Source organism: Mobula birostris, chromosome 11 (assembly GCF_030028105.1).
Source record: "Mobula birostris isolate sMobBir1 chromosome 11, sMobBir1.hap1, whole genome shotgun sequence".
Lineage (NCBI taxonomy): Eukaryota > Metazoa > Chordata > Chondrichthyes > Myliobatiformes > Myliobatidae > Mobula > Mobula birostris.
In genome coordinates, this window is record NC_092380.1 from 9,048,763 (window position 1) to 9,172,383 (window position 123,621).

General features: G+C 43.9%; 1 long non-coding RNA gene across 1 annotated transcript; it reads right to left on the minus strand.

The window, feature by feature from the left end:
* Nucleotides 1-13,538: 13,538 nt before the first annotated feature.
* Nucleotides 13,539-112,284, minus strand: LOC140205398 (uncharacterized). Its single transcript, XR_011887830.1, has 3 exons — nt 112,114-112,284; nt 16,288-16,420; nt 13,539-13,710 (listed from the first exon to the last, which is right to left on the minus strand). It is a non-coding gene; the product is annotated as an uncharacterized lncRNA (long non-coding RNA).
* Nucleotides 112,285-123,621: the final 11,337 nt, after the last annotated feature.

Genomic DNA, 123,621 nt, shown 5'->3' on the forward strand with positions numbered 1-123,621 from the left:
TAGGGGGAATTAATTAGTGAGAATATCTTCCTCACAAACCGGGGTGGGGGGGGAACCTTTTCACATTCACCTCAGAGGAAAGACTGGGTTTGCTTTCAATATCTCATCAGGATGACAAGCTGTTGAACACGAAAAGTTTGTACGTTTGGGAAGGGTAATGTATATCTCAATCATAGGGGGTCAGTTATTATGCTTATGTAATTATGTGTGGACATACCAAATGCATATCAATAAAAATTCCACCTGAATAGATTACATACTCACTTCCTGCCCATTACGCGGCTGGCGTTTAGGGCAGCAATGAAGGTCCTCCATCTCTGGCGGTGTTCAGGGCTTCCTTCGTCATGTCAGTAGCTTCCTCTTGGCTTTCACTACTGCCAGCCAAGCAAATCCTGGGTGGGGGCTCAGGAATACCATCGTACTCAGATGTAGAAGGAATCTTCATTGCCGTTTCCATAGCAATTGTTTTGTTGACCAGTCAGGGTTGTTAGTCCTGAGCTGAGCCCCCGAACCTGGAGGACCGGTGGACCACTATTAGGCTGGCCTCTACCCTTTGACCTGCTTGGCACAGGTGAGCCTACCAACAACCGAAGTGTAAAACCCTGACTCCATCCAGCATAGCAAGGCTCCAAGCTCGACAACAAGGTCGTGGTCTTCTCGGAAGATTTGCGTACTCAGTGGCCACTTTATTAGGTGTGTGTTCAGAGATGCTCTTCTACACACCACGACCTAGCTACAGAAATCCCTCCCCATCTCCATTCTAAATGAACGTCCCCCTACCCTGAGTCAAACAGTCCTTCCAAGTGAGGCAACGCTTCACCTGAAAACCTGCTGGGGCCATCTATTGTGTCCAGTCCTCCCGATGCGGCCCCCTCTACATTGGTGAGACCCATCGTGAATTGGGCGACTGCTTCGTTGAGCACTTCCGCTCCATCCGTCCCAAGCGGAACTTCCCAGTGGCCAAGCATTTTAACTTCAGTTCCTATTTCCATTCCAACGTATCAGTCCACGTCCTCCTCTTGTGCCAAGAGGAGACCGCCTTATATTCCATCTGAGTACTCTCCAACTTGATGGCATGAATATCAACTTCTCCTTCCAGTAGAAAAATACCTTCCCCCTTTCTATTCCCGACTCTGGCCTTTTACCTCTTCTCACCTGCCTATCACTTCCCCCTGGGTCCCCTCCTCCTTCCCTTTCTCCCACAGTCTTTCTCCTCTCCTATCAGATTCCTTCTTCTTCAGCCCTTTACCTTTCTGTCCCACCTGGCTTCACTTATCTCCTTCCAGCTAGCCTCCTTCCCATTCCCTCCACCTTTTTATTCTGGCATCTTTTCCCTTCCTTTCCAGTCCTGTTGAAGGGTCTCAGCCCTAAACATTGACTGCTCATTCATTTCCACAGATGCTGCCTGACCTGCTGAGTTCCTCCAGCATTTTGTGCGTAGGTCTCAAGCATCTGCAGAATCTCTTGTATTTATGACGCATTATGGAAACCGGCTACTATGCCTATATCTGTAAACCTACATCAATCCCACTTTTGTTCTATTTCCCCCACTTTCTCATCTGACCACTTACCTACACACCAGAAGCAATTAACAACCGACCTGATGGAGGTGTATAAGATGATGAGAGGCATTGATCGTGTGGATAGTCGGAGGCTTTTTCCCAGGGCTGAGATGGCTAGCACGAGAGGGCACAGATTTAAGGTGCTTGGCAGTAGGTACAGAGGAGATGTTAGGGGTAAGTTTTTTATGCAGAGAGTGGTGAGTGCGTGGAATGGGCTGCCTGTGACAGTGGTGGAGGCGGATACGATAGGGTCTTTTAAGAGACTCCTGGATAGGTACATGGAGCTTAGAAAAATAGGCTAGGTAATTCTAAGGTAAGGATATGTTTGGCACAGCTTTGTGGGCCAAAGGGCCTGTATTGTGCTGTAGGTTTTCTATGTTTCTCTAACAATGGGCAATTAGCCAACCAACCCCCAAAAGCCTTGGGATGCAGGAGGAAACTGGAGCTTCCGGAAGAAACCCACAGAGTCACCGGGAGAATGAGCAGACTCCAAATGGGCAGCAACAGAGGTCAGGCTGTATCACTGCCTCACTTCAGGTGATTAGATCTTTCCCCGCAGTGTGAATTCAAGAAATGGGAGACAGCTCAGAAGCATGTGGTGGTATGGCGGGTGGTGCTGGAAGGTGAAATTATTTCATGCAAGTCTACATAGCTAGATTTAACTGTAAATTCCTCCGACCATATTTACTCTGAAAAATGTGATCACTGGACAGAGCGTCAAAAATATGCCCCTAATGAAAAAAACGTGCTTGGTTTTAACATATGTTGCATACGAATAATAAAGTCCAAAGTAAATTTCTTGTCAAAGTGCATATGATAAATATTGGTTGCTTTTATAATTATAGTTATTGTGGGATTTTTGGGTTTTTTTTCTTGTGTTTTTTATGCGTATTGGTTTTTTTATGCAGCAGCATATCAAGAGTAAAAATCATTCCATTCTCCTTTGCACTCATGGACTGAAAAATGACAATAAACAGTCTTGTGGTTATCATGCACTACCTTGACATTCATTTTCTTGCAGGAAAACAAGAAATACAATAGAATTAATAATAATATTAATAGATACAACAGAATAGACATGATAGCTTCAGATTAGCACTGTCATTATACAAAGCTGGTGCTGAATAGATTAAGTTGTTTAGAAGGGAGAAAGCTGCTTTGCAGATTGCTATGTTTTGTAACTTTAAAACATTAAATTAATTCAAAGGAAGTCACGAAGTATTTTTACATATAATCCATAACAGGGAGAAGGTTGAGAAATGGGGTTGAGGAGGAGAGAAAAAGGATCAGCCATGATTGAATGGTGGAGCAGACTCGATGGGCCAAATAGCCTAATTCTGCTCCTATGTCCTATGGTGTTATGATCTTATAATTAATTATTTAAACAAACAAGAATGCTTAATTGAACAACATATATAAACAAGGGAAAATCTGCAGATGCTGTCCAAGCAACACACACAAAATGCTGGAGGAACTCAGCAGGCCAGGCAGCATCTATGGAAAAGAGTAAACAGTCGACGTATCGGGCCGAGACCCTTCAGCAGGACCTTTCACCCCTCCTCTTCCTGGTTTCATCTAACGCCTTGTTGTTCTCCCTCCCCTCCCCTCACCTTTTAAATCTACTCCTAATCTTTTTTTTCTCCAGTCCTACTGAAGGGTTTCAGTCCAAAACGTCGACTATACTCTTTTTCACACACACCAGATTACTCATATGTTATTGAAATTTTAAATACACAACTGGGATCTCATTGAAACCTATTGAATATTGAAAGACCTAGATACAGTGGACTTGGAGAGGATGTTTCCTATGGTGGGAGAGTCTAGGACCAGAAGACACAGCCTCGGAATAGAAGGACCTCCCTTTAACACAGAGAGGAGGAATTTCTTTCGCCAGAGGTTGATGAATCTGTGGAATTCATTTCTGCAGATGGCTGTGGGGTATAAGTCATTGGGAATATTTAAGGTGGAGGTTGCTAGGTTCTAAGGGCATCAAAGAGAAGGCAGGAGAATGTGTTAGAGATGGATAATAAATCAGGCAGCACACACAAAATGCTGGAGGAACTCAGCAGGCCAGGCAATGTCTATGGAAAAAGTATAGTCGATATTTCAGGCCGAGATGATAGCAGGACTCGGCCCATAACGTACTCTTTTCCATAGATGTTATGGAAATTAACTGGTCATTCTTACCAAAGAATGGCATAAACACGATGGGCCAAATGGCCTCCTAATCTGTGTATGATTCTACACTCCATACACTGTGGTGTGCTGGATGGATGACCCAATATGGCTTCTTGGAGATTGCAGGTCTTTTGTTCGAGGGACCCTCCGGGAGAGTGCAGCTGAGACCCTAAGGCAGCGTTTTATCACGGGAGTACACAGCTGCATGCCCTCCACGACTCAGACCTGATTTGTTTGGCCGTTCATCAGGGAGGCGATTGTTGAAGCCTTAACAGATGCGTCCTTGTTTCTCTGCTACTAGTGATTTCCAGGCCGGAAGAGATGGCTCTCCCCAGCCTGGTTCAAGGGCCTGACTGGCACAGTCAGAGCATCCACTGCAGAAGTGTGGAAAAGGAGACAAAGTAAGGTGGTAGCAAAGATCTAGCTCCATTGGCCGATTGGGCTGAAAGACCCATTTCTCTGATAACATTTTACACAGAACATAGAACAGTACAGGAGTACGAGCTCTTCAGCCCGCTATCTTGTGCCAACCCTTTAAACTGCTCCAAGATCAATCTTACCCATGCCTGCCACATAACCCTCCATTTTTCTTAAATCAATGTTCCTGTCTAAAAGTCTCTCAGATTTCCCTAATGTATCCTCCTCTGCCACCATTCCAAGCACAACACTATTCACAGTGTAAGAAAATTGCACCTTACAAGCCCCCATAATTTCCTCCCGACGCCTTAAAGTTGTGCCCCCTTGTATTAGCCATTTCTGTCCAGGGAAAACGTCTCCAACTGTCCACTTGATCTATGCTTCTTATCGTGTGCACTTTGAAAAAGTCTCCTCTCTAAACTTAATGAAAATTTTTTTGAGCTTTTGTTTTTTCCCTCATCGAAATCTGAAGCACAAGCAATGTCACACTGAGTCATAGAGAGATACATTAAAGTTCAAAGTAAATTTTATTATCAAAGTACATATATGTCACCATATACAACCCTGAGATTCATTTCCCTGCGGGCAGACTCAGCAAATCTATAGAATAGTAACTATAACAGGATCAATGAAAGATCAACCAGAGTGCAGAAGACAACAAACTGTGCAAATGCAAATATAAATAAATAGCAATAAATAACGAGAACATGAGATAATAAGATAAAGAGTTCTTAAAGTGAGATCATTGGTTGTGGGAACATCTCAATGTGAGTGTAGTTATCCCCTTCTATTCAAAAGCCTGATGGTTGAGGGGTAGTAAGTGCTCCTGAACCTGATGGTGTGAGTCCTGAGGCTCTTTTACCTTCTACCTGACGGCAGCAGCAAGGAGAGAGCATGACCTGGGTGGTAGGGATCCCTGATGATGGATGCTGCTTTCCCACCACAGCGTTTCGTTATAGAGCAAAACATACAAAATGCTGGAGGAACTCAGCAGGGCAGGCAGCATCTATGGAGAGAAATAAACAGTTAATGTTTCGGGCTGAGTCCTGATGAAAGGTTTCATCCAGAAACATCAAATGTTTATTCCTCTCCAGAGATGCTGCCTGCCCTGCTGAATTCCTCCAGTATTTTGTATGTATGTTACTCTGGATTTCCAGCACCTGCAGAATCTCTTTTTTATGATAGATTATGGAAATAGGCTACCATGTCTACATCTACGATTCTACTAATCTAATCCTGCGTTTATCCCAGTTTTTTATTTTCTCTACATTCTAATCAACCGCGCCCCCCCCCACAGATTCTACTACTTACTAACACCCGCCTATCTTTTCTGTCATCTGATTTGAAGCAGAACATTTGATTTCAAGCAACACACATCAAAGTTGCTGGTGAATGCAGCAGACCAGGCAGCATCTCTAGGAAGAGGGACAGTCAACGTTTCAGGCCGAGACCCTTCGTCAGGACTAACTGAAGGAAGAGTGAGTAAGAGATTTGAAAGTGGGAGGGGGAGGGGGAGATCCAAAATGATAGGAGAAGACAGGAGGGGGAGGGATGGAGCCAAGAGCTGGACAGGTGATTGGCAAAAGGGATATGAGAGGATCATGGGACAGGAGGTCCGGGGAGAAAGACAGGGGGTGGGGGGGAACCCAGAGGATGGGCAAGGGGTATAGTCAGAGGGACAGAGGGAGAAAAAGGATAGTGAGAGAAAGAATGTGTGTATAAACATAAATAATGGATGGGGTACAAGGGGGAGGTGGGGCATTAGCAGAAGTTAGAGAAGTCAATGTTCATGCCATCAGGTTGGAGGCTACCCAGGCTGAATATAAGGTGTTGTTCCTCCAACCTGAGTGTGGCTTCACCTTTACAGTAGAGGAGGCCGTGGATAAACATGTCAGAATAGGAATGGGATGTGGAATTAAAATGCGTGGCCACTGGGAGATCCTGCTTTCTCTGGCGGGCAGAGCGTAGATGTTCAGCAAAGCGGTCTCCCAGTCTGCGTCGGGTTTCGCCAATATATAGAAGGCCACATCGGGAGAACCGGACACAATATATTGGCGAGACCCGACGTAGACTGGGAGACCGCTTTGCTGAACCCCTACGCTCTGCCCACCAGAGAAAGCAGGATCTCCTGGTGGCCACACATTTTAATTCCACATCCCATTACCATTCTGACATGTTTATCCACGGCCTCCGCCACTGTAAAGATGAAGTCACACTCAGGTTGGAGGAACAACACCTTATATTCAGCCTGGGTAGCCTCCAACCTGATGGCATGAACATTGACTTCTCTAACTTCCGGTAATGTCCCACCTCCCCCTCGTACCCCATCCGTTATTTATTTTTATACACACATTCTTTCTCTCACTCTCCTTTTTCTCCCTCTGTCCCTCTGGCTATACCCCTTGCCCATCCTCTGGTTCCCCCCACCTCGTCTTTCTTCCCGGACCTCCTGTCCCATGATCCTCTCATATCCCTTTTGCCAATCACCTGTCCAGCTCTTGGCTCCATCCCTCCCCCTCCTATCTTCTCCTGTCATTTTGGATCTCCCCCTCCCCCTCCAACTTTCAAATCTCTTACTAACTCTTCCTTCAGTTAGTCCTGACGAAGGGTCTCGGCTTGAAACGTCGACTGTACCTCTTCCTAGAGATGCTGCCTGGCCTGCTGCGTTCACCAGCAACTTTGATGTGTGTTGCTTGAAATTTATTTTGGGGGGAGGAGAGAAAGCAGCGCGCCGCGCGTGCACAGCCCTCCGGTGAAAAATGATATCGTATCCATTAAATAGGGGCCGTGGACAATTCTGATTTGATGGATAATGGACGTGAGAGCACAGAGGAACATCTGGAGAAATTTCTGAAACGCTCGTTCGCTGCTGTCGTTATTGTGTAGTCGGGAATCTTCCGGAGGGTAGGCCTCAAAATCCCCTGCTTTGCTTGCTGTTGGCGACCGAGATTGAGGTCGAATCATTCGGACAGAGATGGCACTCAGTACTCGGTGTCGATGAGCTGATTCGGAGGCTCGAATTTTTCGGATGACTCAGAGACGGACTGTGGTCGGGCATGGCAGGGAGTGTTTTCTTCCTTCTTCCGTCTGCATGAGATGTGGGACATTTGAGAGACTTTGAACTTTTACTGTGCTCATGGACTTCTTCATCAAGTTATGGTATTGTTGCACTGTTGTAACTATATGTTATAATTATGTGGTTTTGTCAGTTTTTCAGTCTTGGTCTGTCCTGTGTTTTGTGATATCACACCAGAGGAAATATTGTATCATTTCTTAATGCATGCATTACTAAATGACAATAAAAGAGGACTGCATGTCTTCATAATCTAAAAAAAAACCTGAAATTAAAAAAAGAGCACATATTAAGAACAATAACCATGACACTATGGGGTTGGTGAAACCACACATCTGGGACACAAAATATAATTCTGAGAAGAGAATCCATTCTCATTACTTGCCCTTGGTGGGCCTGATGAGCTCCAGACAGACCAATTCCTAACTGATAGATAAGGGTCTGAGGAAAAGGGGATCTGATAGGAGAGGACAGTGGGAGAACGGGAAGGAGGAGGAGAAGCAGAGGGAGGTGAGGAGAAGGAAAGGAGTAAGAGGGGAGCCAGAATGGTGAGTTAAAAAAAGAGAAGGGAAGGGGAGGAAAAGCTAGAGAAATCAATGTTCATGCCATCAGGTTGGAGGCCACCCAGGCGGAATATGAGAAGTTGCTCCTCCAAGCTATGAGCGGCATGCGTAGTGGTTAGCATATCACGATGACAGTGCCAATAACACTGGTTCAATTCCCACCACTGTCTGTAAAGAGTTTGTTCTCCCTGTGGCCACATGGATTTCCTCTGGGTGATCCACATTCCAATGGCAGACAAGTTAGAAGATTCATTGGGCTCATGGGTGTCATTGGGCATGGCAGCCTCATTGGGCCAGAAGGGCCTTATACTGTGCTCTATCTCTAAATAACTAAAACTTAAAAGTGCCTGTATCATGGCAATAGACAAAGCCATGGACTAACATTTCAGAATAGTCACAGGAAGTAGAAGAAAGACGGCCACCCGTTGTGGCGGACAGTACAACAGTACTCAATGAAGTGGTCCGTCCAATCTACACTGGGTCTCACCGACTTAGAGGAGAAACGCAATATCACAGTATCACAGGCACAGAGCATCAGATAAGCAGAAAGTCTCTGGCTTCGAGCTGGGGGCACTGGCATTGGCCCCATCCGCACCCCTTTCACCTGTGTCTGGTGCCCAGGAGAAATTGGTGCTTTGATACTGCAAGGGACGAAGAGATGGACGGAAGCCACCTCCCAGCACATTGAGTTCATGATATATCAGAGTGTTTGGTATCCAGTGCGAAGGTTTGTGGTCTAAGGAATATCATTGGGGATGTTTGTTGTTGGTTTTAACAAATCAGATTTGGAGGCTGAATGTGAAAAGTTCAAAAATCAATAGAACTATTCTTTCTTAAACAGATATTTATTAAGGACCCTTTTTCAGCCAATCTTCCAGGACAATGATTGGAATTAATCTCTTGCTTGCACCAGTGATAACACAGAACCCAACTTAATGCCAAATGTACATTGACTGCCCAATTAGCATATTTTACAATACTCTATTGAAAAAATCCTTCCATAATGACCATGAATTATTCATATTGTGGGATAATTAGCATATTATGCAGCTACAATTCCACTCATTCAACCTTTGACCCAGTCAGCTGATTTTTTTTTCAAGGCCGTGTTCTTGGATTAGTGCAACAACAACAACTTGCATTTGCAAAGCATATTCCCCTCCCAACCATTGAGCACATCTACATGAAACGCTGCCGTAGAAAAGCAGCGTCCACCATCAAGCATTTTCACCACCCAGGCCATGCTCTTTTCTCACTGCTGCATCAGGTAGAAGCTACAGGTACCTCAGGACTTCCACCACCAGGTTCAGTAACAGGCTCTTGAACAAAAGCGGATAACTACATTCATTCTACTTCTGGTGTCCCCACAACCAACGGTTTCATTGTAAAGACTCTTTATCTTGTGATTTATTGCTATTTATTTATGTTTGCATTTGCACAGTTTTGTTCTTCATTGATCCTGTTTACAATTGCTGTTCTCTAGATTTTCTAAATAAAAGAATCTCAGGGTTGTATGTGGTGACATGTATGTACTCTGATAATAAATTTTACTTTGAACTTTTATGAAGGCATTTTGAGGAGCTTTCACCAGGGTGAAAGACAGCCAGAAAGTGACAACCAGGCAGAGTATGGCGAGAAGTTTGGCCGGGGTAGGAGATGCTGAGCAGAGGGATCTTGGGATCCTCGTTCATAGCTCCTTTAAAGTGGCTGCACAGGTCGATGAGGGTTAAGAAGTGGTTAAGAAGACTTTTGGAAAGTTTGCTTTTATTAACTGAGTCACTGGGTTCAAAGGGCAACAGGTAATGTTGCAACTTTATAAAACTCTAGTTGGGTCACATCAGGAGTTCTGATCATCCCACTATAGGAAGGATGTTGAGGCTTTGGAGAGGGTGCATACAAGGTTTACCAGGATACTGCCTGGTTTAGAAGGCATGTGTTATCATGAGGGGCTGGACAAAGTTGGGTTGTTTTCTCAGGAGCGGCAGAGGCTGAGGGGAGATCTAATAGAGTTATAATAATAATAATAATAATAATAATAAGTTAACAAATTTCACATCACATACCAGTGATAATAAACCTGATTCTGATTCTGATAGAGCTTTATAAGATTATGAGAGGCATAGACAGAGTGGACAAAGAGTATCTGTTTCCCAGGATGAAGTGTCTAATATCAGGTGGCAGGCATTAAAGGTGAGAGGGGTTAGGTTCAAAGGGGATGTGAGGGGTAAGATTTTTACTCAGAGAGAGTGATAGATGCCTGGAATGCACTGCCTGGTATGGTGGTAGAGGTAAATATGAGGGGCAATTGATAAGTTCGTGGCTTAAGGTAGAAGGAGTCAATTTTAGAAAACCTAGCACATTTATTTTTCGTCATAGTCCCCTCTTACATTTACACACTTAGTCCAGCGGTCGTGGAGCATAGGGAACTTGGACCTCCAGAAAGTATCCACAGCAGGGGTGATTGATAAGTTTGTGGCCTAGGGTAGAAGGAGATGAGTTATACAGCTCTCATTACGTGCACTTGCAGTTCAACTCTTTGAGCGATTATGCAGAAAGTTTGAAGTTAGTAACTCATCTCCTTCTACCTTAGGCCACGAACTTATCAATCACCCCTGCTGTGGACACTTTCTGGAGGTCCAAGAATCCCATGCTCCACGACCGCTGGACTATGTGTGTAAATGCAGGAGGGAACTATGTTGAAAAATAAATGTGCTTCGTTTTCTAAAACTGACTCCTTCTACCTTGGGCCACAAACTTATCAATCACCCCTCGTACATTGGAGGCTTTTAAGAGACATTTGGATAGGCACGTGGATGTGAGGAAGATGGAGGCATATAGACATTGTGTCGGTAAGAGGGATTAGTGTTTGGTTGTTTCTAGCTGGTTCGACACAACATTGTGGGCCGAAGGTCCTTTCGTTGTGCTGTACTGTTCTATGTTCTATGTTATAAAGGGATTGAGATGAGAGACGCAGTAATACAGATTCCCCGTAGTCTATGTGGATAGAGCATGACTGGTCAGTACTTGCTGGATATATTCTTTGATAAGGAAAAAAATAAAGATTGGCTTTATTTCTCACACGTATATCGAAACATGCAGTGAAATGCTTTGCTTGCGTTGCGTCTAATCAAATCAGCGAGGATGGCACTGCGCAAGTGTTGCCACGCTACCAGCACCAACATAGCATGCCCACAACTCACTAACTCCACTCCATATGTCTTTGGAATGTGGAATGAAACAGGAGCACTCGGAGGAAACCCAGGCGGCCACAGGGAGAACGTAAAAACTCCTTACAGGCAGATGACTAGACCACATAGATCAGGAAGGTTCCCTGTCTTGTTTTCACCTTCAACAGTTGCTCTCCTCCACAGCAACAGACATACACACAGTGGCCACTTTGGTAGGTACCTTTTTTTAGCTAATCCCAATGAAGGGTCTCTGCCTGAAACATTAACTGTTTACTCTTTTCCATAGATGCTTCCTGGCCTGTTGAGTTCCTTCAGCATTTTGTGAGTGGTGCCTAGTAAAGTGGCCACTGAGTGTATGTTGTGGTCTTCTGTTGCTGTAGCCCATCCACGTCAAGGTTTGATGTGCCGTGCATTCAGAGATGCTCTTCTACACACCACTGTTGCAACATTTGTTGACCTGGGTTACTGTCACCTTCCTGTCAGCTTGAACCAGTCTGGCCATTCTCCTCTGACCTCTCCCATTAACAAGGCACTTTTTTCCCCACAGAACTGTTGTCTACTGGATTATTTTAATGGTTTTTACACCACTCTCTGTAAACTCTAGAGATTGCTGTGCATGAGAATTCCAGGAGATCAGCAGTTTCTGCGATACTCAAACCACCCCATCTGGCACCAACAATCATTTCACCGTCAGGGTCACATCTCTTCCCCATTCTGATGTTTGGTCTGAACAACAACTGAACCTCTTCACCATGTCTGTATGCTTTTATGCATTGAGTTGCTGCCACATGATTGGCTGATTTGATATTAGCATTAACGAGCAGGTGTACAGGATTGATACCACACCCAATAAAGTGTGCACTGGGGGTACAATATATTCAGCTGAAGTTCACAATCTGGTGCTCAGTCATAGACAGTCCACCTTTCCCAACTGAGGGGGCATCAGCTACCTCTAGCTGTCTTTTCTCACTCCTGATCAACGGAGCGTGCTATCACAGGACAATGAATGGCTGCTGATGAGTGGGTCCTGATAAAGTCATTACATGAATGCAGCAGTCCAGCAATTGACTGGAAATAGCCACATAATTTGATTAGGATTTTAAGCATCCAGTGATCATTTAACCAACAAAAGTTTTTTTTAAAAAAAAGTTACTTGAGAAAAAATAGGATTAGCAGTTATGTTTGAAGTGGAAACGTGGAAAATGTTATCATGTGACCTTTCAGAATCTAATTTATTTCCACGGATATTGAGTCATTCTGAGATCATGAGGCTTTTTTGGGGAATATCCAATTAAAGAGCGTGGAAAGACCTGGAGGCAAGGGGCTAACAGTGAATTGGACAATGAAAGGGCCCTTTGTTGTCAGCAGATCAGGAAGGCAGGATGAAAGCAGGCGAAGTTGCATGAGCTCGTCATTTATTTTGTTTCACTTCAGGTCATCCGTGACGCACTACGTGAGAGATGGCTCATCCTGATCTTTAATGGCTTGTGTTGTCGGCCTCCTGTGGCATACCGGCCCTGGTCCGTGCTTACCACTCTGGTTCCTAGACTTGTTTCTGTCACAACATCAGTGCTTTTGCCTGCTTGTTGATTACAAGGCAGACTGGCACACTTGGAGGCGTAGAAAAACGTTGAATTCAGAAGGAGACTATTTGACCCGCCATATCTCTGCTGGTCAAAAAATAGCTACAAGCTCCCAGCACAAGGTCTGTTACCCTGTGTCATACCTCTTCAAGTATAACACAAAAATGGCTCAATAACACAACCAATTTATGTTCCTTCCTCAGAATATTTTATAGTTATGATAGACCGCTTGAAGTTAAACACAAATATAATTTCATACTATTTTATCGTGTAGGAATTTGGAGAAACAAGAAATCAACTTTTATTGAATATAATGCGTCTAATTGTGCAATGGTGCTGACGCTTTGCAACAGTTCAACTAAGCTAAAAATGTTTTGTTGGTGACTTCCACTTGTCCTTAGTTTCTTAGGTGTCCAACAATAATCAGCCAGCATTGATGGATTCCAGTTGCCCTGATACCACTTCTCCATGACCGCAATGTCCTGGTGAAATCTTTCACCGTGCTCGTCACTGACAGCGCCAAGATTTGTAGGGAAGAAGGCTAAATGGAAATGCAACAAATGTGAGGAGCCCAGGGTTTGGCTTGGTCGCCAATTTTACACCCAAAGTAGAGCTCATAGGCTTTTTAATAAGAGGAGTTGTGCTACATCTTTGAGATTTAAGCCTATACTCACCACCAATGTAACAGAAAATATCTTGGATGTTTCAACATTGGAAAGACATTTTGCTATCACAAATACGCCTGAAAATGTAATTACTTTATTCTAATGAGTACACACAATGTGTTCTGATGTACAGCCTGCACATCAACGTGATCACAAACCAATATATGTGCAAACACAATGTGTGTGTGTTTGTGATGCTTTTATAGCCTGTCCTGCTATGCAGCATCCACTCTGCCTTAGAGTGCCCAGGTATGCCTAGGCAAGAAAGAACACTTTTCAGTTTACATTGTGGGTAACATTTTAATTGACTTGAATTATGAACTGAAATAACAAATACAGGCGATTACAAAAAAAATGGTGCATGATAGAGAAATTCCACAGTGATTTTCATGATCAGCAGCCCAAAATCCATAAGATACACCCAAAAATATTCAGGCAACACGCACAAAATGCTGGAGGAACTCAGCAGGCCAGGCACCATCTATGGAAAAGAGTAAACAGTCAACGTTTTGGGCCAAGATCCTTTGTCAGGACTGGAGAAAAAGGATGGGAATTCAGAGTAAGAAGATAGGGGGAGGGGAGGAAGAAGTACAAGGTGGTAGGTGAAACCGGGAGAGGAGGAGGGCGGGCAAGATAAAGAACTAAGAAGTTGCTTGATGAAAGAGGTAAACAGCTGGGAAGGGGGAATCTGATAGGGGAGGGTAGAAGACCATGGAAAAAAGGGAAGGGTGATGGGCAGGTAAGAGGTGAGATAGGGAAGCAGGAATGGGGAATGGTGTGGGAGGGGTGCAATTACCGTAAGTTTGAGAAAGTTTGAAAAGCAAGCAAAATCTTTGAAGTCCAGTGTAACAGCTTCAGGTCCTGTTTCATCCACCAGTGGCAACTGAGACTGGGAACAACAGAATTTAGCTCTGTTATTCCTCCAAACCTCTTAACTATTTGTAAGGTAGTCCTTAAAACCTCAATTATTGGACATTTTGTCTGCCACCATTTTGTTTTCGATTTGATAACACTCCAATGTTAAAAATGGAGGTTGCTGAGGTAATTTGGCATATTAACAGTGATAAGCATACTGCTCTCTAGGATTGAAGCCGTCTTTCCTCCAACCTAAAGGTGCGGATGGACGATAAGGGACGAGAGAGATTGGGAAGAAACAGTGGTCCTTCTGTGTAAAGTATCCCATCGGATCCCAAAGCTCTGGTCTTTGGAACCGGAGCCAGGGTCCTTCTGTGTCAGAGTTCGATCCTAAACCAACGTCTGACCGCCAAATTCCAATTTTTTTTTCCCAAATGAGTGATCTAAAATATATTGCCGGTTTGCGGAAAGGAGAGCTCTCAAAGGAAAAGCTGCAGGGCGGGGAAGGAAAAGCACTGTGGACTGGGTCTGACTGCTGACACGTGTACAATGGGCAGAATAGCCTCCCTCTGAATTGTATGATTCTCTGATTGTATGGTCTGGTCTTCCTCATGCTCTCTTTTCTCCCTCCTTCGATCCTCTGCTCTCTCTCTTTCTCTCCTGTTAGCTCTTCAGTGGGGAGTGAAGCAGAGAGACCTGCATTTCTATAGTGCCTATCACAACATCAGGAGCTATTCACAGCTAATGAAGCCCTTTCGAAGTGGACTCACTGGTGTGATGTTGGCAGCATGATGCCCAGCTAATGCACAGCAAGCTCCCATAAACAACCATGTGATATAGTAATGTTGAGTGAGAGATAACACTGTTTATAAGATAGTTATAGCTGGGGGTGGTAATGGGGATAAGCTCCTACTATCCATTAAATGTTCCCAATGGTGTGCTCCTCAAATAGCCTCTTACAACCTAGTCCACCTCCTGGCCTTCATGTGTGGCTTAGCCACTAAGCCCAGAACCTCTTTACTGACAGGGGAAGGGGCAAAGTCACATTACTGGCACCTTAAGACCAGTTGCTCTGGGCTGATGGGGCTTGTCAGCCGTGGTTGGCAGCTCATCGAGGAGAAGGAAAACTCTGATCTCAAGCCTCCGCTGCCTTGCGGCTGTACCCGTTCATGGGAAAGGCTACGGGAGTAAACCCCCGCCAGGGAAAAATCCAGAGCTGGGGTCCCGAAGGCAGTCCGACATTGAGCTCAACGCTGACTGACAACTCTTACGACGCTGCTGGTACCAAACTGTATTGGTTCTGATATGTCTATCCACAGACTCCTCTGCTGTAAAGATGAAGCCACACTCAGGTTGGAGGAACAACACCTTATAATCCGTCTGGATAGCCTCCAACCTGATGGCATGAACATTGACTTTTCAAACTTCCGCTAATGCCCCACCTCCCCCTCGTACCCTATCCGTTATTTATTTATTTATATACACACTATCTTTTTCTCTCTTTCGTTTTTCTCCCTCTGTCCCTCTCACTATACCCCTTGCCCATCCTCTGGGTTTTCCCTCCTCCCCCTTATCTTTCTCCCTAGGCCTTCTGTCCCATGATCCTCTCATATCCCTTTTGCCAATCGACTGTCCAGCTCTTGGCTCCATCCCTCTCCCTCCTGTCTACTCCTATCATTTCGGATCTCCCCCTCCCCCTCCCACTTTCAAATCTCTTACTAGCTCTTCTTTCAGTTAGTCCTGAGGAAGGGTCTCAGCCTTAAACGTCGACTGTCCTTCTTCCTAGAGATGCTGCCTGGCCTGCTGCGTTCACCAGCAACTTTGATGTGTGTTGGTTGCTGCTGTTCCCCTGAGCTCATTGGAACAGCTCGCTCTCCGTATCCTACTGCCCAGTTTGCGTACTGACTGGACATTGACGGCTGAGGTGCAGCGTCCAAGGTCGACTCCTGCCAACTTGGGTGGGGGAGGGGCTGCTCAATACTGTCCTCGGGCCACGGAGGAGAACTCCCCTGTGCTTCACTGACTGTATCGTACTCCCTCCGACAGTGCAAAGCTCCATCGGTACCCTGCTCTGACAGTGCAGCCCTGCCGCTGAACAAATACAGCAGTGCGTTAATGCTCCCCCTCCAACCGTTCAGCACTCTAACTACCTCGGTGGGAGTGTTACCCACCAAACTACCACCACGGTTGAAGATGACATTACATGTGCTGGTGAGGTGCTATTTTCTCCTCCCCCGATGCCACGCCTGGTGCTGTGGGTACTGGAGGCGAAGGCTGCCCCTTGTTGCTCTGGCTACAAATGTAACTTCTTACACGTCAGGATAGTCCAAGCTCATCTGCAGAGACAGAACATTAAGTCCAAGAGAATTAAATAATCAAACGAGATGGTTATATAACTTGTTCAAATTTGTTGTAACGTGCCGACTGAAGATAAATGGACTTGCACATTGCGGCAGCGTTGAAGAATGTGCAAGTGTACAGAAAATCCGATATTAAATATCGTATCTCTTAGGCAATGTGTGCTGGGACTTAATTACATTCATATACTTTTTGACAATCTTGTAATCGAGTCTGATCCACTGAACAGGCCGTCCCAGCAGAAATTCCTCCCGGAGTTTAATAGTTCTTGGCGTGGAAAACGAGTGAGCCAAAACAGTCGTGTAATTTGACCACCATGGACCGTGCCAGACATTGACGAAATACAGTTGATCCCGAGTCCCACAGGGTGGTTGGGACTAGGGCTGGGAGAGTTTGCGGAACTCTGAGCATTGATGAGGAAGTCCAACAACTAGTGTGGAGGGTTTGGTGGTTGGTCAGGGAGGTTTAGTAGGTGTTTGTCGGTTTGAGGTGAGGGATGAATGAGGGGGAGGCCAGTGAGGGGGGGGGGTCGTGGTTCAGTACCATGGGGAGATGAGCTAGAAAGCAAATACTGAGGCCTACTTCCAATGACTTGTTCCTGTAGATCAGGGCCAGCAAAACCCAATTATCTCACGAGAGCTCAACAACAGTCATTCCTCACAACATGGACTAATTTTCCTGATAATAATCCAAGAGGTTGTGTTGCAACTTTATAAAACTCTGGTGAGGCCACATCTGGAGTATTGCATACAGTTCTGGTTGCCCCCACTGTAGGAAGGATGTTGAGGCTTTGGAGAGGATGCAGAAGAGGTTCACCAGGATGCTGCCTGGTTTAGAGGGCATGTGTTTATCATGAGAGGGTGGGAAAACTTGGGTTGTTTTCTCTGGAGAGGCCGAAGCTGAGGGGAGATCTGACAGAGGTTTATAAGATTATGAGAGACATAGCCAGCAGGTGTCTTTTTCCCGGGGTAGAAATGTCTAATACCAGAGGGCATGCACTGAAGGTGAGAGGGGGTAGGTGAGAGGTGAGATTTTCACTCAGAGAGTGGTGGATGCCTGGAATGCGCTGCCTGGTGTGGTGGTAGAGGCAAATACATTAGAGGCTTTTAAGGAACATTTAGATAGGAAAATGAGGAAGATGGAGGGAGATGGAGATTGTGTAAGGAGGAGGGATTAGTTTTTGGGGTTTTTTTGATTTACTTTTTAGCTGTTTCTGCACGACATCATGGGGAGGAAGGATGAAGTAAGAAGCTGGGAGGTGATAAGTGGAAGGGGTAAGGGGCTGAAGAAGAAGGAATCTAAAAGGAGAGGACAGCGCACTATGGAAGAAAGGGAAAAAGGAGGGGCTCCAGAAGGAGGAGACAGGGGGCCAGAATGAGGAATAGAAGAAAAGAGAAGTGGGGTGGGAGACAAATACCCTGAAATTAGAGAAATCAATATTCATCCCATCAGGTTGGGGGATACCTAGATGGAATTTGAGATGTTGCTCCTCCAGTCTGAGTGTGGCCTCATTGTGTAGGTAGAGGAGGCCATGGAAAGACATTTCAGAATGGGAATGGGAAGTCGAATTAAACTGGGTGGGCACCAGGAGATTCTGCCTTTTGCGGTGGATGGAGCAAAGGTGCTCGTTGAGGCGGTACCCCAATGTGCGTTGGGTCTCACCAATGTAGAAGAAGTTTCACTGGAAGGAAACCTGAAGGAAAGTAGCCAGTCGAATAATGTTCAGCAACTTTGTAACAGCCATTTACAAGAAAGCCCAATTACAATTGCAAGTTTGAATGCACCATCAAGCTTAATTTCTAAGCTCTGCTCCCAACCTTCTGCCATGTGGATAAAACAGTGAATCTAGGGTTCTCCTCCTGACAGGAAAAATATAACAGAACCCAAAACATGCCTCGGTAAAGTAAACACCAGCATACTATGACCTGGGGCAGAGGGCCGCTATTCACAATATGAGGGAAGATGAGAAGATTCCTTCTTTCTGTAACAATATGTTATGACCTTGAACTTGCCTCCTGAAAGAAGGGTAGATGCAGATTCCATGGGAACTTTCAAAAAGGGGATTTCATAAACGCTTCAAGGCTAAACATTTGCAGGTCCATGGGCACTAGGGCAAGGCAGTAAGACGAAGTGAGTGAAGGGCCATCGACAGGAATTTAAATTTGCCCGAGTTTTGGAGGTGCAGTTAAATGGACACGTACCATCCTTGTAGGTGACTTGCTTGGAAAGCTGCACGCTTCTGCTACACCCACTCCCTCGGTTATGTCCCTGACTGCATTGTCCTTTCCAGGAGCTGAAACAGACAAGGTGGGCAGCATGGCCTCATACTGTATGATGCAATATCTTTGCAAAGACTGGCTCTAGGATGGAAATCTCCTAACTGACAGGGTGGGAACAGTCTCTGCCCATGTGTGTCCATGTACGAAAACACAGGACATAGTACAGCACAGTACAGGCCCTTGGTCTCACGATGATGCTCCGATCTTTTAACCTACTCATTTTCCACCCTCATAGCCCTCCACTTCCCTTTCATCCATGTGCCTATCTAAGAGTTACTTAAATGCCCTTCATGCATGTATTGGGAGGGTTTGAGTTATCCTGTGGTCTGTGATCACCTATGATCCCTTCTTCCACTCTTTGTCAACAGAAGACAAAATACATTCCCCTCTGCAGCTGCCAAACTGTGTCCCAACCACTGGATTCATCTGTTCCAATGATGTCCAGACTGACCTCCAATCAATTTGCTGCAGTTCAGTTTAAAACTCCCACCTTTATCTTTAATTCCCTCCACGCTCTTCTCCCTGTAAGTCCCCGTCACCTTCTTTAGTACCGCAGCCATCTGATCTCCAGTCTCCTCCAATTCCAGCTTTTTTAGGGTCCTTAATCTCCATCATCTGCTGATGGCAACGGTGCCAAGTTGGATCTGGACTTCCTTCTCCACCCCTCTCTCCTTAATGAAATCTACCTCTGACCAAGCTTTCGAAAGTCTGTCACAAAATCTCCTTAAGTGCTTCATTGTCAATATTTGTTGGCTAGCTAGCCCTCGGAAGCACCGCAACATGTTTCACACTATTATAGAGACTTTGGAATAATGAATTCTTGTTAGCTATGTCGTACTATCACTGAAGTACAAGTGAAGATTCATTTAAAACATCTCTAGGAAAGGGATTGGTGCCAAACCAATTCAAATGGTCCTGTTTAATATCAGGGAATGTGTAGAGTATACAACCTGGAATTCTTACTCTTCACAGACATCCACAAAACAAGAAACTCCAAAGAATGAACGATAGTAACATCAGAACACTGAAATATAATTGTGTGTTCTCAGAACTCTTTCTGTAGTATTCTTGTGCTTTTTATTTCTGTGACTAAGTAGCAGAATAGAAGTTATTCATCTTCATGATAGATAATACAAGGTCATGGACTTGAAACATTAACTCTGTTTCTCTTTCCACAGATGCCACCTGATCTGGTGAATCTCTCCAGCATATTTTACTTTTATTTCAAAGTTGCAAGTAAGTTTATTTTCAAAGTACATACATGTCACCATATACCAGAGAAACTTAGCACAAGTCCCAAGGAAGGGTCTTGGCCTAAAACATTGACTGTGTACTCTTTTCGATAGATGCTGCCTGGCCTGCTGAGTTCCTCCGGCATTTTGTGTGTGTTGCTTTGGGTTTTCAGCATCTGCAGATTTTCTCATGTTTGCCACCATATACGACCCTGAGATTCATTTTCTTGCAGGCATTCATAGTAAGACAAAGAAATACAATGGAATCAGTGAAAAACTACACACAAAGACTGACAAAAGACCAATGTGCAAAAGATGGTAAACTGTGCAACTGCAATAAAAATAGATAATCTTATTAATAAATAATAAATAGATAGATAGATAGATAGATAATACTGAGACATGAGTTGAAGAGTCCTTGAAAGTGAGTCTAAAGGTTGTGGAATCAGTTCAGTTTTGAGGTGAGTGAAGTTATTGTCACTGGTTCAGGAGCCTGATGGTTGAGGGATAATAACTGTTCCCGAACCTGGTGGTTTGGGACCCAATGTTCCTGTATCTCCTTCCTAATAGCAGCAGCAAGAAGATGAAATGGCCTGGATAGCGGGGTCTTTGATAATGGATGCTGTTTTCTTGTGGCAGTGCCCCTTGTAGACATACTCAATCTCTCATCTTTGAATCAGAAGGCAATGGGCTTGCGTCCTACGCTTGAGAGTCCTGTTCAGACACATCAGCTGACTCTGGGGCAAGCACTGCACTCTTCAGACATGATGCCTGACCATAGAAAAGTTCTTGGTCCAAATTCTAAGGGCAAGAGAATTCTCAACAGTGAAACTTAACCCTCAACCATCATGTCTAAAATGGAATAGTTGGGTGTTATCTCACTGATGTTTGTGAGATCTGAATGTGTAGATTGACCACTTGGGGACACCCTGAGATTGAGAAAAGTAATAAATAATGGTTCTTTTCTTCATTTTTTTTCCATTTATTGAATCTGCCTTAGTAATTCATATAAAAATGTAAGTTCAGAATATCTAAGAGTAAAGTGACCTATAGTGTCTTGATTAACACTTATTATTCAGCAGAAGACACTTGTCCCTGAATCAGGACACTCGTTAGTCTGTACTTCTATCCTTAAGTGCATCTACTAATGGTGTGCAGCTTTGCTGGATGTGTTCTTTTTCATAAGAAAATTAAACCACAACCAAAGTATTTACTTTCAAGGACTTTTCATCTCATGCTCTCGATATTTATTGCTTACTTTTTTTTTATTATTATTATTTCTTTTTTTTCTTTTTGGATTTTTCATCTTTTGCACACTGGTTGTCCTCCCTGTTGGCGTGGTCTTTCATTGATACTATTACTATTATTGGATTTATTGAGTATGTTTGCGAGAAAATAAATCTTGGGGTTGTATATGGTGACATATGTGCACTTTGAACCTTGACCTTTGAAATCCGTTAACAATTTTTTAACAGAGTAACAGTTTGTATAATCAACATGGTAAATCTTGTCCGTGGGGTAGTAGGAAGGGATCTACAGACGGCGGCCATTTTATTAGGTATCTCCTCTACTGAACAAAGTGATCACTGAGTGTTATGTTTGTGGTCTCCCACTGCTGTAGCCCATCCACTTCAAGGTTCAGAGATGTTCTTCTGTACACAACTGTTGTAACGCGTGCTTATTTAGCCTCCCTGTCAACTTGAACCAGTCTGGCCATTCTCTTCTGACCTCTCTCCTTAACAAGGCACTTTCGTCCACTGAATTGCCACTCACTGGGTGTTTTTTTAAAATTTTTCACACAATTCTTTTCAAACTCTCGAGTTTCATGCATGAAATTCCCAAGAGAATAGCAGTTTCTGAGTTACTCAAACCACCCCTTCTGTGACCAACATTTACTGCACGGTCAAAATCACTTGGATCAAATTTCTCCTCCATTCTAACCACACACACAAAATGCTGGAGGAACTCAGCAGGTCAGGCAGTGAATATGGAAATGAATAAGCAGTCGACGTTTCAGGGCCGAGACCCTTCTTCAGGACTGGAAAGGAAGGGGGGAAGACATCAGAATAAAAAGGTGGGTGAAGGGGAAGGAGGGTAGCTAGAAGATGAAGCCAGGTCGGTGGGGAAGGTAAGTGGCTGGAGAAGAAGGAATTTGATTGGGGGGGGGGAGAGTGGACTATAGGAGAAAAGGAAGGAGGAGGGGACCCAGGGGAAAGTGATAGGCAGATGAGAAGACTCCATTCTCCATTCTGATGTTTGGTCTGTACAACAAGTGAACCTCTTGACCATGTCTGTATGCTTTTATGCATTGATATTTGCATTAAAGAGTAAGGTGTACAGGTGTACCTAATTAAGTGGCCACTGAGTGTATGTGAATCCTTTGCTTTTATCTTTAGCAGGTTCTCAGAATTAGGGAACAGGAAGAAAATAATACGATACTAATCTTTAATAGAGAAATAAGAAAGGTCCTAACAGTAATAGGTCCATTAACCCAATAGCAATAATAAGAAATGTGGCGGCAATTTGCCAGTCTAGTATACAATAAAAACAGAAAATGCTGGAAATACTCAACAGGTCAGGCAGCATCTGACGGAGGAGAAACAAGAATTAACGTTTCAAATCATGTAACAATCCAGTAATAACAAGTAACCCAGTGACTTAGACCGACTATCCAGAGGCATGATTTCAGAATCAGAATCAGGTTTAATATCAACAGCATATATTGTGAAATTTGTTGTCTTTGTGGCAGCAGTACATTGCAATATGTAGTAATCGAGAAAAATGAGAATTTCAATAAATGGATATAATAGTTGAATTAAATAAGTAGTGCAAAAATAAAAATTTAAATAGTAGTGAGGTAGTGTTCATGGGTTCAATGTCCATTCAGAAATCAGATGCTAAATGGGGAAGAAGCTGTTCCCGAATCATTGAGAGTGTGCCTTCAGGCTTCTGTACCTCCTTCCTGAAGGTAACAATGAGAACAAGGCATGACTTTGGTGATGGGAGACCTTAATGAAGGATGCAGCCTTTTTGATGCATCGTTCCTTGAAGATGTTTTGGATAGTGCCCATGATAGAGCTGACTAAGATTACAATTGTCGGCAGCTTACTTTGATCCGGCGCAGTAACCACCCCTTCCCCCCAATACCAGACGATGATGCAGCCAATTAGAATGCTCTCCACGGTACATCTGTAAAAATTTGCGAGTGTCATTGGTGACGTACCAAATCTCCTCAAACTCCTAGTGAAATATAGCCGCTGTCTTTGTAGCGGCATTGATATATTGTGTCCAGGATAGATCCACAGATAAAGTGACACCCAGGAACTTCATCATGTCATTTGAGAAAATCATTAAAAAATAACCTGAGATTTTAAAGAAAACTAGCTAATCTTTTTATGACGACATGATTGTCATAAAAATCCATCTGATCCACTAATGTGTTTCAGGAGAGAAAATCTGCGGCCTTACCCAGTGCGGGTCTCAAACAACCAGCAACACGAATTAATTTTAACTACCCTCTAAAATGGCCCAGTAAGCCACTCAGCTGTATCATAACTAAAACATAAAAAAAGACCTTCTCTACAAAAATTGTTGTGGTTTAGCAATACCACTTTCTCAAGCGCAGTTGGGGTGAGCAATAAGCTCAAACTTTATTGATCCCGGGGGAAATTGGTTTTCGTTACAGTTGCACCATAAATAATAAATAGTAATAGAACCATAAATAGCTAAATAGTAATATGTAAATTTTGCCAGTAAATTATGAAATAAGTCCAGGACCAGCCTATTGGCTCAGGGTGTCTGACCCTCCAAGAAAGGAGTTGTAAAGTTGGATGGCCACAGGCAGGAATGACTTCCTATGACGCTCTGTGCTGCATCTCGGTGGAATGAGTCTCTGGCTGAATGTACTCCTGTGCCCACCCAGTACATTGTGTAGTGGATGGGAGACATTGACCAAGATGGCATGCAACTTAGACAGCATCCTCTTTTCAGACACCACTGTCAGAGAGTCCAGTTCCATCCCCACAACATCACTGGCCTTACGAATGAGTTTGTTGATTCTGTTGGTGTCTGCTACCCTCAGCCTGCTGCCCCAGCACACAACAGCAAACATGATAGCACTGGCCACCACAGACTCATAGAACATCCTCAGCATCGTCCGGCAGATGTTAAAGGACCTCAGTCTTCTCAGGAAATAGAGACGGCTCTGACCCTTCTTGTAGACAGCCTCAGTGTTCTTTGACCAGTCCAGTTTATTGTCAATTCGTATCCCCAGGTATCTGTAATCCTCCACCATGTCCACACTGAACCCCTGGATGGAAACAGGGGTCACCGGTACCTTAGCTCTCCTTAGGTCTACCACCAGCTCCTTAGTCTTTTTCACATTAAGCTGCAGATAATTCTGCTCACACCATGTGACAAGGTTTCCTACCATAGCCCTGTACTCAGCCTCAGAAGCGCTATCCTCAGAACACTGGAATAGATGGTCATTCAGCCCCTCGAGTCTATTCCGCCTTTGAACTAAATCACAACCGATGCTCGGCTTTATTTTAACTTCCTTTCTTGGTTCCATAACCCTTATACCCTTCTCCACAAAAATATAACATCAATACTGTGTTCAGCCCTGGTCACCTCATTATAGGGAGGACATGGAAGCTTTAGAAAGGGTGCAGAGGATATTTACCAGGGTGCAGAAGATATTTACCAGGATGCTGCCTGCATTAGAGAGCATGTCTTATGAGGTTACATTGAGCAAGCTAAAGCTTTATTCTTTGGAGCGAAGGAGGTTGAGAGGGGTACATGATGATAAAGGGCACAAATCGAGTGGACAGCCAGAGACCTCTTCCTTGGCGGTAATGGCAAATACGAGGCAGCATAATTTTAAGGTGATTGGAGGAAACTAAAGGGGGGTTGACAGGTTAAGTTTTTTGCAGAGAGAGTAGTGGGTGCATGGAATTCCCTGCCATGGGTGGTGATAGAGGCAGATACATTAGGGACATTCAGAGACTCTTAGATAGGTACATAAATGATAGGAAAGTGGAGAACTATGTAGGTGGGAAGGATTAGATTAATCTTAGAGTAGTTTAAAAGGTTGGTGTAACATTGTGGGTCAAAGAGCCATGTTGTAATGCACCATGTTCTATGATCGAACTTGGTTTTGCTTCCCAGCGTCACTAGAAAATTGAATTGACTTTATTACTTACATCCTTCATATACAGTGTTGGGCACGTGGCCAAGTGGTTAAGGCATTCGTCTAGTGATCTGAGGGTCGCTAGTTTGAGCCTCAGCTGTGGCAGCGTGTTTGTGCCCTTGAGCAAGGCACTTAACCATACATTGCTCTAGTGTCTGTGCGAGGAGTGGCGCCCCACACAGACCTCCAATCTGCACCTTGTAAGGCATGAAAATGCCCGACGCAGGCCTCTCATGGTCTGAGCCGTCGTTCTCCCTCCCTCCCCCTCATATACATGAGCAGTAAAAATCTTTAAGTTACATCTCTGTCTAAATGTGCAATGCACAATTTATAGTAATGTATAATAAATAGTATGTACAACTTTATAACATAGAAATACAATTGTATCGGCATGAATTAATCAGTCTGATGGCCTGGTGGAAGAAGCTGTTCCGGAGCCTGTTGGTCCTGGCTTTTATGCTGAATAGTGGGAAGTTCACATCTACAGATGTGCTGGGCTGTCCGCACCACTCTCTGCAGGGTCCTGCGATTGAGGGAACTACAGTTCCCATACAAGCAGTTGACAATGCTGATAGAATATTTGCACATGCTTAGACGAATAAACTGCTCATGCTGGAGACATAAAAAATATGTTCATACAGCAAGGTTAGTGTGGGTACATAGCAGTTGCAAATATAAACCGAAGTTGCTTTGGCTGAGCATTAAGACCTTAAGGAAGTGTAGCAATGATTCAGGAACAGCCTCTTCCCCTCTGCCATCAGATTTGGGCCCATGAGCACTATCTCACCACCTTCTTTTTCTCTTCTGGCACTATTAATTTAATATTTTTAATATATACATACTTACTGTCAATTTAAGTTTTTATTATAATGTATTGCATTGTACTGCTGCCCCATAACAACAAATTTCGTGATATGTGCCAGTGATATTAAACCTGATTCTGATTCTGATATCTGGGACTATCAAAAGGCTGTAACTGGAGTAACAGAGAGACTTGGATGGTTGTATGAAGATAGAAATAGAAGGTAAAGCTATGGAGATATTTAGAATGATAGAGTCATAAATCAGTACAGTACAGCACAGAAACAGCCTTTCGGCCCATCTAGTCCATGCCGAACTATTAATCTGCCCAGTCCCATTGACCCGCATCAGGACCATAGCCCTCCACACCTCTCCCGTTCATGTACCTCGCCAAATTTTTCTTAACTGTTGAAATCGAACCTGTACCCGCCACTTGCGCTGGCTGCTCGTTCCACTCGCTCACCACCCTCTGAGTGGCGAAATTCCCCCTCATGTTCCCCTTAAACTTTTCACCTTTCACCCTTAACCCATGACCTCTAGTCTTTGTTCAGATTTGGAAAAACAAAGTGAGAATTTAAAATTGAAGTGTATTTAAGTTGTGTGCAGGCTGGGTCAGAAACCCACTAATCTCTACTCAGATATTTAGTGATCCACATCCTCACCAACAGATTAAGGCATTTCCATGAATATCAGCCTGAAAATAATGCTTCTTGATACCCTTGTATTCTTCACCAAAGTCAGTATTTTCTCAATACCTACATTTGGACTTATGATTTGTTCACCACATCACCAATGCCCTAATGCAAGGGTTGGCACAGTGCAAGAGTAGAATCAGGCTCTAAGCGGACATCAATGTTACAGGTGGAAACAAGTTTAACATCCGCTCAGTGGCCATTTTGTTAGATATCTCCTGTACCTAATAAAGTCGCACATGAGTGTAAGTTTGTGGTCTCCTGCTGCTGTGCCACCCACTTCAAGGTTTGACATGTGAGTTCAGAGATGTTCTTCTGCACATCACTGTTGTAACGTGTGGTTATTTGAGTCACTGTCGCCTTCCTGTCAGCTTGAATCAGTCCGGCCATTCTCCTCTAACAAGGCATTTTTGTCCACAGAACTCCCACTAACTGGATGTTTTTCCCATCTCTGTGAACTTTAGAGACTGTTGTGCGTGAAAATCACAGGAGGTCAGCAGTTTCTGAGCTACTCAAGTCACCCCTTCTGGCACCAACAATCATTCCATGGTCAATATCACATTTTTTCCCCCCATTCCAATGTTTGGTCTGAACAACAATTGAACCTCTTGGCCATGTCTGCGTGCTTTTATTCATTGAGTTTGGCTGATTAGATATTTGTGTTAATGAGCAGGTGTACAGGTGGACCTGATAAAGTGGCCTCTGGGTGTCTGCCTCAGTGGCCATTTGATGGGATTTTGGTTTACTCTTGTAGCTGCTTCACACCAACACTAATCTTGTTGAGTTTCTACAGGACATAACTTCTCTGGCATGCTCAAGTGTTCTGGCAGTATGACCATCAATTCTGCTCCATCGTTCTGCATTTCTCCATTGTCTGCCCCAGGGCGGCAAGGTCTCGGAAGCAGAGACCGCCTGATCTTGTGACTGCAAATTGCCAGCCTTGAGCCAACTTTCTCAGAGAGGAAACAGCACTTCACATGATCTGTCTTGAGTTGAACCTCCTGTTCAATCTTTCATGACCCAGAGCAACGTGTGAACAATCTCAATGCCATGTGTATCTCTGTTTTCCTTTTGCCAATTCTCCTTAGAAACGTAATGAAAAGAAGGACGCCAATCTTCTCTGGCAGCTACTGATATTTGCTGGATTGTTTCCACAAAGCCCCTATCCAACGGAGGTCCAACAAGCATAAGAGAGTTAACAGAAACTGGAAATCCACCGTAAAACTCAAAATAATCTGCAGATGCTGGGGTCAAAGCAACACTCACAACACGCTGGAGGAACTCAGCAGGTCGGGCAGCATCAGTGGAAAAGATCGGTCGACGTTTCGGGCCGGAACCCTTCGTCAGGACTGTAGGGGGAAGGGGCAGAGGCCCTATAAAGAAGGTGGGGGGATGGTGGGAAGGAGAAGGTTGGTAGGTTCCAGGAGAAAAACCGGTAAGGGGAAAGATAAAGGGGTGGGGGAAGGGAGGCAGGGAGATGATAGGCAGGAAAGGTGAAGAAAGAATAGGGGAAAAACACAATGGGTAGTAGAAGAAAGGGGAAAAAGTCCAGCACCTCCGCTCCATCCGCCACAACAGACAGGATCTGCCAGTAGCCACCCACTTCAACTCTGCTTCCCACTCCCATTCAGATATAGAAACATAGAAACATAGAAAATAGGTGCAGGAGTAGGCCATTCGGCCCTTCGAGCCTGCACCGCCATTTATTATGATCATGGCTGATCATCCAACTCAGAACCCCGCCCCAGCCTTCCCTCCATACCCCCTGATCCCTGTAGCTACAAGGGCCATATCTAACTCCCTCTTAAATATAGCCAATGAACTGGCCTCAACTGCTTCCTGTGGCAGAGAATTCCACAGATTCACCACTCTCTGTGTGAAGAAGTTTTTCCTAATCTCGGTCCTAAAAGGCTTCCCCTCTATCCTCAAACTGTGGCCCCTCATTCTGGACTTCCCCAACATCGGGAACAATCTTCCTGCATCTAGCCTGTCCAATCCCTTTAGGATCTTATACGTTTCAATCAGATCCCCCCTCAATCTTCTAAATTCCAACGAGTACAAGCCCAGTTCATTCAGTCTTTCTTCATATGAAAGTCCTGCCATCCCAGGAATCAATCTGGTGAACCTTCTTTGTACTCCCTCTATGTCCATACATGGCCTCCTCTATTGCCATGGTGAGGCTAAACTCAGGTTGGAGGAGCAACACCTCATATACCGTCTAGGTAGTCTCCAGCCCCTTGGTATGAACATAGAATTCTCCAACTTCCGGTAATTCCCTCCCCCTCCCTTCTCCTATCCCTATGTCACTCTGCCCCCTCCCCCAGCTGCCTATCACCTCCCTCATGGTTCCGCCTCCTTCTACTACCCATTGTGTTTTCCCCTATTCCTTCTTCACCTTTCCTGCCTATCACCTCCCTGCCTCCCTTCCCCCACCCCTTCATCTTCCCCCTTACTGGTTTTTCACCAGATACCTACCAGCCTTCTCCTTCCCAGCCTCCCCCCACCTTCTTTATAGGGCCCCTGTCCCCTCCCTCTTCAGTCCTGACGAAGGGTTCCTGCCCGAAACGTCAGCCAATCTTTTCCACTGATGCTGCCCGACCTGCTGAGTTACTCCAGCGTGTTGTGAGTGTCACCATAAAACACACAATCTGCTGGAGGAACTCAACAGGACACGGAGAGGAGTAAATATCTGACATTTCAGGCCGATACCCTTCATCAAGGCTGAAAAGGAAGGGAGAAGAAGCCAAAGAAGGTAGGAGGAGGGGAAGGAGTACGAGCTGGCAGGTGATAGTTAAAACCAGGTGAGGGGGAAGGTAGGTGGGAGTGGAAAGTAGGTGAAGTGAGAAGATGGGAGGCGATAGGTGGAAGAGCCAAATGGCTGAGGAAGAAAGAATCTGGTAGGAGAGGATAGTGGACCATGGAGGAAAGGAAAGGAGGAAAGACACCAGAAGAAGGTGAAGGGAACCACACTGAGGAATGGAAAAAGAGAAGAGAGAGAGGGGGGAAAGTAACGGCCAGAAACGAGAGAAATTGATGCTATCAGTTTGGAGCTAGCCAGATGAAATATGAAGTGGTGCTCCTCCAACTTGAGTGTAGCTTCATCATGGCAGTACAGGAGGCCGTGGAACAAGATGTCGAAATGGGAATGGGAAGGAAAACTGAAATGGGTGGACACCAGGAACTTTGCCACTTGTGCAGGGCCACTCAGTGCTCTCAACGCTTGGACTTGAGCTTCTCAATCTCATCCCGTGCATTCCTTCCACCTACTGAGCCAAAAATTTCCAGGGATTAGTGGGAATGTTATGTTTCTTCAAGGAGGTTTTATGCACATTCCTGAATTGCTTTCCACTGTCCACTGGTTAATCTCTTTCCATGATAGAGTTCAAAATAGAATTTCTGGCATTAGGTATATAAGCAACTTGCCCAAATGGTTCAGTGTAACAACTAGCAATGTTGCCTTGCAAGTGATCACTGGCATAGGTTCACCTGTCACTCCAGTGGATTTGGCAGAATTTGTGGTTATAGCTGTGTACACCTTTTCTGTGTCTTGAGATGCCTGCAGTAGGTAATTCAATATACATGAACAACAGGAATTCTGCAGATGCTGGAAATTCAAGCAACACACATCAAAATTACTGATGAATGCAGCAGGCCAGGCAGCATCTCTAGGAAGAGTTACAGTCGATGTTTCAGGCCAAGACCCTTCGTCAGGACTAAAGAAGGGTCTTCGTTAGACCTGATGAAGGGTCTCGGCCTGAAACGTCGACTGTACCTCTTCCTAGAGATGCTGCCTGGCCTGCTGTGTTCACCAGCACGTTAGTCCTGACGAAGGGTCTCGGCCTGAAACGTCAACTGTACCTCTTCCTAGCGATGCTGCCTGGCCTGCTGCATTCACCAGCAACTTTGATGTGTGTTAATTCAATATACATAATCAGATAATACATTTGCAGAGGGCAAACAAGCCAAGGGAATAGACACTGAGTCGCCACCTTATTGGGTACACCTGTACATAATCAACCAATCACGTGGCAGCAACTCAATACATAAAAGCATGCAGACGCGGTCAAGGGGTTCAGACCAAATATCAGAATGGGGAAGGAGTGTGATCTAAGTGACTTTGACCAGATGGGGTGGTTTGAGTATCTCAGAAACTGCTGATCTCCTGGAATGTTCACATGTAACAATCTCTAGAGTTTACAAAGAATGGTGCAAAAAACAAAAAAAAAAACATCCTGTGATTGGCAGTTCTGTGGGTGAAAATGCCTTGTGTTCAAGCTGACAGAAAGGCTACAGCAACTCGAATAACCACACATTACCACCGTGGTGTGCGGAAGAGCATCTCTGAATGCATGAGGTGTTGAACCTTGAAGTGGATGGGCTACAGCAGCAGATGATCACAAACATGACACCAGAGGAGGATTACAAAGGTTTTCCAAAAAATGGGATAATTAAAAATATGAGCCAGGGGCATGGAATCCATGGAAACTTGGCTGCATGGATTCAAAACAGCCTTGCCCACAGAAGACAAAGAAGGCAGAGGTGTACCAGGATGCTGCCTAGATTAAAGAATATGACTTACGAGGAAAGTTTGAGCAAGGAGGAAGAGAAGCAACTTGACAGAGATGTTTAACATTATGGGAGGTCTAGAGAGAGTGGACAACAAGTGCACTTTCCTAGACAAGTAATAGCTAATACCTTAATCCTTTTAAGATGAGTGGAGGGGACATGTCAGAGGTAGCTTGTATGCACAGTGAGTGATAGATACCTGGAACGTACTGACAGGCATGGTGGTTGAAGCTGATACAATAGGGACATTTAAGAGACTCTCAAATAGGCACATGGATGTAGGGAAAATGTAGGGTAATGTAAGAGGCAAGAGTTAGCTTGAGTGTGGTAGGTTTACACAGGGTGGCACAACATGGTGTCACAGGGCCCATATTCTGTTGTGAGAACAAAGCAAGGGCGTCCATGTCACTGGGAGACTGTGCAGTACTTTCTATGCTCTATGTTCCTGAGTTCAGACTTAGGGAAGATGGAGATGTCTCCCAGAAGATCGTCGGAATGGAATATAAATGAATGTCAATTATAAGCAGTTGTGGCATGCGTTGATTGATGAAGTGGCCGGTGGTGTAGTGGTATCAGCACTGGACTTCAAGGCAGAAGGTCCTGAGTTCAAACCCAGCCGGGTCCCAACATGGGCAGCAGCAGTACCTCTGTGGAAGAAAGGCCTGACAATCTATTTCCGTATCTTGCCATGAAGACCCTCTGGTCCATGAGGTCATGAAGAGTCGGACTTGACTAAAAAATGACTGAAGACTAAGATGGTTGTACCTAGGAACTGCTCTGTGAAACTCTTGCACTGATATTCTGGATAGTGAGTGGTCTTCAATAATTACAACCATCTTCCTTTCTGCAAGGTAGGGATCCAAATCCCGGAACATTATCCCTGAATATCATGATATTCCTGCAAGAGATAGACTGGGCTCTGACAAACTAAAATATCACCAGCTGGAAAAGCTTTCTTAAAATAAAACAACTCACAGGATCACTAGGCCAGCAGTTGCTTGAAATGGAGAGGTGCCTGGGAGGTCTTTGAGAACCTCAAGGCTCTTCATTGGTAGGATGCAGAAACCAAGCAAAAATTGCAGAAATAACCACCGCCTTAGATAAAAATAAAGATAAATATGAGATCATCATTAGCTTTATTTGTCACATGAACATTGAAATGTACAGTGAAATGAATCATTTGCATCAAATCAAATCAGCGGGGATTGTGCCGGGCAGCCTGCAAATGTCGACATGCATCTGACACCAACATAGCATGCCCGCAACTCACTAAGCTGAACTGTACATCTTTGGAATGTGGGACAAGACCAAAGCATGCGGAAGAAATCCATATAGTCACATAGAGTACTAACAAACCTCTTACAAACAGTGGCGGGAATCGAACCCCAATCTTTCAGCCAGTGCGGTAGAGCAGTGCATGAATCATTATGTTACCATGCCACCCACCCACATGTCCCCTCAAAGAGGTGTGGCACTAGGTGGACCACACTTTGACTTCATTGGCTATGTTCAAAGTTCAAAGTAAACTTTAATATCAATGTACATACATGTCACCATATACAATCCTGAGATACATCTTCTTGTGGTCATACTCCGTAAATCTATAGTAACTATAACAGGATCATTGAAAGGTCAACCAGAGTGCAGAAGACAACAAACTGCGCATAAATAAACATAAATAAATAGCAATAAATAACTAGAACATGAGATAATGAGATAAGGAATCCTTGAAAGTGAGACCAGTGGTTGTGGGAGCAGTTTAATGATGAAGCAAGTGAAGTTAAGTGTAGCTATCCCCTTTCATTCAAGAGCCTGATGGTTGAGGGGTACCAATTGTTCTTGAGTCCTGAGGCTCTTGTGCCTTTTATGTCAGCTATATCAGAAACTAGAAAGCAAATCATCCTCAAACATAAGAGAACACCTAAGAAATTTTTTCTTTGTGTCTGCGCTACACAGTAATTTTTCTTATTACCCGAATGCACAAGCAACTGTGAATGTAAATACTCAAACATTTTTTCTGTATTTTGGTTACTTTGGGGGAGGGAGGGAGGGAACGTCGACTCAGACCATGAGAGGCCTGTGTCGGGCATTTTCATGCCTTACAAGGCACAGATTGGAAGTCTGTATGGGCCGCCACTCCTCACCCAGACACTAGAGCAATGTATGGTTAAGTGCCTTGCTCAAGGGCACAAACATGCTGCCACAGCTGAGGCTCGAACTAGCGACCTTCAGATCACTAGACGAACGCCTTAACCACTTGGCCACGTGCCCAACACAATACTTATACTTTGATATAAGTTTTCTTTTCATATAATCAGCATCATGTGATCTCCCCAAAACTCCGTACCTCTACTGCGATCAGAAATCATCCATATAACATAGCTTCATGCGTTACTTCAAGTCACACCATCTGGGCTAACCAGAGATTAGTTGTACAAGTTATTAGTGATACCTCCTTTTTTGTTTTGTGTACAGATTTGATTCCCTTATTGAAGAATTATATTATCACAGGAGATAGTTCAGGAAAGATGGACGGATGGGCATGCTAAGTTGACACCAGAATGTGTGGCGACACTTGCAGGCAGCCCCCTGTACACCTTTGTGTGTGTGTGTTGGTTGTTAATGCAAATGACACATTGTAGATTTCAATATACATGTGATAAGTCATCCAAATCTGAATCTAATCGGTTTGTCTCATGAGGAAATGTTGAGTTGTTTGGTCTGAACTCTTTGGGACCGCTGCTTTTCACATTGTTCGTCAGTGATTCAGGTAATAGAATTGAAGGCTTTGTGGTGAAGTTTGAGGATGATACAAAGATAGGTGGAGGGGTAGGTGGTGCTGAGGAAGGAATGCAACTGCAGCAGAATTTATACAAATTGGAAGCATGGGCAAAAATTGGCAGAAGGAATACAGTGTTAGGAAATATATGATAATGCGTTTTGGTACAAGGAACAATGGTGCGGACTCTTATCCAAATGGGGAGAAGGTTCAAACATTAGGGGTACAGAGGGACTTAGGAGTCTTCATGCAATTAATTAATTAATTAATAGGTTGAGTCGGTGGTAAAGAAGGTAAATGCAATGTTGGCATTTATTTCAAGGGGAATAGAATATAAACGCAAGGAGATAATGCTGAGCCTTTATAGACACTAGTAAGGCTGCATTTAAAGTATTGTCAACAGTTTTGTTCCTCATATCTCAGAAAGGATGTGTTGTCATTGGAGAGAGTCCAGAGGAGGTTCACAAGGATGATTCCGGGAATTAAGGGGCTAACATATGAGGAGTGTTTGGCAGCATTGGGCCTGTACTCACTGAAATTTAGAAGAATGTGGGGCAATCTCACTGAAACCTACAAAATGTTGAAAGGACTAGATAGTGTGGATGTGGAGAGAATGTTTCCTATGGTGGGGGTATCCAAAACTATCATTTCTCTTCTGCACACCACTGTTGTAACATGTGGTTACTTAAGTTACTGTCACCTTCCTGTCAGCTTGAACTAGTCAGGCTGTTTTCCTCTGACCTCTCTCAGTAACAAGGCGCTTCCACCCTCAAGACTAATGCTCACTGGATATTCTTCATTTTTCGCACCATTCTCTGTAAACTGTTGTCCATAAAAATCCCAGGAGGAGAAAAGCGGTTTCTGAGATACTCAAACCACCCCATCTGGCACCAACAATCATTCCATGGTCAGTGACCTAGATCACATTTCTTCCCCCATTCTGATGTTTGGACTGAACGACAACGGAACCTCTTGACCATACCTGCATGCTTTTATGCACAGAGTTGCTTCCACATGATTGGCTGATTAGACATTTGCATTAACAGGCAGGTGTGCAGTGTTGCCTAATAAAGTGGCCACTGACTATATATGGCTGAGACAGCTCAGGAAGACTGCAGTAGTTCCTCAACACCTGGATTTTTGCAGATAGATTTCCGGAGCAGAACTTGAACCTGCAAACTGGAATGCAAGACAACAACCCACCGAGACAATACAGCGCAGTTTCAGCCACAATTCTGTTCCTTTTTTTTATCAAGTACTGTAACATTACCTTTCTCTCGGAGGAACACTCTGTACATCCGAACCCTCTGCTGTCAGCTGCCTGTCATAAAATGCAGACAGAAGTATCCAAAAGGCATTGTGCCACTGCACTAATGATCCAAAATGCAACAGAAAGTAAATACTAATGTATTTGTTTTCAAGGCTGCGACCCAGCTGCGATCAGTCTGCCAGACATCACTGACATCTTCTAAGCGGGATGGGCTTGGTGGCTAGCTACTCTGAGCAGGTGGAAGGACTTGCCTGATTTTGATGAAGCAGCGTGAAGGAAATCCTTGTCCTTCCGAGTGGGATTGCCAAACGTTTTGCTTCCTTTTGCAGAATGATCAGTGAGGAGCGGACAGATATGCCCCAAGACGTGTTAGGACACCTAATGTTTCGCCCTCCTCTGAATATGCCTGAGACGAGCTCCAAAGATCTAACAATGCAGATCACTTAGCCAACTGACGTGGTAAAATCGAATCCGATCGCAGCTCCATTTTCTTTCTGTGGATTCCCTTACAAGGCAAAATACAGTATACGTCTTTCTCAGGGTTGAATATACTCAGCATCTCTATGGTAGAAATCAGGGTCAGAATCAGAACCTGGTTTAACATCACCATCACATGTCGTGAAATTTGTTGCCTTTATGGCAGCAGTACAATAATTGAGAAAAAAATGTGTGTATGTATATATGCTCATGGGTTCAATGTCTATTCAGAAATCGGATGGCAGAGGGGAAGAAGCTGTTCCTGAATCATTGAGTGTGTGTCTTCAGGCTCCTGTACCTCCTTCCTGATGATAGCAATGAGAGGCAGATTTTGGAAAGGTGCAAAAATAACAGGGTTGTTATCATGGGTGACTTTAACTTCCCTAATATTGATTGACACCTGATTAGTTCCAATGGTTTAGATGGGGCAGAGTTTGTTAAGTGTGTCCAGGATGGATTCCTGTCACAGTATGTTGACAGGCCGACTAGAGGGAATGCCATACTAGATCTAGTATTAGGTAACAAACCGGGTCAGGTCACAGATCTCTCACTGGGTGAGCATCTGGGGGACAGTGACCACTGCTCCCTTGCTTTTAGCATTATCATGGAAAAGGATAGAATCAGAGAGGATAGGAAAATTTTTAATCAGGGAAGGGCAAATTATGAGGCGATAAGGCTAGAACATGTGGGTGTGAATTGGGATGATGTTTTTGCAGGGAAATGTACTATGGACATGTGGTCAATGTTTAGAGATCTCTTGCAGGATGTTAGGGATAAATTTGTCCCGGTGAGGAAGATAAAGAATGGTAGGGTGAAGGAACCATGGGTGACAAGTAAGGTGGAAAATCTAGTCAGGTGGAAGAAGGCAGCATACATGAGGTTTAGGAAGCAAGGATCAGATGGGTCTATTGAGGAATATAGGGAAGCAAGAAAGGAGCTTAAGAAGGGGCTGAGAAGAGCAAGAAGGGGGCATGAGAAGGCCTTGGCGAGTAGGGTAAAGGAAAACCCCAAGGCATTCTTCAATTATGTGAAGAAAAAACGGATGACAGGAGTGAAGGTAGGACCGATTAGAGATAAAGGTGGGAAGATGTGCCTGGAGACTGTGGAAGTGAGTGAGGTCCTCAGTGAATACTTCTCTTCGGTATTCACCAATGAGAGGGAAGTTGATGATGGTGAGGACAATATGAGTGAGGTTGATGTTCTGGAGCATGTTGTTATTAAGGGAGAGGAGGTATTGGAGTTGTTAAAATGCATTAGGATGGAAAAGTCCCCGGTGCCTGAGGGAATACTCCCCAGGCTGCTCCAAGAGGTGAAGGAAGAAATTGTTGAGCCTCTGGCTAGGATCTTTATGTCCTTGTTGTCCACAGGAATGGTACCGGAGGATTGGAGGGAGGCGAATGTTGTCCCCTTGTTCAAAAAAGGTAGTAGGGATAGTCCGGGTAACTATAGACTAGTGAGCCTTACGTCTGTGGTGCGAAAGCTGTTGGAAAAGATTCTTAGAGATAGGATCAATGGGCATTTAGAGAATCATGGACTGATCAGGGACAGTCAGCATGGCTTTGTGAAGGGCAGATTGTGTCTAACAAGCCAGATAGAGTTCTTTGAGGAGGTGACCAGGCATAAAGATGGGGATAGTGCTGTGGATGTGATCTGCATGGATTTTAGTAAGGCACTTGACAAGGTTCCACATGGTAGGCTTATTCAGAAAGTCAGAAGGCATGGGATCCAGGGGAGTTTGGCCAGGTGGATTCAGAATTGGCTTGCCTGCAGAAGGCAGAGGGTGGTGGTGGAGGGAGTACATTCAGATTGGAGGATTGTGACTAGTGGTGTCCCACAAGGATCGGTTCTGGGACCTCTACTTTTCGTGATTTTTATTAACAACCTGGATGTGGGAGTAGAAGGGTGGACTGGCAAGTTTGCAGACAACACAAAGGTTGGTGGTGTTGTAGATAGTGTAGAGGATTGTCAAAGATTGCAGAGAGACATTGATAGGATGCAGAAGTGGGCTGAGAAGTGGCAGATGGAGTTCAACCCGGAGAACTGTGAGGTGGTACACTTTGGAAGGACAAACTCCAAGGCAGAGTACAAAGTAAATGGCAGGATACTTGGTAGTGTGGAGGAGCAGAGGGATCTGGGGGTACATGTCCACAGATCCCTGAAGGTTGCTTCACAGGTAGATAGGGTAGCGAAAAAAGCGTATGGGGTGTTAGCTCTCATAAGTCGAGGGATAGAGTTTAAGAGTCACGATGTAATGATGCAGCTCTATAAAACTCTGGTTAGGCCACACTTGGAGTATTGTGTCCAGTTCTGGTCACTTCACTATAGGAAGGATGTGGAAGCATTGGAAAGGGTACAGAGGAGATTTACCAGGATGCTGCCTGGTTTAGAAAGTATGCATTATGATCAGAGATTAAGGGAGCTAGGGCTTTACTCTTTGGAGAGAAGGAGGATGAGAGGAGACGTGATAGAGGTGTACAAGATAATAAGAGGAATAGATAGAGCTGACAGCCAGCGCCTCTTCCTCAGGGCACCACTGCTCAATACAAGAGGACATGGCTTTAAGGTAAGGGGTGGGAAGTTCAAGGGGGATATTAGAGGAAGATTTTTTACTCAGAGAGTGGTTTGTCCGTGGAATACACTGCCTGAGTCAGTGGTGGAGGCAGATACACTAGTGAAATTTAAGAGACTACTAGACAGGTATATGGAGGAATTTAAGGTGGGAGGTTATATGGGAGGCAGGGTTTAAGGGTCGGCACAACAATGTGCGCCGAAGGGCCTGTACTGTGCCGTACTATTCTATGTTCTATGTAGAAGAGGGCATGTCCTGGGTGAGTGGGGCACAAATGACTTAAACAGTTGACTTCTTATAAATGCAGATCTCATTTCTGGATGCCTCATTATAGGAAGGATGTGGAAGCTTTAGAGGGATGCAGAGGAGATTTACCAGGATGCTGCCCCGAGAGCATTTCTTATGAGAATAGGTTGAGCAAGCTGGGGCTTTTCTCTCCAGAGCAAAGGAGGATGAGAGATGGCTTGATACAGGTGCATTAGATGATAAGCATCATGGATTAAGTGGACAGCCAAAGACTTTTCCCCGGGGTGAAAATGGCAAATATAAGAGGGGATATTTGAATGGTGATTGGAGGAAAGTATGGGGGGTTGGGGTGCCAGAGGTAAGTTTTTTTTACGGAGCGGGTAGCAGGTGCATGGAATGCACTCCCAAAGTTGATGGTAGAGATATATATACTAGGGGTATTGAAGAAAAATAGAGGGTTATGGTCATAGTCATAGTCATACTCATATTTTATTGATCCTGAGGGAAATTGGGTTTCATTACAGTTGCACCATAAATAATTAAATAGTAATATGTAAATTATGCCAGTAAATTATTAAATAAGTCCAGGACCAGCCTATTGGCTCAGGGTGTCTGACCCTCCAAGGGAGGAGTTGTAAAGTTTGATGGCCACAGGCAGGAATGACTTCCTATGACGCTCTGTGCTGCATCTCGGTGGGATGAGTCTCTGGCTGAATGTACTACTCCTGTGCCCACCCAGTACATTATGTAGTAGATGGGAGACATTGTCCAAGATGGCATGCAACTTGGACAGCACCCTCTTTTCAGACACCACCGTGAGAGAGTCCAGTTCCATCCCCACAACATCACTGGCCTTACAAATGCATTTGTTGATTCTGTTGGTGTCTGCTACCCTCAGCCTGCTGCCCCAGCACACAACAGCAAACATGATAGCACTGGCCTCCACAGACTCGTAGAACATCCTCAGCATTGTCCGGCAGATGTTAAAGGACCTCAGTCTCCTCACGAAATAGAGATGGCTCTGACCCTTCTTGCAGACAGCCTCAGTGTTCTTTGACCAGTCTAGTCTATTGTCAATTCATATCCCCAGGTATCTGTAATCCTCCACCATGTCCACACTGACCCTCCTGGATGGAAACAGGGGTCACCGGTGCCTTAGCCCTCCTCAGGTCTACCACCAGCTCCTTAGTCTTTTTCACATTAAGCTGCAGATAATTCTGCTCACACCATGTGACAAGGTTTCCTACCGTAGCCCTGTACTCAGCCTCATCTCCCTTGCTGATGCACCTAACTATGGCAGAGTCATCCGAAAACTTCTGAAGATGACAAGACTCTGTGCAGTAGTTGAAGTCCGAGGTGTAAATGGTGAAGAGAAAGGGAGACAAGACAGTCCCCTGTGGAGCCCCAGTGCTGCTGATCACTCTGTTGGACACACAGTGTTGCAAGCACACGTACTGTGGTCTGCCAGTCAGGTAGTCAAGAATCCATGACACCAGGAAAGCATCCACCTGCATCGCTGTCAGCTTCTCCCCCAGCAGAGCAGGGTGGATGGTGTTGAACGCACTGGAGAAGTCAAAAAACATGACCCTCACAGTGCTTGCTGGCTTGTCCAGGTGGGTGTAGACACGGTTCAGCAGGTAGACGATGGCATCTTCAACTCCTAGTTGGGGCTGGTAGGCGAAATGGAGGGGATCTAAGTGTGGCCTGACCATAGGCCGGAGCAGCTCCAGAACAAGTCTCTCCAGGGTCTTCATGATGTGGGAGGTCAATGCCACCGGTCTGTAGTAGTATGGAATTATGCAGGAGGAAAGGATCAGATTGATAATAGAGTAGGTTAAAAAGCCAGCACATCGTGGTTCAAAGGGACCCTACTGTGCTGCTACAACCTATGTCCTACATTCTTATGCTAGTTTATGTCCATAGTTCTAGTTTCAAATCCAAGGTGGAACACTCAACAACACTTTATCTGTCATACGGAGGTGGCTGGGAACGGACCCAAGTGCAAGACACAAATTCTGAAGGACTAGGGACAGGACTAGGATACAGAGTGAGGGCAAGGACATGGACTCGAAAACCAGGAACCCGGAACAGGACCGGACAAGAGAGCTAGGAGCTCAGGCTTGGACTCCGAGCCAGAGACTGGACAAGGACCCAGTACCTGGGTCTTGCCTCTGGCTCGGACCCCAGAACTAGGCAAGGACGAGGCTTGGCTGGCAGGCAGGACGAGGCTGGAGTCTTAGAGACTTGAGGCGAGGCTTGGCAGGAGGCAGGAGGCTAGAGACGAGGCGGGGCTTGGCAGGAGGCAGGAGACTTGAGGCTTGAGGCTAGGCAGGAGGCTGGAGTCTTCAGGCTTGAGGCTAGGCAGGAGGCTGGAGTCTTCAGGCTTGAGGCTTGGCAGGAGGCTGGAGTCTTCAGGCTTGAGGCTAGGTAGGAGGATGGAGTCTTCAGGCTTGAGGCTAGAGACCAGAGGTGAGGCTTGGCTGGAGGCTAGAGGCTCCTCCTGGGCAGGGCGCGGATCACCACCCGACAGAGGCAAGGGACAGGAAGGGACAGAACCAACCGCAGGTAACGACAATACGGCCTGGCTTACCCAATGGAGGCAAGGGACAGGAAGGGAGCTAGGTACAGGGTGGCTCCAGGACAAGACTGCAGGCGGGACGAGGCAAGAGTTACCAGCAAGACAAGGCAAGGCTTCAGGCAAAGCAAGGCGAGACGAGAACTTCAGGTGAGGCGGGAGTTACCGGCAAGACAAGGCAGGGCTTCAGGCGAGGAAACAGATGGCAGAGGAAGGGATACAAGGAGTAAGGACAAGAATAATCCAGCAGCCACGCCCTGGTCTCTGAAGATATTTATGCAGCCAGTCCCAACAAGCATCAGCTGACTCAATTAGAGCTCAACAAGAACAGAAACAGGGTAGACAGGAAAACCTGGAGCAAGCGTCGATGGACCGGACCGGACCGTGAACCAGAATACGGACTTCACGGACCGGATCATGACAGTATCCTGACAGAACCTGTCAAAATCTTGTTTCAATGAGATAATCCTTTGAAACAGGGGGCTCTGGCTCAATTATTACTCATAGATCGGCTCCCTTATTCTTGGGGAATGACTACTTTTGCTCTCTCAAACAAAGTCCCTTACAGGAACCCTGCGGATCAACCATTCTGTGTCATAAAGCCATGAAGTCATAGAACACTATAGCACAGAAACAGTCCCTTTGGTCCATTTCGTCTGTGCAATTTCAACATAACAGCCCATCTCCTGTGCTCAATACTTTGATTTACAAAGACCAATGAGCCAAAAGCTTTCTTTACGACCTTATCTAGCTGTGACACCAGTTTTAAGGAATTATGCATCTGTATTCCCAGATCCTTCTGTTCTACCGCACTCCTCAGTGCCCTACCGTTCTCTAAGTAAGATCTACCCCGGTTAGTCCCTCCAAAGGGCAACCTCACACTTATCTGCATTAAATTCCATATACCATTCTTCAGCCCATTTTTCCAGCTGGTCCATATCCCAATGCAAGCTTTGATTGTCCTCCTTGCTGTCCACTGCACCCCAAATCTTGGTTTGGTGTCAACTGCAAATTTGCTGATCCAGTTTACCACGTAGATATAGAGGACAAACAACAATGGACTTGGCACCGACCCCTGTGACATGCCTCTAGTCACAGGCCTCCAATCAGAGAGGCAACCATGTACAACCACTCTCTGGCTTCTTCCGCAAAGCCAATGTTTAGTCCAATTTACTACCTCATCTTAAATGCCAAGCAACTGAAGTTGGACGCTGTCAAATACCTTGCTGAAGTCCACGTAGACAACATCCACTGCCTTGCCTTCATCAAATTTAATGGTAACTTCGCAAGAAAACTCTGTATGATTGGCAAAACACAACTTACCATGCACAGATCCATGTTGACTGTCCCTAATCAGTCCCTGTCCATCCAAGTACTTATATATCCAGTCCCTTAGAATATCTTCCAATAACTTACCCTCTACTGATTTTTTAAAATTTATTTTTATTTCAAGATACAGCAAGGAATAGGCCCTTCCAGCCCCTTGAGCAACATCACCCCAGAAACCCCAATTTACCCCTAATCTAATCAATTTATCATGACCAATTAATCTACCCAGTATGCCATTGGACTGTGGGAGGAAACTGAAGCACCTGGGGAAAACTTATTCATTCAATGGTGTAGACTCTTTATGTAAGATGCTGGAATTGAATTCTGAACTCCGATGCCTCGAGCCATAATGGCATTGCACTAACCACTATGCTACCCTGGTGCCAGGCTCACTGCCCTATAATTTCCTGGTTCATTCTTGGTGATTTTCTTAAACAACAGAACAAAATAAGCTATCCTCCAAACCTCTGGAACCTCACATGTGGCTAAGAATCTTAAATATTTCTGCCAGGGCCCCTGCAATTTTTGCACTAACCTCCCACAGGGCTTGCAGGAACACCTTGTCCAACCTAATTTGGCTCAAGACAGCAAACACCTCCTCCTCTGTAACCTATCAAGGGTCCATGACCTTGCTGCTGCTTTGCCTCACTTCTATAGGCTCTGTATTTGTCTCCTGAGAAGTACATTTGCAAAAAATCCATTTAAGATCTCCCCCATCTCTTTCAGCCCCACACACAGATTACCATTTTGGTTTTCCATGACCAATTTTGTCCTTTCGCTCTTAATATATATGTAGAGTATCCTGGGATTCTCCTTCACCTTGTCTGCTAGAGCAACCTCATGCCTTCTTTTAACCCTGCTGATTTCTTTTTTTAAGTGTTCCCTTGCATATCTTCTAATCCTCAAGCACCTCATTTGTTCCTGCCTGCCTATTCTTGCTATGCACCTCCTTCTTTTTTCTTAAACAGGGCCTCAATCGCTCTCAAAAACCAAGGTTCCCTAAATCTGTTATCCTTGCCTTTTATTCTGACAAGAGCATGCAAACTTTGCACTCTGAAAATTTCACTTTTGAAGGCCTCCCACTTACTAAGTACACCTTTGCCAGAAAACAACTTGTCCCAATCCACACTTGCCAGTTCCTTTCTGATACTATCAAAATTGGCCTTTCTCCAATTTAGAATTTCTTTTTCCCCGAGTACCAGACCTATCCTTTTCCATAATTACCTTGAAACTAATGGCATTATGATCATGAGATGCAAAGTGTTTCGCTACACAAACTTCTGTCACCTGCTCTGCCTCATTCCCTAATTGCAGATCTAGAATCACACACTCTCTAGTTGGGACTTCTATGTACTTTCCTGAACACATTTGACAAACTCTTTCCCATCCAGCCCTTTTACAGTATGGGAGTCCCAGTCAATATGTGGAAAGTTAAAATCACAGCTTTGTGTTGCTTGCAACAGACTGCGATCTCTCTACAAACTGGGTCCTCTAAATCCCATGCATTGTTGGGTGGTCTATGTAATATATATTGTATATAGATAGATAGATAGATATACTTTATTGATCCCGAGGGAAATTGGGTTTCGTTACAGCCGCACCAACCAAGAACAGAGCATAAATATAGCAATATAAAAACCACAAACAATCAAACAACAAAATGCAAACTATGCCATATGGAAAATAAGTCCAGGACCAGCCTATTGGCTCAGGGTGTCTGACCCTCCATGGGAGGAGCTGCAAAGTTCGATGGCCACAGGCAGGAACGACCTCCCGTGCCGCCCAGTGTTGTATCTCGGCGGAATATGGCTGAAGTCCAACAGCAAAAAGTTATATTATATATAATATAATCCCATTAATGTGGTCATACCTTTCTTATTCCTCACTTCTACCCATAGAGCCTCACTAGTCGAGTTCTCCAGTCTGCCCTGACTGTGACATTTTCTCTGACTAGTAACGCCACTACTCCCCTTTTAATCCTTCCTGCTCTAAAACAACAGAACCCTGGAATACTGAGCAGCCAGTCCTGGCCCTCCTGCAACCAAGTCTGACTAAAGGTAACAATGTCATAATTCCATGTGCTTATCTATGCCCCAAGCTTATCCACCTTTCCTAAAATACCCCTTGCATTGAAATATGGGCAGCTATAACACCATGCTTGACCTTTTGAACCCTGACCTTGTGTGTAGGCTTAATGACATCTTTCTCCACAACCACTCCACTGTCTGTTCTGGTGCTCTGGTTCAGATGGGACCCTGCAGCTCTCGTTTAAAGCCCAATGCCTCTCTGCCCCTGTGCAGCCCTAACAAACCTTCCTGCTCGAGTCTGCTCCACCATACCATCATGGCTAATTTATTATCTCTCTCAACCCCATTTTTCTGGCTTCTCCCCATAATCTTTAATGTCCTGATTAATCAAGAATCTATCAGCCTCTGCCTTAAATATAGACTTAGCCTGCACAGCCATCAGAGGCAAAGGATTCCACAGGTACACCACCCTCTGGCTAAAGAAATTTTTCCTCATCTCTGTTCTAAATGGACGCCCTAATGGAGGCTGTGGTCTCTGGTCCTAGGCTCCCGCACTATAGGAAACACCCTCTCCACATCCATTTTATCCAGACCTTTCAACATCCAACAGGTTTCAATGAGATTTCCGCCTCATTCTTCTAAACTCCAGCGAGTAGAGGCCCAGAGCCATCAAGTGCTCTTCACCTGTTAACACTTTCATTCCTGCAATCATTCTCCTCTGGACCCTCTCCAATGCCAGCACATCCTTTCTTAGATAAGGGGCCCAAAACTGTTGACAATATTCCAAGTGCAGTCCGACCATTGCCTTATAAATCCTCAGCATTACATCCTTGCTTTTGTATTCTAGTCCTCTTGAAATGAAGGATAACTTTGCATTTGTCTTCCTTACTACCAACTCAACCTGCAAGTTAACTTTTACAGAATCCTACACGAGGACTCCTAAGTCCCTTTTGCACCTCTGATTTTTGAATTTTCTCCACCTTTTAGTAAATAGTTTACCCCTTTATTTCTTCTACCAAAGTGCATGACCATACACTTTCCTACATTATATTCCATCTGCCATTTCTTTGTCCATTACCCAACCTGTCTAAGTCCTACTACAGACAGCCTGATTCCTCAGCACTACCTGCCCTTCCACCTATCTTTGTATCATCTGCAGACTTGGGCACAAAGCTACCAATTCTGTCATCCAAATCCTTGACATACAACGTGAAAAGAAATGGTTCCCACACCACAAGTCATCAGTAGCCAAACAGAAAAAGCTCCCTTTATTCCCACTCTGTCTCCTGCCAGTCAGTCAATCTTCTATTGATACTAGTACTTTTCCTGTAATACTCTTATTTTGTAAAAGGCTTTTAATTTGGTAAGCAGCCTTATGTTTTGCATTTTGTTAAAGGCCTTCTGAAAATCCAAATAAACAATATCCACTGACTCTCCTTTATCTGTCCTGCCTGTTATTTCCTCAAAGAATTCCAACAGATTTGTCTGACAAGATTTCCCATTTAGAAAACCATGCTGACTTTGGCTTGTTTTATCACGTGCCTCCAACTACCCCAAAACCTCATCTTTAATAATCATAGTTCAACTTCTCTCTCTTTATGGCTTTTCAGTTGCCTCCTATTGTTTTTTAAAAGCTTCCCAATCCTCGACCTTCCTGGTAATTTTTGCTATATTAAATGCCCTCTCTTTTGCTTTTATCCTGTCTTTGACTTCTCTTCTCTCCCACAGTTGCTTCATCCTCTATTTAGACTACTTCTTCATCTTTGGAATGTATCTTTCATGCGCCTTCCAATTTTCCCCAGGGACACTAGCCATCGCTGTTCTGCTGTCATCCCTGCTAGTGTGCCCTTGCAATCAACTTTGGCCAGCTCCTCTGTCATGCCTCTGCAATTCCCTTTACACCATTGTACCACTGATATATCTGATTTTAGCTTCTTCTCCTCAAACTACTGCCATATTATGATCACTGCCTCCCCGAGGTTCCTTTACCTTAAGCTTCCTAATCAAATCTAGGTCATGGAGGGAGGAGAAGATGGCAACGCGACGCAACGCAGCGCATGTGGCCGTTCCGAATGATATCGTATTTGTTAAATGGGGGCCGTGCATAATCAGGATTTGATGGAGACAGCCGTGTGAAGCACGGAGGAACACCTGGAGTAACTTCTGAAATGCCTGCTTCACTGCCGCTGCTACTGCGTGATCAAGAATCTCCGGATACGAAGGCCCCAATTCCTCGGCTTTGCCTGTTGCCTGTTGCCGGGGCCAGGGTCGAAGCGCTTGGCAGAGATGGTGCTCAGTGCTCGGTGTCGGAGAGGTGGTCGGAGGCTCGGAGTTTTCAGATGGACTCGGAGTCGGACTGTGGTCGGATGCTTCCAGTATGCTGCATCGGCAAGTTGGCGGCGCTGGAGGTTTACCGTGTACGTGAGATGATGGGACTTTCGAGAGACTCTGAGACTGTTACCGTGCCATGGTCTGTTCTTATCAAATTACGGTATTATTTTGCACTGTTGTAACAATATGTTATAATTATATGGTTTTTGTTAGTTTTTAAGTTGGTTTGTCATGTGTTTCCGTGATATCATTCTGGAAAAACATTGTATCATTTCTTAATGCATGCATTACTAAATGACAATAAAAAGAGGACTGTGTGTCTCATAATCTAATAATAATTACATAACACCTAATCCAGAACTGCCATTGCTCAACAGTTTTGTTTTAACAGTCAGGGTTGTTAGTCTTAAGTTGAACATGGGACAGTGAGGAGATGATAGACAGGAGCTAGGGGAGGTAGTCATCCCTAAGTTGCAGATGGCAGATCCCTGGTGAGTGTCAGGAGAGGGAAAGGAAATAGGCAGCCAATGCAGAGTACCCCTGTGGCCGTTCCTCAATCATAAGTATAGCACTTTGGATACTGTTGGAGGTGAAGACACCACCTACCAGGGTAAAGCTGCAGCGAACAGGTCTCTGGCACTAAGGTGGCTCTGTGGCTCAGAAAGGAAGAGGGAGAAGAGGAGCGCAGTCATGATAGGTTCCCCAGTTTAAATAGTTCAGCACGGACTAGACGGGCAGAAGGGCCTGTTTCTGCGCCGTACTTTTCTATGACTCCTTGGCTTATAGGTGCAAAACCCATCTTGAAGCATAGTTACCACGCACATCAGGAAACATGGCAGCCAATTTGTAGACAGCAAACTCCCACAAGCAGAAATAAATTCGATAAACATTACAGGAAAAGTACTAGCATGGGTAGAAGATTAGCTGACTGGCAGACGACAAAGAGAGGGAATAAGGGGGCCTTTTCTGGTTGGCTGCCAGAGTCTAGTGGTATTGGGTCTTCTACTTTCACATTACATGCTAATAACCAGGACTGATGGACAGAATTGATGGCTTTCTGTCCAAACCAGGGTTGGTGGACAGTTCTGATGGTATTCTGTCCATGTTTGTGGATGATGCAGAGGAAGGTGAAGGGGCAGGCAATGTTGAGGTAGAGGGAAGTCTACAGAAGGAATTGGACAGGTTAGGAGAATGGGCAAAGGAGTGACAGATGGAATGCAGTGTAGGGAAGTGTATGGCCATACACACTGGTAAAAGGATTAAAGGCATAGGCTATTTTTGAAATGGGGAGAGAATTCAGAAATTTGTAGATACCAAGTGACTTGGGAGATCTAGTGCAGGATTTCTTAAAGGTTAGTTTACACGTTGAGTCGGAAGGCAAATGCAATGTTAGAGTTCATTTCTACAATGACAATGATATTAGTCAAAGGATAAATTTTGGCTGGGACAACACCCAGCCCCTCAGACGCCTCCTCCTTCCCATCTGACCGAGCGGGTGCAGATTGAGTTGAATGTTATATCTGGAAGATGGCTTCTCTGAGATCGCAGCCTACCTCCACTGTGAATCCAAGGAATATCAAATCGGATTCTCTCTCTCTCTCTCCGTCTTGTTTTACGGCGGTTGGCACCCAGCTTAATGGTGCATTACCACCACCTTCTGCTCCGGAGTGTGCAATAGACTTACATTCTAAATCCCTTCACCCAATCACACACACACACACTCACATACCCTAACCTACACTTTATCCTCCCATCTTTGGCCATCCTAGTACCCTATTCCTGCTTATCCGATCATCTTCGTGCTCAAAGGGAACCTGGCAGTTGTGAAACTTGGTGCAGTAAGAAGTGGCATTACAAGAAAACATTTAGAGTCATAGAGAAATACAGTTGGCCTATATAGTTCATGCTGAAACCATTTAAACTGCCTACTCCCATCGAACTGTACCAGGACCATAGCCCTGCATATCCCTATGATCCATGTACCTACCCAAACTTCTCTTAAACTTTAAAATCGAGCTCACTTGTACTGGCAGCTCATTCCACACTCTCACAAACCTATCAGAGAAGAAGCTTTCCCTCATGCTCCCCTTAAACTTTTCATCTCTCACATTTAGCAGATGATTCCTCCACGAGGCTGAGGGTAAAGTATGTTGGATTGGAGTGTGGTATTGCTATTTTTCTTGTAGCTTATGTTTGCTTCCCAATCATGTTTCCCTCTCACACCATCTCTTCTTACCTGCCCATCACCTCCTTCTGGTGTTTCTCCCCCTTCCTTTTCTCCCGTGGTCTTCTGTCTTCTCCTATCAGATACCCTCTTCTCTCACCCTTTATCTCTCCCACCAGTCAACTTCCCAGCTCTTTACTTCACCCACCCCCCCTCCCAGTTTCATCTATCGCCCGCCATCTTGTACTACTTCCTCCCCTCCCACCCCCCAGCTTTTTGTTCTAACTTCTTCTCCCTTCCTTTCCAGTCCTGACGAAGGGTCTCGGCGCAAAACATTGACTGTTTACTCTTTTTTCATAGGTGCTGCCTGGCCTACTAATTTTCTCCAGCATAGTGTGTGTGTTGCTTGCTTCTAATTTTACATAAACACCTACAGTATATACATACAATTGTTCAGTGAACATTCTTATTTCACACTTCACTGGTGTATTTACTTCTGTATTTTTATAGAAACTTCCTAGTTCTCAGTAGCAGGTGTCGCTTGAATCTGGTGACTTTACGGGTTATCTGTTATCACTAGAAAGCTTGGCTTTCTCTAGTCTGAATCTGAGGTGATCACGACTGCTTTTACAGTCTGATCTTTTCTTTGTTCTTTCAACGCTTCGTCTTTGCTCTTGTAACACTTAATAAAATTATCGTAAGCAAAAAGTTTTATGCCTCATCCTTGACTCTGAGGAACCGTCGAATCACAAAGGTGTCAGGATCCAACAAGCACGAGTCTTTACTGTAAACAGCATCACCAGTGACAGCCGACAATGAGTTAACTACATTCACAAAGATCAGAGTGAGACAAGGATGTGTTATGTCATGCAAACCTTTCACCATATATACTCGGAATTCATTATGAGAGACACTCTGAGTGACTCGAATTTGGGTTTAAGATATTGATGAGCAGCCTTTGATCATCACTGATGCACCAATTCTGATTGCAGATACCGGAAGGAGGCACCAGGGCTACTTGAGACAAGTTCGAAATCTGGATTCTAGCTAAAATTCCAAAGAGACAAACTTAAATGGAATCACACAGGTATCAAAGGCTAAACCTCAGAGTAAACCTTAGGAAAGTAGAACGTAACTCAGGTAGTTCCCTCGTATTGACTATATGATGCCCAGGGGTTGAAGAAATGAAGATGTTAAACAGAGGGAAGCAGTGACAAAAAGAGGCATTTAACAACATGGAGGAGTTTTCTAGAGAGCTATAAGATCAGAAACTGGGGTAAGTGAGTGCCGTGTGTGGTCAGTGGCAGATGTGAGTGGTGATAAAGTCGAACTGCTAGAGTGAGACGTAGGTTGGAGGTGCTTGAGGTCTGAGTTGGTAGCAATGTCAGCTTGGCACCGAGAAAAAGGGAACCTTTAGTGTAAGACAGCAGTGAGACAGAGAGAAGGGGAAAAGAGAGGGAGAGTGGAAAAGAAGCAAAAGAAGCACTGAAGGGTAAAATGAAGAGAGAGAGTGATGAAAAAGGGAAGAGGGACAGTGGAGTAGGGCAGAGAAAGAGAGGGGAGACTGAAGGAACAAGATAGAGGACTGAGAGTGAGAGAATGAGGGAACAAGGCAGAGAGAGAGTGAGAACAAGGTAGAGAGAGTGAGGGAACAAGATAGAGAGAGAGTCCTTCCTAGCGTCTCGCACCAGACAATCAACCATTCTTGTCTGGCGTGTAGTGTCAGGATTGGTCTCCTTTCGGATTAACCAAGTCACGATATGAACGTTCCTGACTCGACCCTTGTTTTTTACGAGGCTGAGTGGCTAGCTCAACACTCAACCCGGCACGGATGGAAAGCGTGCTCGGGGGGTGGCCCCACTTGGATTCGAACTCGGGAGCCTTCGCTCCGAAGTCCGGCGCTGATGCCACTGCACCACCAGCCGGCCCCGAGAGTGAGGGAACAAGATAGACAGAGAGTGAGGGAAAAAGGTAGTCAGACAGAGAGATGGAGAGACACTGAGGGAACAAAACAGAGAGAGAGAAAGAGTGAGGGAACAAGATAGATAGAGAGGGTGAAAGGAAAGTTAATGACAGATACTGCACAGATTGTTAATCGTTAACTTTGCTGCTGCCTTTAAAGTTTCACAAAGGAGACAACAACTTGTTCAGAAGCTGATGTGATGAAATGGGCAGATGTAGCAAAGGGCAGGGATTAGGCAACCAAGTTATCAGTAACCTTACAATGACCTCCTAAGCCAACTTCAGGGGGTAAAATGAGGACTAACAATTACAGGATACTGCAGGGTGAAGGGGAAAAATAGAACACAGTGCCTGAACTTCCATTCTTTGAATTATAAAAATATTTTACGTTATGCAGACTGCCTTAATTGTTCGCCCCTTTATTAGCCCTGAGGTGATTGATTAAAAACCACCTGGAACTTCCCGAACCATTTGGGTGAAGTCGCTGTCACAAAGCAGCGCAGCCGGCAGTTCCAGGATTAACACCCAGTCATGGTGAAGGAGTAGCAGTGTACTTCCAAATCTGTGTGGTGTGCAGTTTGGAGGAGTCGGTGGACTTTCCCTCTGTCTTTGCCTTTTATGGCAGAAAAGGCCTCAGATACAGGGGATAGCGTTGAGGATGCGTTAGCATGCATTTTGCAGCCAGTAGCAGAAGGAACTGCTGAACCTCTCATCACAGCACTAAGCAGTATTGCACCAGTATTGTACTGTCTCAGTACTTTTATATTTGTGTGCTGTAGCACTTTTTTTTAAATTCGCAGTTATTTTGCAAATAACACTATTCTTTGAATTTCTGGTCAGATGCTAACTGCATTTCATTGGCTTTGTATCTGTACTCGGCATAACGACAATAAAGTTAAATCTAATCTACTCTAATCAAAACGTGCTGAGTGGGTGTCAAGCAAGCAGGCTGTTTTGTCCTAGATGTTCTTAATTTTATTAGAGCACGTGGAAAGTATTCCATACCACTCCTGGCTTGCGACTAATAGATGACGGACAGGCTTTGAGTTGTCAGGGGATGAGTCATTCACCACAGAATGCCAAGCCTCTGGCGTGCTCTTACTTTCACAGTATTCACACAGCTTGTCTCTTTCGGTTGCTGCTCAGTGTTGGTGGTAGGAGGCTTGGTGATGGTTAGTGCATGTGATGCTCAGGCATTATAAGGCCCCACTTGTCGTATTGCGAGCAGTTTTGGGACCCTTAGCTAAGAAAGGATGTGGCTGCATTGAAGACGGTCCAGAGGAGGTTCACGAGAAGGAACTGCGGAATGAAAGGATTAGCCTATGAGGGCCGTATGATGGCTCTGGGCCTGGAGTCATCGGAGTTTAGAGGAACGAGGTCGGGTTTCTCATTGAAGTCCATTGAGTTTTGAAAGACCTTGATAAAGTGAATGTGGAGAGGATTGGGGGGTGGGGTTGGGGAGTCTGGGTCCAGAGGACACAGCCTCAGAATAAACGAACGCCTTTTTAGAACAGCGATGAGGGGGACTTTCTTTAGCCATTGGGTAGTGAGTCTCTGGAATTTTTTTGCCACAAACAGCTGTGGAGGCCAAGTTGGTTATATGTAAAGTGGAGATTCATAGGATCTTGATTAGTAAAGATGCCAAATGTATGGGGAGAAAGCTGGAGAATGGGGTTTGGGAGGGATAGTAAATCAGCCATGATGGAATGGCACAGCAGACTCGATGGGCTGAATAGCCTAATTCTGCTCCTATCTCTAATGGTCTTATAATCTGGATCTCCCTTAGTGGATATGTCCTTGCCTGGGAGTTGTGTACCACAAATGACGCTTCCCTTTTATCATCCTACGATGAGCGTCTTCACTTTACTTTTACAGAGGGGTTCCAGGGGAACTAAACCCTGTGCAGTCACCACGAACGTCCCTACATCTGATCTGATAATGGCAGGCAGACATAGTTCAAGATGGGAGCTTAGGAAGTAAAGTCCCATGATTCCCCTCAACAAACAGAGAGGGAGTGTGTTAAAAATTAGATTTTAATTTAATGTGCAGTTTTGCCATAACTGATTTTATTACAATCAATTTGGGGTTTTTTTGGAGTTGCTCTTCACGCTTTATTTGGAGAATCGGGCAGGAACCTTGTTGTTTTAACGAGGCCAAGTTGCTAACTCGACGCTCAACCCCACAAAGGTGGAAAGCATGGAAGGAGCTGGCCAGATTAGAACCCGGGATCACTCGCCTCAAAGTCCGATGCAAATGCCACAACACCACCGACCAGCTTACAATCAATTTGTGGCATATATTTAATTATGAATCGGCCTCTATATTGGGTCGATGAAGTTGAGATCGCAGTTTTAAAAGAAACTCTTGCTCGTGAGGGAGTGATTGGGTTCTACTTGATACTTCTTAACTGGCAACAGGGCAGTGAGGAAGCATCCCATGTACTCTCTAGTTTCCGAGGGAAAGATTTAATGCTGAGAATAGAAGACGATGAAATTGTGTACAGTTCTGGTCACCGAATTATAAGAAAGATGTCAATAAAATTGAGAACGTACAGAGGAGGCTTACTAAAATGTTGCCTGGGTTTCATCTCCTAAGTTACAGAGAAAGGTTGAACAAGTTGGGTCTTTATTCTTTGGAGCGTGGAAGGTTGAGAGGGGACTTGATAGAGGTGTTTAAAATTATGAGGGGGATTGATAGGGTTGACACGGATAGGCTTTTTCCATTGAGAGTGGGGGAGATTCAAACAAGAGGACATGAGTTGAGAGTTAAAGGGCAAAAGTTTAGGGGTAACATGAGGGGGAACTTCTTTACTCAGAGAGTGGTAGCTGTGTGGAATGAGCTTCCAGCAGAAGTGGTTGAGGCAGGTTCGATGTTGTCATTTAAAGTTAAAGTGGATAGATATATGGACAGGAAGGGAATGGAGGGTTATGGGCCTAGTGCGGGTCGGTGGGACTAGGTGAGAGTAAGATTTCGGCACAGACTAGAAGGGCCGAGATGGCCTGTTTCCATGCTGTAATTGTTATATGGTTATATGGAAAGAAAATTTGGGAGAAAATCCTCTTCTTTATTTTGATTCAGTCAGCTTGGCAGTTCAAAGGTAGAGTTTAATATGATGTACCAGTTGAAAAAGACAGTATTTCCCAGATCACTGATCCATCAACACGTTGTCAGTGCGATATATAATTTAGAAATCGGGAACAAAGGATGACCATTCTGCCCTTGGGCCTATCTCACTGTTCAACCGGATTACGACTGATCTGTAATTTAATTCTATTCTCCCCCCCACCCCCACCCCCTACTCCCAATGCTCCATTTCGTTCTATACCCTCAGACAAGGCAAATCCACCTCTGTCTCAGAAGCACAAATTGGTGCCCAGCGTCCTGAACCTATTGAAAGAGAGAGTTCCAGATATGTGCAACCTCTAGTGAGTGTCTTTTCTGATTTCCCTCATTAACTGCACGCCCGCTCTCACCTCCACTTTTGATTTCCCCTGTAACAACCTCTCAGTGCCTTAGCTATCAAATATCATTTATTTAAGTCCGCTCTCAGCATTCTAAACTCAAGAAAATACTATTCAACTATAAATTAATGTCCTCGCAGTTTAATGTTATTATGCTAGTGGAGCTGCATTGTTCCTTAACAAGTTGCGGTGACAGAGCTGAACGCTGCTCCCCAACCTCGGGTGGGTGGAAAAATCTGAAGTTCCCATGAAAACCCATTTAAAATGTCGGCATATTCGATCGCTTTCTCTGCACTTCCAACCTTTCTGACAAGTGACTTTAACCCCGTTGATGGGCCCTCATGATCAGCATATGATTCGCCAGTGTGAAAAAAAAACATGACATTATCCTATTTATGGTCTTGTTTTTCAGGCAGTATTCCACTGTCGAAGGGGAAAGAAAGATTACTGTAATTTGCTGTGACCATGGGTTTGCTCTTCCTAGTGACCACTCAGCATGTAATGCAGGTCAGAGAACAAAGGCCTATTCTCCAGCCCAAGAACTGGAGTGTCACGAAACACTGAGATGCCATTTTCTCAACAACGGCTCCATTGATTCATCGTTCCGAGAGAAGAGACTGTTGTTGCCCGTTCGTCTTAACCCTGAGCAGGCAAGGGCCCAACCGGGGTGACTATTCGGCGATTTATTCTCCTACTTTGCTCATTATGCACTTAAGCGTAATATCCAAAATGTCAAACACTTATAACACCCTTGACATCCCTGGTCCCTGGAGATCGGTAAGCATTATCCGCTGCTCCAATATCACATCCACGCTCCCATTTAGAAATACGACTTGGAAAAGCAGACTAGCGTACAGGCTGTAAAGAGCAGGCAAGAGTACAGAGAAAATTTACAAGGATGTCACTGGGTCTGGAGGACCTGAGTTATATGGAAAGATTGAATAGGTTGGGACTTTATTCCTTGGAACGTAGAAGATTGAGAGGAGATTTGATAGAGGTGTACAAAATTATGAGGGGTATAGCCAGCAGGCTTTTTCCACTGAGGTTGGGTGGGACTACAACCAGAGCTCATGAGTTAAGGGTGAAAGGTGAAAAGTTTAAGGGGAACATGAGGGGAAAGTTCTTCACTTAGAGGGTCATAACAGTGTGGAACGAGCTGCCCGATGCAAGAGGTGCATGCAAGTTTGATTTCAACGTTTAGGAGAAGATTGGATAGGAGGGGTATGGTCCTGGTGCAGGTTGACAGTGGTAAGAAGTTTGGCACAGACTAGATGGGCTGAAGGGCCGATTTCTGTGCTGTGCTGTACTGTTCTATGAGACTATGACTAATGATTACTTAAACATAAGAGATTTGGCAGACACTGGAAATCTAAAGCAACACGCACAAAATGCTGGTGAAATTCAGCAGGTCAGGTAGCAGCAATGGAAGGGGAATAAAAAGAATCAGGCCGCGCTTATTGCTCTCCGTAGACGCTGACTGACTTGCTGCTTTCCACCAGCATTTTATGTGCATTGCTAACAATTACTTAAAACTTTTCTGTCTCTGCCTACCACGTTCAAGACTCTTTGAAGATTCTAATGGTGAACTAGTGTGTGTAGGAATGTTTAACAGCTCAGGTAATGATCAGTTGGAAATTTGAGTGGAGAAATGGCAGAGGTGTTGCATTTTAGGAAATAAAATTTTAGGAGGAAAGTATACAGTAAATGATAGGACCATTCAGAGCATTGATACACAGTGGGATCTTGCAGTGCAAATCCATACCTCCCTGAACGCAGCAACACAAAGGAATGAGGTGTAAATTATGCTTGTTCTCATTGTTTGGGCACTGAGTATAAATGCTGGGTTGCTATATTGCAACTGTATAGAACTTTACTTAAGCCATATTTTAAGCATTGCATACAGTTCTGTCACCACACTAAAGATTCAAAGTATTTTTATTATCAAAGTATATATATGCAGTATACAACCCTGAGATTCGCCTTCCCCACAGACAGCCACGAAACAAAGAAACACCATGGAACTCATTTGAAGAACCAACCTCCTACCCATGCGCTAAAAAAAACAAATTGCCCAAATAGCAACAAAAAAAATGAGTGAAAAGCACAGAATATAAAACACAAAATGAGTCCAGGGAGATTCAGTTCAGCTCAGTGTTCGTTATATCCAGGCCACACTGGTTCAAAATAGCAACTAAAAAGGAGTGGCCAGAAAATAGAAACATATCATAATGTAAACTTCAGAGTCCAATCCACAAACTCTGTTGATTACACTTTATCCAAGACCCAGGACTCTGGCACCATCCCCTGAGAGCACAGAGGGAGAGAGAGGTCATTTGAACGCAAGGACCTTCCCTCACAAGCAATGAACGAGAGGGAGAGAGAGACTGTCACACACAGACACCTTCCCTTGGCAGCAGCGAGTAAGAATCTGGTCGATGACACTGAACTCTGCTTTGCCTTCTGCATTCTCTTCAATTACTTCAATCTTCCTTGGCACTTTAATCAGTAAGATCAATGAGAAATGGAGTAGGTCATGGGCTGGCGGCCTGTATCCAGGCTTCGTGGCCCTGAAGCCGCACACCTCACCAAACATCCTTGGAGACAGCAAAGAGCCACATCGCTCAATCGACCTAAGTACACTTAATCAAAATGTGAATCACGGGCTCCAACCATAGCAGAACCACATTTGAAAGTAAAAGAAGTGAAAGAAGTAGTCTTGTGAACCTTCTGGAGGTTGTCACTCTAGGTCGGGTTACTCGCTGGTACCATCCTCTTCCGGTCTAGAGGAAGCTTTGGAGAGGGTACAGAAGAGATTCATCAGGGCATTGCTTGGATGAGAGCGTTTTAGCAATAAGGGGAGGTTGGACAAATTTGGATTAATTTTTTCTTTTGATCGCATAATAATATTTAAAATTAAGAGACATAGATAGGTTAGATGGCTGCAGTCTTTTTCATACCAGAGTGGAAACAGCGAATACTTGAGAGCACAGATGTTTAAGGTGAGAGGGAGGAAGTTTGTAGGAGGTATGTGAGGCGATTTTATTTTTACACAGGGAGTGGTAGGGGAGATGGTAGAAGCAGATATGATAACAATGTTTAAAAGCATTTAGATAGACCCATGAGCAGGCGGAGAGTAGAGGCCTACAGACCGTATGCAGGTAGATGGGACTGGTTTCAGTGACATTATGGTCAGTGAAGTCATGGCAGGCTAGGCGGCCATATTGTTCCATGCAGTTGTCTTATTTACTATACGGCGTGGATTCAGATCCAACCATGAATGGCTATGAAATCAAATTCAATAAACCTAAACTGTTGCTGGAAGACGACAGATTATGAAAGGTGTTTTGTATCAGCATTGCTGGGTAAATTTGAATGATGGACTTAAAGATAAGGATTACCTTTATTGTCACATGTACATCGAAATACCAAAACATTACTGTGAAAGGCAGAGTTTTGTGTCAACGCTCAACACGGTCTGAAGATTGTGCTGGGGCAACCCATAAGCATCGCCACACTTCCGGTGCCAACAAAGCACGCCTGCAGCTTACCCACTCTAAGTGCTTGGAATGTGGGAGGAAAGCAGAGCACCTGGGGGAAATCCACGCTGTCATGGGGAATAAACACAAGGGCTGTACATGCTGGAAATCCAGACCAATGCACGCAAAATGCTGGAGGAACTCAGCAGGCCAGGCAGCATCTATGATAGGGAATATACTGTCAATGTTTTAGGCTTAGGTGTTGGCGCATGGCCAAGTGGTTAAGGCGTCGGTCTAGTGATCTGAAGGTCGCTAGTTCGAGCCTCAGCTGAGGCAGCGTGTTGTGTCCTTGAGCAAGGCACTTAACCACACATTGCTCTGCGACGACACCGACGTCAAGCTGTATCAGCCCTAATGCCCTTCCCTTGGACAACATCGGTGTATTTAAGGCAGAGATTGATAGGTATCTGAGTAGCCAGGGCATCAAAGGTTATGGTGAGAAGGAGGGTGAGTGGGACTAAATGGGAGAATGGATCAGCTCATGATAAAATGGCGGAGCAGACTCGATTGGCCGAATGGCCGACTTCTGCTCCTTGGTCTTATATTCCATTGATACTAACCCTGATTCCGATCTCTGACCAAATACACTATCTGTGGGAGCACCATGAGGAAAGCTTACCATTCCCGTTGGGACGCATTGTCACTACCTCACCTTGGTTTCTACTGCCCTCTCTCCAGCATTGCTCTACAATCTATGGTGAAGATAAACAGGCCTCCGGGAACTAGGACATGAACTCCAGATCATTTTGAGTCTTCAGGTTTCTAGCCCACAGGTGTGTCTGCATGAGACCTCTGGGGAAGAATTTGTGAACTGAATTATCTCAGACCTATCCAGGGAAGATTTTTTTTTAGATTAGATTATGAGGACACGTAGTCCTCTTTTATTGTCATTTAGTAGTGCATGCATTAAGAAATGATACAATATTCCTCTGGTATGCTATCACAAAAACACAGGACAGACCAAGACTGAAAAAACTAACAAAACCACATAATTATAACATATAGTTACAACAGTGCAACAATGCCATAACTTGATGAAGAACAGTCCATGGCACAGTAAAAAAGTTCAAAGTTTCTCCAAAGTCCCACATCTCACGCAGACAGGAGAAGGAAGAAAACTCTCCCTGCCATGCCCGACCACAGTCCGACTGAGTCGTCTGAAAAACTTCGAGCTCTGATCAGCTCTCCGGCCCAGAGTACCGAGCACCATCTCTATCCGAACGTTTCAACCTCAGCAGCAGGCAAAGCCGGGGATTTTGGGGCCTACCTTCTGAAGATCCTCAATTGCACAGTAACAACAGCAGCGAACCAGGCATTTCAGAAATTTCTCCAGGTGTTCCCCTGCTTCTTACGTCTGTCTTCATCAAATCAGAATTGCCCACGGCCCCTATTTAACAGATACAATATCATTTCACCGGAGAGCTGCGCGCGCTGCGTCGCGCTGCCATCTTCTTTTCCATTTCTAATTGTGCCTCTACTGAATACTTAGATCACGAATAACTTCAAGTCCCCTAGCCATTGTCCAGTAAATCTCAAGCAGCCATGAACATGAGCATCGGGCAGGACTGTCTCACAGCTAAGCAGCTGGTCAAAAATCCTATTCTAACATACCGTGCGCTCCGCAGCAGACAAGCATATTCCCGTCAGGGTTATTAATGTTCTTGTAGATGCTCTCTGTTGCCAGATTCAAGTTCCACCTTACAGCCTGGGCACACCTTGTGGAAGCACCCAGGGCAGCCCACTGTTGAAGGTTCTGACTTTTGAGCGAAAAGTTAAACCAAAACCCTGTATCCCCTGTTGGGTGAACATAAAATATTTTCTGGCCACTGTCATAAACAAGGACAGAGCAACTCCCACAACGCACACCATCCCCAAAAGCCCTGGGTCCAATCCCTCGCCTAGCATTGCAAAACCATAGTGTGTTTGTTGGAATTGGCACGTTAGCGCAATGGTTAGCACAATGCTTTAAAGTACCGGCGACCTGCGTTCAATTTCTGCAACTGCCTCCGAGCAGTTTGTACGTTCTCCCTGTGACCGTGTGGGTTTCCTCCCACAGTCCAAAGATGTAGCAGTTGGTAGGTTAATTGGTCATTGTAAATTGTCCTATGATTAAGCTAGGATTAAATCAGAGCCATTCCTGAGTGGCACATCTAGAAGGGCCAGAAGGGCCTGTTCTCTGCTGTAGCTGAATAAAAATAAATAAATAAAAGTAAACAAACAAATAAATAAATAGATAAATCAGAATCAAGTTTAATATCACTGACATATGTCATTCTCGTAAAGGTGTCTTTTGCCATCCCTATTCTTCTTTTGATGTCCAAGTCGCACCTGCCATCTGATGTCACCCAGCTTCCTAAGTAGCCAGTACTAAACTAGGCATGACAATCCGCCTCAGAGTACTGAAATGTTACGTTTATCCAGTTATGTTATATGGCTCAGAACGTTGGACAATATCTAGTAACATGAGGAAAGGAATTGTAGCAGCAGAGATGCGGTTTTTGAGGAGGATGCAAAGAATATCATGGACAAAGCGAATATCAAACGAGGATGTCATGAACAGAGCAAACACAAAAAGAGGAATAATGTATGAGATCATGAAAAGACAACATAACTTCATTGGACATGTGATTAGGAAAGAGGAGTTAGAATGCACGGTAATTATGGGAAAGTATTGAAGGTAAGAAAGCAAGAGGAAGGCAAAGACAAATGATAATGGAGGCAGCAGCCAGAGAACTGGAAATGAATACCAATGAATTGATCCACTTGACCCGAAACAGGAGTGTGTGGGCCGTGGCAGTCAAACCTCAAGCTGGGTATGGCACCTGATGATGATGATGATGACATACGTCATGAAGATTGTGGCATCACTGCAGTGCAATACATAAAGACACTATAAATTACAGTAAGAATTATATATAAATTATTATAAGTAGTGCAAAAAAAGAGCAAAACAGCGAGATAGTATTCATGGCTCCATTGTCCGTTCAGTAATCTGATGGCGGTCAGGAAGAAGTTGTTCCTAAACATTCAGACTCTTGTATCTCCTCCCTAATGGTAGCAGTGAGAAGAGGGCATGTTTGCTGTGATGGGGGTCCCTGATGAAGGATGATGTCTTTTTGAGGCATTACCTTTTGAAGATGTCCTCTGTGCTGGGGAGACTGGTGCCCATGATGGAACTGGCTGAGTTTGCAAACCTCTGGAGCAGATGTTCCCAATCTGGGATCCAAATATCCCCTGCTTAACGGTACTGGCCCCATGGCATAAAAAAGTTGGGAACTCTTGCCAGAGATTCCAGTGCGTACATTGTCAAGTGTGTTTCCAATGTTATAACAGTGACAACATTTCAAAACGCCTGTCATTAGCTGTAAGACACTTTGGGATGGTTTGAAGCTGTGAAACGCGAATCTTTATCCTATCTGTTTCCACACCCCTGCTGACCTAATGCCTCCCACAACTTCTAGGCCTTCCAGCTCACTTGGAGCTCTCTATTGCTAGAGGTCCTAAAATTTACCCGCTGCAACTCCAGGAAACCTGTGGGGTAGCAATTTCTTTAAAAGAAAGACCCTGCATTAATCAAATCCTCCATGTACCCTTGGGATGTCCCAAGTGCTTCTCAGTTAAATTATTTGTTTTGCAACCCATTCGCTGTTCTTTAGTGGCCTCTATTTTTGATTTGAAGGGAGTCTGTTTCACTGGCAGATCAGAATTAAATCAGATTTATTCCAGTGTTCAGTGTGTCATAATCTAAAGCTGAATGCGAAATGGTTCTTTCTCTTTATGCTCTCCATCCGTGTGGGCTGAAGGGCCAGTTCCTGTGCAGTACTGTTCGAGGTGCTGTCCCACCTTCTCTTTCACTCTCTCTCTTTTCCTTCTCCTACTCCTCTTTGCTATTACTCCCCTTCATTCTATTCCTCTGTCCTCCCGCCAAAAACATTAGACATTAACAACCCAGACACTGGGACCTGGTTAGTGGGCAGTGGACTTGACCACAAGACATGCACGATAGGCCGTCAGCAGACTTCAGCCCGGTTTGTTCTTCCTGCCTACATTTCCAGAGGCATCACAGTTTGAAGAATCATGGGATGATAAGACCATCAATAATACCAAAAGACACAGGACCAAACTTAGGCCATTTGGCCCATCGAGTCTACTCTGCTATTCAATCATGGCTGATTTACTATTCCTCTCAACATCATTCTCCTGCCTTCTCCTCGTAACCTTTGACCTCCCCCCGAACCTATCAACCTCCTTTTTAAATATACCCTATTACTTGGCCTCCACAGCTGTCCATGGCAATGAATTCCACCCTCTGATGAAATACATTCCTTCTCGTCTCTGTTTTAAAGGACACCTTTCTATTCTGAGGCTCTGCCAGCTGGTCCTAGACTCCCCTCTCCACATTCACTCTGTCCAGGATTTTCAATATTCAATCCCCTCTCATTTTTCTAAACTCCAGTGAATACAGGCCAGGAGCCATCAAATGCTCCTCGTAATTTAACCTTCTCGTTCCTGGGATCCTTTTCACGAACCCTGTCTGGACCCCCTCCATTGCCAGCGTACCTCTTCTTAGGTAAGGGGCCCAAAACTGTTCACCGTACACCAGGATACAGCAAAGGAGGCAACTCTTTAGACTCCAGTCACTGCATAGACTTCTAGAAAGAGTGGTTCCAAATCCCCCAGCTCCCTTGCAATCCTGCCTCTTCCTTAAATGCGTTTTTGAAACCTCAGACTGAATCTTTGCATCATCTTTTCAGGCAGTAAATTTCAAATCACAGCATGAGTGAAACAATATTTCCCTTTTCTCCTCTGGTTCTTTCTGCCACTTGTCTTAAATCTGTGTGCATCTCTCTCTCTGCCCACTGATCGGCCTGCTACTGGAACTTTTTTCACAGTAATTACTCCATCAGACCCACCCTCAGTGCTTACAATCTGCGATCTGTGTCAGCACATCCTATCCCTTCATGTGCTTCCAACCACTGCCTAGTTTTCCATCATCTCTCCCTAACCTCGGCTCTGCAGGTGGTGGGTTCTTTGTTTTTGCCCAGGTATCACCTGGATCTGATCCAGTGCTCCCAGTCACTCAGCACTTGAATCAAATCACTCTGGTCGCAAAGATTAAAGAGGGCTGAAATTCAATCAGTACCTTATCCACTCACTGCCTTTAGTTTCCTGAAAATCAGCTTTGAGTAACTTTAAAGAGCTTGATTGGCAGATCCTGTAGCAACCAACGCCATCACAAAAGCAGCCTGAGAGGGGACAAGGAGCGCACGAAACACAGACGAGAGGGAAAGCAAACAGACAAAATTTTAAAAAAGAACCGCGATAGAGCCCAAATTTTCAGCCAAGTACTCTCAGAGTCCGAGAAACTTACAGAACGTGAGGAGGCTATTCAGCCTGTCAGAAAGATGAAGAAGTGGAAAACACAGGAGATTCTGAAATAGCTGGAGATCCAGAGCAATGCACAGCAAATGCTGGAGGAACTCAGCCATGGAAGGGAATACAGAGTCAAACTTTTGGCCTGAGACCCTTCATCGGGAAAGGAAGGGGGAAGAAGCCAGAATAAGAAGGTGGGGGGGTGGGGATGGGAGGGAGTACAAGCTAACCAATAAAGTCTCAGGTGTATTTGCTTTAATGGTTATTCTAAGGCACTTTATAAACAATTGAATTATTATTTTGTAGTTACCATGCTCCAATGCACAGGAATCTGATCATGACCTGCTAATTTGTTTTCAGGATTAATTAGGTCCGTGATACCAGTAAGAATTTCCTACTCTTATTGAGGTGACATCATGAAGTCTTTTACATTCTTTTGAGAAAGCAGATGGGTTTAACATGTCTTAAAATGGCACTTTAAACTCCTTTGACACTGAAGCGCTCCCTCAGTGTGGCTCTCTAACACGCAGCATTGCTATTTTGTCATTCCAGCAGTACAGATCTCTCAAAGTTCAAAGTTTAAGGTTCAAAGTACACAGTATATGTCACCATCTACTACCCTGAGATTCATTAAGAAATACATACAAAGACTGACAAACAGCCAATGTGCAAAATAAGACAATTTGTGCATTAACAGAAAAAAATAATAATTATCTTTCTTTTCTTTTTCAATCTTTTTATTAATTTCATAGAATGAAAACATAACATAACAATAATACAAATAATAGGAGATACATTGTTACAGTTAAAATAAATAATTGTAAGACCAAATAGTGTAAATTGACAAAACTCCCAATCGTGTAGAATAGGAATGAATAAATCAAAGCAAAAAAAACTAAAAAAAAATGAAAAAGAAAAAAAAAGAAAAAAAAAACCCTATCCCAAAAAAAACCTAAACTAAACAGAGTTAGTCAACTAAACTAAAGACTTGGGCAGTACTAACAACTTAAAAATGGGAAAGAAGAAAACCTTAGTGTCGACGACTCCGCTCCTTTCAACCAGCAGTACAGAGAAATAAAACAAGTTTGGAAATGGTCAACTTACATCAAGTGAAAATACTGAATAAATGGCCTCCAAGTTTTTTCAAATTTATTGGAAGGGTCATAAACCGCACTTCTAATTTTTTCCAAATTCAAACACACCATAGTTTGTGAAAACCAATGGAATACAGGTGGTCCCCACCTGAAACTCAGTTCTCACCTGTGGCTCCCCGTAGCTGTTTGCATGCGACAGCGGCCACACCCCGGGCAACGGCTTCGACAAGCCGGCTAAACCAGGTGAGGGTAGCCGATGGGTCTCAAACCCTGGGTGAGATAGGGAGATGTCTATCCCAGCATGTGAAGACAGACTCCGGCGGACTGAGCGGACGAGACTAACGGAAGGTCCAACGGTCAAGAAGGCGGTCTCTGCAAGTGTCTTGGAATGCATAGAGCAGGACAAGACACAGAAAGACACAGAAGATGTCCTGGTCATCCACTGCATCTCCAGCCATCTCGACTCTGTCTTGCCACTGGATCCAGATGGGAATTGGGAAGAGAGAGTGAGGCTGACGCTGCGCAACTCTCCCTCACTTAAATCCAAATCAAGCGCTAGTCTCGACACCATCAATGGTGTCGAGGTCTTCATCAATGACGATGGACGAATATTATAATAAATAGAACCGTCAATGTAATATAGAGTACACTCAAGTCAGTGTGAGTTCATCAGTCTGGTGGCCTGGTGGAAGAAGCTGTCCCGGAGACTGTTGGTCCTGGCTTTTATGGGTGGTACCGCTTGCGGGATGGAAGCAGCTGGAATAGATTGTGGTTGGGATGACTTGGGTCCCCAATGATCCTATGGGCCCTTTTACACAGCTGTCCTTATAAATATCCTGAATCATGCAGCTGAACAAAAACTACAGTAGCAACTATGAAAAATTACACACAATGATTGACAAACAATGTGCAAAAGGAGACAAGCTGCGCAAACACAAAAAAAAATAAATACGTACATACGTGAGTACAAGGATGGGGAGGATATAGAGGTTGATAGGACTAGCCAGAATAACAGTTTGGCATGGAGTAGATGGTCCAAAGGGCCTGTTTCTATGCAGTAGTGCTCTTTGCCTCTATAAACATTGCTGGAAACATGAGTTGTAGAGTCCTTGAATGTTAATAGTTTGTGGAATCACTTCAGTGTTGAGGTGAATGGAGTTATCCATGGCACTTTGGGAGTCTGATGGTAGTAACCGAGTCAGAATCAGAATCAGGTATTTAATATCATTGGCACACTGTGTGCTGTGAAATATATGTTTTGCAGTAGCAGTACATTGCAATACATAATTTAAAAAACAATAAATTACAATAAAACAATAAATATATAGATATTTCTTACTGTAACTTACTGTACTTTTATTATGTAATGCAATGTACTGACGTACTGCCGCTGCAGAACTAAAATAGGTACACATATACTCCGGGCTGGGGGTTCAGCTCAGAGCTAACAACCCTGACTGGTAAAACTAAATTGATAAGCAAACAGCAACGAAGAATCCTTCTACATCTGAGTGTGATGGTATTCCTGAGTCTCCACCCGGGATTTGCACAACTGATAGTAGTGAAAACCTTGAGGAAGCTACTGACACAATGAAGGAAGCCCTGAACACGACCAGAGATGGAGGACCTTCATTGCTGCCCAAAACGCCAGCGGCGTAATAGGTAGTGAGCAGTAGTCCTAAAATGGAATATTTGAAGATTCCCCATTGGAGCTGCATGCAAAGAGTCGCTACTTAGAAACATAGAAAGCCTACAACACAATACAGGCCCTCCGGCCCACAAAGCTGTGCCAAACATGTCCTTACCTGAGAAATTACCTAGGGTTACCCATAGCCCTCCATTTTTCTCAGCTCCATATACCTGTCCAGGAGTTTCTTAAAAGACCCCATCATATCCGCCTCCACCACTGTCACTGGCAGCCTATTCCACACACTCACCACTCTCTGCGTAAAATACGTACCCCTGATATCTCCTCTGTACCTACTTCCAAGCACCTTAAAACTGTGCCCTCTCATGCCAGCCATTTCCAGCCCTGGGAAAAAGCCTCGGACTTTTCGGCACATTTCTGAAATATTCCAAGAGACTAATCAAGAGGGAACTGCATTTAAATGGGGAGCAACCCCTTCTTAGCCTGACCTAGCATCTAATAGCATATAAGTAAATAAGCAAGCAGTTCAGCATTGCCCCTCTGATAGAACATCATTCCCTCAGTACCAGTCTTCAAACAGTGCAATGCTCACTCAGCCTTGCTTCTCTAACAGTACTGTACTCCCTTGGTACTGTCTTTGGACAGAGTAACAATCCCACAGTGTTGCCCCTCTGACAATGCAATGCTTCCTGCATACTGCATCTCTCACGAGGCAGCACTCCGCCAATACTGTCTCTGACAATGCATTAGACCATTAGACCACAAGACAAAGGAGCAGAAGTCGACCATTTGGCCAATCGAGTCTGCTCCGCCATTTTATCATGAGCTGATCCATTCTCCCATTTTGTCCCACTCCCCCACCTCCTCACCATAACCTTTGATACCCTGGCTACTCAGATACCTATCAATCCCAGCCTTAAATACACCCAATGAGTTGGCCTCCACTGCCGCCCGTGGCAACGAATTCCATAGATTCACCACTCTCTAGCTAAAAAAATTGCTTTGCATCTCTGTTCTGAATGGGCACCCTTCAATCCTTAAGTCATGCCCTCTCGTACTAGACTCCCCCATCATGGGAAACAATTTTGTCACATCCACTCTGTCCATGCCTTTCAACATTCGAAATGTTTCTATGAGGTCTCCCCTCATTCCTCTGAACTCCGAGGAATACAGTCCAAGAGCGGACAAACATTCCTCATATGTAACCCTCTCATTCCCGGAATCATTCTAGTGAATCTTCTCTGTACCCTCTCCAACGTCAGCACATCCTTTCTTAAATAAGGAGACCAACAGCATTGCTCCAACAGTACTACTCCTTGCACTCAACATTGGTAAGACCAAAAAACTGATTGTGGACTTCAGAAAGGGTGAGATGAGGCAACACACACCAGTCTTCATCGAGGAATCAGAAGTGGAAAGGGTGAGCAATTTCAAGTTCCTGGGTGTCAGCATCTCTGAGGATCTAACCTGGACCCAATGTATCGATGCCGCTCCAAAAAAATGCACAACAGTGGCTATAATTCATTAGGAGATTTAGTATGTCACCAAAATCCTCTCAAACCTCTACAAATGTACCGTGGAGAGCATTTAACTGGCTGCATCACCATCTGGGATGGGAAGGGGCGCGGGGGGCTACTGCACAGGACCGAATTAAGCTGCAGAGACTTGTAAACTCAGTCAGCTCCATCACAGGCACTGGCCTCCATAGTACCCAGGACACCTTCAAGGAGCGACGTCTCAAAAAGGACCCCCATGACTCAGGACATGCCTTGTTCTCATTGCTACCATCAGGAAGGAGATACAGAAGCCTGAAGGCATGCTCTCAGAGATTCAGGAACAGCTTCTCTCAGTGCAACATTGGGTAATTCAGCCTGAAGCTTTGAACAAATCTCTGAAGCAGCTACTAGATCAGATAGCTCACAGAGGAAGTGGGCAGGTGGTTTGGGTGTAGAGAGAACAATAATATGATAGGGTATGAGATTTACCTCTTCCCATAACGCCAGCTATACTTCTCAATTTCCCTCACCCACCTCCATTTCACTGTAGTGTAGTGGTTAGCACAATGGTTTACCTGTACCAGCGACCAGGGTTTAATTCCCAGCGCTGCATGTGAGGAGTTAGTACATTCTCCCCGTGACCGTGTGGGTTTTCCTCCGGATGATCCAGTTCTCTCCCACATTCCAAAGACGTACTGGTTGGAAGGTTAATTGGTCATTGTAAATTGTCCCGCGATTAGGCTAGCATTAAATTGGGGGATTGCTGGGCGACGTGGCTCGAAGCACTGGGAAGGCCTATTCCACACTGTGTCTCGATAGGTAGATAGATAGATAGATGGAAAGTAGATAGATAAATAAATCCTCAGTTATCTCTATACCAGAGATATCATATATCTTTGATGACAGTTGATGAGCTGAAGCATTAACACCTGCTTCTCTCTCTCTAAACACCGCCTGATCTGCTAAGTATTTCTGGTTTCCAGCAACTGTATTCATTTGTTCTTTTGGATAGAGAGCAGCTATTTCATTTGGTCAGAGAGTAGCTATTTCATCTGGTTGGGGAAAAAGATAGCTAGAACGATGAGTATAATCTTAATTATACTTTATACTTTATTGTCGCCAAACAATTGATACTAGAATGTACAATCATCACAGCGATATTTGATTCTGCACTTCCCGCTCCCTGGATTACAAAAATTAAATATTAAAAATTTAAATTATAAATCATAAATAGAAAATAGAAAAATGGAAAGTAAGGTAGTGCAAAAAAACCGAGAGGCAGGTCCGGATATTTGGAGGGTACGGCCCAGATCCGGGTCAGGATCCGTTCAGCAGTCTTATCACAGTTGGAAAGAAGCTGTTCCCAAATCTGGTCATACGAGTCTTCAAGCTCCTGAGCCTTCTCCCGGAGGGAAGAGGGACGAAAAGTATGTTGGCTGGGTGGGCCGTGTCCTTGATTATCCTGGCAGCACTGCTCCGACAATGTGCGGTGTAAAGTGAGCCCAAGGACGGAAGTTTGGTTTGTGTGATGTGCTGGGCCGTGTTCACGATCTATCAAAGCGGTACATTCAGAGTTGATGTCAGGCATCTCTCCCTCACATAAAGGATGGCAGAATTCTGGAATCCTCTCCCTCGAGGAAGAGGATCAATTAAAACTTTGAACTTTGAGAATTTTTTAATCAGTTACAAGTTTTAAGGTATTTTTAAAAAAGCATCCATCAGGATTGAACTGCATGACAGTGGTTAAGTGTCAAGTGGTTAAGTGGCCTGGTTCGGTCTATTGGAGCTCATGATTTTACAAGTCTATAGGATCCCAATTTGTTAAGATTATAATACATCCCACAACTTGATTAAACAGAATCATCTCCCTTTTGAAAGATCATTTGAAACTAAACCTCAGATTGTGCTGCTGCATCACGGCATTGGGTTAGACCATAACGTCATAAAACAGAGGAGCAGAATTAGGCCATTCAGCCCATTTGGTCTTCTCCACCATTTGATCCTGGCTGATTTATTTTCCCTCTTGACCATCTTTCCCTTGCCTTCTCTCTGTAACCTTGGACATCATTATAAATGTTCCAATTGTGAATGTATAGATAGAACCAAGGCCAACAGAAGTTACCCGGATTGCCTTCAGGTTAAAGGATTCCCTTGTTTTTTTTTGCTTTGGCCAAGACTCTAAATGAGCATTTTTCTCCTAATCCTCTTTCAAGAGCTAGGAAAGATCAAGATCTACTTAACTTGATTGACTCCCATTCTGCAATACCTCATTTTCAAACCCTTCCATGGTCTTCCCACTTCCTCATACAATATATATAAAACCTGCTCTTTCCCTGCAACCAGCCAACTTCTCTGCACTCGGTCAAGTTCACCTTGAGTAGCCCAAGTTTAGCCATTTCACCAGTGGGAACCATACCTTCAGCTGTTGAGACCCTGGATTTTGGAATTCACTCCAAAAGCCTCTCCACCAATCTCTCTCTCGTTGTTTAAGGCAATCACCCCCCCCCCCCCGGGCCAAGCTTTTGATCACCTGTCCCAATATTTCTGTCTGAGGCTCAATGTCGATTTCTGTCTGACGACACCTCCTGTGAATCGCTTTAGGACGATGAAAGTGCCCTGTAAGTTGTCAGTGGTGTAATGATGCTTTTGAAGTGTCAATTAAGCAGCAATCAGTCCTCAAGATGGGGTTTGTAAACTTACAGTCGAGACCTGTGTGCAACATTTTAAACTGTAGCAAGTCGCAGTTTTGCTTTGCCTTGAGGTTATTGGAAACTGAGACCCCCTCCACAATTCCGGGGGTGAGACCGAGAACTCTGGGCAAAAGAGCTCAAAGACAACTCCCACCTGGTTCATCTACTGACACCTTCAGACTAGAATCAGGTCTGGAAGCCCAGCACTGAATGAGCACTGAACTATCAGAGATGCCCGCCCTATGCCACACTTCCAATGTCAAATGTGATCTGGGGATTTACTGACAGGTGCCCGAGGTTCTCCTTCCAGGCTGTAGGTGACAAGCCGATGTGCCGGGCATGCCCTCTCTGCAGGGATGGATTTCTCCAGCTCTTACACAAGAAAATCTGCAGACGCTGGAAATCCAGAGCAACACACACAAATTGCTGGAGGAACTCAGCCGGTCAGGCAGCACCGATGGAAAAGAGTAGACAGTTGACTTTTCAGGCCCAGACTCTTCTTCAGGACTAAGAAAGAAGTGGGGAGAGATGCCTGAATTAAAAGATGTGGGGGGAGGGGAAAGAAGCTATCTGGAAGGTGATAGGTGAAGCCAGGTGGGTGGGAAAGTTAAGGGCTGGATAGGAAAGAACCTGATAGGAGAGGAGAGCAGACCATAGGAGAAACGGAAGGAGGAGGGGACCTAGGGGGAAGTTATAGGCAGGTGAGAAGAAGTAAGAGTGGGGAGTAGGGGAAGGAGGGGTGGGAAATTTTGTTCACTGAAAGAAGTAATCGATATCCATACCATCAGGTTGGAGGGTACCCACATAGAATATAAGTGTTGCTCCTCCACCCTAAGGGTGTCTTCATCTTGGCACAAGAGGAGGCCATGGATTGGCATGTTGGAAGAGGAATGGGAATGGGAATTAAAATGTTTGGCTAACAGGAAGTTCCGCTTGTGGCAGATGTTGCGGAGATGCTCGTCGAAGAGGTCCCCCAATTTACAACGGGACTCTCCAATATAGAGGAGGCCGCACCGGGAGCACTGGACACAATAGACAACACCAGAAGATTTGCAGGTGAAGTGCTGCCTCAGCTGGAAGGACTGTTTGGGGCCCTAAATGGAGGTGAGGGAGGAGGTGTCTCTTGCTTCAGGGAGACTAAGGCCTGCTCAAGCCTCTCAAACGGACCATCGTGAACATTCCTTGACTGCCAACACGATCTCCATCCTCAATAACCTACCAACCACCCTGGCTACTAGTTCTTCCCTTGACCACTGATTGCCTCAGCTACCAACTCTCTGCTGATCAACCACTCCCTGTATGCCATTTAGCCCCAGACTCCTACCCTAACCCCCTTCTGGTACCTGGTCTTACCCCCACTACCCCAGGATGTTTGCCCTTTGCAACCAACCACGCCCTAGTCTCAGTTTTGTCTAATTTCTTTCATATTTGTTAAAATGGCAGAGGGTATCAACGCCGTTGGGTGTGAGGCACGTACAGAATTACATGACGCTCTGAGTCTCGTGTCCCTGCAGAATTTTCCAGCGGTTGGCCCTCACTCATAGGCCCTCTCTAACACTCATGGCATGCCTAAACAGGTGCCTCTCCATTTCCAGGAATGGCGTTCCAGAATGAATGCATAACCAAGGGCCCCTTTGCACTCTCAGGTGGGCTTAAAAGGTCCCATGGTAGAAAAGCATGGGAGCTCTCAGAGTCTGAGCTTCAATCAACAGCATATTCAGTCATTATTACATTATTGCATGTGCAGCTGGCTGTGCATAAAATGCACTCCCTGGATAACAAAACCACACTAACTTAATTACATTGGTCTAAACTAATCTCAAGAAAGCATATTCAAAACCTACTTTGGGAGTTTTAGAATTTGAAGTCAATTTTAAAAGATGGCTACAAACGAAATTGGCAATTTAGTTGTTGGATTTTAACTAAAAAGCCACTACTTCTTAGCTTCCTCTTAGATGCGGGAACATGTACGGTCTGGGTTTATACTCAGTAGCCACTGAATTAGGCACAGCTATACACCAGCTCGTTAAAGCAAATATCTCATCAGCCAATCACGTAGCACCAACTCAATGCATAAAAGCATGTGGACATGGTCAAGAGGTTCGGTTGTTCAGACCAAACATCAGAATGGGAAAGAGAAGATTCACTAGAATGATTCCGGGAATGAGAGGGTTAACATATGACAACCGTTTGTCTGCTCTTGGACTGTATTCCTTGGAGTTTAGAAGAATGAGGGGAGACCTCATAAAAACATTTCGAATGTTGAAAGGCATGGACAGAGTGGATGTGGCAAAGTTGTTTCCCATGATGGGGGAGTCTAGTACGAGTGGGCATGACTTAAGGATTGAAGGGCGACCACTCAGAATAGAAATGCAAAGAAATTTTTTTAGCCAGAGGATGGTGAATGTGCGGAATTTGTTGCCACTGGCGGCAGTGGAGGCCAAGTCATCGGGTGTATTTAAGGCAGAGATTGATAGGTATCTGAGTAGCCAGGGCATCAAAGGTTATGGTGAGAAGGCGGGGCAGTGGGACTAAATGGGAGAATGGATCAGCTCATGATGGAATGGCGGAGCGGACTCGATGGGCCAAATGGCCGACTTCTGCTCCTTTATCTTATGGTCTTATGGATATGTGATCTGAGTGACTATGACTGTGGAATGATTACTGGTGCCAGATGGGCTGGTTTGAGTATCTCAGAAACTGCTAATCTCCGAGGATTTTTCACGCATAACAGTCTCTAGAGTTTACAGAGAATTAGATTAGATTAGATTAGATTCAACTTTATTGTCATTGTGCCGAGTACAGATACAAAGTCAATGAAATGCAACTAGTATCTGACCAGAAGTGCAAAAGAAGAGTATTATTTACAAAATAACTGTGAATAAAAAGTAAGTGCTACAGCACACAAATATAAAAGTACTGAGACAGTACAGTACGGATGCAATACTGCTTAGCGCTGTGATGTGTGGTTCAGCAGTATCACAGCCTCAGGGAAGAAGCTCTTCCTGTGCCTGCTGGTGTGGGAGCGGAGGCTCCTGTACCGGATAGGAGGGGAGTACAAAGTCCACGGTTAGGGTGATAATGCTTTAGAATGGTGCAAGAAACAAAAACGGTATCCAGTGAATGGCAATCATGTGGGGGAAAACGCCTTGCTAATGAGAGAGATACACACAAAATATGGAGAAACTCAACAGGCCAAGCAGCATCTTTGGAAAAGAATAAATAGTTGATATCTCAGGCCAAACTCCTTCATCAGAACTCCTGATGAAAGGTTTCGACCCATAATGCCGACCGTTCACTCTTTTCCATGGATGCTGCCTGGCCTGCTGAGTTCCTCCAGCATTTTGTGCGTGTTGCTTTGATTTCCAGCATCTGCATATTTTCTCTTGTTTGTCAATGAGAGAGGTCAGAGGGGAACGGCCACACTGGTTCAAGCTGACAGGAAGGTGACAGCAACTCAAATAACTATGTGTTACAACAGTGGCGTGCAAAAGAGCATCTCTGAACTTGCAACACGTCAGACCTTGAAGTGGATGGGCTACAGCAACCAGATTCCACCTCTGAGGGCCAATTTATTAGATGAACTGATAAAGTAGCCATTGAGTGTGTATGGCTCCAGCCTTGCCCAGCTGTCCTCTGTGGTGGCTCAGTTCACAGTGACCTTGTCAGGACAGCGGGGAGGGTGGCAAACAGCAGCCCTGCCAATTTGCGCCCACAACAAGAAAATGAGCAACAAACAAACTGTAGCTTTTACATATTAATGAGTTTTTCATTTTTGACATTTCATTCCTATTGTGATACTAGTTTTCATTTGAATTTGCGGCTGAACAATTTTTATCCCAAGTGTTACTATTTTGATTAGCGAAAAGAAGAATTTCAATGACTCCAGCATAAATACCCCATGGGAAGCACAGCACCAATTAGATAGAGAGCAGAGTTCCCTCGACACAACTCTGTCCTGTCAAATTAAACAGAAAAGGTTGGGACAACTCAGCATGCTACAAAACCTCAGTGAAAAAAAGAAACAAATTTATTATTTCAGGTCAGCGATCTTCAGTTAGAATTAATTTGCTTTCTCTTCCCATAAATCTTAGCTGACCCACTAAGTGTTTCCAGTATTTCCTGGTTTTATTTCAGACTTCTAACATCTCCAGTTCTTTTTGTCTGATTTTCCTTTTCCATCTCGTCAAATGTTCCCAATGCAAGCAGAACCTGTTTAGACACAGGTTAAATCTTTCTCTACTTGCTGATTGTGTGTGGGAGTTGGTGGGAGGTGGTGCTTTGGGTTTCTGATGTTACTGTCATTCATTCTTTGGTTCTTGTTTCGTGGATGTCTGTGAAGAGTAAGACTTTCAGGTTGTATACTGTGTACATTCTCTGATATTAAATTAAACCACTGGAACCGCTAACCCATCAAATTTCCATAGCAATCAAATATCAAATGAAACTTCTATTACGGACAGAGAATAATCCTCCTGGACTGTCCCTTTCACACTATCCCATGGCAAGGAAGAGTCCAAATTACATAAGGTTCCCTCCAAACTACCCCATGGAGCACTCTCAAGGTAGGAAGCACAAGGATTAGACAAAAGTAAAGCTTCCTCTTGTTCTTTCAGTTAGTCCTGACGAAGGGTCTCGGCCTGAAACGTCGACTGCACCTCTTCCTAGAGATGCTGCCTGGCCTGCTGCGTTCACCAGCAACTTTTATGTGTGTTCCTTGCTGTCCCAATTTGTTATATTTCCCCATGAGGCCATTCAGCCCATTGAGTCTATGAAAGCTCTCAAGGCAATCTCATCTGTCCTTTTCCTCCATATTTCTCTGCAAAGGACTGTATGTCTGACCTGAAATGTAGAAAGCCTCCTGCTAAAAGAGTAGAATATTTATTAATCCACCCAGACCACTTTCTTAACCTCTGAAGGTAATCAGATTAGCCTATATCAATATTCCCTCTGGAATTAGTACCTCTTGCCTATGCAAAGAAATCATAAATACCAGAAATCTGAAAAAAAAAGAGAAAATGCTGGGTACTCTGCAGGTCATGCAGTATCTGCGGAAAGAAAAACAGCAAAATATTTTGGGTTATGTTGGTAGGATTTCCTACTTTTATTTCTTGATGTGCTTTTTGGACCAAAGCCCAAAGGTTGATCGGCGGTCCGGAAGTTATAGCCCGATGGCCGAAGCCGGTACACTTGGAGGACTGTCCCGGAGTGGGAAGACTGTCTGTGAGTTTGGGTTGGAGATAGGAAAGGCATTTGCTTTGCCAGTGCTGTTTGGTTGTTTGCGGTGCTCTGTGCTATTTGTGTTATGTGTTGCTCTGCCGAGCATGGGCGGGCAGGCTACGTTGGCGCCAGAATGTGTGGCGACACTTGCGGGCAGGCCCCATCACATCCTTACGTCGCGTTGGCTATTATCTCGGGAGCGTCGGAGGCTGAGGGGAGACCTGATAGAGGTTGACAAGACTATGAGACATCGATAGAGTGGACAGAGAGTTTCCCAGAGATGAAAGGTTCAAAGGGAATGTGAGAGGTAAGTTTTTTACTCAGAGAGTGGTGAATGCCTGGAATGCCCTGACTGGTGTTGTAGAGGCAATAACGTTGGAGGCTTTTAAGAGACATTTGGATAGGCACATGGATGATGGAAGGATATGGACACGGAGTAGGTGTTTTTGATTTGCTTTTTAGCTGGCTCGGCTCAACATTGCGGGCTGAATGGCCAGTTCCTGTGCTGTACTCTTCTATGTTCTATGTTCTAACACATTTCACTATCTGTTTTGATGTACATGAAATCTGAAATATAGAATTAGAAGAAAGATAGAATTAAATATCATTGACTTAAAATCTGAAAAATTGGAAATCCATACAGCCTAGCCATATTGACCTGGTGGAGGAAGTTTAACTCCCAGCCAGAGGTAGTTCGATACAAGCAACTTTGCAGGTAATTGTTTCTGTAATCTATCACAACGCTCCAAAATAGAAGCTGGAAACGCTGGAAATAAGCGGCATCTGTGAAGAAAGAAAAGGACTAACATTTTAGGTCACTGATGCTCATCTCTGGACCATTAGTCCGAGCCGCTGGCTTGCCCATCCATTGACATAACATCGTTATGATCAGGACGCCACACTAGCGTGACATCATTTCAACTCAGACGTTGTTCAATTCTGGCGCCCTCTGGAAGGAGCTGTACATTCTCCTTGTGACTACGTGGGTTTCCTCCCACAGTCCAAAGACATACCAGTTAGTAGGTTAATTGGTAATTGTAAATTGTCCTGTGATTAGGCTTGGGTTAAATAGGTGGGTTTCTGAAAGGCGTAGCTTGTGGAGCTGGAAGGGCCACAATGTTTAATATCTAAGTGAATAAAATAAAAATTAAATTCAGAAGGTATCAGGGAAGTCTTATTCTATCATTACTTTACAATAATCTGCATCAGCTTTGATGAAGGTCCTTTGACCTGAAACATGTTTCTCTCTTACACTGATGCTGCCTAATCTGTGCAGTGTCCCCAATATTCTCTATCTTTGAGTAAACTATTCTTGCGCATCCAGCCGGGTACAGGTACTGATTTTAACTGATGTTTCGGTGACAAACTCTGTCACCTTCATCAGGGATGATGCCTGGGCATGTCTCGAATGGTGGTATTTATACCCCATCGTCCCTCCCTCCTGATTAGTTAATTCTCAACCAATCAGGTTTCCACCGTGCCACCTTGTTATCTTTGTTAAAATCTTTTTTTCTCTAGTCTTCTTTCAATGGCTTCCTTCACCAGGCGCTCCCAAAAGCCACTGGCAGGGCACGGTAGTTTTTTCCCATCAAAGGCAATCTTACAGCCATTGTGATTGCATATTAAGTGCAAATTGTTTAGTGTCAGTTCTTCATCTTTTCCTACAACCAGGAGTTCCCAACCTGTGGTCCATGGACGCCTTGCTTCATAGTATTGGTCCATGGCATAAAAAAGGTTAGAAACCTCTGCCTATGACATAGGAGACTATTCAGCCCATTGAATCCATGGTAGCTCTCTGAGAAAACACATCAGTCCAGTTGTATCACATTTCAGAGTAAACTTTTCTTTCCCATAAACATTGTTGATTCTTCTGTCACTAAGCTACACAGATGGTGACTTAAAGAAGACAAGCAATCTGCCTACCAACACATCTTTTGGAATGTGGGAGGAACCCAGAGCAACCAGAGGAAACCAATATAGAAACCAGGATAACATGCAAATTCCACACAACAGGATTGGAGATAAGGTCACAGTGAGAAAACTGTTATGCTCCCCATCTGCTGGTGCTTAATATACAGCAGTTTATGAGGAGTTTGAGGAGATTTGGTATGTCAGCAAAACACTCGACAATTTCTACAGATGTACCATGGAGAGCATTCTAACTGGCGTCTGGTATGGAGGGTGGGGGGTGGAGGCTACTGCACATGATCGAAGTAAGCTGCAGAGAGTTGGAAACTTAGTCAGCTCCATCATGGGCACCAGCCTCCTTAGCATCCAGGTCATTTCAAAGAGTACTGCCTCGAAAAGGCGGCATCCATCATTAAGGTCCCCTGCCATCCAGGACATGCCCTCTCCTCATTGCTACCATCAGGGAGGAGGTACAGGAGCCTGAAATCACACACTCAACAATTCAGGAACAGCTTCATCCCCTCTGCCATCCAATTTCTGAATGGACATTGAACCCATGAACACTACCTCACTACTTTTTATTTCCTATTTTGTTTTGCACTACTTATTTAACAATTTAATATATATATTTACTGTAAATCATAGTTTTCTTTTTCTCTCTATTATCATGTATTGCATTGTACTGCTGCCGCAAAGTTAACAAATTTCACAACATATGCAGGTGATATTAAACCCAATTCTGACTGTAAACAACTAAATTGGGTGAAATGGATAAACTAATTTCAGTCTGGTTATTTGGAACTGGATAAACCCATAAGATATAGGAGCAGAATTAGGCCATTTGGCCCATCGTGCCTGCTGGATGATATATTAACACTTGTTTTGAAGTTAAGGTGACCCTTTCACTGCCAGGGGTTCCAAACCTTTTTTATGCCATGGTCCAATGCCATTAAACAAACAGTCCAGGGACTCCAGATTGGGAACCACTACTGTAAAAGAATGACTGGAACAACATCTCCCTACAGTACAGCCATTCTCCTGATATCAGAACCAGGCCCCTAAATTTCACTCCCTTATTTGCGTCTTCATTTTACAAGCGTTCTCAGTTGTAACAAGATCAGTCCAGAACAAACAGTGCAGGTCAAAGACGAGGGAGCTGCTAATAAAGTTATCATATAAAGTTTCCAGATAACTCTGCTGACTTGGTAACAAAGTTGTTATGTTATTGAACTAGTAAACCAAAGGGCAAGACTGACAGTTTGGAACAATATTCAAATACCATCATGGCAGATGGAGAATTAAATAAATCTGGAATTAAATGTCAATATTAATAATGATTGCAAAATTACTGGATTCTTGTAAAATCCCACCTGGTTCCTTAATATCCATCAGGGAAAGAAATACCCAGATGGGCCTATACATGAATCCAGAACCAGAACACTTTAGTTTCACTAAACGATTATGTCCTGGAAAAGGATCTTGGCCCAAAATGTCCCCTGTTTACTGTTTTCCAGAAATGCTGCCTGACCTGCTGAGTTTCTCCAGCATTTTATGTGTGTCGCTTTGGATTTCCATTGTAAGGTAATGTAATTGGTGGAAGTGTACATAATTCACAACCACTGACGTTAAGTTGGGGTTCACTTTAAGAGACATAATTAGGTGATGTTCTGTTACCGCGCTTCGTGCTCAGTAAATGAGTGGATACGGTTTTTCTTAAACGTAAAACGCCTCATGTAATATTATTTGCAACAACCTACACCAGCATCTGCAGTCCTGACGAAGGGTCTCGGCCTGAAACGTCGACTGTACCTCTTCCTAGAGATGCTGCCTGGCCTGCTGCGTTCACCAGCAACTTTGATGTGTGTTGATTGAATTCCCAGCATCTGCAGAATTCACCGTATCTGCAGACTTCCTCATGTTTGTGATTATGACAGCATGCCCAACAACAGCACAGTCTGTGCACCTTCACCCTGCAGACAGCAGTGATACAAGAAGGTGGCTTATTGTTGCCTTCTTAAGGGGTGGGCAATGAATACCCTTCTGTACACCACGTGGTTATTTAAGTTACGGTCACCTTCCTGTCAGCTTGAATTAGTCAGGCCATTCTCCTCTGACCTCTCTCATTAACAAGGTTATTTTCGCCCACAGAACTGCCGCTCGTTGTTATTCACACCATTCTCTGTAAACTTTGGAGACAATTGTGTGTGAAAATCCCAGGTGATCGGCAGTTTCTGAGATACTCAAATCAACCCAACTGGCACTAACAATCATTCCTCAGTCAAGGTCCCCATTCTGATGTGTGGTCTGAACAACTGGACCTCTTGACCATGTCTGCATGCTTTTATGCGTTGAGTTGCTGCTACATGATTGGCTGATTAGATATTTGCATTACGGAACAAGTATACGAGGGGTGATTGATAAGTTCGTGGCCTAAGGAGTCAATTTTAGAAAACCTAGCACATTTATTTTTCCTACACTTACACACCTAGTCCAGCAGTCGTGGAGCATACGGATCCCTTCTTTGTAGAAGTCAGAGTCTTGGACCTCCAGAAAGTGGTCCACAGCAGGGGTGATTGATAAGTTCGTGACCTAAGGTAGATGGAGATGAGTTATTAACTTCAAACTTCCTGCATTTTCACTCAAAGAGTTGAACTGCACGTGCATGTAACGAGAGCTGTATAACTCATCTCCTTCTACCCAAGGCCACAAACTTATCAATCACACCCGCTGTGGACCACCTGGAGGTCCAAGACACTCTCGTTACGTGCACGTGCAGTTCAACTCTTTGAGTGATAATGCAGAAAGTTTGAAGTTAATAACTCATCTCCTTCTACTTTAGGCTACAAACTTATCAATCACCCCTGCTGTGAACCACTTCTACAAAGAAGGGATCCGTATGCTCCACGACCGCTGGACTAAGTGTAAATGTAGGAGGGGACTAGGTTGAAAAATAAATGTGCTAGGTTTTCTAAAATTGACTCCTTCTACCTTAGGCAACGAACTTATCAATCACCCCTCGTATAGGTGTACCTAATAAAGTGGTCACTGAGTTTTGAAGAAACATTTCTTTCTTGAATGTTATTTTTCTTTCTTGTTTTGAGCTTATTGACATTCTTACTCACTTTTTCTTTCCGTATTCTTGTCTTCACTATCTCCTTTTGCTACTGCCCTCACTCTCATTATCCCTCTGTGTATTTCACCTCTGTTAACCAACATCTTTCGCTTATCTGCCTTTGCTCACATCCTCGCTCAATCCTCTCTCTTTTTATCTCGCTTTCCATCCCAGCCGCTTTTATCTTTATCAATGTACCTTCCTCTCATTATAATTCTTCCTCTCCATTTCGCTCCTTTATTTTCTTTCCTAGACTCCTCCCATTGCCAGAGCCTTTCACTTTGTCTGCCTTTGTCTGCATTCCCCTCTCTTTTTGTCTTTCAATTCCTAACGCCTTCCAAGGTTTTTATATATAGCTTCTTATTCTGCTTACAAGCCAGCAAGTTTTCCACATCCTGCTCTGCCTCACCTGTTGGACAGAGGCGGATGTAAAATCTGAAGCTGATACTACGTGTGCTCTCTACACGAACAGAGCCAGAGGGGATTGAATCACATTTGGTAAACAGGCAGATTGTATTACCCCACCAACAATGAAGAATTTGCTTCTGCTACTGTACAGCAGTTCACTCTGCACTTACATAGAAAGTTTAAGAAGTTAAACTCCAGTAAGTCCTCAAGCATTATCCCTGATTCCTTTGAACCAGTCGTTGGCATCATTAATTATGAGCGTGAGGAATCCTATATGAGCACACCCAGTAATGCCAAAATAATGAGCTCCTTACACTGGGTGGCCATTTTGTTGTGTACCTCCTTTACCTAACAGAATGTCCACTGAGGGTATGTTCATGGTCTTCTGCTGCTGTAGCCCATCCACTTCAAGGTTGATAATGTCGTGCATTCAGAGATGCTCTTCTACACACCACTGTTGTAACACTTGGTTATCTGAGTTACTGTGGTCTTCCTGTCAGATTGAATCAGTATGGGCATTCGCCTCTCACTTCCCTCATCAACAAGGTGTTTCTGCCCACAGAACTGATGCTCAATGGATGTGTTTTGTTTTTCTCACCATTGTCTGTAAACTCTAGAGATTGCTGTGCATTAGCTCAGTAGTTGCTGAGATACTCAGACTGCCCTGTCTGGCACCAACAATCATTCCACGGTCAAAGTCACCTAGATCCCATATCTTCTCCATTCTGACGTTTGGTCTGAAGCCTTTGACCATGTCTGCATGCTTTTATCTATTCAGTTGCTGCTACGTGATTGGCTGATTAGATATTTGCATTAACAAGCAGGTGTACTGGTGTACCTAATGAAATGGTCATTGAGTGTATATTAAAGCCACTAAGACTGTAACCAGAGACGGCCACGTGGAGGTTGCAAGGAATGGGACCATGGTTGAATTTCCAATGTTTACTTAGAGTTACAACTCAGTGGGATCAACTCATGATTCCATATTAGGACTAGTCTTTCAGAAAGAGATGACCTTATGGGCACAGGTAGTCCAATTCATTGGATAGCAAATCACAAGATCCTCTCTACTGGGCTGAGCATGAATATAGTGTAACACCTGATAATGCTGAACATAAACACAAGGAAGTCTGCAGGTGCTGGGAATCCAAAGCAACACGCACAAAACGCTGGAGGAACGCAGCAAGTCAGATGGCATCTATTGAAATGAATAAGCAGTCGACACTCCGGGCCAAGAGCCTTGTTCAGGATTGAGAAAGAAGGGGGTAAATGCCAGAATGAAACGATAGGGGGAAGGGAAGGTGGCTAGCTGGAAGGTGATAGGTGAAATCAGGTGGGTGAGAAAGATATAGTTTGCCCAATGTTTGAACTAACCAGGGGCACACTTTTCATATATTATTTGTGCCAGTATCATTTTTCCTATACCATTCTCCCTTGATGCTATTCGGACTAAACTCCTCTGTATATTTATTTATTTAGCGATGTATCACAGAACAGGCCCTTCCAGCCCAATGAGCCACGCTGCCCGGTAACACTGGCTTAATCACAAGACAATTCATAATGACCAATTCACCCTCTTAGCTGTACATCTTTGGACTGTGGGGGGAAACCAGTGCACCTGCCGGAAGCCCATGTTGTCACAGGGAGCTGTCTGTGTTGACGGACAGATCAATGTTACATTTGGTATCTGTTTTACACTAACACAAGACAGTTGTTTCAATGAATTTGGTGACCTTGACAGAGAACCCAAGTGTAGAAGTATTTTTGAAACAACAATTAACATTAATCGCAACATTTTTTTAGAAGTACTTTTTAGTGAATTTATTGGCCCCCATTGGGATTGGCCACGTGGCTGTCTCTGTAGTAGCATAGTGGCATCAGCACCATACTTTGAGGCAAATGGTCCTGAGTTCGAATCCGGCTGAGTCCAAACCCGGGCAGCAGCAGTATCTGTGCGGAAGAAAGGCCTGGCAATCTACTTTAGTAAACCCTACAGACAAACTACACTATCCATAAGGTTGCCATGAGTTGACATGACTCGATGGCACTCAACAACAACTACAAGCAGGGGTGTATTCCAGAGACCGGGGTCTTTGGAGCCTTCATTGGCATTTCCGTACCACTGGGTATTTACAGGATGGGGTTGTCAGCCTCATGCCCAACTCTCCTCTTCTTGTAGCCTGGCTTGGAAGTTTGGCATATAGATTCATATATTAAACTCCAATAATCTGCAGTTTGACTGTTTAAAAATCCTAATTGTTCAGCAAAAGGTGATGTTTGCCGTACTCCGACGTAATGATGTCCCAGTCCCTATGATCCTTCTAAACCAGGGGTTCCCAATCTTTTTCATGCCATCAACACCCTACCATCAATCGAGGGGTCCATGGAACCCAGGTTGGGAACTCCTGCTTTAAACTGACTCAGGCCCTGTTTCCCATGCTCCCTTTAAACTTACTGGGCTTCATGCAAAACTTATGTTGTCATATAAAATCTAGAAAAAAGTTAAGTTGAAATGGTGTTGGGGTATTACAATCAATAATTCAGTAATTTAGAAAATCTGCCACTCTGGCCGTTTTCAAAGCCCTGACTGTGCTCAATTATTCAGCAGGCCAGGCAGCATCTCTAGGAAGAGGTACAGTCGATGTTTTGGGTTGAGACTCTTCATCAGGATGAAGGGTCTCGGCCCGAAACGTCGACTGTACCTCTTCCTAAAGATGCTGCCTGGCCTGCTGCGTTCACCAGCAACTTATATGTGTGTTGCTTGAATTTCCAGCATCTGCAGAATTCCTCGTGTGTGCTCAATTATTGATGTTTTGTTAAAGGTTGGCACTGGAGTTTAATGTCTACTACTTAGCATGGAGGTTGATAGATTCTCGATTAACAGGGCAATCAAAGCTTACAAGGAAAAGGTAAGTGAACAGAGTTGAGAGAGAAACTATATCAGCCATAATGGAATGGTGATGCAGACTTGATGGGCTGAGTTACCTAATTCTACACCTTTGTCTCTTGGTTATGACTGATAAGTCATTCCTGCCTGTGGCCATCAAACTTTACAACTCCTCCCTTGGAGGGTCAGACACCCTGAGCCAATAGGCTGGTCCTGGACTTATTTCCTGGCATAATTTACATATTACTATTTAACTATTTATGGTTTTATTACTGTTTATTATTTATGGTGCACTGTAACGAAAACCAATTTCCCCCTGGATCAACAAAGTTTGAATATGACTATGACTATGACTATATAGGTTCCAATATATGGGGTGTCAGGGAGGGGTAGCACCTCTGGTGGGGGAACATGTCTCGTCCTTTTCAGGGTGGTTTGTCCACCTTTGGTCCCCACCTGGAACTCAGATCTCACCTGTGGCTCCCCGTAGCTGTTTGCATGCGACAGCGGCCACACCCCGGGCAATGGCTTCGACAAGCCAGCTAAACCAGGTGAGGGTAGCCGACGGGTCTCAAACCCTCGGTGAGATAGGGAGTTGTCTATCCCAGCATGCGAAGACAGACTCCGACGGGTTGAGTGGATGAGACCGATGGAAGGTCCAACGGTCAAGAAGGCGGTCTCTGCAAGCATCGTGGAACACGTAGAGCAGGACAAGACATAGAAGATGTCCTGGTCATCCACTGCGCCTAGTCCCATCTCCAGCCGTCTCAACTCTTGTCCTGCCATTGGATCCAGATGGGAATTGGGAAGAGAGAGAGAGGCTGACACTGCGCAACTCTCCCTCACTTAAATCCAAATCACGCGCTAGTCTCAACACCATCATTATGGAGTCGAGGTCCTCTTCGATGTCAACGATGGACAAACAACATAGGTTCCAATATGGCTTTGAGGGGAATCAGAAGCATGTTTGTTATCACTACTATATGTCATGAAATTTGTTGTTTTGCAGTAGCAATAGAGGGGAAGATGTAGAAATCACTATGTTAGTAAATAAATACATAGTGCAAAAGACAAATAACGAGATAGTGTTCATAAGTTCATAGAGCGTTCTGAAATCTAATAGCGGAGAGGGAGAAGTTGGTCGTAAATAATTGAGTGTGGATCTTCAGGCTTCTGTGCCTTCTCCTGCATGATAGTAACGTGAAGAGGGCATGTCCCGGGTGGTGAGGGTCTTTAATAATGGATGCCATCTTCTTCAGGCACTGCCTTTTGAAGATGTCCTTGGCAGCAGGGATGGTTGTACCCGTGATGGAGCTAGTTGAGTTTACAACCTTCTGCAGACTCCTGTGATCCTGGGCATTGGAGGCTCCGTGACCAGGTTGCGATGCAGCCAGTCAGAATACTCTCCACCGTACAACCTGTAGAAATTTGCAAGTCTTTGGTGACATACCAAATCCCCTCAAATTCCGAACGAAGTTGAGCCGCTGATGTGCCTTCTTTGGGTTTGCAGCAATATGCTGGCCCCTGAGATGCTGACAGCCAGGGAAGCTGTTCACCCTTTCCACTGCTGACCCCTCATTAAGGATTGATGTGCATCTTAGTAATTCTTACATCCAACATGCAACCAAGCAGAATGTTGGAATAAGAGGAAACTATTCAGCCCTTTCAAACTGTTTTAAATGTATTTTAACTTGCCCGTCCCATCACGACTTTGTAAGTTCTAAAGTCCAACATAATTCAACTAATCTTTCCTTAGACAAATTCTACTAATGTCCAGACCTCCAGCTTCAGAGCTCTTTTGGGGGTGGGGCAGAGCAGGGAAGGAGGTGGAGAGAGAATGAGGAGAGATTTCTAAATTTCTACCATCATTTTATGAACAAGTGCTTCCAAAATCACCTGGCTTTCATCTGAATGTTCTGCTCCATTCCTCTGGAGTTTCAGCCCAATCAAATCACAACCCTCATTCGTCATCTGAGAAAAATTCTATGTGGTTCATCTTGGAAAGGGTAATTAATCAACTGAAATATCTTAATTTCTTTTCAGTGGAACAAAAGCCCCCAACTTTTGTACAGTCATGGATTAACTGACCTTTCACTAGAAATATTTTATCTTTTGAGGTTAAACTCAGGGGATATATCTCCGTAGACTAGAGGAATTAGAGGAAATTAGCAGTCCGAATGTTCCTATACCGCTTTGTCAGACAGAGCATAAATTTTCAAATAACTAAATATTGAGAAGACTAAACTTATTGTGTTTGATCCTTGTTCGCAATCCCATTCCCTCATCAGTGACTGTCACACTTCCTGGCTGCTGTCTGAAACTGGGCCATATGGATGGTGTCATAGGAGACCCAAAATTAACTTTATTCCACACATCCCAGCTCTCTCATGAAGACCCAATGTTGCAACCTCATTAGCAACACTTAGACGTAACGCTGCCTCAGCTCATCTGCTTTTGAAACCTTCATTGTCCCCAGAGGGTCTCAGCCCGAGATGTCAACTGTCTCGTCCTATATACTGCCTGACCTGCTGAGTTCCTCCAGCTTTTTGCAAGTGCTGCTCTGGGTTTCTGCAGACTCGGTCATGTTTGTGATTTCGCCTTGCCTATCTACAGATATGACTATTCCAAAGCACTTATGTCTGTTTTCTCCTCATCTCAATCTCCTAAAACTTGAGTTCATATAAAGCTCTGCTACAACATCCTAAGATGCAACTGGTCTTGTTCTCCAATCACCCATGTGCTCACTGACATCCAGTACCTCCTCAGAATCTGAATCAGGTTTATCATCACTGACACACATTGTGAAATTTGGTGTTCTATGGCAGCAGTACAGTGCAATACATAAAATTTACTATAAATTACAATATGAATATATAAAAATCAAATAATATCATATTTGTTAAATTGGGGGCCGTGCACAATTCTGATTTGATGGAGACAGACGTGAGAAGCATGCAGGGACATCTGGAGAAACTTCTGAAATGCCCGGTTCGCTGCTGCTGCTACTGTGCGACCGAGAATCTCCAAAATCCTCGGCTTTGCCTATTGCTGGCAGCCGGGGCTGGGGTCGAAGCGCTCGGCAGAGATGGTGCTCGGTGCTCGGTGTTGGAGGGCTGGTCGGAGGCTCGAAGTTTTCGGACAACTCAGAGTCGGACTGTGGTCAGGTGCTTCCAGGATGCTGCATTGGCAATTTTGCGGTGCTGGAAGCATGGCAGGAAGAGTTTCTTCCTTCTCCCATCCACGTGAGATCATGGGACTTTCGAGAGACTTTGAACTTTTTTTACTGTGCCCATGGCCCGTTCTTCATCAAGTTACGGTATTGCTTGCACCGTTGAAACCACATGTTATAATTATGTGGTTTTTGTCAGTTTTTTGGTCTTGGTCTGTCTTGTGTTTCTGTGATATCACACCGGAGGAACATTGAATCATTTCTTAATGCATGCATTACTAAATGCCAATAAAAGAGAACTGCGTGTCCTCATAATCTAATCTAATCTAATATTATGCCCTCAATCAAGAATTGCCCCGTCTTTCTGAAGCTAGACCGATTGGTAAACTCCAGTTCCAGTGTAGTTGTAGTTTGAAGATGGTCTTTATTGCTCGCCAATGCTCTTCATCCACAAATAGCTGAGTAAAAAGACAGTACTTTTCAGGATTCTCACGAAAGATAGATTCAAATATTGATCAAACTTCCTTCGACTCATGAAGGTGCTTCTAACTAATGAATGAAAAAATAAACAAGCGGCTACAATGGCCGACCTGATGTCAAAGGTCAATTGCTTAGCAACACAATAAGTCGTCAACATCTGTAAGTTTGCAAGTAAGCAGTGAGATCTAGTAGCTAGAAATAAAGTAGCAAGCCAACTCAGGGGGGCATAACAAAATAAAGAGTGTTAATAGACAGCAAAATATTGAGGCAGTATTCATGGGTTCATGGACCATTGAGAAGCTGTTCTTTAAACACTGAGTGTGCATCTTCAGGCGCCAGTAACTCCTCCCTGAGGACAGTAACAAGAAATAATAAGACTAATAAATGGTTTGGCACAGACCAGATGGGCCAAAGGACCTGTTTCTGTACTGTACTTTTCTATGATTCTAAGAAGTCATGTCCTGGATGGTGAGGGTGCCCAATGATGGATGCTGCATTCTTGAGGCATTGCCTTTTGAAGATGTCTTCGATGATGGAAAGGCTAATGCTCATGAAGGAGCTGGCTGCATTTACAACCCTCTGCAGGTTTTTCCCGACCTTGTGCATTGGTGCCTCCATTCCAGATGGTGTTACAAACAGTCAGAATGCTCTCCATGATATATCTGCAGAGATTTTCTGGAGTCTTTGGTGTCACACCAAATCTGCTCAAACCCCTAATGAAATATAACTGCTGGCATGCCATCGACGTAATTGTATCAATATGAGGAGAAGATGGCGGCGTGATGCACCGCGCGCAGCCGTTCCAAATGAATATCGATATGTGTAACTAGGGGTGCCGTGCACAATCCGGATTTGATGGGGACAGCCGTGAGAAGCGCAGTAACTTCTGGAGAAACCTCTGAAATGCCAGCTTCGCTGCCACTGCTGCTGTGCGATCCAGAGTCTCCGGAGACGAAGGCCCCAAATCCTCAGCTTTGCGTATCGCCTGTCGTCAGGGTCGAAACGCTTGGCAGAGATGGTGCTTGGTGCTCGGTGTCAAATAGGTGGTCGGAGGCTCGGAGTTTTTCAAACGGACTCGGAGTCGGACTGTGGTCGGATGCTTCTGGGTCGCTGCATCAGCTAGTTGGCGGGGCTAGAGGTTTATTGTCTGCGTGAGATGATGGGACTTCCGAGAGACTCTGAGATTGTTACTGTGCCATGGTCTGTTTTTATCAAATTATGGTACTGCTTTGCACTGTTGTAACTATATGTTATAATTATGTGGTTTTTGTTAGTGTTTAAGTCGGTTTGTCATGTATTTTCGTGATATCATTCTAGAAAAACATTTTTATCATTTCTTAATGCATGCATTCCTAAATGACAGTAAAAGGGGACTGCATGTGCTCATAATCATAATCATAATAATGTTCGGCCCAAGATAAACCTTCAGAGATGTTGACACCCAGGAACTTGGAGCTCCTTATCCGTTCTACTGCTAACCTCTTAATGAGAACTCCTGTGTGTTCTCCTGACTTCCCCTTCCTGAAGTTCATAATCAATTCCTTGATCTTGCTGACGTTGAGTGCAAGGTTTTTGTTGCGAGACCGCTCAACCAGCCAATCTACATCACTCCTGTACGCCTCCTCATCGCCACCTGCGTTTCTGCTGACAACAGTTATGCCATTGGCGAATGTATAGACGTTGTTTGTACTGTGCTTAGCCACACAGTCATGACTGTGGAGAGAGTAGAGCAGTGGGCTAAGCACACGTCCTTGGGGTGTGCCGGTGTTGACTGTCCGTGAGGAGGAGATCCCGCCTAAGTAATACCTCAATTTTAAAATTCTCCTCCTTGCTTTCAAAATTTCATTTATTCATTTATTTAGAAATACAGTGCAGAATTCCGGCCCTTTGAGCCCCCGACAACCCTGATCTCACCCATTTTCATTCTTGCTCACCTAATACAAGTACACCCAGTGGCCACTTTATTAGGTACCTCTTGTATCTATTAGTGCGGCCACTGAATGTTTGTTCAGCGTTTTCTGCTACAGTCGCCCATCCACTTCACGGTTCAATGGGTTTGTGAGTCCGCAGATGCTCTTTTGCACACCATGGGGTTATCTGAGCTGCCAGCTTGAACTAGTCAAGCCATTCTCCTCTGACTTCTCTCATTAAAAAGGCATTTTTGGCCACAGAAATGTCGTTCACTGGAAGCTTTTTGTATTTAGTGTCATTCTCTGTAAACTCCAGAGACTGTTGTGACTGAAAGTCCCAGGAGATCAACAGTTTCTGAGATACGCAAACCACCCCATCTTGCACCAACAATCATTCCACGGTCAAAGTCACTTAGATCACATTTCTTCCCAATTCTGGTGTTTGATCTGAACAACAACTGAACCTCTTGACCATGTCTGCGTGCTTTTATATATTGAGTTGCTGCCACGTGATTGGCCGATTAGATTAGATTAGATTATGAGGACACGCAGTCCTCTTTTATTGTCATTTATTAATACATGCATTAAGAAATGATACAATTGGTTCCTCCAGAAAGATATCACGGAAACACAAGACAAACCAAGACTAAAAAAAACTGACAAAAACCACATAATTATAACATATAGTTACAACAGTGCAAAGCAATACCGTAATTTGATGAAGAGCAGACCATGGGCACGGTAAAAAAAAGTCTCAAAGTCTCTTGAAGGTCCCATCATCTCACACAGGCGGTAGAAGGAAGAGAAACTCTCCCTGCCATGAGCTTCCAGCACCGCAAACTTGCCGATGCAGCATCCTGGAAGCACCCGACCACAGTCCGACTCTGAGTCCGTCTGAAAACTTCGAGCCTCCGACCAGCCCTCTGACACCAAGCACTGAGCCACATCTCTGCCGAGCGCTTCGACCCCAGCCCAGGCAATAGGCAATAGGCAAAGCCGAGGATTTGGGGCCTTCCCCTCCAGAGATTCTTGATCGCACAGAAGCAACAGCAGCAAAGCAGGCATCTCAGAAGTTTCTCCAGATGTTCCTCCATACTTCTTCACATCTGTCTCCATCAAATCAGGATTGTGCACGGCCCCTATTTAACAAATACGATATCAATTCGGAGCAGCCGCACGCACTGCGTCGCACCGCCATCTTCTCCTCCCCTCCTCCTTAGAGATTTGCATTAATGATCAAGTGTATCTAATAAAGTGGCCACTGAGTGTGACTTAACCATCTTCTTTTTGGTAACATGTTTACTACAGTTGAGTGTGGGATGCACTAATTGCAATTGATTTAATCCTCTCCTAGGGTTTTGTAAAGTACAAATGGTGTCGCGATTAGCTAATTGGATTAGCATTCAGGTTCTTGGACTAATTATCTGAAAACTTGCATCTTGAATAGAATTTTAGTTAATTAAATAAATACGGAAGGCAAAAATGGCAATTTACTGTAGATTGTTGAAAAACCACACCCAATTCACTAATATCCTCCAAAAAACCAAATACACCGTCTTTACTAAATCTGGCTTCTTTGCCTCTGCAAAACCGCAAAGGTATGGATGACCTTTAGCTGCCATCTAAAATGGCTTGGCGAGGAGTTCAGTTTGACTAAAACATTACAGTGAGACATTGTAAAGTAAAACCAGCAGGCTGATTTTCAGACTTTAACTCAGACACACAAAATGGTGTACCCATCCTAGTTCAGCAAGCAAGATCCTCTTCATAAGTACCTGCAAATCCCAGCTCTTTGGAGGACCAAAAGTACCAGGCATATGAACAAAACAAGCAGCATGCCCTGTGGGTCAAACGCCAGCCTAGCTTGAAAACATATTGCTAGTCCATAAGACCATAAAGCATAGGAGTAGAAGTGGGCTGTTTAGCCCAACAAGTATGCTCTGCCATTCTATTGTCCTCCCTATAACTTTTGATGCCCTAACTAATCAAGAACCTATCAACCTCTGCTTTAAATATACCCAATGACTCCACAGCCATCTGTGCCAATGAATTCCACATTCATGGCTAAGGAAATTCCTCATCTTTGTTCTAAAGGGACATCCTTGTATTCTGAGGCTGTGCCCTCTGGTCTTAGACTCCTCCACTGCATGAAACATCCTCTCTATCTAGGTCTTTCAATATTCTATAGATGTCCTTCTCTTCTGAGGCTATGTCCTCTGGTCCTAGACTCCTCCACTATAGGAAACATCCTCTCCACGTCCACTCTATCTGTGTCCTCTGGTCTTAGACTCCCCCACTATAGGAAACATCCTCTCCACGTCCACTCTATCTCGGCCTTTCAATATTTCATAGGTTTCAATGAGATATCCCCTCCCACCCATTATTCTAAACTCCAGCGAGTCCAGGCCCCACTAAAGGCCCAATCCTTCATTGTCTGTCAGAATCCTGGAGCTTCTGACCCAATGGTACTGCGGCTTAACGTAGTCCAAGAAGAACCTTCAATTCTCAAGGGGCAATTAGGGGTGGATAAGAAGTGCAGGGCTTGCTAAAATGACAGCATCTCAATAGTGAAAAATGTTTTTTTTTGCCATTGGTGATGGCATAACGTTTGGCCATGAAATGTGGGTACTTTGAGAAGGGTGGGTGGCTGGGAGAGGGTTAAAGGCAGCCAGTGACAGGAAATGTCTTGGATAATAGCTCCTCTGATGAACATCTGCAACTTTGCATCACAAACCATTTATTTCTGTGATGAAAGGAAACATTCTTTCCCTCTCTTTCATGGGACATTAGCACTCTCTGCATGCCTAATAAGCTAAAAAAAAAGTAAATTATATAAAGAAAAAAATATTGATTTCTCTGTTTGACTGCAGCTGTTAGACTACAAACTATGGGAGAGAAATCGCTTCAGAATGTCCTTTGACAAGCGAACATTCATCATTTCAGCTTCTTCTTGCCAGTCACAGTGACAATAAGTAAGTATAAATTATAAGAAGAAAATTTCATTTGTGCTACTTTTACAACTGGGGAGTTCACTTTATTATCCTGTTTCACAGAATCAGACAATGAGACATCATAGGAGGCCATTCTGTCCATCTTTTGAAACACGACTCAATTCGCTCCGCTGCCTTGCTCTCACCACCATCACTGCATAATTTTCCCTTCAAACCTTTATTGCCTATAAAATACAGTAGATTCCGGTTAATTGGGCAATCGGTTAATCAGGGAAGCCTCTTATCTGGGACAACTCTTAAAGTCCATTATCTGCACTAGGTGTCTATGCTGATTTTGCTCATTTACAGTCAATCAAAAGAATACGGCAGCATACAGTTCCTATGCCGAATTAGGAACCAATACACAATTTTACAGTAGTGTCGTTGTATTGGTAGTGTTCTAACTTGTTCTGTATTTCATTTAAATACATAATTGGTTACTCAATTAGTTTACGTTTTTGTACCTTTTTAACTATTTCCATAAAACTTCAGCTAATGGGGGCAGCTGCTTAACTGGGCCAAAATGTACTGCTCCCAATGTGTCCCAATCAACCAGAATCCAACGTATTTTCCCCTTCATTACTGCCCTGAACGCTAGTGGTGTAATAGACATTTGATGATGATGATGAGTGTATTTTTATCAAATCTACTTCCACTGCTCTTTTAGGCAGTGTGCTTCAAATCTTGCTGTACAAAACAAGATGCCTTATAAACCTCCTCTTTCTTTTTGTTAAATTCCTAATGTTTCTTTCCCCCTTTTCCAACCGCAGTGACACAGGAAACACGCCATGATTTTGAACACTTCTTTCGGAGAATATCAAAATAACTCCAGATGTTGGAAATCCAAAACAAAAACAGAAAATGCTTGAAATACTCAGCAGGCCATGCCACATCTGCAGAGAGAGAAACGGTTCAGACTGAAGGACTTTGGGCCCTTCAAGCCCCTTTTTCAGAGGGTCTTCAACCTGAAATGTCGACTCTGTTCCTCTTCTCACAGACATGACCTGACTCCCATCAGAGAATTTTACTGTGGAAGACACTGGCAGCATGGCAGGACTTTGAGAGAGTCAGAGGGCAGAAGCTGGTATTGCTAAGTAGAAGGCGCTTTGGAAGCTAAATGGTCTGAAGGTGGATCAGTCACTTAGACTAGATGAACTACACACTCCTAAGTTCTGAAAGAGGTAGTTGAAGAGATTGTAGAGGCTTTCGCCTTTCAAGAATCACTAGGGTCAAGAATAGTTCCAGAGCACTTTATGCAAATGTTACTCCACTCTTTAGGAAAGGATGAAGCAAAATACAGGAAATTATAGGACAGGTAGCCTGACTTCATGGTTGGTAAGATTTCAGAGTCTATTATTGAAGATGAGGAATAAACAGTCGAGGTTTCGGATCAAGACCCCTCATCAGGACTGGAAAGAAATGGAAAAGGAGCCAGAAGAAGAATGTGGAGGGAGTGGAAGTCTTCTTTTCCTTCTTTTTCAGTCTGGGTGAGGGGTCTCAAACTGAAATGTCAATTGCTGACTTCCTCCAACATTTTAGATGATAAGATCATAAGACATAGGAGCAGAATTAGCCCATTCGCCCATCAAGTCTACTCTGCCATTCCATCATAGCTGATTTATTATCCTCCCAACCCCATTCCCTTGCATTCTTCTTGTAACCTTTGATGCCCTGACTAATCAAGATCTTATCAACCTCTGCTTTAAATATATACCCAATGACTTAGCCTCCACAGATTCAATACTTCCAGGCTAAAGAAGTTCCTCCTCATCTCTGTTCTAATGGAACGTCCTTGTATTCTGAGGCTGTGCTCTTCGGTTTTAGACTCCCCCACTGTAGGAAACTATAGGTGTGTGTTGCTCTGGATTTCCAGCTTCTGCAGAATCTCTTGTTTTTATGAGAAGAGGCAGGCTCTGCCAATATCTCAAAGTTCAAAGTTTGAAGTGCATTTACTTTCAAAGTGAGTATACCATACACATCCTTGGGATTTATCTTCTTGCAGGCAGCCACAGAACAAGGCAACACAATAGAATCCCAGACAGTTGACTTCCACCAGCTAATTCTCACTTAAGATCTATACTATCCAATTCCATCCACCAAGACATGGCTGGAAGATCTTGGTTATTTGGCTTATAAGGTTAAGGAAGATTTAATAGAGCTGTTCAGAGTCATAAAGGGTTTGGTAGCATAACTAAGAAGTGACTGCATCCAATGAAGGAAAATAGAGGATTTAACATAACGTATAAAGGAACCAGAGGGGATATGAGTGGATTGTTTCTCTTTGAGCAGTGAACTGCTGCATTGAATACAATTCCTGAGAAGCTAGTAGAAGCAGACTGAACAGTGAAAATAAAATCTATTTCCATTCAGAAAGCTAAGAGTTTCATGAAATTGGTTCTAACTGGAGAGGATGTTTAAAGAGCCAGCACAGGAATGGCAGGCTAAATTAGTGTCATAAAGTCATGGAACATTGCAGTACATCTAGTTCATGCCCAACTATTAATTTATCCAGTTCCATCAACCTGCGCCTGTTCCATAGCCCTCCATACCCCTCTCATTTATGTATCTATCCAAATATCCCTTAAGTGTTGAAATTGAACCTGGTTCCACCACTTCCACCGGCGGTTTGTTCCACACTCTGAGTGAACAAGATCCCCCTCCATGTTCCCCTTAAACATTTCACCTTTCACCCTTAACCCATGGCATCGAGTTCTAGTCCCACCCAACCTCAGTGGAAAAAGCCTGCTTGCATTTACCCTGTCCATACCATTCATAATTTTTATATTGCACCTCTATCCCCTCATTCTCCAGCACTCCAGGGAATAAAGTCGTAAACTATTCAGCCTTTCCCGATACCTCAGGTCCTCAAGTCCCAGCAACATCCTTGTAAATTTTCTCTGTACTCTTTCAATCTTATTGACATCTTCCCCACAGATAACTGGCCAAAATTGCAGACAATACTTCAAATGTGGCCTCACCGATGTTTTATACAACTTCAATATAACATCCCATCTCCCGTACTCTGTGTATGAAGACCAACGTGCTGAAAGCTCTTTCCAACCCTATCTACCTATGACACCACTTTCAAGGAATTATGGATCTGTATTCCCAGATCCCTCTGTTCTACGGCACTCCTCAGTGCCCTACTATTAATTGCGTAAGTCTTACCCTACTTTGTTCTCCCAAAGTACAACACCTCACCCATGTCTGTATTAAATTCCATCTGCCATTTTTCATCCCATTTTTCCAGGTGGTCCAGATCCTGCTGTATGTATTGATACCTTTCCTCAATATCCACTATGCTCTCAATCTTGGTGTCATGAAGCTCTTAAAGTTCCAGTGGAAAGAGAGGTTAAGGGAGCTTCATCTATTCTTGTCAGAGATAGGACTTCAAGATGATTACATTTCCCTTTATAACTAAAGGGAGTTCAGTCACACAGTAAAGGGCTAAACATGAAAAGTATGAAAGAATGAAGTACTACAAGTATTGCCTTTCATAACTCCAAGACGTCCCAAAGCATATTAGAGTCAATAAATTCCTTACAAAGTGTCTTATTCTAGCTGAACTGCCAGAGATAAGGAATATCATCTTTCTCCAGTTTCTGGCTAGCTTGTTCCCAAGTTCAAAGTTCAAAGTAAATTTATTATCAAAGTGCGTACATGTCATCTTGTACTACCCTGAGGTTCATTTTCTTGCAAGCATCCGCAGTAGAACAAAGAAATACAATAGAATTCATGAAAAACTGCACACAAAGACTGACAGGGAACCAGTGTGCAAAAGCAAGCAAAATTAATTAACTAATAGGCAAACAAACAAACAATACTGAGAATATGGGTTATACAGCCCTTGAAAGTGTGTTCAGTGATCAGTTCAGTGTTGAGGTGAGTGAAGTTATCCACACTGGTTCAGGAGCCTGATGGTTGTGGGCTCTATGGTAGCTTCCGAGGCAAATCTTCAAACCATAAACCTGATGCATATTTTACTCCACAACGGTCAAGGGAAGAAGACCTGTACCTGTTTACCACCGTCTTCTCTCTCTTTGCTTTCTCTTCTCTTTTTATTTGCTGGCTGAGAAATGCAAATATCTTTGAAGTGAAAGGCTCACTCATTTAGATGTTGCCATAGTATGGTTCCCTCAGTGCTAAACCTCCCCAAACTTTCAGTGCCAATTCAAACTTCCTCAGAGATGCTTTGAGGATGCCCGTGTGATACTTCTTTGGGGAGGCACTCTGTTGGAACTGCAGGAAAATGTGCCAATTTGAGTACAGCAAGGCACCATAAACAATTAGCAGTTATTTATCTGATAATCACCCTGAAAAAAAATCTCAGCGACCTCTTCAAATTTAGAAGTCATATTTAGAACTGGTGTAAATTTGGCTCATAAGCACAGGAGATTCTGCAGATGCTGGAAATCTTGATCAACACACGCAACACATATATGTGCTGGAGGAACACAGCAGGTCGGGTAGCATATATGGAAGGAGTAAACAGTCGATGCTTTGGGCTTCATTGTATTGTAGGTCAGGCAGGCAGCTCACAATTGTCGATTTTGTGTTATTATCCAAGACTGGCTATCTGCCAGTGACAGCAGCATTGAATTATGCAAAGTGGAAGCCATTCAGCCCATCACCTTTGGAAATATTTTTTAAAATATTCGGTTAGACCCATCGCGCGATCTCTGGTTAATGCATTTACCCAATGGTTTTTAGAACATTCTAGGGAGTATGAAACCATGACATTTTTGGATTTTGCATTCCACATCATGATGACTCATTGCCTTCATAAAAAAAAACTTAATTTAACTCTCAGCTGTAATATTAAGTAGAGATCTTGTCTCCCAGGAAGAATTCAAGGATGGCTTTAATTTTGAATAAGAACAGGAAATTTCTCTCCTACTGTATGGAGGTTAATAATTAACCTTCAATCCACATTTCTAAAACAGGTCATTTGGTCAGCAGCACAGTGCTGCTTGAGGAACATAAGACATTCAGCAAGATTAGGCCATTCAGCCCTCATGGCAAACTTAATTTCGCAAAGAGAGTCAATCCATTAGCATTCTTCTGTTCAGTTAACACCTATCACTTGGAAGAGAAAAAAGAAATTCCTATAGTGCTTTTCACAACCCCAAGATATCCCAAACTACCTCATAGCCACTCAAACACACACAAAGTGCTGAAAGAACTTAACAGGTCAGGCAGCATCTAGGGAAAGGAATAAAGAGTTGATGTTTTGGGCCATGACCCTTCATCAGGACCTGCAGCACTCCATCAGTACTGTCCCTCTGACAGTGAGGCACTCCCTCAGCTCCGTCCCTCTTACAGTGAGACACTCCCTCGGTACCGTCCCTCTGACAGTGAGACACTCCTTCAGTACCATTCCTCTGATGGTGTGACACTCCCTCGGTACCGTCCCTCTGACGGTGTGACACTCCCTCGGTACTGTCCCTCTGACAGTGAGACACTCCCTCAGTACTGTCCCTCTGACAGTGAGACAATCCCTCAGTACCGTCCCTCTGACAGTGAGACACTCCCTCAGTACTGTCCCTCTGACAGTGAGACACTCCCTCAGTACTGTCCCTCTGACAGTGAGACAATCCCTCAGTACCGTCCCTCTGCATATAGAACTCCCTTAGAAATGCCCCTCCAATAAAGCTCTCTTCCGTAGGGCCTTTCCATGATTGTAATATCTTTTTGATTAGATAGTGCAGCGCAATTTCACTGACATCTTTCCGAAATATGTACTCCTCTCTTCCGACAACTATGGGTCTGCCGGCCTGGGATGTGAACGCAAGCCTGTAAGGTAGGACAGTTAGTGAAAATATCAAGACAGTCTGCAGATGCTGGAAATCCAAAGAAAGACATACAAGAAGCTGGAGGAGCTCAGCAGGTCAAGCAGAATTTATGGAAATTAATAAACAGTCAATGTTTTGGACTGATAGCCTTCTTCAGGACTGGAAAGGAAGGGGGAAGATGGCAGAATAAAAAGGTGAGGGAGGGAAAGGAGGATAGGTAGAAAGTGATAGGCAAAGCCAGGTGGGTAAGAAAGATAAAGGGCTGTAGAGGAAGGAACCTAATAGGAGAGGAGAATGGATCATAGGAGAAAGGAAGGGGGGACCCAGGGGTGGTGATAGTCATAGTCATAGCCATACTTTATTGATCCTGAGGGAAATTGGGTTTCGTTACAGTTGCACCAACCAAGAATAGAGTATAAATATAGCAATATAAAACCATAAATAATTAAATAATAATATGTAAGTTATGTCAGGAAATAAGTCCAGGTCCAGCCTATTGGCTCAGGGTGTCTGACCCTCCAAGGGAGGAGTTGTAAAGTTTGATGGCCACAGGCAGGAATGACTTCCTATGACGCTCTGTGCTGCATCTCGGTGGAACGAGTCTCTGGCTGAATGTACTCCTGTGCCCACCCAGTACATTATGTAGTGGATGGGAGAGATTGTCCAAGATGGCATGGAACTTGGACAGCATCCTCTTTTCAGACACCACCATGAGAGAGTCCAGTTCCATCCCCACAACATCACTGGCCTTATGAATGAGTTTGTTGATCCTGTTGGTGTCTGCTATCCTCAGCCTGCTGCCCCAGCACACAACAGCAAACATGATCGCACTGGCCACCACTGACTGAGAAGAGGTAAGAGGCCAAAGTTGGTAATAGAAAGGAAAGGGGAGGGATTTTGTTTTACTGGAAGAAGAAATCAATATTCATGCCATCAGGCCAGATGGAATATAAGGAGTTGTTCCTCCACCCTGAGAGTGGCCTTATCTTGGCACAAGAGGAGGCATTGCATCAACAGAAGTTCTGCTTTTGGCAGATGGAGCGGAGGTGCTCGGCGAAGTGGACCCCAATTTACGGTGGGTCGCACCGGTGTAGAGGAGGCCTCATCAGGAGCACCGGACACTATAGACGACCCCAGCAGATTCACAGGCGAAGTGTTGCCTCAACTGGAAGGACTGTTTGAGGCCCTGAATGGAGGTGAGGGGGGAGGTGGGTGGGCAGGCGTGGCGCTTTGGCCACTTGTGCGGTTAAGTGTCGGGAGGGAGATTAGTGGGGAGGGACGAATGGAGAAAGGGGCCACGAAGGGAGCAATCCGTGCAGAAAGCAGAGAGAGTGGAAGAGGTGCGGTGGTGAAGATATGTTTGGTAGTAGGGTTCCTTTGGCGATGGCGGAAGTTGCGGAAGATGGTGTGTTGGATTGGGTGGTGAAGGTATATCTGGTGGTAGTATCCCTCTGGAGATGGCAGAAGTTGTGGAGGATAATGTGTTGGATGGGTAGTGTTAATGCAAGTGGTGTTGAATGTTGTCAATCTAGCGCCTTCATTTAGAACGGGGGGTAAACCTCCTCACATTTGGAAATGTGAATACTGATCATTTCTACTTCAGTGATTCAGAAATTCAAACTCTTACTGATCTAAAGTGACTGAAAATGTAAACGATGGTCATTTTTCTTTTTGGGCTAAAGTGTATCTATTCCTGAGGAACTCACCATCCTTGGTAGCTCCACATTCGCAGCCTCACTCGTCAAGTGTTTAGTGTTTCACTGAGAACTGATGTAGCCAACTTGGACTGAACATTCAACTGGCCCGTGAAGTTATACTTTCCAAAAGGCTTTGCAGGGATAGAACCAGGAGAAGGAAGACTGGATGAATTGCAGCCGGTGATCCAGATGCGGCCTCCTCTACATCGGTGAGGCCTGACATTGATTCAGGGTCCGCTTTGTCAAGCACCTTTGCTCAGTCCGCAACAAGTAGGGTTTCCCGTGGGCCAACCACTTTCATTCCTATCCCCATTCCTATTCCAATAGACCATAAGATATCGGAGCAGAATTAGGCCATTTGGCCCATCCAGTCTGCTCCATCATTTCATCATGGCTGATCTATTTTTCCTCAGTCCCAATCTCCTGCCTTCCCCTGGTATGTCTTCATGCCCTGACCAATCAAGAATTTATCAATCTCTGCCTTAAATATACCTAAATACTTAGCTTCCACAGCTGCCTGTGGCAACAAATTCCACAGATTCACTACTCTCTGGCTTAAGAAATTTCTCCTCATCTCTGTTCTAAACGGTTGCCCCTCTAGTCTGAGGGTATGTCCTATGGTCTTAAGACACTCCCACCATAGAAAACATCCTCTCCACATCCACTCTATCAAGGCCATTCACCATTCGATAAATTTCAATTAGGTCACCCCTCGTTCTTCTGAATACAAGCCCAGAACCATCAAATGCTTTTCATATGACAAGCTCTTAAATCCTGGAATCATTTTCATGAATCTCCTTTTCAGCACATCCTTTCTAAGATAAAAGGCCCAAAACTGCTCACAATACTCCAAGTGAGGCCTCACCAGTGGTTTATAAGAATGTTACTGGGGTTGATGAGCAAATGAATGAAGGGGAAAAGATACATCAAACATTTGAAGTAAGGCCACAGATAATGTAAACTAAAGTAGCATAAGTTATTACCAAATAAGAAAGTCTTAGTCTCACCCCAAATCTTAGATACTCTTATATGTTTTCTCTCAGTCTGAGGCCCTCTTGCCCCTTTTCTTTCCACCCTCAATGTCGGCCCATCACCTCCCTCTGGTTCCCCCCTCCCCTTTCTCCCATGATCCACTCTCCTCTATTAGATTCCTTCTTCTTCAGCTCTTTACCCCTTTCACCTATCACCTCTCACTTTCTCACATCATTCCTCCTTCCCTCACCCAATTTCCCCCTCCCCATCTTCTACCCCCTTCCTTTCCAGTCCTGATGAATGACCTTGGCCAACATGATTGACTGCTTATTTCCCTTCATGAATGCTGCCTGACCTGCTGAGTACCCTCAGCACTTATTTGTATCTGTTGCTCAAGATCTCCTGAACCTGCAGAATCTCTTCTGTCTTTGATATATGACCAGATATCCTTAAGACCTCAAAGTAATTAATGAGGATAATTTTGCATGGACAACATCAGAAAGGGTGGGGTTAAATAAAAATAGACACTAATAATTCCAGTAAGGAACATTTAATGGAACTTACTCCCGCAGGGATTGTTTTCCTTCCATATCTCCTTACAAAGGAGGAGAAGATGGCAGCACGACGGCAGCACACGTGGTCACTTCGGTGGTGATGTCTGTTATCTGTCAAGTAGGGGACCGTGCACAATTCTGATTTGATGGAGACAGACGTGAGAGTACGGAGGAACATCTGGAAAACTTCTGAAATGCCCGCTTCGCTGCCGCTGCTACTGTGTGGTAACTGGAATCTCCGGAGCAGAAAGCCCCGAAATCCTCGGCTTTGCATGTTTCAGCGGCCAGGGCGAGGTCGAAGGCACTCGGCAGAGGATGGCGCTCAGGAGGCTGTATCAGAGAGGCTGGTCGGAAGCTTGAAGTTTTCGAACGGATGAACTTGGGGTCAGCTGCTTCCAAGGTATCGGCAAGTTGACGGTGCCTGGAGGTTTATGGCAGGGAGTTTCTCCCTTTTGCCGTCTGCTATCGGGGACTCGGGAGTCAATCGACTCAGGGACTTTTGAGACTTTTTTACCGTGCCCATGGTTTGTTCTTCATCAAATTATGGTATTGCTTTGCACTGCTGTAACTATATGTTATAATTTTGTGGTTCTGTCAGTGTTAGTCTTCAGTTTGTCCTATTTTCTGTGATATCACTCTGGAGAAACATTGTATCATTTCTCAATGCATGTATGCATTTCTAAATGACAATAAAAGAGGGCTGAGTGTTCTCATAATCTTACCTAATATAAAAAGAAGTCATTTCAGCCCATTGAGTCGATGCCAATATTCCCATTCCCCATTAATTTTCACCATCTATTCTCAAAGAACTGACTGTGGTCTTCAGAAAAGGTAAAACGAGGGAGCACACATCAGTCCTCATAGAGGGATTAGAAGTGGAAAGAGTGAGCAATTTCAAGATCCTGGTGTCAACATCTCTGAGGATCTATCTTGGGCCCAGAATATCGATGCAGCTACAAAGAAGGCACGACAGCAGCCATGTCTCATTAAGAGTTTGAGGAGATTTGCTATGTCACCAAAGACACTTGCAAATTTCTACACGTGTATCGTGGAGAGCATTCTAACTGGTTTCACCACCATCTGGTATGGGGAGGGGAGTGGGGCTACTGCACAGGATCGAAATAATTCGCAGAGATGTATAAACTCCATCATGGGCACTAGCCTTTGTAGTACCCAAGACATCTTCACGGAGCAATGCCTCGAAAAGGCGGCATCCATCATTAAGAACCCACACCCAGAACATGCCTTCTTCTCATTCTTACCACCTGGAAGGAAGCAGAGGAGCCTGAAGGCATACACTCAACGATTTCACAAACGGCTTCTTTCCCAATGCCATCCGATTTCTGAATGGACATTGAACCCATGAACACTACCTCACTACTTTTTAAAATATTTTATTCTTACACTACTTATTTAACTATTTACTGTAATTCAGGGTCATTTTTTCTCTATTATTATGTATTGCTGCCACAAAGACAAATATCAGACATATCCCAGAAACATTAAACCTGATTCAATTCCTTCTCAACTCCTAAACACAAAATAAACTGCAGCTGCTGGGGTCAAAGCAACACTCACAACAAGCTGGAGGAACTTAGCAGGTCGGGCAGCATCTGTGGAAAAAATTGGTCGACATTTCGGGCCGGAGCCCTTCGCTCTACAGCCCTGACAAAGGGTTCCGGCCCGAAACGTCGACCGATCTTTTCCACGGATGCTGCCCGACCTGCTGAGTTCCTCCAGCGTGTTGTGAGTGTTCCTTCTCAACTCCTCATGGGTTCTACAGCTCATCTAGACAGGGCTTCCTAACCAGGGTTCCACAGACCCCTCAGTTAATGGTAGAGGACCATGGCATCAAAAAAGGTTGGGAACCCCTGCATTAGGGGCAAACTACATCGACTAACTAACCTACCAATCCTCACTTTTCTGGGTTGTGAGAGGAAACATGAAGCACTTGGGAGAAACCCAGGCAGTCACAGCGTGAACGTGCAAACTTCACACAGACAGCGCTGGATTTCAGGGTTGGGCTCAGGCCACTGGAGCTGTGCAGAGCACCTTTAGCAGCTGAGCCGCTGTGCTCCGGGTAGCCATGTGCGCGGGAGAAGTCCTGCTTAAGGGGAAGCTGGACGAACATTCAAGGAGGAAAGGAATGGAATGGAAAGAAAATGTAATGGGGAGAGGAGAAATTGGGAGAAGGCCCACTGACACAGGGAAGATGGGCCAAAAAGCCTGCTCCCACGATAACAATGATGTGGAGAACAGATTTCCATTAGAGGCTGGGAGATATTGGAAGAGAATGCATGGTCTTGCCCATTATTAATATGTAAAGTTTTGCGGGTAACCTCTCATTGTAGTCCAGATCTCTAACAGGTAAAGAATTAGGTATGGCTGGTTTATTGACATATCCCAGTAACTTCCAGCTACATAGAAGAACTTGAGGAACAGGATCAGAAAGGAGCAAACGTGAGAAAATCTGTAGACGCTGGAAATCCAAAGCAACACAGGAAAAATGCTGGAGGAACTCAGCAGGCCCAGGCAGCATCTATGGAAAAGAGTAAATAGTTGACATCTTGGGCCAAGACCCTTCATCGGGACTGGATCAGAAAGGAGCCCTTCGGCCTTTTCAGGCTGCTCACCAAACAGTAAGGTCTCTTAAGTTCAAACATCCAAATCCCCACACAAAATGCTGGAGGAACTCAGCAGGTCAGGCAGCATCTACCTTGTGATTGGACTACTATCTGCAGATTTCCTTTTGCTTGTGATTGGACTATTGAAGATGCTGTGTGGTCTGCTGAGATCCTCCAGCGTTTTGTGTCTGTTGCTTGGATTTCCAGCATCTGCAGATTTTCTTTTACTTATCCCGATCCTCATGGTTTCTTAGCATCCAATAAGCTGTCAGCCCCAGTCTTCAATAAGCCCACAGCCTCTGAAGTAGGTAATTTTAAAGATTCAGACCCTTGGAAAAAGATGACTTCTCCTCATTTTAATCCTCATTGTCTCATGTTAAGGGGTCAGCAAAGGTTCTTTTGGCCCGAGATGGTTGCGATCAAAGCCATGGCTAATAGTAAACCTTCAACAACACCCTTAAGGTTAAATAGAAAAAAAAAAATCTGCCTTCCCCACCATTTTTCTCCCCTCTTAACACTTGTTAAACAAGGAATTCCCTTTCAGGCGCCTCAAACACATCCCAGTCTATGCCAGCAACCTGCCATCCTGACGCAGGAACCAAAACAAGTGGGAACACAAAGATGGGATTCATTCGACTCAACACTGGGAAGGCTGTCAAGGTCGCGCAGCTGCTGAACCACACTCAAACGCTCTGCAATTCAGAAAGGTCATAGGTCAGCATGTTTAAAAGGTTATTTCCTTACAAAATGAAGAAAGGAACGTACAAAGCAGTACAAGAGGACAGCCACCACAGTCAGCCCTGTCTTATTGCTCATGAATAGTGAGACACTTTCTGAATAAAGCTGCCTTGTGTGCTGCCTCCTACTCAAATAAAGCCAGTTATGGAATTACATAAATGACAGTCCCATTATCACATCACACTGAGCCAAGCACAGAGGATGCAGGGCTTGGCAACGATAGAGTCGCTGATTCCACACATATCCATTGCTCACACCACTGGTCAAAGTAACAGGTACCCCATTACCCACTTCCCTGTCTGCACACATCTATACTACCTTAGTAACACATTGGGTCATATTGTATTTTAATATTCATTATATGTTATACTTTTATACTTTATACTTTACTTATGATTCACTATTTTATTATATTCATCACTTTATATTATTCAAATCATGTTATACTGCGTATTCAAGATTCAACGTTCATTTATTATCAGAGAATATATAAATTATACAACCTTGAGATTTGTTTGCTTACAGATAGCCACAAAGCAAGAAACCTGAAAGAACCTAATTAAAGAAAAAAAAAGACCAACACCCAATGCACAAGGGAAAAATCCAAAAAAAAACACAAATCACGCAAACAACAACATTCCGAACCAATTTGAGTCCTTAGATCCGAAGCCCGGAGTAGGCCCAAAGCCTCGCTTATAAATTCATCATATTAGCGGGTATAGAGCACAGCAGCCGGGGCAGTCTTCATAGCCTCAGCGCCATGGAGGGAGGAGTGACCATCGCGGAGAGCGGGCAAGGTCGGCTATCGTCTCAGATCCAGACACCTGGTCTTTTCAGTCTATCTGGGCCAGTGTTCAAATTGACCAAACAACAGAACAGCATTCCATTGGTATATCCATTATATCACATTAGATTGAGTACTTAGAGTGCTAAAACCAGTAAAGTGGATGTATACATAATACATACTGCTTTATACACAGTGGTACACAGCAGAGTACTACATATTCGATATATCAGAACCAGTTTTAATATCGGTATATGTTGTGAAATTTAATTTTGCCACTGCAATACAATGCAGTACATGATAATATAGAAAAGAACTGTGAATCACATTTAAGAAAGATATATACACATATATATAAAATTGTTAAATTAAATACATTAAGTGGTGCAAAAATTGGGGAATAAAAAAAGGTAGTGAGGTAGAGTTCATGGGTTCAATGTCCTTTCAGAAATCGGATGGCAGAGGGAAAGAAGCTGTTCCTGGAATTAAGTGTGTGCCTTCAGGCTTCTGTACCTCCTTCCTGATGGTAGAAACGAGAAGAGGGCATGTCCTGGTTGGTGGGGATCCTTAACGATGGATGCCGCCTTTTTGAGGCATCGCTCCTTGAAGAGGCTCATGCCCATGATGGATCTGCTGCTTACTTCGATCCCGTGCAGTAGCCTACCACCCTCCCCTCCCCATACCCGACGGTGATGCAGCCAGTCAGAATGCTCTCCATGATATATCCATAGAAATTTGCAAGTGTTTTAGATGACACACCAAACTTCTCAAACTCCTGATGAAATATAGCCACTGTCTTGCCTTCTTTACAGCAGGAGTATTATACCTAATACTTCATTTTCTATTATATAGAGAAGAGCTATACACAGTAACCCATAGTCTTATTAAATAATATACACACAAATACAACACCACTCCTTCCGGTAAACAAATTTCCCCCTTTCTCTTTTCCCTTCATTTATTTAGTGCCCATTACACCATTGGTGCTTAGGACAGCAATGAAGGTCCTCCATCTCTGTCTGTATAGAAGGATTCTTCATTGCTGTTTCCGTAATAATTGCTCTTTTACCAGTCGAGGTTGTTAGCTCTGAGCTGAATCCCTGAACTTGGAGGGTCTGTGGACCACTCTTAGTCTGGCCTCTACCCTTTGACCTGTTTGGCATGGGTGATCCCACCAAGAGCCAAAGCACAAAGCCCTGACTCCAGCCAACACAGCTCTCCGGGTCACTGAGGCACGCAAGCCTCCAAACCAGGACAAGGTTGTGGTCCTCTATTCCCCACTCTAACCTTTTTACCTCTTCTCACCTGCCTATTACTTCCCCTGCATCCCCTCCTCCCTCCCTTTCTCCTAAGGTCCACTCTCCTATCAGATTCCTTCTTCTTCAGCCCATGACCTTTCCCACCCACCTGGCTTCACCTATCACTTGCCGGCTAGTCTCCTTCCCCTCCCCCACCTTCTTATTCTGGCATCTTCCCTCCTTCCTTCTCATTCATTTCCATAAATGCTGCCTGACCTGCTGAGTTCCAGCAGCATTTTGTGTGTGTTACCCAGTGAAGTGGTGTTATGCTGAGTATTGTACCCAGTAAGGCACAGCTTGTCACATGAAGAGTGTTTGATGACTCTGGGTGACCTTCTCAAAACGTACCGAACGTTGAAAGGTATCAATAGGGCTGATGTGGAGAGGATGTTTCCTATGGCGGGAGAGTCTAAGACCAGAGGACAGAGTCTCAGAATAGAGGAGTGCCCTTTTAGAATGGAGATGAGGAGGTATTTCTTTAGCCTAAGAGTGGTGAACCTGTGGAAATTGTGGAAATCGTTGCCACAGGTGGCTGTAGAGGCCAAGTCATTGGGTGTATTTAAGGCAAAGGTTGATAGATTCTTGATTAGTCAGGGCGTGAAGGGATATGGGGAGAAGGCAGGAGATTGGGACTGAGAGGAAAAATGGATCAGCCATGATGAAATGGTCTGCATTCTCAACGGGCCAAATCACTCCTATATCTTATGGTCTCATGTGTACAGTAATGTTTATGGTGTTAACACAAAATATGTACAAAAGTACTATAATCAGTACCATCCAATGTGTTACTCTAAATATATATAGGTATGCTATTTTCAAAAAACTGTAGTGTGTTACACTCAGTAATGCAAGGTTAGTTACTATGTAATGTATATATTGTACCCAGTAACACACAATAACTTGTATGAGTCATAAGTAGTAATGTTATGCCTAGTATTGCACAGTATGCTTTGTAATATGAACAGGAATGTTAGCCCAGTAACACATGTTATTGAGCAGTTTATTCAGTGGGGGGCTTTAGGGTTCTAATGTTTCTGTCATTCATTCTCAGGGGATTTTTTTTTCTGTTTCGTGGATGTCTGTGAAGAGTAAGAATTTCAGGTTGTATACTATATACCAGGGGTCCCCAACCTTTTTTGCACCGTGGACCGGTTTAATATTGACAATATTCTTGTGGACCGGCCGACGGGGGGGGATGTTCAAGTTCAACAGCGCGTGACAGGGGATGAGGAAAGGTGCAGCTGACTCATATCATTTCATATCGCCAAATCATATTGTTTCCTCGCGGCCCAGTAGCACATGCTTTGCGGCCTGGTGGTGGGGACCACTGCTATATACATTCTCTGATGCTAAATTGAACTATTTGAACCATTTGATGTGCCATATCCAGTAATTCACAGTGTGTTAAATGTAACATACACTGGGATATTACATTCAAGAACGCATTACTAATCTGCAAGATATACAGAAGTATTATACTCAGTAATGCATGGTGTGTTATTATGTAAAGTACAGTATATACCTATATGCATTATTCCCATTGATGTATGGTTAATATCTAGTACGTACTGGAGACTTCTATTCAGCAACATGGTTCGATAATTTGAATTTATTAATTACATTAAATATATATGCCACCCGGGGTGGTACAGTACCGTAACACCAGCAACCCAGGTGAAATTGTCACTGCCGCCTGTAGGGAGTTAGTATGTATCCCCGCGACTACGTGGATTTCCTCTGGGTGCTCTGGTTTCCTCCCGCAGTCCAAAGGCGGTTAGCAGGTCATTGTAAATTGTCCCATGATTAGGCTGGGGTTAAATCGGGGGGGGGGGGGAGGAGTTGCTGGGTGGCGCAACTCGAAGGGCCTGGAGGGCGTAATCCACACTGTATCTCAATAAATAAACAAATAAATTTGTCAGAAGTGTCAGGATCTATAGCATGAGGCTTAGTTGAAGTTCAAGGCCAAGGCACTTTGCAGAGCAGTAGCACAGGAAAGGTCTCGGGTTTACTTGAAGCCACCTGGCTGCAAAATGTTAATGAAGATGTCAGGTTGACAAGGGGAGCAATTGTGAAGTGCGAGCTAAGTCCATAAATAATTTACAATCTCTTATTCCCTGTAATGTGCAGTGTATTATTTTAAAATGCACACAGGAGTGTCAGACCCTGTAATATAAGTATGTTAGTAACTATACTCTGTAACATGCAGTTCTGTTTTATAATGTATACGGAACTGTTACACCCAATAAATAATGCTTTATTAAATACTGTATCTCATTCCTCATTCCTTTCCTTCTTGCAATACTGGAATAATCCTGACTCCTTTCCCAGAGCTTGCCAAAATATTTACAGTGGTTCTCAGACACTCGTCCACTCTAACATCCCGGGGGTGTAGAACGAAATCTAATTGAGAGTTTTGGGGTATTGTATACATTCTCCGAGGATTGTCACCTTGTCGTGGTGGAGAGGTTTGTGAGTTCCTAAGATCCTAAGAGCAATATCTTCTGGAGCTCAGCTCCTGGTAAGGTCATCCATGGCAGTAAGGCAAAGAGAGAGGTTCGAACCAAAGAGCAGTCCAATGATGACTCCAGCAATGGAGCTGGCGGAAAATGTCGGCACTTCACAACATCTTGCATTCCATGCCACTGGAGCCTGACTCCAATCTGTCAAGGACCATCTGGTGGCCGCCCATGCATCAGCCTCCCCACGTTAAACAAAGTTACACACAGGTATTCCCCATTAAGGGGACTCCACCCTTGGGAGAACATCATACTCGACTTGAGAGATCACACTACAACTACACTGAATGACATACACAGGCTGTAATCAAGTCAAAAGTTTTGGGGTATGTATGCAGAACAATAGGTACCCAAAATTTTTGCAGACATTTACAGAAAAATAAAGAAATGTAATAGAATTTATGAAAAAAATACATGAACAAAGACTAACTGGAAAGTGCTATAGGACTATTAAAACAAATAACTATTCAAGTTAACCTCTCCAACCCCTCTATCTAATAGCAACACACATCAAAGTTGCTGGTGAACGCAGCAGGCCAGGCAGCATCTCTAGGAAGAGGTACAGTCGACGTTTCAGGCCGAGACCCTTTGTCAGGACTAGAGATGCTGCCTGGCCTGCTGCGTTCATCAGCAACTTTGATGTGTGTTGCTTGAATTTCCAGCATCTGCAGAATTCCTGTTGTTTGCGTCCCCTATCTAATACCCTGTCACTGCACTGTAAACACCTTAAACCACTTTTTATAAAGCTGTTGACGTTGTAAATGCATGCTTGTATTTATGCATTTATGCATTTTATTCCATATCTGTACCCTTAACCTCTAACTTTATTTTTTACGTAATTCTTTGTTCTTTATTATTGTGGGTTTTTTTTTTGTTGTATGCCACCCAAAACAGACCACAGCAAATTCCTAACACATGCAAAGGTATATGGCTAATAAAGTTGATCCTGCCTGCTATCCAAATGAAGGAGCTTATCAAGAGAATAGGAGGATTGTGTTGCAGGCTAGAAGCTGAATATTTGGTGTATAGATAGAATGATAGATAGGTAGACAGATGTACAGATAGATAGGCGGACAGACAGGCAGACAGACAGAAAGGCAGAAAGACAGACAAGGGGAATTACAGGCTAGATTCAAATCATGGGTTTCAGGGGGTGAAATTCAGAAATACAGATGCTAAGGAAAGAACTACAAACAGGGATTGTTACAACCGAGAAGCTTGGGAGAGTCTTTATAAGGACTAACAGTAGCCTGGGAATGGGTTACGTTGGAATTCAATTGAGGGTTTTATGGAGTTTATATAGAGTAATCTGGAGTGAGTTACAGGCTGGGATGTAATCAAGAGATTAAGGAGGGGATTATACATAAAGTAACAGGTGCCTGAGAACAAGTTACAGTCTGGAATCTAATCAAGAGATTGTCTGGCTTTTGGGTGTGGAAATTATATGGGAATAATAGGTGCCTGGGAATAAGGTAAAACCTGGGATTTCAGGTGAGTTTCTGAACAGCTTTTTTAATTACTTCAGTGGTTCTGAGATTTCTCATGAAGCTTTCTGTCAATCTGCTGCAGCGAGTATGCTCTTGAGCCCTCAACTATTGGTGTGTGGGAACAGCGATAACTCTGCTGCGAGCAGGGAAGCACATCGAGTAACAGAAGGCAGCTGATTACCTGGAAATGTGGCTGTGAGGCACACAGTCAAACCATTCTGCTAAACTCTCTGATTAAAGCGCAACATTCAGAATTTAGAGCATGTCGCTCTTCTGCAAACAAAACGTCACAGGCATTCAAACGTTAGCTTATGTCTTCAACCCCTCAGTCCCCTCCACAGATAAATATGGCCGCTAATCTCCTTTTCTCTTCTTCCCCCACACTGCCATGATGACTTCCTGACGTCAGAACACCTTTCTTCCATCTGATGCCCTGCACCCGAACCTCCCGCCCACTTCCAATTAAAACTCATCAACATAATCAACCAATCAAGTGGTCTTCGAGTCCCAACATTTGTAAGGTAATTTCAAAACTTCCTTTTTTACAACCTTTGGAAATCCCAAAATGTTTCTCAGATAATTAAGAAATTTAAAAGCATTTATGATTGTAAGATAGGGAATACAACAAACAACTTGTGCACAGAAAGGACCTACAAAAAACAATGTAAAAATGACCAGGCAATCTAATTCTTTTAAGAATATTGTTTAAATACTGGCCAGGACAATGGGAGAACTGTCCCACTTATTCGCAGTCTGTTACACATGTGTCTACGGAACCTGCCCTCCCTCAGCACTGCACTGAGGTTATCAGTCTGGATTATGTACCCAAGTTTCTGGACCATGTCTCAATCTTATCACCTGGAGGTGAGAGGACTAGTCACTGAAATGCATTCTCCATTCCTCAGAGTTATGTTCAGATCTCCTCTAACAAGAACATTTACATCGACATCTCATTAACTTCAATCGCCATGTTTGGCTTCTTAAGACATCACAGAATATTCTCCAATATGATGGTGAGGGATACAGAAAGTTTCATCAGTCAATATTATGAGAAATTCATTGACCGCCAGTTGAGGGTGTTTTCCACAATAAGATATAACGTCTATATCGTCACCCATGTCCATGTCTTGTTCGCCTCTTAGGTTTGACCCACTGGTGGGAATCTGACTTCAATCTCATCCAAGCTTCCAATTAACTTTAGTGCTGAGCAACAAGCTAGGCCTTACTTATATTACAAGAACCAAAGTTCATCAGCCAAACTATATTCCATCTTAATGCTGTTCTTAAAGAAGGAAAAACTATTTTCTCTGTTGCCAAATATGTGAGACACTTCTACATACCTTTTGTTTCCAGAAATGAGGAATAATCATTTTCCCACCGCTGCGGTGGATTCCACTCGACTGGATGTTGCTTAGGGCCTAAACTCCAACCACTACAAACAACCAAACGTGCTCGATTCTGGCATATTCGCTGCAATCAAAGGGAGACGGACAGCAACAAGACTGGAAACATGTTGTCGCTCTGTGACTCTGTCCCAGCAGCTTTTCAGTTTAACAAGTTTTTACATTTGATCACATGATTCCAGTTCACCTGGGCCTGAACAAAGGGGACACACAACCAGGCCCCAATGTCTTATCTAACTTACCATTCATACTGCAAAATTGGAAACACAAGTCGGATTGTTCTAGGCCTCTGTCGCTTCTAAAAGACCTCACTGTAAATTAAATTCATTGTTTGCAGCCCTGGGTGGAAAACCAAGCCAGGCCAGCACAATACCAGTTTTATATCAGACCACAGGCCATGTATAAAGGCCACCCTGTGTGAGCAATTGGTGTGCTGGGGCTACCCCAGGTACTCGGACGGCCGTTTTATCACCCGAACCATTCCACTGCCTCTTCTGCTGAGTCCCGGACCCTCAGCAATCGTCTGATAGAATGCCAAAGTCTCTCTGTATCAAAGGCAGGCGTCTAAAGCAGAAACGCAAACATGTCATAAGCACTTTCTTCTATTTATTTATGCCATTAACCCCCAGCTTTCAGCTACCTTCTTGAGTTAAAGAAAAGAGACAAGGTGCTACTGAAGGGTCTGGGATCAGGGCCAAGACTGTTTAATAAATGATGAAAATTTACTGACACCTGAAGAAAATTAAAGAATAGGAAAAAGGTAGACAAGAGGAACTCAGTCCCTTACCTATTTAATAAGACTACTTGGCTGTTGTGTCATCAAATTCCATGTAACTACTTCTTTCTAAGTCCCTTAATAACTTCTGTCAACTTTGATTCCAACAAATATTCATCAACTTCAGATTTAAAGTTAAAAACAGATTCACATCAGTAGCTTCGTGAGCCAGAGAATTCTAAATTTCAACCATGCGACTGCATGTACAAATGTCTTTAACTTCCTAAAAGCCTCAAGTCCTATACTCCCAATCTGTGCCAGCAACTTTGACCTGATTACTCAATTAGTTTCCCCATATACCCCGACTAAATTAATTTTACATTCCAAGAAACATAACTGCAGGTCGTGTAAGTAGTTTTAACTCTTGAAGTCAATGTATGACTGAATGCACATACTGTGGCCACTTTATTAGGTACACCTGTACACCCACTCATTAATGCAAATATCTAATCAGCCAATCATGTGGCAGCAACTCAATGCATAAAAGCATGCAGACATGGTCTAGAACAAGAGCTCCCAACCTTTTTTATGCCATGGACCAAAAATACTGAGCAAGGGGTCCGTGGATCCCAGGTTGGGAAGTCATGTTCGAGATTCAGTTGTTGTTCAGACCAAACATGAGAATGGGGCAAGAAACGTGATTAAAGTGACTCTGAGCATAGAATGATTGTTGGTGCCAGATGGGGTGGTTTGAGTATCTTAGAAACTGCTGATTTTCTGTGATTTTTGTGCACAAAAAGTCTCTAAAGTTTACAGAGAATGCTGCAAGAAAACAAGAACTAGTTCCGTAGGTGAAAATGCCTTTCTAATGAGAGGTCAGAGGAGAATGGCCAAACTGGTTCAAGCTGACAGGAAGGTGACAGTAGCTCAAATAACCACAGGTTACAACGGTGGTGTGCAGAAAAGCATCTCTAAATGCACAAGTCAAACCTTGAAGTGGATGAGCTATAGCAGCCGATGACCATGAACATACCCTCAGTGGCCACTTGATTAGATACAGGGGATACCTAATAAAGTGGCCACCTAGTGTAGTTCTGGTATATGTATGGTTCCCTGGTGCCCAGAATGTTCACAATACTGCTTTAACCAGGATTTTGTGGAGCTATAGCACAAGCTATAGCTCCCGCTCTCTTTTCATCTCTCTCTCCCCACCCTCCTCCTGTCTTCCTCACTTCCCTCTCGCTTTCTTTCTCTATCTGGTCCCTCTTTTTTTCCCTCTCTCCTCATCTCGCCTTCCTCCCTCCTTCTCTCATCTCATCCTCCTCCCTCTTCCCCCCCCTCACTCCCCCACCAATCATTTCATCATTTTAAATTAGATCACCACTAAATGGGCAGGATTGTCCGAGGTCCAGCCAACAGTGCCTGCTTCCCACAAAATCCTACCCCCGAGGCATAGCGGACGTGCATCGTCATCTTGTTCTGAAGGGAGGCCAAGAAATGCTGCCGCTGCTAGCAATGTGCTTGTCCCTATCAACAAACAATTATGAACAACGAACAAAGAATGTGGCATTCCTGAACTGAGTGCATGTTAGGCCATTTCAGAGACAGTTAAGAGTCAACCATGTTGGTGCCGATTTACAGTCACATATAGAACATAAAACAGTACAGGCCCTTCGGCCCACAATATTGTGCTGCCCTTTTAACTTACTCCCAAGGTCAATCTAACACTTCCCTCCCACACAGACCTCCATTTTCTTTCGTCCGTATACCTATCTATGATCAACAAATCTGAAACACTGCCCTCATCCACCAGTTCTTTAGTGACACATACATCCATCCTACAGGCCCATAGTAGGCAAGACCCACAGATTTCTCACCCTGAAGAGCATTAGTGAATGAGATAGGACTTTATAATCTACCATCTTGGTGAATATTATTACCAATACTGGCTGATTTACTTTTCAATGCCAGATTAACTGAATTTAAAAAATCGCCATGGTGAAATAGGAACTTACATCTTTGGGTTACCAGTACAGGCCACTTCGTCCGGAGAGTTTAATTAGGGTACCACCATTACTCATAGGATGTCAGTGCAGATCTTTTTCTGTTCAATACATCACGCACCAAGTAAACTTCTCAGATGCCTTTTTTGCAAAAATCAAACTTTTTTTCTAATTTTAGTCTCTAATTAAATATAGTAAATTTCAGCACAATACAGGCATTTCAGCCCACAATGGTGTGCCAACCTTTTAACCTAATCTAAGATGAATCTAACCCTTCCCTCCTACATAATTGTTCATTTTTCTATCATCCATGCGCTTATCTAAGAACTTCTTAAATGCCCCTAATATTTCTGCCTCTACCACTAGCTCTGCCAGAGTGTTCCATGCACCCACCACTCTCTGATATCCCCCCTATACTTTCCTCCAATCAGATTAAAATTATGTCTCCTTCATATTAGCTCTTTCTACTCTGGGGAAAAGTCTCTGGCTATGTATTTTTGGAAGAATGAAGAGGGTTCTCATTGAAACCCATCGGATATTGAAAGAGTGGACGTGGAGAGGATGTTTCCGACAGTGAGGGAGTCCAAGACCAGAGGGCAGATTCAGAAGACAAGGACATCCCTTCAGAACAGAGGAATTTCTTCAGCCAGAGGGTGGTGAATCTGTGGAATTCATTTCAGCAGACAGTGCGGAGACCAGGTCGTTAGGTACATTTAAAGTGGAGGTTGATAGGTTCTTGATTGGAAAGGGCATCAGACGTTACAGAGAGAAGGCAGGAGAATGGGGTTGAGAAGGAAAATAAATCAGCCATGATAGCATGGTGTAGCAGACTTGATGAACCAAATGGCCTGATTCTGCTCCTATTCCTTATGACCTTATGGTCATTTGATCAAGAATATTCATAATTTGTGCACAGTGGGATGCTATTACGTAAAGTCACTGCAGAATCTCCTTCATTGATTGAAATTTTATTTTCATTCCTTCTCAAAAAGATGTTTCACGAACAATAAAGAAAATACACTAAAGTAATTCAGAATAAATCTGCCTCTGGCTTTTCTGACAGCACCTCCCAGAACCAACCAATTCTACCATCCAAAAGGGACAAAGGTATCAGGGGCATGGGAGAGGCACGACCTGCAGATTACACATTTGGAAATACAATGCCACTTCTTCATTGCCACTGAGCTTAAATCCTGGAACTGGCTGCTGCGAGAGCACCTTCACCAAACTGCGGTGGTTCACGAAGGCGACTTCCAAACTTTTAAAGAACAATTTGGTCTTGCCAGTGATACCAGATATCAAAATTGAAGGAGAAAGTGATCATTCCCAGCACTTTGCATTCCAGCTCTGTGAGATAATACCCGACATTCCAGTATCACTTTATATCTGTCATCTCAGCACTCTCTGTCACAGACCCCGAAATCTCTCAGCCCTCCTAGTACCCTGCCACTGATATAATGGTCTGTGTTTATTAGCTATGACGGTTAAAAGATAAAATTCACAAGGATGAATTTACTTTGGACAATGGAGCGCAATTTGTCAGCAAGTTTTGCTGCCCTGTTTGATTCCTGGCTGGAGAAGAAAACCTGAATGCTGTGAAATAAACTGTTTCTGATCTGCAGTGAGGCCCAGAGGCAGCTTTGCACTGGATTTGTTTTGATTTTCTTTTCAGTTTATGAAAACCCTGCTTCTTTTTTCAAATTGAAAGTGAAATTTCAACGGCGCTTCCACGTTGCATTTACAAACCAACATTCCAATATGGACAAATTGTGAGTATTCTCAATTGATCGCAGAGATTAAAAGAAGAAAAATAAATTGCTTTCTGCGGCTCCCAGGAAAATAAGGCACCTGTGGGGATTTCTTGGCCTAGAGGTACGGCGGGGGGGGGTGGGGTGGGGGGTTTGAAGCTGGAATTGGGGGCAGCCACACAATTCATCTCTTAATCTCTGACAGACTCCGGCCTGTGAGTGCTCCAGCCATAATTCGGCCATTACCCTGCTGATTGTGGGAATGAGGGGCGAACAAAGAACTAGACTGTAGCCCTTTATTGTATCCTTCCCACTGATCCGCCCACTCCAGGGGCAGCCAGTCTAATGATCCCTTTTCATCGACACGCCGAGTGGTGGTGGGGGGGGGTGGGGAGGGTGCCACGGACCTGGTACACAATTGACTTTACTGTGTTGGGAGCAAGCTGCCCCCGCTGGCATTATCACGTTTCCCTCACTTATTAAAGGGAAACTTCACCTTCCTAGGATTGGGCCGTTTTGTCCAGGAATGTTGGGGGCAAGACTGATTTAAAAATTGTCAAAGCATTTTGGAGCCCACCCGCTCATGAATGCTTCATGTCTGAAGAACTTTTAGCTCCACTAAATGGGTGACTGTTCTTGCTAAATTGCTATGTACTATAGAGTGAGGAAAAAGTGACTAGAGCAAGAGGGGGTGAGTTTCAAGTTAACAGGGGAGAAAAGAAAGTCAGTTTATTTAACAATGAACAACATTTGGTCTGTCTTAATTTAACCACAAAGATAGATCTTATCTTTCCCTAGTTTCAGCTATTAATGCCTGACTCCACTGATCTTCCAACTCAGAATCAGAATCAGGTTTATTAACAGATGTCGTGAAATTTGTTCTTTTTGGCAGCAATACAATGCAATACTAGGGTTAATTAGTTACTGCCCATTATGCCACTGGCATCACTGGCATTTAGGACAGCAAGGAAGGACCTCCATCTCTGTCTGTCCTTGGCCATCTTCTCTATTGTGACCCAGATGTGGTTCAGGGTCCTCATTTCTGCCTCTACTGTATGGCACCAAGTTGTCTTTGGTCTCCCGCGTTTCCTCCATTCAGGGGTCCAATGAAGTGCTGTTTCGAAGATGGAGTTGGCCTCCCTTCTCATCACATGCCCAACCCATCGCCAACATGATGATTGTGGCCATGTCCTCTTGGTGACGCTGAAAGAGTAAGGTGTGGTTGGAGATCCTTCATGGACAGAAAATATGGAGCATCTGCAATACTAAAATATTACTATAAATCACAACATGAAATATATATAAAAATATAAATAGTATAAAAATAGTAAAACGGGAGCAAAATAGTGAGGTAGAGTTCATGGACCATCAGAAGTCTGATGTCAGAGGGAAAGAAGCTGTTCCTGAAATATTGAGCGTTCATCCTCAGGTTCCTGTACCTTCTGCCTGAAGGTAGTAATAAGAAGAGGGTATGTCCTGGATGGTGAGGGTCCTTAATGATGGATCCGATCTTCTTGGTACACCCTTGGTGCCCTCGGTGATGGGGAGGCTAGTGCCCATGATGGAGTTGGCTGAGTCTGCAACATTCTGCAGCCTATTCGATCCTGTGCATTGGAGGCTCCCTACCAGACGGTGATGCAACTAAATCCGGGTGCTCTCCAGGGTACCTCCATTGTTCTAACTCCCATACACTCCAGGGGAAAAGATACAACACAGGTTGGTAAGAGAATAAAGTTCACTCTACATTGTCTCAGCAAACTCTTTGAGAAGAGACTTATGTTGTACTGTATAATTAAACATTCCCAGGGAGGATACTACATAGGTTAGATACAGAGCAAAGCTCACTCTACACTCTCCAATTAAACAATTCTGTGGCAGCAACAGCGTGAACTGGAAAAAGAATAAAACTCAATCAGTAGTTACAAACAAACCAATTTAGTGGATTGACTTTCTCCTTTTAGCTGTTGCAAATCCTTTATTGATGATACAACTAATGAAGTGCCTTGTCTGAGAATTTTCACCTTACTGATACACGCACTCACACACACATATATAATATTAAATAGTTAAATAAGTAGTTGTAAAAATAGGAAAAAAAAGTGGTGAGGCAGTGTTCATGGGTTCAATGTCCATTCAGACGTCAGATGGCAAAGCTGTTCCTGAAATGTTGAGTGTGTGCCTTCAGCCTCCTGTACCTCCTTCCTGATGATAGCAATGAGAAGAGGGCATGACCTGGGTGATGGGGGTTCTTAATGATGGACTTTTTGAGGCACTGGTCCTTGAAGTGTCCTGGATACTGCGGAGGGTAGTGCCCGTGATGGATCAGACTACATTTACAACTCACTGCAGTTTACTTTGATCCTGTGCAATAGCACCCCACACCGCCCCCCCATACCAGACGGTGATAGAGCCAGTTAGAATGCTCTAATATATTGTCCTCCCAATTAATTAAAATCAATTAATTGTTGTTTTTAATCCAGTTGTAATCTAGGTATCATTCTAAATACGTAACTCAGAAGTTATTTTTACGTTCAGTCATTCTCGTAACTGAGTTGCCCGTATGTTGTTTTACACTGAATGGAGTAGCACGGCAATCTCGTCATCCTCAGTATTGACAATTGCAAAGTGTTTGAATATGTTTACGGCAGAGATGGCTAGATTCTAAACAAGCAAGGCAGATTGGAAAGACCAAGTGACCTATTGCTGTGTCAATTCTTACGCCCATCTGTGGATTACATCTAGAACTCTCACCCCACAAAAAAGATGCTGTGGATTCTGAGAGTGCATTGGAGTTTTCCATTCTGAGTTAGGATTCTGAGGCATGTGACCATAAAAACATAAGACCCATTCAGCCATTCAGCTCATCGAGTCATCTCTGCCATTCCATCGTGGCTGATTTATTATCCCTCTCAACTCCACTCTCCTGCCTTCTCTCCACAACCTTTGACGCCTTTACTAACCAAGAACCTATCAACCTCTGCTTTAAATATACTCAATGACTTGGCCTCCACAGCCATCTGTGGCAATGAATTCCATTGATTCACCACCCTCTGGCTAAAGAAATTCCTCCTCATCTCTGTTTGAAAGGGACATCCTTCCCTTCTAAGAATGTGCCCTCTGGTCCTAGACTCCCCCACTATAGGAGACATCCTTTCAACATCCACTCTGTCTAGGCCTTTCAATATTCAATAGGTTTCAATGAGGTCCCACCTCATTCTTCTAAACTCCTGTGAGTACAGGTCCATTCTCATTTCTGGGATCATTCCAGTGAACCTGCTCTTAACCCTCTCTAATGCCAGCACATCCCTTCTTAGGAAATGGGCCCAAAACTGCTCCCAGTACTCCAAGTGCAGTCCAACCAATGTGGAGCAATTTATTTTCAGGAAGGTGCCAAATGTGGCAACCTTGTTCAAAAGGGATGCAGAATCATTCCTGGTAGCTACAGGTCTGTCAGTTTAACATCAATGGTGAAGAAGCTTATAGAGACAATAACTGACAGAAAAATTATTTTGGGAATATTTTGAGTTAATAATTGAGAGCCAATGTAGATTTGTTAAAAAATAAATCATATTTGTTTAAACCTTTTGACAAGAGAACGGACAACAGCAGTGAAGGGAATGCAATGAATATCATTCATGTGTATTTTCAGAAGTCCTTGACACAGAAGCTGGTAAGCAGGTGCCAGAGTAGTACAGAGGTTAGTTGGGCACTATTACAGCTCGGGGCATCGGAATTCAGATGAGGGAGTCTCTGTATGTCCTTCCCTGGAATATATGGGTTTTCCCTGGGTGATCCGGTTTCCTCCCACACTCCAAAGATGTTCTGGGTACGTTAATTGTAAACTGTCCTGTGATTAGGTTAGTACTAAATTCGGGTTGGTGGGGCAACGCGGCTCGAAAGGCTGGTAGGCCCTATTCCGCTAAATAAAAAATAAAGGGTCAGAGATATATTAGAAAGGAAACATTTGTTTAGGATTGAAAATAGCGAGGTGATGTCCCACAGAGGTGGATCCTAAGATTATTGATTTTCTTTGATGTAGTTGACTTGACTAGGGGCTTAGAGTCTAATATAAGACCGTAAGATATAGGAGCAGAATTAGGCCATTTGGCCCATCGAGTCTGCTCCGCCGTTTCAGGTTTCCTCTCAGCCCCAATCTCCTGCTCCTCCCCGTGTCTTTTCATGCCCTAACTAATCAAGAATCTATCAACCTCTGTCTTAGGTATACCAAATGACTTGGTCTCCACAGTTGCATGTGGCATAGAATTCCACAGATTCACCACGCCCTAGTTAAATAAATTCCTCTTCATCTCCATTTCAAATTCTGTAGGTGATTTCAAACTTGGAGATAAGGCAAATAGTAAAGAGTAAATTAATAGACTGGAAGAAGGTATAGATAAACAAGCAGAGTGGACAAGTGGCAAATGAAGTTTAATACAAAGAAGTATGAAGTAATAAACTTTGACAAAAGTAATAAGAAAATCAAAAGAGATGAAATAACACAGTTCTGAAGGGTGCACAGAATCAGAGGGATCTGGATGTATTTGTGCTAAATGTTTAAAAGAAGTATTATGAGAACTGTTAGAAAACAATATGTCAGACAAGATTTCAGAATCAGAATCAGGTTTAATATTACTGGCATATAGAGTGACATTTATTGTCTTTGCAGCAGCAGTACAATGCAATACATAATAATGGAGAAAAAATGCGAATTACAGTAAGCATATATATAATAGCCAAATTAAATAAGTAGTACAAAAATAAAAGTTCAAAAAATAGTGAAGTAGTGTTTATGGGTTCAATGTCCATTCAGAAATCGGATAGCAGAGGGGAAAAAGCTGTTCCTGAATCATTGAGTGTGTGTCTTCAGGCTCCTGTACCTCCTTCCTGATGTTAGCAATGTTATTATAATATGCAGGGATGTTATAATAAATCTGTACAAAAAGAATCACTAGGTTGCAATTGGAGTACTGCTTCCAGTTCTGGTCAGCACAGTTTAGGAAGGATATTGAAGCTCCAAGGTGGGTACAGAAGAAATGTATTAGAAGGGTTCCAGGGTTGAGGGCATCAGGGTACATAGGAGGAGCCAGGATTGTAACCTTTGAGCAAAGAATAAAAAGGGAGATTTCACAAGAGTGAAAAAAACAACACAAGTAAAAAGAGAAAACAACCAGCAAGTCAGGCAGCATCTGTGACAAGAGAAAACCACTAAATATTTCAGAGCAATGACCTATCATTAGAACCCTTAATGATCTGTCAGCTTCCTCCCTGTCATGGAGCTCATGCCATGACTTGGACAGATCATGACTGGGTAAGAAAGAAGTCCCCCATTAGCAGATGGTTCAAGAGCCAAAAGGCATACATTTAAAATGTTGGTTAAAACATAGGTGGTGATTGCAAGTTTTTTTTATGTAGATAAGAGTTGAGGAAAACAGATTCAAGGAGGGATTTGAATAGAGTGTGAAACCATAATTCATAAGATAATGCAAAAAGAGGGAATGAGATAGATTGGATTATTTAAAACAGACTCAATGGGACAAATGGGTTCCTTCTATGCTGTAACAATGGTGGAAAGTAGATTAGGACTGGCACACATATAGTTTGTGACAGTTCTAAGCAGAAAAGAAAACTTACATTCCTGCAGCAACTGTCACGGTCTCAGGAAACAATCCACGAACATTGACTTTCTGAAGTGCAGTATGCTGTAGCAAACAAGACAATAGATTTATACACAGTAAGTTTCCACAAACAGGAACACGGTAACTGTTTTAAAGAGATATTGGTCAGTGAATAGTTATTAGCTGCGACACTAAGAACATTCCTGCTTTTCTTCAAATTAGCGGAGCTCAGAAACAGGTGCCTCAACCCACTGCATCCATGTCAACCATCAAATGTCATATCTTACTCTATGCTTCAATGCTCAAAGTAGACTTTATTATCAAAGTACATATATGTCACCATGTACAGCCCTGCGATTCATTTTCTAATGGGCATTCTCAATAAATCTATAGAATAATAACTATAACAGAATCAATGAGAGACTGCCCAACTAGGGTATTCAACCAGAGTGCAGAAGACAACAAAATGTGCAAATGCAAAAAGAAGAAATAATGATAATAAATAAGCAATAAATATTGAGAACAAGAGATGAAGAGACCTTGAAAGTAAGTCTATATGTTTTGGGAACATTTCAATGGTGGGACAAGTGAAGTTACCCCTTTGGTTCAAGAACCTGACAGTTGAGGGGTAACAAAATGTTTCTGAAGCTGGTAGTGTGTGTTATGAGGCTCTTGTACCTTCTCCTTGATAGCAGCGGTGAGAAGAGAGCATGTTCTGGGTGGTGGGGGTCCCGATGTACACATGACAAATAAACTTGAATCTTGAATCTTGAATCCTTCTACGCTAGAAGCAATTATTCCTCTTACATTCATATTCCTAACTCTCCTGCCACCACCTACATGAGAGATGATTTACATAGCCAATTAACCTGGGAAAGAACATATCTTTGGCAAACTGTTATAGAGAGAGCATGCAAACTCCTCAGAGACAGCACCGAAGTCCAAGATTAAACCTGGGTCGCTGAAGCTGTGTGGCTGCACTACCATAAAGTTCAAAGTAAATTAATATTCAAGGTACATATACAACCCTGAGATTCATTTTCTTGCAGGCATTCACAGTAAATCCAAAGAAACACGTCACTATCACTTTTCAAAAGCTGTTGGGGGTTGCAAATTCTGCCAGCTCCATTGCTAATATTAGCCTTCCCAACATTGAGGACTCTTCAAGAGGCGATGCCTCAAAAAGGCAGCATCCATCATTAAGATCCCCCATCACACAGGACTTGACTTCTTCTCATTACTACCACAGAGAGGATGTACAGGAGCCTGAAGACACACACTCAATGTTTTATGAACAGTCACTTCCCCTCCTCTATCAGATTCCTGAACAGACAATGAACCAACCCATTATCACCACCTCACTA